The sequence below is a fragment of the Scaptodrosophila lebanonensis genome, unplaced genomic scaffold (assembly GCF_003285725.1).
Source record: "Scaptodrosophila lebanonensis strain 11010-0011.00,11010-0021.00 unplaced genomic scaffold, SlebRS2 tig00000053-arrow-pilon, whole genome shotgun sequence".
Lineage (NCBI taxonomy): Eukaryota > Metazoa > Arthropoda > Insecta > Diptera > Drosophilidae > Scaptodrosophila > Scaptodrosophila lebanonensis.
The window spans coordinates 4956365-5078260 of record NW_022060548.1 but is presented as its reverse complement, the minus strand read 5'-3'; the positions used below and the strand labels follow the sequence as shown (position 1 = coordinate 5078260).

At 37.8% G+C, this 121896-nt stretch overlaps 5 protein-coding genes and 3 pseudogenes across 5 annotated transcripts; 3 read left to right on the top strand and 5 right to left on the bottom strand.

The window, feature by feature from the left end:
* Positions 1-462: 462 nt before the first annotated feature.
* LOC115623849 (GTPase-activating protein RacGAP84C) lies at positions 463-12999 on the top strand. Its single transcript, XM_030518392.1, has 3 exons — positions 463-710; positions 1702-2506; positions 12940-12999. Exons 1-3 carry the CDS (start codon positions 463-465, stop codon positions 12997-12999), a joined length of 1113 nt encoding a protein of 370 aa, XP_030374252.1.
* A 226-nt stretch (positions 13000-13225) lies between these two features.
* Positions 13226-42411, bottom strand: LOC115623848 (zinc finger protein rotund-like). Its single transcript, XM_030518391.1, has 6 exons — positions 41895-42411; positions 40754-40997; positions 40461-40678; positions 15825-15875; positions 14293-14561; positions 13226-13285 (listed from the first exon to the last, which is right to left on the bottom strand). The coding sequence occupies exons 1-6, from the start codon at positions 42409-42411 to the stop codon at positions 13226-13228; spliced, it is 1359 nt and encodes a 452-aa protein (XP_030374251.1).
* Positions 42412-65558: 23147 nt separating this feature from the next.
* LOC115623843 lies at positions 65559-66740 on the bottom strand (annotated as a pseudogene).
* Positions 66741-67337: 597 nt separating this feature from the next.
* LOC115623842 lies at positions 67338-68537 on the bottom strand (annotated as a pseudogene).
* Positions 68538-69006: 469 nt separating this feature from the next.
* LOC115623841 lies at positions 69007-70331 on the bottom strand (annotated as a pseudogene).
* A 975-nt stretch (positions 70332-71306) lies between these two features.
* Positions 71307-71773, bottom strand: LOC115624289 (endoplasmic reticulum resident protein 44). Its single transcript, XM_030518913.1, has one exon. It carries the CDS (start codon positions 71700-71702, stop codon positions 71355-71357), a length of 348 nt encoding a protein of 115 aa, XP_030374773.1. The 5' UTR covers positions 71703-71773; the 3' UTR covers positions 71307-71354.
* A 43797-nt stretch (positions 71774-115570) lies between these two features.
* LOC115624116 (skin secretory protein xP2) lies at positions 115571-117636 on the top strand. The gene is made up of 2 exons (XM_030518710.1): positions 115571-115708; positions 116591-117636. The coding sequence occupies exons 1-2, from the start codon at positions 115612-115614 to the stop codon at positions 117403-117405; spliced, it is 912 nt and encodes a 303-aa protein (XP_030374570.1). The 5' UTR covers positions 115571-115611; the 3' UTR covers positions 117406-117636.
* Positions 117637-118111: 475 nt separating this feature from the next.
* LOC115623456 (ATP-dependent DNA helicase 2 subunit 1) lies at positions 118112-121055 on the top strand. Its single transcript, XM_030517812.1, has 3 exons — positions 118112-118381; positions 118446-118986; positions 119298-121055. The coding sequence occupies exons 1-3, from the start codon at positions 118226-118228 to the stop codon at positions 120518-120520; spliced, it is 1920 nt and encodes a 639-aa protein (XP_030373672.1). The 5' UTR covers positions 118112-118225; the 3' UTR covers positions 120521-121055.
* Positions 121056-121896: the final 841 nt, after the last annotated feature.

Genomic DNA, 121896 nt, shown 5'->3' with positions numbered 1-121896 from the left:
GCAATTCGTTTAATGTATATTTTTATCAGCATTACTCAAAAATTAAAATAAACTTTCTCACCAAGGTAGTTAAAATTCACACTGCGTTTGTTTACTTTAAAAAATATATATATACGCGTATTACCCATACGCAGTGTTGCCTTGCCAGATAGCAGCTACAATTAGAAAAAGTTAAAATAGCAATACAATTGAATAAGTTACCAAGCGGAAAGATCTACCTAATTGTGTCGAGCTCCAATGGCACACCAAACATGGTCAGACAAACCGAATTGTGCAGTTCCAATGAGTCAGAATCAACGAGTTGGGCAATTGTATAACGACAGCGTGTCTGGCCTATTGGTTGCTAAACAGCTGAGTAAGCAGCATGCTAGGGAAAAACAGTCGTCGTAGTTTTGGACTGCTGTTGGCTTCAGCAAAACTGCCTCTCATTTGCCTCAATACTTTGGAGCCATGCAGACGAGAATGGTGCGCGACTATAAGTCCTATGATGAACTCAGTACACACTTTCGACTATATAGCATGCCTTCGATGGATTCGATGCACCGACGCATCAATATGAATCCGAATGGTGCGTCCATAGACTCCTTGGACCACAGTGGCTTTTATGGAATGCCAATATCGATGAGGGCCACAACCACATTGCTGCGTCAACACAACTTCAAGGTCAAGATATGCTACAATGTGGCCAGCTGTGTGCATTGCAAGAAGCGGTAAGTAAACGGGTGGGATGGAGCTTGGAATGCACTTGGATCGTGAATTGGTTTGGCTCGAAAAACGATTGAAAAATCCATGACAGTCACAAAACGTTGAGCTTGTTGAACAAACAAGAGACACTCCAAATAGCTTTACTATTTTATCTTCGTTTCTCATTAACTAATCAAATCTGCTTACATCAGCTTGTACTTTATTTTTGTGATTACATTTTTAAAATAAAATGAAACCCTTTTTAAACTGCCATTTCACCAAAAACTACGAATTTATAATCAACTCTTTCTGTACGTATACTCTGTTGCTGCTGAAGAAAACTTTAAAGAAAATTCAAAGACTATTGTCGATTTATTTTTCGTTTGCAAAGCGATCTATTTAAAAAGTGAACTATTAATAATGATAATATAATTCATTAGCAGTTAAATGGAATCAAACTGTTAGGCTGTCCAGAATATTTCCTGAAACGAAGACGGTCATCTCATCGGTCATAATCAACTCTTTCTATATACGTTGCTGCTGAAGAAAACTTAAAAAAAAATTCAAAGACTATTGTCGATTTATTTTTCGTTTGCAAAGCGATCTTTTTAAAAAGTGAACTATTAATAATGATAATATAATTCATTAGCAGTTAAATGGAATCAAACTGTTAGGCTGACCAGAATATTTGCTGAAACGAAGACGGTCATCGTAATCCAAAAATTTAAATGAGTATTTGGTTTAATTTCTATATAGAGTGATTAAAAGTTTGTTCGTATTTTATAGAATTTGTATCGAATATTTCAAGTATCATTTTTTAAGGAAATTAGTAACGTTCCCTTTACAATTGTGTTTATTGTTTTTTTTTTTTTTTGAAAGCTTTTTTAAAAGTGTATATACGCATTTATTGAAAGAATTCTCTGTGGCACCAACGATTGTTTGCCGATTATTTCAATAATATCTTTTAATCCATGTATTGCATTTATTAATTCCTTCCCAATTCATTCATTTATACAGCATTCGCTTTGCTGGCGCCAGTTTGCGCTGTCGTGCCTGCCCGCTGCGTTGTCACACCGACTGTTGCCACCAACTGACCATCAACTGCATACCCCAGCCCCTGATAAGCAGCAAACGGGGTCACCTGAGCGACTATGCGCCAACCGTGGCGCCAAGAGTGCCCGCCCTCATAGTGCATTGCGTCACTGAGATCGAGACACGAGGTTTGCAGCAAGAGGGTCTCTATCGCGTATCATCGACCAAAGTCAAGTGCAAGCGCCTGAAACAGAAGTTTCTGCGCGGCAAGGAAACGCCACATCTGGGCAGCATTGATCTCCATACGCTTTGTTGTTGCATTAAGGACTTTCTCAGGGAGCTGATGCGTCCGCTGATTCCAGTTTGTCAACGTTGCGACTTCATTGCGGCTGCCCAACAGCGCGATCCGCTAGAAGCCGAGGAACAAGTCTATCAGATCATGATTGATATGCTACCCGCCCATCGGGATACCTTGGCCTTCCTCATGCTGCACTGGCAGCGAGTAGCCAGAAGCCCGGCTGTTAAGATGTCTATCGTCAATATAGCAGTCATTTTTGCACCAACAATATTCGATGATTTCGATTTGAATTTGAATAATGTGATAGTGTGGCAGCAGGTGCTGCGAATGCTGCTGCAATTGCCACCATCGTTTTGGGCGCAGTTTCTGGTAGTTGAGCCAGCCCCGTTGCTAGATGAGCATGAAGAGGACTCTGGTAATGTCACCGACAGCAATTATGAGAGGGATAATGACAAACGCTGGCGCACAATGAAAACCTACTTTAGATCAATGGTAAGTAGTTGAATGTTGTAATTGAAATAATATATAGCTAAAGAGAGTTTCTATTTGTAGGTAAATCTGGCAGTTTAAGTGAGAGAAGTGCTTAATATTTAAGACATTTTCTGTTACAAAGCTAATATTTAGTTATGAGTTACAACTTTTCAATTGGAAAACAAATGTAGTAAAAAGTGTTTGGAATGTTTCAAAAGCCCCTTTTTATGAGAGTGCAAAAGGCTAACAAAACTAAGATGAGAACGCTGTCGTCAAAGGGTTTCAGTTTTCTTTTAAAAATGTAAAGAAAAACTTACCAATTTAAGATAATGTAAGCGCTTGTTAGAAGTGAAGATTTATTTAAATACTTGTAATGTATGTTTTTAAAATTAATATGTTAGAGCTTTAAAAAATATGTAAGGCGCTGGATGACTTCTGAATATCAAGTCAATATTAATAACAACCTTAAATTAGGCAAAAAAAAAAAAAACTGACTGACAAGTAAAAGCTGAAGAAGAGAGGCGAGCTTGCTTTAATTTAATTAAGTACTGTGTTGAATGAATTTAAACTTCATTAGGAGCAAGCCACTCTATTGCAGGCCGTGGGAAGCAAGTTGGGGAATAATAATATTAATAAACTGCTAGGGACATCTATACAAAATATTGCCAGACAGGCTTTGTCGAGAATATACAACAGATTTAAGGGAATTGGTATCGGCATCTCAAAAAGTAAAACTCTTAGAGGAAGTAAATCAGACTAGAATGCCGCTAATATAGAAGTATAAATGATTATCATGATGAAAATGTCTTAAGCTCCGATCTGATATGCAAGTAGCTTACACACAATTTCGTAGATTTGTTGTAAAGGAAAACCATTAATTAGTAGAAAATTGTTCTAGTTTTCTGCGCGAAATATACAGATTGATTTTAAGGTTAAAGCACAAAACACTTAGTTTGGGAGACAAATGACACTCACTATATAACACAGAGCACGATTTCAAAAGCACGTCTCCTTTATTCAGACGTTCGATCACGACTGCATCTCAACAATTATTCAGTGTAAGTGGGTGACAGACGCAGAATTATTCTACAGCAATTGTAAATCTCAATACATTAAACTATCAATTCAACTAAAAAAATAATCTTGCAGCTTTAAATTTGTTTCTATTTTTCATACAATTACCTCTTTTTCCCTAAAGGGTTTATTTGTATTAAATTTGTACTAAATATTGTATTTTTAAGCAAAGAAAATAATCTGAAAATGTATAAATTCCCATTAACATATTTACATGATTATTATTTTAATCGAATCGCAAAATACACAGTGCCATAAAATATATATATTTATATATATATATGTATATTCAATATAAGTTATATGTGTAAGTTGACAAAGTGGGAAGAATAACAACAGCCTAGCTAAAAATATGAAATGCCAAAAAACATGGAAAACAAAACAAAACACTTGAATGCACTGGGCGAGTGCATAAATAGGACTATACGGCACATATATATATATATATATATGTATATAATAAAAATGATGTATAATCAAATAAAAAATAAACAAGGCAAGGTGTGCGAGCGAGAGGGCGCTATGTAGAGCGAGCGAGCGGCGGAAGTGGAGATTGAATTGAATGCGTGGATGTTGCTAACCGCTAAAAATAGCAATAAAATGAGTATTGTATGGCCAAAAAGGGCGATATGTTAACCAAATGCTAATGCCAAAGGCCGCACGCACACTAACACACTAACTCAAACTCAGACGCACACACACACGCACACGAACAGATGCCAATTCATATGCAGGGGCAATGCGAGCAAACACCAATACCGTGGCAGAAGAATGCAAAAGAAATGCAATAAAAATAATAAAAACAAAAACAACTAGCGGAGAAAGAATTGCAAAACGGAAAAAAAAACATTGCAAAATAATAAAACCAAAACAAAAATAAAAATAGTTTACATAATTCATGCATTATATCGGATCAAATTTTAATGCCTGCTTGCCAGCCAGCCAGCCAGCCAGCAGTCTACGTGTGTCGTTCGCCGTTTGTGTTCGTTTATCTCTGTGTGTGTGTGTGTGTGTGAATGTGTGGCTGTGGTTGTGCTGCCCACGCACATTTTAGCGTGGGTTGAGCGTGAAATGCGCAATTTCACACTAAAGCGTCGCCTACTTGGAGGCGCCGTACGATGCGTGTTAAAATTGTTTAACAAATGGCACGTTTGCATATATGTTCATATGTCTGTACATACATGTGTGGGCCGCATGTGGGCGTGTATGTGTGTGTGTATGTATGTGTGCATAATCGCTTGCTGTTGTGCTTTTTTAGACTTTTTAGCCTATTTTTATTGTTAATTAAATGAGGGGAATAACGTAGAGCGCACACACATATACTCGCACATACATACATATATAGAGAGTTGCAAGCACATGTATATAAAAACCACATATATGCACATTTTCATCCTCTCTTTCTGCTGTGTGTGCGTGTGCATAAGTGTGTTCGCGTACAAATTTTTGCAATTTTTCTATTTTCCCTGCAATTTTTTTTTTGTGTTGGCAAACATTTTGCGCTGGCTTTTTTGTATGTAATTTCGCTAATTGATAGTGTGAGCATGCCCCTTGGCCGTGTGTGCGTGCCTGCCTGTCCCCATCTATGTATGTTTAATTGTGTTAGTGCTTACACAACCACAAGTGCAAAAAGTTGAAAAGTGCTGTGAAAAAAATGCAATAAAAAATTATATGCGTTCAAATATAACTAAAAAAGAACTTGCCTTTGAAAATATTACTGAAAAAAGGAACATAATGCATTATGCGTATGTGGGGCGTTTCAGCGCCTAAAAGGCTGCAACATTTTCACGCTACAAGCACACACAGACACACACACACACATATGACCCATCACCCACTCACACCCAAACGTTCACGCTAGTGCCCGCTATGCCAATAATAACATGGCGAAAAAAGTGTTGCCTACTTTTATGCTTATTTCAGTTAATTCATATGCGAACATTTTTTTCTTTTGAAATTTTTTGCCCACGCTTGTTTTTATAATTTTAATGTAAACGTTATGAGTGCGACTGAGCAAGTGGACGCCCACGCATTTTGTTATTTTAAAAATATTTTTGTTTCTCTTATTATGATTTATAACAAATACTTTGTTTAAAATTTGCATATCTCTCAAAGCAAAAGGAAGCAGGCAGCCACTGCCACCGGGGAGTTGTTATTTAATTTCAGCTCGTTGCCGATCACAGTTTTCGTTGAATTCAATGACGCTCTATGTCGCAATTAAAATAATTATCCATAGGTATTTGTCTCACATGAACTACTAACTGGCCATCAAGATCCATTTTAATTTAGAATGTTAAAAATATCAATACAATTATTATTTATTGTAAACATCTTGTTGCTCATTATTGTATGTTTTGGAATTTATTTTAATAATGTGTATCAAATCATTGATACATTCAATTTGTTGTTCGCTCATAAATAATGAAGGCTTTTAAAAATTTTCAAATAATAAAATTCAAAACTGCATCAAACTGCATCGAACCATTTTTAAATTAAAAAGGCTCTTCTTTACCATGTTATTATTGTTTTACACGTATGTTATTATATATATATATATATATATATATATATATATATATATATATATATATATATATATATATATATATATATATATATATATATATATGATATATATGATATATATTATCTTAATTTTCAAATAATAATTGTTGCAATGCTTAAACTAATATTCAGTGAAAATATGCAGATCTTTATGTAAATTTATGTTTTGTATTTTAAGTAATGTTTCAATAGCTTCTAGGTAATGTTTTAAAACAACTTGGTATCAGTCGAAAAAATCTGTCTTTTAAAATTTCTAAGTTTCGAAGTTATTTGAGCGAATTTAAATATACATTTTACGAGAAGCGACTCGGCAGCCACCCTAACGCACTAGCGAGTCGGCTCCTGTCCAAACCTAAGAAGAGAAGACTGAAGAAGTGCCATCCAAAGGATCTCCCCACAAGATCCCTTGTATAAAATATATAATATACTATATATCATAAAATATAATTTCATTTTGCATGTAAAACATTGTAAATATTGTATATATATAGATGTAAGTGCGTCCTATAGATGCTTACTATAGACAACTTTTGTATTCCCTAACTTTCAACTAGCTTAAGCTGCCATATTGGTAGTAGAAAACTAGTTTAATAAATTATGTAAACAAAAAAAATGCGTATGATTTTTGGAAAATATAAATCTGTTTCAATATGTTGCTGAATCATGCGAATGGAAAGGGTTAATAACATAGACTTAAATTATTGTACTGTAACATAAACTTGCACTAAATCAACACCATAAGCTATCAACTTTTCCGTCTCAATATTAAAATGAATATCCGTTTAAATATTTAGCTGCAAAAGTCAGCAAACTAAAAATATTAGAAAGCAAATCTTTACTTAACAAAAGAAGTAACCGACAACACATGAACTCCTACGCATTAGCAAGAAAAGGAAAATTTTAATTATTTTTTTAATTCCCCTCACTTGGCACTGCAGACTAAGTAGACTTTGTTTCATTTTAGTGCCCATTAGTTGCTAATTTTCAATTCTTTAGCAAGCATGAGGAAATATGGGATTTATATCTACACACCTAGCCAAACTAACGTCCAGCATATAGTAGAACTGCTTATTGAATTTAATTAAAATTGTATCAAAAAGGTATTTTTAAACAATCACTTCCCTTTCTTCTCTGCCATAATGCAGCTCACACATATTTTATTAATAAAGCTGGCAATTTTTGCCTGAATTTTTGCATTTCTGCTGTTGCTGTTGTTATTTTCTGTGAAAAATAATTTAAAAATAATTTATTTTTGGCAGCATTGAACGCTGTCAAAATAAGCAAAGAAAAAGTCAGGGATGCCCGACTGCGCTTGCCAACCAGCCCCCAAAAAAAGCGCACATAATTTTGGGGCAACACCTCGAAAAAAAAGAGATGAGAAAAAGTGCGAGGTAGTGGCAGAAAGACCAATGCAAAAAAAGGGCAGCACACTAACATGATAGGCTGGCCAGTACACACGCACACACACAGCCACGCATACATTTGCAAACATGGCCATATGTGCATATGAGGAGCAGAGTCAAAGGCATAAAAAACGAGCGACTGCTGTTGGTGGTCATCGTTGGTGCAGCTGCTCCTGCTTTTGCCTCTTCTCCGCCCCCCTCTCTACGGATGCTGCAGGACAAGATGAGAGTGGCAAGTGTAGTAATTTGAATGGAAGCTGCATTGGCACAGCAACAACAACTACAACAACAGCAGCTAGAAATGGGCAGTCAAAGCTAAGGTCCAACAGTACAAAAAAGTGTGGGTAATTAATAAAACAGTAGGAGCGTAGAAAACGCACTAATTTTGGTACTACGGCAGTCCGATACATGCGTGTGTGTGTACGTGTGTGTATGTGAGCGTATGTGAGTGTGGAAGGGGAGGCACATGTGTGCATGTGTGTGGATGGACTTTTCTTTTTGTGAGCACACACACACACACACATAAATGCGAACTCACTCGCACGCAGCTGTGCCCAAAAAACGAAAAGTAGCAAAAAAGTAGTTGCATACTTTTAGGCATGCTATTTCATTCGCTTGTCTCACACAAATGAACACCTCTCCGCAACAACTACAACAGCCAGAATGCGAACGGGCAGCCCGCATGCACAGATACACACACACTCCCACACACACACACACACTTGCATTTGGTTTTGGCTTTTCAGCAGCGTCATCAACATCATCAGTCGCCGTCGCCTAGGCAGGAGCATGTAGATGTATTGTGTGTGTGTGTGTGAGCTTCTCAACTCATCAGCTGGCTACAAATGTTGTTAGTAGACCACAAATTGTGGGCAGTGTGGGTGTGGCATATAAAGCCCTCTATATACATTTATATGGCTGGCCATCATATCATTCGTCCAATGGACAACAAATTTTCGTTGTCGTTATCGTCGTCCGTCGTCGTCGTCAGCGCCGTTGTTGCCAAAATAACAACAACTACATAGCTACAACAACATTTTTCCAGCAACAATTTCTAGTATGTTTTTGTTGCTTCTATTTTTTATTTCCTACAGCTTCTAGTGGTGCGTGCCGTTGTGGCAATTTCCTTTCATTTGTTCGATCGCACTCACCAAGGCTTCAATACGTGTACGCATATGTGTGGTGTGTAAAAGTGTGTGTTCGCCTAAGAGAAAAGCCTACTCCCCAACATACATTTTGCGATGCTATTCCTAAGCGTTTGCTCTTTCAATTATGTATGTTCTGTTACTTGGAAATCTTCGCCATTGCCTAAGCCAGGACAATTATGCAGCATGCACTTCTAGTACTTCATAGGAAAGACTTTTTAATAATTACTTTAAAAAAGCTATTAAAAACATATTTTCAACTAGCGTAAGCTGCCATATTGGTAGTAGAATACTGGTTTAATAAATTGTATACGTATAAATATATATTATGAAAAAAAAAAAATTAAGAACCTTAACGCACTCTGTATGTAAAAATTACTCCAAACAACTTCAAAAACCATTTAGTATATTCTTTCAAAATAGAAATTAAATATAAATTTAATAGAAAAACCAATAGGAGACTTATAATAAGGAATTCTGAATCACAAGGCATATAAATAGTTTAACTATTGAATGTAGAGACACAAAATTACAGACTATCATAAAAACGTGTTGAAAATGCTATAAAAATATAGAAATGTTGCGAAAACAAATGGAGAGTACCTGATTTGTTTATTCACATTCAATGACTTTTTTTGAAGCTTAAGAAGCTACATTGAAAGAAAACTACGAATGATGTTATTTGTCGTGGCGTCAATTCGATTTTCTTCTGCGTATTGCTGTTTTAAAACTAGTTAAGGTTTACTTATATCGCAAAAAAATTTCACTTTTTAATTATTTCACTAAAAAAAAGTCGACAAATCGTAATAAAATATGTTCATGGCGACCAAATTCTCGATTCTCTTTTTATCATATTAACGATAATTTTAAGATACTTTCTTCAGTAAGCCCTTTCTAGAAATAAAACCTTCTTTTCAAAAATATTTTTTTGACACTAGAATAGAAATATGTTAGGAATGAGAATCAGAAAACATTGACAAGAAAATTATATAATATTGAATTATTATCTAGTTCTGGATAATCTCTAAATTTCCAGATATATACGTTCTTATTTATTTAATTAAAAATTATAAATATAAGAGAATGAAAAGGATCTAACATATAGCTCAAAATGTATTCAAGTTGTCGACAAAACTTTTAGCAAAAATATTCAAAACATGGATTATTTATGTAAAGCAATAATTTTAAAAATGGCCTACAATTTAGCTCTTTAGCTAAGAAGTAACAAACTAAGTACATCTCTATATATATAAAACAGTTTGTCCTGACTGACTGACTGACTGACTGACTGACTGACTGATTGGCAATCAACGCACAGCCCAAACGGTAAGAGCTAGGAAGCTGAAATTTGGACACAAGATCCCTCTTATAGTGAAAGTGAGCACTAAGAAGGGGTTTCGGAAAATTCGAACGCCAAAGGGGGGAAAACGGGCTCCAACGTTTGTATGAAAAATCTACAATTTTCATCTGATTAACTTCAAACTTAGTTTGTATACTCTCACAAAGAATACAAAAAAAACTGTATACTTGGTTTGGGGGGTTTTCCGTGGAAAAATTGAAACACAATCAACACCCCACAGCCCAAACGGTAAAAGCTAGGAAACTGAAATTTGGGCTCAAGTATCCTATCATGGTGTAGATGCGCACTAAGAAGGGATTTTCGAAAATTCGAGCTCCAAAGGGGGGAAAAGTAGCTCCAAAGTTTGTTTGAAAATTCTGCATTTCTGAATCGATCAACTTTAAATTTGGTTTTTATAATCTATAAAAGAATACAAACAAAACTGCATGCTCGGTTTTTCGAAATTTGTGTTGGAGCTTGAATTATTGGGGTTTTAATATTTATTCATTTTTTCAAATGAAAAGTTTGTGTTATAAATTTTGTCCGATCGATTTCAAATTTGGGTAATATAATCTACGTAACTAAAATTACAACTTTGCATTTAACGATTTTTAAAATATGCATTTTACAAATGCAGGCAGAACAAACAATACAAAATATCAAACAGTTGGGGACAACTAAGTATACATACACACACACACACATACATACATACAAGCAGCTGTTCGTGTAGTTGCGTGCAAACGGTTGAAGTAGCCAAAGCAAAATGTGAGACACTAATGTGTGAATGTTCATTTGTACAAATGTATGTACATATATACATACATACATATGTATAAAAGTACATTCGTCTTGCACTGACAGGGCAAGAAATGTTAATTAATTAAAAATTATTAACATTATAACATAAACATTTTTATGTTATTTTTTCTTTGTTTAGTACATTTGGCATAAGGGATTTTAGGACAACGGACTACAAGGGCGTACGCAGGTTGGGCAGGGGGGACATTGCTCCCCTTAGAAAGAATTTCGCATTATGAATTACACCAGCACCATATGTATTACATACGTACATACATATATACATACGTCTGTATGTATAGTATGTACATATGTACATCAATAAGTATGTATGTACGTACATACATTCTTATATACATATATAGGTTTGTATGTATGCAGTGGGCCATCGAACACTGTTGTTTAATTGTAATAAATAGTGTTCTATGTTTTCAAATCAAAATTTTTAAAACAACAACAACAAGTTATTGGCTCGCAAAACTTCTTTCGTTTTGATAATTTACGGCTGTTAATTGCATACGAAAAATGCCAAAAGTTTACAGTTACCGTACACACACAAATACATTTGTATGTATGTATGTACATATGTGTACAGTGAACAATCGAATACAGTATAATAATCAATAACTCTCAAACGATGTTTTTCGATGTATTTGTATTCGACATGTATTACGATATATCAACACAAGTATCGATATTTTCGATATATCGCATTTAATTTTATTATTGGGGTTTTAATATTTATTCACTTTTTCAAATGAATAGTTTGTGTTATAAATTTTGTCCGATCGATTTCAAATTTGGGTAATGTAATCAACATTATATCAACAAATTGGCATTCAACGATTAAAATATAGCAATATGTTTTTTACTTGCCATATATCAAATATCAAATAGTTGGGGACATCGCATACACACACTCACACATGCATACAACAAGCAACAGTTCGTGTCTATGTGTGCCCATGCATACATACATATGTACATGCATATGCATGTATGCCTGTATATGTATGTAGCATGTACATACAAAACAACAACAACAACTTTAAGTTGTTGGCTCGCACATCTTCTTTCGTTTTGACCATTTAATGTTAATTGCAAAGGCAAAACGCCAAAAGTTTACAGTTACCGTCGCTAAGCAACGACTGCGTAAGCGATAGTAAAGCAGAAACCGAATAACGGAGCTACGCATATTCTGCTTCGCATTGCGGGCAGATGTATGTATGTATGATTTGTTCTTATTGATCTCAATAAATAATTAGATTTTATTATTTAAATATTCTGCTTATTGCATTCAAACTTCGATATTTTGATGGTATCGGTGGCTTCAACTATCGAAAGTTTTACTCTAGCAAATTGAGATGAGAATTGTCAGTGCTTTTTGATCGTGGCTCCTCGCTGCACGGCATTGACACGAGTGCCGTGTTTCATATTCCGAGTTTGTGCGTGACCGTATTGACTCAATATGACACGAAAAGGCTCAAATGTGAATTTAAAATTAGGATATACCCTTATAATTATTCCCCCTTTTTTGCAAATCGTCTATCTTAAAACGTTGCGTTATCTCTATATATAAAACAGTTTGTCCTGACTAATTGGTGATCAACGCACAGCCCAAACGGTAAAAGATGAAATTTGGACTCAAGTATCTTTTCATAGTATCCATCATAGTGTAGGAGCACACTAAGAAAGGCTTTTGGAAAATTCTAGCTCCAACGGGGGGAAAACGAGCTTTAAAAAATATTAGTTATAGTGGTCATGTTCGTTGAACGAAATAGTTTGGCAAGAACAAAAATGTAACGGACTACTGAACAATTTTTTGTCAAGAACAGAAAATGTTCATTTAAATACCTTAAATGCCTTCCTACTGGTAACTTATAAGGTGAAAACATATGGGTAGGTTATGCACACACAAAACAAATACAATTGGAAACATTATATTGAGCCGGGTTAAGACGGGCAATACCTGCTAGTTTAAAATATAAAAGTGTTGTAATTTTTTTTATTGCTGGCAGCATGAGTTATCATTTCCCCCCATAAATAGCGACCAACAATATACGAGTATCCCATCTTTTAAGAACTTTACACATTTGTGATTTAAATAATCCTGGTTAGCATTTGCAGTTCCGGCGCTTACCCATCAAATGGCCAGCCACCAACGGTGTGTCACACGCATATCAGTGACCAGAAAGATGCCCAAAAGTGCCACAGACTGGGGGAATGGGACCCGACGTGGCTGCTCAACGCACGACAGCAAATAACCGTTAAAAACAATCGGCTCAATTAACTGCAATTAACACGCCAAAGCACACACACATATGCACGCACACATATATGCATAGATATACATACACCTGTGTCCAGACATAATTGAAATTTTATAAGCAGCGAGCAAAGCGGAGGGGCGGGGTCAACGCCATCTGCTGCGCAAAGGCTTCAGCTTCAGTGTCATTAATATGGCAACGTAAATCTGAGCGAATCGACAATTGAGTCGAATAATAACACAAAAAATCTACAACAACAACAACAACTGGCGCTGGAGATGCCGCCAAGTGCGCAGCCAACTGCACGTGTTTGTCGATCAACAGAGATTGTGGGAATATAAAACAAAGTAGTTTCCTTCAATTCCCGAATCATAAATGCTCTTTGTAACTAATTTAAGAATCACAATTATTGTTTTTTGAATGAAAAGAATAAGTTAAGTTAAATAAAATGAATGTTTTACAGATTTTTCACATTTTCCATTAGATATTACAATATTTAAAATTGAATTGGCAAGCAATCTAATGTAGATTTTTCAAAGACTAGTGAGCAAAAAGGAAAGCAAAGCGGCATAGACGTTGCTCCAATAATAAGTGATACGAAAAACATAACTGCCTGCCCTAATTGATATGAATAGATATTTGATTCCAGCCTTATTGCAGTTAGGAGGCACTTAGAACTTAACACTCAGCATATTTGAATGCAAAAACGGATGAATATCTGAAAAAGGCAGAGTTAATTTCCCATTTTTCAGCTCACACTTTTAGCTCCAATTCCATTTTGCAAATACAACTTAAGCATTCATTTAAATTAAGGATCTTAACATTCGTTGACAGTCCCATCCCATATGTGTTCAAAAGAGGCAAGAGTATCAACCAGCTAGGGAGCTTCATTTTATGCGAACAGCCCACCAGCCGGCTGAAATCTGAAACCTCAGCGTTGACAAATCAACTGGAAAATTGTAAACAAAAGCCGTCGACGCTGTCGTCGTCGTCAGCGCCGTTTGGCCTTTCAAAGGGTTAAGCGGCGTGCAATTTGTGCTCGCCTGCGGCCTGGATGATGGCCACGTTAACCGGCCAGGCCCTTGCGGCCCTAAGTTAACGCACACGCACACCCACACAAGTGGCAGCTTGAACAGGCAGCAGCAACCGCTTCAATGTGTTTTGTCATTTCGTTTTTTTTTTTTTTTTTTTTTTAAATATGTTGATGACTCACCTGTGGACACATTTTGCATTGATACTTGCGACCGGTGCCGCCTGCGGCATGTCCCGCGGTTGTCACACCCGCTGCCGGTCCGCCCGGCCCATGTGATGCTCCAATCTTACTGGCATTTATTGGCTGTGGCACAACAAGCAGCGCCGCTGAGCTGTGATGGTGCCCCACATGGTTGCCGTGATGCGTTGGGCCGGTGGCGCCAAGACCGCCACTGCCGCCGCCACCACCACCAGCGGCTCCACTGCCACCACCCAATCCGGTCAGCCCACCTGTAGAAGAACACATAGAAATTAAGTTACACTTGGAGAAAGGAATCGAAATCAAGTTATAAGCCATTGTGCAGCTACACACAGATGAAAAAAAATTGAAAATTTACTTAAATAAAATAAAAGTAATTGTTCAAAACTTATTTAAGTGTATGCCAATAAAAATAAAATAGACTGATGTAAAATTGAGCTGAGTTTATAAAAATTTCAAAACTTCAATCTAACAAAAACTTTTATACAAGATCGATTGTTTACGATTTTAAATAAATAGTTACTAAAGGCATTTTATTTGATGACATTTAGATTTGAATGTTTCAAAATGAATGAATGAATGAATTTGAATGTTTGACATTTCAAATATGAATTGATTAAACTTATTAAAATTACATAGAAACATACAGAAACATTTTTCCTGAATAAGATTATAAATCAATATTATCATATTTATTTCAGTTTTTCTTCATCTGTTTTCGTGATGAAAGCTACTTCGATAAATTTAAAGTTAAATTGTAGTTTAATTAATTATTTGGCAGGCAATATGATCAACAATGGATAGTTATTCATACAAAAATGTCCAACTCCTTGGTTTCTATTACATGTGGTATTATTTTTATTAAAAGTAAATTTAATAAAATGATTTCAAATTTGTGTCAACATTTTATTTTTAAATATTTGCTTTGCCATTACAATTATATATTTTTGGTTACTTATCAAACTTGAAACGCATAGTAGGAAGAAGTACAAATATTGAATTGATTTCCTTAAAAAAACCCTGAAAGAAACCTTCAAACTCCTGTATAAACTTTAAGACCCCTCACTAAGATTTAAATACTTGTATGTCAGTCATTATTTTCAAAACATTATACGATTTCTAGAACAAACCACTTGTCACTTTAAAGTCAAAATCAAGAAGAGATAGGAAGTAGCCAAATATTGAATTGATTTTCTTAGAAAAATACTGAAAGAAACCCCTATTTGTTGTCATGTACCTTAAGACCCCTGATTAATTAGTATAGCTATTAGATTGATTTAAGTTGTGGAACTATATTATATTTTCTTTACATTCACAGTACCTGCTATTATCAGGATATATATTGCCCTTCATGTCATATTCTAAATAAGTAATGCCATATTATTTCTAAGCATTTTGTTTTTCAAAGCTCGATTTTAGGACCATTTTTCTTTAAAGTGTGCGAGTATATAGAATGGACAGCTGACATGTGTCGGCCTGCCTTAAAAGGGGGACGCGTTAGTTCGCTCGCTTACCTTGTCCGGTTACCGCATGGTGCTCCAGACGATTGTCATCCAGAAAGTGACCTGCAATGGCAATTGAGTTGTCGTCGGTTGTAGTGAATTGTGTCGATAGTGGCGCCGTCTAACGCTTGTCCAACGTTCGTCGTTTAACTGTCAGTCGCAGTTTCTGTCGCTGTCGCTGTCGCTGTCTCTCTGTACCTCTGTACCTGTGCCTGCCTTTGTCTCTGTCGCCCGTTCACTCACCTGCACAAGTGGCCAGCTGAGTCGCCCGCTTCTAATTAAACTGAGACATTAGTTGGCCGGTCGACTGCCTTGATTGCCATTGGGAAATCGTTCGGCTGGCGGGACTACTGCTAGTTCTGGTGCGGAAATTCTGGGGCGCAGTTTATGTGAAAATAGTTTCACATTTGCCACTTTTTGCCTTTGTGGCCTGCGGCTCGTGTTCTAATTGAGCTTTTTTTTTATAGTTCGCGGCCTTTGCGTGCAAAAATTGTGTGAATTTGCTAATCATGTCAATGATGGGGGCTTAGCAAAAAGAGCAACTACGAGCAGCTCGTTAATGTGACAGGATTAGCAGGCGGGCCTCTAGCATGCACAGCAGGTGAAGACATCAATCAAACTATGGGTATTTAATAAAAAATGTGCGGCGCTCCAATGCACGACTATGGTTAAGAGAGGAAACTAATGGTGCACTACATGTGTACAAAAATGGGACTTCAAAATGTTACTCGATAGTTGCTATAGAGTCACAACCTAAGTTCAATTAAAGATTTTTCTATATGTTGTAAATTAAGTTCATGACTGATTTGACAATATAAAGAAAAACAGTGAATTTAGATTAAACTAAAGACATGTATATCAGAAAAAAGGTAAAAATTTTAATCTGTAGCAAATAAAATAGACTTGCAAAGAGAAGCTAATGTCCATGGACGTTTGTGAAAAACTTGAAATTGCTTAATATTTTCATGTTCATACTAAAGGAGTTTAAATTCTTTGATTTTTTAATACTTTATTAATATTCTTTACACTACAACTTTCTACAGGTTATAGCAAAACAAATAAATGATTTTTTAAAAACAGCACATTAAAACTGAGCTTAGATTAAAATTAAAATGAATTTGGATTATATGTATAAATAGTATATAAAATTAATAATAATATACTCTTTATTTATCATTTAAGTGATTGGTATGAATAGTTTAAGCAAAATGTTGTAGAAAAATATCAACTTAAAGTTTTGATTTGGATAAAATATTGTGATAGCTAAAATGAGATGAGATATTTTTTTAAATGAATAAAAATGTTCAATTTCTAAGAAAACGGATAATATCAGTTTATGAATAGCACAGGAGGGTGTTTGTTATTATTATTTTAAGATCAACATAAAAAGGGTAACAAATTAACATATTTTTTGCCTATGAGAATTATGATAAGGGGTGCAGACATTTTTTTATCGTCTTAGGCGGCTATGTGCTAGTTCTTAGAATTGGGAGTATATTATTGTATATTTCAATAAACAGCTCCATTTATACAATCTAAAAAGCTTATCAGCAGAGCCAGCAACACAAACATAATTTGATATAGTTCTACCCCGACTTTATGGTTTTTTAATCACAAAGGAAACGAATTGCAAAATGAGTTCAAAGGAGTTATCGGGCTTAGCTCGCACGCCACATAGTAGAGTTGCAATTGAAACAAACCCGTCCGCTGCCACCTTTCTCAACTATCTCTGCTGTGGTTCGCATCGGTGGTTTCTCAACCATTTTCGCTGCTGATTGTGGCGCCTGCGAGCATGTCAAACATTTCTAATAAAACATTAGCAGACAGAATTGTTGGCACAAATGTTGGCCGACCAAATTGGATGGCAAACATGCGTCGGTCTGTCGGTAGTCGATAGTCGTCTTGTAGTTATCATTGCGGTTGTAGCTAACAACAAACTGCAAACAGACAAACATACTGATGTACATATTTAGTGTTAATTACTCTGTGGTTGGCCCAGTGGTGAGTGGCGGTGGCGCCAACTGAAGCAACCGAGATTTGAACCGAGCTAATGAACCAGCCAGCGTTCCGATGCGGCATTTCAAATAGTTCAACGATGTGTTATTTTCAAGTTGAACGTTGAATTGTTGCGGCGACCACATGGATAGTTGCAGCCACATAACCACAGCTGAGTGGTGGAGTGGTGGCTGCATGGCATGGCTGAGTCATGGCCCAGAATGGAGGAGGACTTTACGCGCGGCTTATTGTTAATTTGTACAAGGAAAAGGCAGCGGACGAAGCCATGGGCAATCGCATAGATACATCTACATCACAGCGGCCAACAACAATGTGGTCGATGCTTATCGCCACAGCAGTCGCAGCTACATGCAACGGCAACAACAATGTTATTGGCCAATTGCCTAGCGTTGACATTATCGGGCCGAGATCGTTGCCGCCAACGTCAACGCCAAACAAGCAGCAGCAGCAGGAACAGAAGCAGTTACTGCAGGGGGGTCCCGGTCCTGGTCCTGGTCCTGGTCATGGTTTCGTTGCCGTTGCCGTTGCTGATGCTGTAGCGTGTTGCTGTCAATGTTGCAACAACAACAGCAACAACAACTGGCTGCTGAACTAGTAGCTGCGAGTAAGTGGCTCAGTCCGGCCTAGCTAAAAGGTTGTTTGCATTTTAGGAATTTATGTAAACATGTTGTAAGCATCTTGTCGCCAATTGTTGTTGTTGCTGTTATTGCTGTTATTGTTATTGCCTGCTTACGGCTGTTGTTGTTATTGTTGCTGCTGTCGCTGGCATGCTGTTAAAGGTCAATATTTCGGCGGCTTTTCTAAGCGACAGTTCTCGTCGTGGGAGTAGAAGCAAATACATTGTACTCCCGAAACATACAGTCGAACCTGATGGCAAAGGAACAAATGTTCTGAATACGGGAGATAGCTGTGTTACTTATAGATGTTGGTAGAAGATGGTTATCAATGCATCAATCAAGGAATACTTTGACTTTTCCAGCAATGTTTTTAGTCGCTTCCCCGCAACGAGAAATGTTGAATTATTTTTTTTTTTTAATTGAAAGTCAACAAATAATTTTAGTTGAAAATATGCCGGAGCATGTTAATTCTATTCGACCTTTTGAATTTACTTCCTCACATAATAATTTGCCCAATATTAGTTCTTGGACAATAGCTGGTATGCCTAGAGATTGCAGTTTTGAGGAAATTTATAAACTTCATTAGTTGAAATATACCAAAGGCTAAGACACTACAACTTCAGTTATCCATTTGCACTCTAAATTAATCATAAATCTTGAAAACTACCACTACTTTCAAATATTGACTTTTAACATAAATAAAGCAAAACAGTTTCTTTTATGATTTTCTTGTAGTCTAAAATCTTTCTTTTTGATTCCAAATGGAAATTAAATTTCAACTCTTTTCCTAAAATTTATTGAAAAACTCTTCCTCTCCCTTACTATAAGAAGATTATTTTCAAAAGTTAAGCGCTAAGAATTAACTGAGTTCCAAATATATAATTAAACGTTTAGTTTCTTGTAACATTATTTTATTGATAAAAATCATTTAGAATTAAAGAACATTTCATTATTTATGAGCGATGGAGCAAACTCATCTTTGAGATGCAAAAAAGCATCAAAATAAGGAACCATTTATAAAATGTTGCAACTATAGTGAATGGATTTTTTATTTAATTTTTCCCCGCTTTTTTTTACGTATTAGAAACTGTCCATTCACTTATAAGCTGTGAAAACACACTTTATATATATTTAAGTTGATATGGGTTTATAGCCTGTACTCTTTATTATTAACTAATTATAGATACACACAAATTTATGATACCAATTTTTGTGAATAAATGAAATGAAAATTATAGTGAATACTCGTAAAGTGTAAAGTTAAATGCAATCGCACTTAAGGCTCTTAAGGAGTGGCTAACACGACAGGCTCGACTGTAGGCCATTCATTGTTCTTAGCTCCCTTTCGACTTGGCCCGCACGCGTTTGGTCTGCCTACATAAGGCCATGGGCTTGTAAGCATGTTGTTGCTGTTATTGTTATTGTTGCTTGAGATTCTTATCTCAGCGCTCTCGCGCGCGCGATTTAAATCTTGTCGAGATCGGTTTGTGCAAATTCGTGATATCGTTTTAGAGGTTTTTGTTGCACCGCTTGCTGTTGTTGTTGTTGTTGTTGTGTCTCAGTGAGTAATTAATTAACAAGCGATGTGTAGGCTTGTCATTCAACTCTTTCATGCGGGGCGTAAGGGCAATGTGTTCTTTATATATTTTTTAGGTCGTGTTGGGTGTGGGTGTTCCGGAGGCTGGTTAGTCGGTCGGTCGGTGGGTCAATCAGTATTTTTAGTGGCTTACTTGCTTGGCTTACCTTTTTGTAAATTGTTGTGGTGATGATCATTCATTTTGGCCTGCCAGAAAGAAAACAAAACAGGTATGTATAGTATGTGTCATTAACAGTTTAACATACATATATTTTTAATTATAAATGAATGAGTTTTGGAAGCATATTTGGAGTTTAGTTTTAAAGCTGCATATTTTATAGGCTTCTGATATTCGTTTCCTGTTCAGTTCTATTCTGCTCATGCATTTTTCCATAGATGTTGTAAAATGTTGAACACAAAGTTTTCTTAAAGAGCTGCTAATAAAAATGTTTAACAAAAACACAAAGAAATATATATTGTTAGTCTGAAAATCATTATGAAATTAGATGCGTTCTTAAAGAGCTGCTACTTCTTATAGCTAATAAGAAAGTTTAACAGAAACACAAACAAATATATATTTGGCAGTCTGAATGGAAAAGTAATGAGGATTTAAAAAAGGGTAGATGTAGAAGATACAAACAAATTTTGTTAATTAGGAAAAATAACAGAAACATTGTAAGCATTTCTAATGCACAGTCAAAAGGCAAGTTAAGTATCACCCACTGCCTTTCAATTCCAACAATTGCTTTTCACATATTATTTCCACACGACATATTTGCAAATTTCAGTGATTCCTGCCAATTAAATTACTTTTGAAGTTCAAATCTGTTATATTCTTGCTTCAGTAGTCAATTTGACAACCTAATCAGCTGCAATTGGCCTTCAATGAATTTGTTAGCCAGTTGTCTAAATTTTGGAGTACGCCAACTGGCAAATAATTGTGGCAGCACATTTCTATTATGCTGTGGCTATTTAGTTACCTGGTGCTAATGGCTTTTTTTGACAAACATAAATAATTAATTGTCGTTTGATTAGGTTAATCAACTAAAAATAAACATGAAATATGCATACGCCCTGTTGTGCAGCAAGCGAACACGAAAGCTCTCAAATAATGCATAAAGCCAATTACAACTGTTGTCAAAATATTACGCGAACTTTTCTAATGATTTTGCATGACAACGAAATTGAAAAAAGTCTATTTATAATTCGATATAAAACAGACCCACAAACAAACTAGCAATGTGGAGGGGAAAGCCAATTGGTATTTGCATAATTGAAATTCCAACTAAAAATGGCAAACGCAAATATCTACTGACATGTGCGAATGTTTTCAACAGCTGTCAATACGCGAGTTAGAAGGAGAACAACCAAATTTGTAACAATAGAGCGAAAACGGAAAACAAAATCAAAAGCGTGACAAAATGCAGAAAAAAGAAAAGACTATTAGTTGCTGAAAAAATGGATATAAAAATCCGTGCTGTATCTAAATACGGAATATGGGTTAAAACCTCGAGACTTTGTGTCTGCGGCCGCAAAAACAGAACGAATTCCAGGAAGTGCTACCACAAAACACTCCAATAGACATGACCTAGGACCATACACACACACACACACACACACACACACACACACACACACACACACACACCTACTAACACCCACTTATGTATTTTTTGCGGAATAAAATAAAATGCTTTCCATTTTTTGCCATATCGAAATGTTTAGAAAAAATCACCGGTAAAATGTGAGCAGCAACAAAATGAAATAAAATGAAATAAAGATATTTGAATGCATAAAAAGCGGTGCAAAAAATATTGGCGGCACGTCCAGACACAAAACAATAAGAAAACAAAAAGCAAAGCAAAGCAAAACCAAACAAAGAGCAAATGAAAAGAAAAAATGAGCGACGACACGCGAGTTTAGAAATGTTTTTGTTGTCTGCTTTGTTTTCTAGAGTCTGTCTATGTGTGTGTGTGTGTGTGTTTACATTTTTTGTTGCATATATTTGTTGTACTTGGCGCTTTATTCTACGAATATTTGCCATACATACCTCATACTCCTGTTTCAGGGACATCGGATGGTGTTCGCTGGCATGCTGATGACTGCGCGGTGTTGGCGGCCAAAGATTATAATCGCTTATATCTTTGGCATGCTGTAGGGCATTGTCGGTCGATTGGCAAGTGATATGTGAAATAGATGGAAAGGACAAAATATAGTAACTATATTTGCGAGCTTAACCTATAAATAGCATAGACTATAAAGACGTTGTTCGTGCTTAATACAATGGAAACGAAAATATGTTTTAGCTCTGTAAAGATTTTCAAGTGAATATACTTATAACTTGGAAGGAAAGTATTCCGTTTGGCAACTTTGTGACTGAACAATTTTTAATTTCTTTATAATGCACTCAAATTCCAGCCTTCGGGCTTCTTCAATACAACAATTCGCTGGTTATCTCCTTGATATCGATCGATAGCTAAACGAATTGTGAGAAAGCGGATCAAATCTACAGTAAATGTAGGATTTTCGTTGGCATCAAATAAACAATGGTAGAGCGTTTCAAGCTTTTAGTTAAATAAAGCTAAAAGTAACATTTATAATAGTCCACCCAATATTTGTCATTAATATAAATAACAAATAAGCCTTAAATAACTTAATTTACAAATTTACTTCACACGAAATGATTTAAATTAACCATTATTTAATTTCTACAATCTATCAAAGAAAAGAGAAAGAATTGAATTATTTTTTAGTTTTTTATACATTAATAAATATTAAAAGCATTTAATGGAATTTTTTTTAAAAGATTTATAATTGACAGTTAATTTGAATTTGTTTTGAAATGTTTCTTTAATTATTTAGTCCAATAATCTTATTTTACCTCAGTTTGGAGTTCAATTTTAACTTTAGCTTCGTTATAAAAATAATTTGAATGCATTTTTTAATGAAGTAGAACACATTCTTTTTTTATTATATTTTACACTTAAAATTATACTTTTTGTACATTCAGAATAGCTGCTGCAGGATTTCAATGATTTCTTCTTCACATTACACAATTTCCTTGATTCAAGTATCAAGCAGTTGTTATATCCTTTAGAAAAAACTCTTGGGTAACTCTTCATGACTTTAAACTTCCCAAATAATTTTCAAAATATTTGCTAGTTTTTTTTGTTTTGTGTCAATCATTAACAAATGTGTCAACTCAAGTTTCAAAAAGCCCATTTTCATAGTGGCTGCTTTGTGTAATCAAATATGCTTCAATTTTTTGTGGATATGCAGTCAGTTTAGCGTTATGTAAAAACAATTTAAGAACCAATTATTCTTAAATAAAATTGGATTCAAGTAAAAAAGCACTAATGGAAAAAATGCATGCAACATATATTTATGTATGTACATACTCCTACATATTTCATTACGCAGCGCCAAAAATATAACATTGATTAATTTTTAAAAAGTTCAAACAATTATTGAAAAAATGTTCGCAAAAAAATTACAGAACGAATATTGCATGTCAAGCTGGAAACCGCGAAAAGAAAAACCTAAATACAACTATATGCGTGTTTGTGTGTGTGGGTGTGTGTGTAGCTGCCAATTGAAATAGAAAACCGCGCTTCAACTACAACAGCAACAACACCAACAACAGCAACAACAGCCAAGCGAGGTGTCAAAGCGACGGCGTTGGCAAAAGTGCGACGGCTTTTGGTGCAAGCGTAGTGCAGCATTGGAAGCTGCGAAAAAAAAGTGTTGCATAGCGCAAGGGGAGTTGCCAAGCGTGCGTGCAAAGAAAAAACGGAGCACGCACACAGGCGCACATATGTGTAGGTGTGTGTGTGTGGGCCTGTATGCGTGTGAGTTGGTGGGTGTGAAGACCGCTGAGCGTTAGTTGAGACCATTTCTTTTTATTTTTTGCATCTGGTGGCAATGAACACACCAACCATGTGAGTGTGTGAGTATGTGTGTGTGTGTGTGTGTGTGTAGGCGTGTGCGTGTGTGCAACGCACTAGTTAGTAGTAGGTGGACAAGCAACAAAAGTAGAAGGCATGTCCGCACACCAAAATGAAACTACACATGCATAGAGAGACAGACAGACAGACAAGAGGATGAACGGACAGACAAACATACAACTATGAAGCCGCTGCTGCGTTGGCAGCTCCTGATGAAGATGACCAGCTCCAGCATTCACGTACGGAAGTTCTCTCTAACCAACAACCCAACAGCAACAACAACAACTATAATGACTGCAACAACTACAGTCGGCGCTGCATAAAACGAATTACAAATTGTTCCAAAGAGGCTTACATTTTGTCTAAGTCTGCTAAGCTGCATGATGTATTAGAAAAATACAAAAATAACCCTTAAAATGTTAATATATATATGGTTTTAAAAATAAATAATTAATCTATAAATTAAAAAAGGTTTTAAAAATAAATAATTAATCTATAAATTAAAAAAATTAACATTAACATAAAAGTGCGAAAATACTTGAAATTATTTTTTAAGAGTTTCTTTCAAAGCTTTATGGCTAGAAAAAGAAATCAGTAAACAAATTCCGATTTAAATATATAGCAATTTTTAAACAAATGCATAATAAATCCACCTGGCGAAGCTCCACTCTACACAGCTTATTTTTCTGTATTGTATATTTTTGTGGCCTTAAAAGCGATTTCCTGTGAGGTGTTGAAGTAAAATTGAAAAGAAAGTTAAATATAAATTAACTGGAAACAACAAACAAAAGCTATAAATTGAAAGAGGTAAAAAATACTCTTTCAGAAACTACTCTTTCGATGCATAAATATCCAAAATCAAATAGAACAGATTGGTAGAGAAAAGCCCTGTTATTTGTAGACAAATATATATTAAATTAAAACAAAGTTTCGACGTATTTTTGAACATTTTTTTTTATTTGCATACCCTTGTAATAGTCATAAAAACCATTTTATGTCAGAAAAGGTATTTTAACTTTTAAAAATCTACTAATCGCACTTCCTTCGGACTGTAACATACCTGTTATTTTTGCTTTAAAAAATGTCTGGACTTGGACAATAGTTATTGAGGATGAGGTTTGATCATAATTTAATTTATTTTGAAATTGTATGCTTATAAGGAAGTTAGTTAATAATCATGAAAGAGTATAAATTCATCAGTATAATTAAATTAATTTTTTTTATAGTATGCTTTATAAATATTATAACGGGTGAGAACAATTTAGAAATTATATTAATTAATTATTATTATTATTATTTATTAGGTTGGTGGGCGAGGGGAATTCATGTGACAGAAATGTTTATCCGAACAAGCAACTAATTCAAGACTCAGGAGAAATGATCTATCAGCCCAATACCCCATCTAAAGGTATAAGCAATTTATTTCTAAGCCGAAAATTGAAGACTATATTAGATTTGAGAACTTATTGTGTTTCATAAGGAGAACACACGAAAAAGACATTATCATCTCTGCCCACTTCGTGTTTGCCGTATAGCAAATAAATACGATTCTTTTTTCGACATTCAAAGTTATTTTTAAGTTTATTTTTTTACTCCTTAATTGACATCCCATATTATTTGTTGACGTTGTAATAATATTCATAACTATGGCAACATTTGAATATTTATTATTTATGAAACCGAACTTGTAGTGGAGTTGCAATAAAAGTTATTCTAAAGATCCTTTCATAAAAATATATTGGGAAGCCGACGGTTTAATTCAAATATTACTTATTTGTACACATTTTTGAAATGTTGATTCAAAAGTTGGAATTAATCAGGCCAGCCTGTGTGGCGCTGTATGCGGTCTAGGCGTCGCACTGCCCACACCAATTTCCGGCAGTTGTTCGGTTCCTGGTGCACGCAGCACAAATGGACGAAAAGAAATTTGAAAAAAATTGTATAACCGTGCTCTCGCTCTATCTCGCTTTATCCGACTCTCTCTCATACTCTTGGTTCGTTGGCACGTCCAAAACATTTCGCTGTGGAAAAAATTTTTTTGTTGCCGCTGCTGCTAGTGGAGAAAAAAATCAAAACAAAATTTTTTTAACCCCTTCGCTGAGGCAGCGACGGCAGCAGCGTCGTTAGCTGCACCATCATCCTCATCACCAACGCCAACGCCATCGTCGTCATCATCATCATCATCGTCATCATCGTCGTTAAGGCGCGTGGGTGGCTATTTGCGTTTCTATGCCAGCCACCAAACACTACAGCCCCACACCACCCCCCTGGACAGCCCATTCTCGAGCTTGCAACCAACAACGACCAATGGCAAAAAGTGCAAAAAATTAGGCAAAAACGAAGAAAAAATGGTTTCCAATGGCCCAACCAACCTTCAGTGCAGGTCCTGGCCATCGTCCATGTACTACAACATCTATCCATCCGTCCGCTCGCGCCCTGCCCCCACCCCCGCCCCTTCTCACACCCCACTGGCCCAACCAGCCACAAAACGCGTTTTGCACAATGTAGCAACCTTTGGTGCACCTTGCCCCCCCACCGCCATGACTTTTGAAACTCCAACCAACTTCAGAGCGTGCGGCGCCTTTTTTGCATTTTTTTCCTTTCTGCATTTCGTTTTTATTTAACTTCCTACTTCGTGTTACTTCTTTTTTTGTTTTTTTTTTTTCATATTGTTGCTTGTCGCTGTCTGCTTCTATTGATTTTTTTCGCATTTAGTCAGATAGAAAACATTTTTTGTTACTCCATGTTCAAATGTTTGACCATCATCCGCACTTTTTTGTCGCGACTCAGTCCACACTCCTCGACGCTCATCCTGCGGCAGCCTTTGGGTCGTTCCTTGCGCGGTTCTTGTGGTCTGGGGCTAGAATTTGTTGTGCATATCTCTCCTGGTCAGCTGCAAATTTGTTCAACTTTATTGCAATTACTTTAAAAATTGAAGTTGGCTGCGGTTCTCGCGGTTTTCGCGTCTAACTTCGCCACTAACACTCGCCCGTACGCGGCTTTAGTGCTCGAGTTGTTCCAATCTAGCAACGTGCCCTGACTGGCCCCATTAGTCAATGCTGGGAGTTCGCCACGTTTCGCTTCGCATCGCCTTTCAATTTTCACTTTTCTTGTTTTTTCACTTCTTTTTTTTTTTTTGGTTGCTATTTCGGTTGTTGGCCTCGCGTCACGTCCACGTTTTTTCTTCTTTTGAAATAGAACTTGAAGTATTAATTGCAAAGCTTTGTTTTTGAAACGTGTCATGGTTTCGTTTTCCATTTTGCATGCTTTTGTTGCCATATCGTGTGCCTCTAGTTTCGGTTTGTGGTCCAAAGTTCATTTAAAGGCAGCACAGCGGCCAGTAATTATACTATGTTGATGATTAAGAACAAGTGTGGCACACGAATGTGTCTAATCTAAGATTATTGTAGATTATATTATAGAGTGTTCGCGTAAGAGGAGTGCGTACTGTCCGTCGGTCGTCGGCTGCCGACTTTGAATTCACCACACCGGCGACCGCCTAGCAGAGGCTTAGAATAAGTTTAGATTAGGCTTAGTTTTTAGTATTCGCATTGTATCGCAAGTGTGAAGTCAGCGCATGCGCGCCCCCAAATCGATTTAAGTTAATCTGTGAAGTTTTAATTGAAACAATAAACGACACCATCACCACATCAACTCGTCCTCTGCATTTGGTACTACACAGCGTCCACCCCACTACATTTTCAATGGTCCTTCGAGCCGGATATTGTCTGCTGCACCTCCAACCTTCATCCTCGTCTTGTGCTGCTTTGAAGTCCTCCCAGCTAGCATCGGTGGATTCAAGTGTTAAGTACCATCTGTAAATTATCCATTTACTATTGCTAAACCGCACTGTCCAAGTGCGTTCCGAAAAAAAAGCAATTTACAAGTGCAAGTGCCAGTGCAATCAAAAGAAAGGAAAAATTGTAGCGGCTTATATGTAGCTTATGTACATATCTTACATCAAGTATACATATGTACATATAGATATATAAGTCGCCATACTGTTTTTCCCGCCTTTGAGAGAGAGACTCCTGCGAACTTCGAATTTCCAATTCAAACTCGGCCGTGTTGTAAGGTCCAAAGGTCTTAAGTGTCAAACGTGTATAAGCGAACATATTGTGTTGTGCCTCAAACCCAACTGTGCCAACATATGAGTGTTAATAAGTGCACAATTCACATAGGCATTTATTAATATTCAATTCCACACATAATTGGCCTATACACGCTTAAGTTAAGACACTACACACGGAGCGCCCATTATTATTTATATTTCTCTCTTTCATTTATCCAACCCGCGCACTGCACTTGTACAATTTCCGCCAAATAAACCAACTTATTTATTTACCTCCGCATTATTATATTGCATATAAGTTTTTTCCCAAATCTTTAGCAACATTATTATTCACATCAGCAACATACATACATACATATATGTACATACATATTTTTTGGGCTTTTGTCGTTTGTCTTGTTTGCTAAACTTTCCAGCGCTTAAGATAAGCCGGCTCCTCGGCTCATCAATATTTTCACCACGCCTTCGCTCTTCGGCCGTTATTAGCGCTCTCTGGCGCTCACACCCACACACATACCCACACAAAAACGTCTCGCTGCAGCAGTGCATTGGCAGCGTCAGTTTGAGCGCAGCTGAAACAATAAGCGTGTAGACTGACCGCCAGCTGTTCCTCTCCGCAGCGTTTATGCATGCGCATACCCTATACGGACCGGGTGTTGCGATTTTTATGTATGCTCCTGCCCTTGCAATTTTTTTGAAAAAAATATTTTTTCGTTTTTGTGAATTCCTCATCTAATTGCGTTCTGTGGCCCACATATACATATATTTGGACATCATCGTTGGATTTCTTCGGCACTTGGGCAAAATTTATATTTTATTAAATTTAATTTTTCCTCCAAATTAATTGGTCGTGTGCAAATTATCCATAATTTGTACAAGCGTTTATTTTGGGTCCAATACCAACCGCGGCGTTGATTGAAATATATTTTCCTCGTTTTTTTTGCCCGCGCAAAATATTTACATATTTTTTTTGTCCTTTCGCAATCCGAAATATTGGAGCCGTATAAATATTTTTTTTTTATTTTTTAAAAAAAATTTACGAAAGCAATCCGAGGCTTTCCGTTCGTAGCGCCGCCCAACATAGTCAGTCCAAGTCCGTTTTTCAACGTTTACTATGCCAGCAGGGGATCAGGCTAAGGCTTCAGAGCAAAAGAACATAGCCGATACACCTTCCACGCCAGCGCTAGCTACTTTAAGCGTTCCATCCGCCTCAACATCAAGGGCCAGTCCCACTCAGCCGCTCGCATCAAGCGCGAATTCCAAGGCTTCTGTTTCCGAAGCCAAGACTGCTCCTACTGAGAAAAAAAGGACAAGGTCCGTGTCTCAGGAGTCTAGATCGACCAGCCAAATGTCGCTCAACACCTTCCTCCTCGTGAGCGACAGATTAAGCGCTTTCGAGGCTACGATGTCCGCCGCCTCAATATGCGAGTCATCCCTGTATATCCTCAATACTCGCCGAGACCAAGTCAAGTCGTTATGGGCACAAGTAGAACAGGAGTGTGATCAATGCACAAGATCACTAAGTGCGTTGGCCACTGAAGAGAGCAGGCATGATCTTGCAGTAGTCCTGAAGAAGTACGAGCACTGCTATCTGATATATGAAAGGTGTACCGCCAAGCTCAGCGAGAGCATTGACAGCCTTTCTGCCGCCAGTAAGCCACCTAGCCAGCCCTTGCTGTCACCTCATCTTGCGACCAGCAACAGAGGCTGCTCACTCCCTCCGGTCGACATTGAAGTTTTCAGTGGCGATCCTTTACGGTGGCCTACTTTCCGTGATTTGTTCACTGCGGTTTTTATTAGTAATCCGAGGCTCACTCCCATTGAGAAACTCTTCCATCTCAATGCCAAAACTGCTGGAGAAGCAAAATCCATTGTTGCTAAGTCCCCGCTCACACATGACGGCTTTGAGTCCGCTTGGGAGAATTTAAAAGAGCATTTTGAGAATAAAAGATTGTTGGTTAATAGCCAGCTCAACCTTTTGTTCGGCCTTTCCACAATCGGCCAAGAGTCTGGAGCAGCTGTCAAAGCCCTTCAAAGCACCATTCAAGGGTGTCTTACTGCTCTGGAACATTCCAAGGTAAAAACCGAAAACTGGGACCCTATTTTGTGTTTTTTCTGCGAGCGCAAGCTTCCCAAGGTCACACGAGGCCTGTGGGAGCAATCCTTAAAAAGTAAAACGGAAATTCCAAAATGGGCGGATCTCAACACGTTTTTGGTTGAACGCTACCGTACCCTTGAGGCAATGGACGACGAGAGGTCGGCGTCTAGTTTTCAGGACCAAAGCCATTCCAAGCCTCAGAGAAGGGACGGGCCGCCTAAGAAACTCAATTCATTCGAGGCAAAGATTAGCGTGAAACCACCTCCATCCACCAAGGCCAAGCCACAGGCATGCAACATATGTTCCAAGGAGAACCATGCCATCCGAATGTGCCCTCGTTTTCTGGCAATGTCCATCACAGACCGGATTGCCTGCATCAAGCAGAACAAACTGTGTCTAAATTGTTTTGCGAGAGGACATCAACTACGAGAGTGTAGTAGTGCGCACACCTGTTTTACGTGTAAGGGACGGCATCACACTCTACTTCATCGTGCCTCCCCTTCGTCTGTTGTGGCATCCAGTGTTCCTCCGGCTGCTCAGTCCTCCACGCCACAAATACAGTCCACATCCGATAGCGAAGCAAGGGTTCATACTTATTTTGTTGCCAGTTCCCAAAATGTCCTGCTGGGCACCGCCTTAGTTGACATTGGTCATTTGGGTACAAATTATACAGCGCGAGCCCTGATCGATTCCGGATCAGAGGCCACATTTATTTCCGAGCGACTTTTTAATCGTCTACAGCTTCCATTCCAATCGGTGCAAGCCCAAGTTTCGGGCCTTAACCAAGCTGTATCCGCCCAAGCGCACAAGCTCTGCCATTTTACGCTCGCATCGCCAACTAAACCAAGGTTGCACGTCGAGACCTCAGCCTTCGTAATTCCTCAATTGGCAGGAAATCTTCCCTCGTACACCATTCCTCAAGATCGCTTGAGGGACCTGCCAAATGTTCAGCTGGCTGACCCCATGTTCCACAGAAGCTCGCAGATTGACGTGCTGATTGGCGCTGATATCCTCCCATCGATTCTTTTAGGCGGCTTCCAGAAGAATATTTGTGGCACTCTCCTTGGGCAAGAATCGATTTTCGGCTGGATCCTAAGTGGTCCAGTGACCCAGAGCCCCGTGCAGTCTCTCGCTTCGTTTTCCACTCACGTGGCGGTGAGCCATGACGGCATGTTAGAAAATCTTCTCACCAAATTTTGGGAGGTGGAGGATCTTCCAGGCAGAGTGATGAAGGAATCTGATGCCGTATGCGAACAAAATTTTGTCCGTACTACACGAAGAGAAGAGAGCGGCAGGTATGTGGTCACCTTACCATTCAAGGATCCTGATCACATTGATCTGGGGCACTCCCGATCCATTGCTCTGGCTCAATTCCTGAAAAACGAGTTTCGGTTGAAGAAGAACGTCTCTCAGAAAGAGCAGTATGACTCAGTGGTACAAGAATACCTTGATCTGGGTCATATGCGACAAGTCGCTCCCGATACCGCATCCGCCAATTTCTATCTGCCTCACCATGCCGTGCTCAAGCCTGACAGTACTACTACCAAGGTTCGGGTAGTTTTCAACGGCTCAAACCCTTCTTCTAACGGCAAGAGCCTAAATGATGTCCTCCATTCAGGTCCGGTTTTACAATCCGATCTCACCATGCAAATTTTGAAATGGCGTTTTTTCAAGTATGTGTTTAGCTCCGACATCACGAAGATGTATCGCCAGATTCTTGTAGATCCCAAACACACGCCGTTTCAAAGGATTCTTTTCCGCAACCAAGATGGTGATCTTTGTGACTACGAATTGAGCACAGTCACCTTTGGTATAAATTGCGCCCCTTTTTTGGCCATTCGAGTCTTACAGCAACTTGCCAAAGACATCCACACACAATATCCGCTAGCGAGCCAAGTGATCTCCAACTTTATGTACGTGGATGACGTACTAGCGGGGGCACATACAATCCGCAGCGCGGTGGCGACCATTAATGAGCTGCGGGAAGCTCTGGGCACCGCTGGCTTTCCTTTAAGAAAGTGGACGTCCAACAATCGGGAGTTGCTACGAGATGTGCCTCGTGAGCACATGCTGTGCGTTGATTTTCTGGATCTCGAAGATGCCAGCACAGCAAAAACCTTAGGAGTCCGTTGGAAAGCCACAACAGATGAATTCTTCTTTGTAGTTCCCAAGGTTGAACTACAATCCTCCTATACAAAGCGCGAGGTCCTTTCTCATGTCGCTAAGCTATTCGATCCAGCGGGCTGGCTGGCTCCCTTTATCCTGCGCTCGAAGATGTTCATGCAAGAGCTTTGGCTGAGCGAGATCGGGTGGGATGACCCGTTGCCTCCTCAGTTGCATCGTCAATGGAACGAGCTCCTGCAGGAGTACCCCCAAATTAACCACATCCGCGTACCGAGATGGCTTAATTATGAACCCCAAGTATCCTTCCAGTTCCATGGTTTCTGTGACGCCTCCCAACGCGCGTATGGAGCCGCGCTTTACGTCCGGGTTCAATTCGGCAACGATGTGCGAGTGCATCTCCTCACAGCCAAGACGAGAGTGGCTCCGGTTAAGACCGTGTCCTTGCCACGGCTGGAACTGTGCGGTGCTGTCCTTTTGGCTGATATGGCTGCTGCCGTCCTGCCGAATCTCCCCCTTAGCAGCTACGACACTTTCTTTTGGACGGATTCGACGATTGTGCTGGCCTGGCTCAGCAAGCCAGCTTGCACTTGGACGACCTTCGTCGCCAATCGAATTGCAAGGATTGCTTCCGCCGCAGAGAAGTGGTCACACGTGCGATCCGAGCACAATCCGGCGGATTTGGCAAGCCGCGGTACGTCTCCGCAGGACTTGTGGTCAAATACCTTATGGTGGCATGGCCCTGATTGGCTCAAGTACCCTCATGCAGAATGGCCCCGTTTGGGTCTCCCGATGCTTGACACCGACATGGAGAAGCGCACCATTAGAAGCCATTTTGCGCAAGTGCCACCAGCTGCAGACTTCCTCGAACGTTTTTCTGACTTCGGCAGAGCTCTTCGGGTCACAGCGTACGTTCTTCGTTTGAGCCCACGATGCCGGAAGGCACGTCCCCAACGGCCCAGCGAGCTTAGCAGCACTGAGCTGGTCGAAGCTCAACGGGCCCTCATCATATGCACTCAGCGAAGGGAGTATCCGAAAGAGTTCCAATCCTTGGAGAAAAGGCAACCGGTGTCCTCGTCAAGCTCAGTCCATAATTTGAATCCCTTCTTGGATGAACACGGGATCATGAGATCGTGTGGTCGATTGGTGGCCTCTCGGACATTGAGCTATGATGAACGCCACCCTATTGTGCTCCCCTACAGTTGTTGCTTTTCTCGTCTCCTGGTCTTGTTCACTCATCGGCTTTCTCTACATGGAGGAAACCAACTCACAATTAACCTCGTCCGATCTAGGTATTGGATCCCGAGGCTGCGGGTCCTGGTCAAGTCTATTATCAACTCGTGCAAGGTGTGCCTTATCCACAAAAAGAAGCTCCAGACACAGTTGATGGGAGAGCTACCAGTACCACGGAGCACTTTCTCTCCGCCATTCACCCACACTGGTATTGATTATGCCGGCCCCTTCGAAATTAAAAACTACACTGGCCGTGCCTGCCTCATAACGAAGGGATACGTCTGCGTATTCGTTTGCTTCAGCACAAAAGCAATCCATTTAGAGGCGACTTCCGATTTGACGACCGAAAGGTTCCTGGCAGCCTTTGCACGTTTCGCGGCTCGACGGCGATGTCCAACGCAAATCCAGTCTGACAACGGCACGACCTTTGTCGGAGCGGCAAAAGCGTTGGATCGTGATTTCCTTGAGGCGACACGAGCTTGCATAACTGCATCCTATCCTCAACAGATCCTCTCCTGGCATTTCATTCCGCCCGGTGCTCCCCATATGGGTGGTTTGTGGGAGGCCGGTGTCAAGAGTTTCAAAGCTCTGTTCTACAAACACACTTCCGGTGTTAAATACACATTCGAGGAGATGTCCACGCTGCTCTGCAAGATTGAGGCGTGCCTTAATTCACGCCCAATCTCTCCGATGTCCGAGAACTCCAGTGACCTGCTGGCTCTTACTCCAGGTCATTTCCTGACCGGTGGCCCCCTTCTCTCCTTGGCAGAGCCAGAAATCCAAGAAGACGCAGTCTCCATTGTCAACCGTTGGCGTCGTCTCAAGGCCTTAAACCAACAGTTTTGTTTTCGTTGGAAAGACGAGTACCTGAAGGAGCTCCATAAGCGCAGCAAGTGGCAACAGCCCGCGCGGAATCTCCAATCAGGTGACATGGTGGTCATAAAGGAAGATAACATTCCTCCCAATGAATGGCGCCTGGGCCGTGTTCAAGACACATTTCCTGGCTCGGATGGCAGAGTCCGTGTAGTCGAAGTTCGGACTGCACGAGGCACCATCAAAAGGCCCATCGTTAAATTAGTCTTCCTTCCGTTCGAGGACAGCTCCACTGTCCAATGACTAACATTCCCAACGTCCGTTTCCATGCATAATTTTTTAATGTTTTTCCTCGCTTTTTCGTGCAGCTCTTTTCCCACAACCATGGCACCTCACAAGAACCGGTCGCACGGGAGCAAGCGTCGCATGGGAGTGGATTCGTTCCGCTGCAGAGTCTGTCGGGGAGTCCATCCCCTCCGCAAGTGTCAGCGGTTCCTGCGGCTTAATGCGGAAAAGCGGCTTAGGGCAGTGCTCATTAATCAGTACTGCCCCAACTGTCTGGCCCACGAGCACTCTGGAGCTGACTGTCGGAGCGGTGACCGGTGTCGGATCTGCGAAAAGGACCACCACACTTTGCTCCACATGCGGGAGCACGCACATCGTGGGACAACACGCGATCGTGCAGGCACCCCTCCCAGGCGGTCCGCCAGAGCGCCGGTCGTGGTCGAGCGCTTGCCGCGCCAACACGGACGAGGCCGTGCAGGCACGCCTCCAAGGCGGTCCGCCAAAGCGCCGTCCTCGTTGCCTGTCCCACAGGCTCCTACGCTCTCCTCACTCCTCCAACACGGGAAAACTCTGGTCATGCCCACGGCTGTCGTCCAAGTCGGTTCAGGGCGGAAATGGTTTGACGTCCGCGTCCTCCTGGATCCCTGCAGCCCTGTAAGCCGCATCAGCGAATCCTTCGCCAAAGGCCTGAAGCTGGCCAGTGTCCCGATCGGTGCCGAAAAAGCCTGCTCAGCCTTGGTGCGCTCCAAGCACAGCCCTTCCACCGAACTGGAGGTGATCCTGAAGGTGGAGGCCAAGGTCCAGCACCGGACCCCCTCGGCTGCAGTGGGCGAGTCGGTTCGGCGCCACTTCGCGCATCTGTCACTGGCGGACCCCAATTTTGACCGGCCTTCCACGGTCTTCCTGGTCTTCGGCGCTGATGTGTACCCAAAAATCATACAGCAAGGGCTGTTGCCGGGTCAAGCCGAAATCCCCGTCGCTCAGAACACCCTCTTCGGCTGGATCTTGTCCGGCTTCTGCAGCGGCTAAGCGCTTCCCAAGCCGTCCCCACGTTGTTTTGCAATGTATTGCAAGGGGGGCGGAATGTTCGCGTAAGAGGAGTGCGTACTGTCCGTCGGTCGTCGGCTGCCGACTTTGAATTCACCACACCGGCGACCGCCTAGCAGAGGCTTAGAATAAGTTTAGATTAGGCTTAGTTTTTAGTATTCGCATTGTATCGCAAGTGTGAAGTCAGCGCATGCGCGCCCCCAAATCGATTTAAGTTAATCTGTGAAGTTTTAATTGAAACAATAAACGACACCATCACCACATCAACTCGTCCTCTGCATTTGGTACTACACAGCGTCCACCCCACTACATTTTCATAGAGTGTTGTTTAATATACTTATGTTTGGAAGTTTGAGAGACTTTCCCAATAAATTCTTGTTTTATTAAACTTTTTAAATGGATTTTGATGAAATTTCGAGTGAGAAATGTAGTATAAATATTACTTAATGGGCTGTAACTTAACTAAGTAACTCTTATAGGATTAATTAAATAAACGTATTGTTTTCCTTCTTTGTCTACTTAGTTGACTTTGCTTTTCTTAGTCCCATTGCAACTTACTACTTATTATATTGAACTATAGTTTAACATAGCAATACATTATCATTATTATAGGTTTGTCATAAATATGCACTAGTATTTATATTTTATACTCTTAGCCTTAATATATATAAAGATTGTCAAGTTTACTCGTTATATAATAGATTTTATAAAAGAAAAAAAGGCATATAAATAATCATAATAGATTCGAAGCTGTCTTACAAGAAACTTTTATTATTGCTGTTATTAACATTCGTTTCCAAAGTTTTGCCATATTTGAAACGCAAAGTTTAGTTAAGTAAACCTCTGTTATGATATATACACAAATAGGCTAGAAGCTATTACAACCTTAAATATTTAAAGTTTTTTCAGTATTTTGAACAAATTGTTTGAAGTATGCCTTCGTCTTAAAAATTCGAATATTTTGAAAGTATTCATTTAATAAACTCATTTGCGTTTACCCAATATCAAATTTAATTGGTTTAAAATATGAAAATGTTATATATATCAAAAACTAGTTTTAAATTTCTGCAACAATATTTTTACAAGTGTTTATAGTTTCTGAAAATAGTTGTTTGTCTAATTTCTTGGAAGGAATAGGCAAGCATAGCAAAAATAATGTTCAGACACATATAGATAGTAAAGTCCTTTCTATTTGGGATATATTTTCAATTGGAAATAGGACAACCTATCGACAAGTGTAGACAAATCTAACTAACGCAGTCTATTTGCGTTATTTCCTCAATCCAAGCAATTCAACATCAATTATTTTTCTAACACTGTTAAATGTACACTACATTCACGCTATTTGCCTTCCATGTTTGCAGCCACAAATCAAGTCAAACCCAATTGCGAGTTCTCGGCTTAGGACTCTTTAAATGAAGTGCAATTGCTTTCCAAATTAATTAGTGCGCTTTTCTTCTTGGGCCAACAACAAGAGTAACAACAACTAATTTCGCTGATGCAAGCAGTAAGAAGGACTCGCTAATGCCTCCGTTCGTATCTACGAGCAGAACTTCCACTCTGATTGTTGACTCGACTCGAGTTGTGTCGACATTGTGAAACTTTAAAAATTAATTAACTGCGGATATCCTTTAAAAATCGCGCGGACGCACAAAGTTTAAATTGTTTTGCCGGGTGCGTCGGACCCGTCGTCCTCGCTAACGAGTGATTTGAATGGCGGCTGATGAAACGAGCCAAGAATGGTGAATGCTGGCAGTGGAACCTTTCTGACCAGGCACGTCTGTCTGCCCGCCGTTGTCCTTGGAGACAATCAATCTCCATTCAAAACAATAATTTCGCTGGCGCACACAGCGGCGCTAAAAAGTGAAAGAGCGCTCAATGAGCGCGCAAAGCAAAAAAGTTCAAAAAGGGGCGGGGGGAGAAAAACAAGCGCGGCGCAAAGAAAAACTTGTTTACATCTTGAAAAAGTCAGCAAAAAATTAAGGAAAAAATCAGTTAGGAAAAAATGCAACAACAAAATAAAAAAGAGCTCGCACGTAAATGTTGCAGACTGAGAGCAGAAAGCAAAAAAGAAGGAGCAGCAGGACAAGAGTACGAGTACGAGTGCGAGAGCAGCTGAGCGCAAAGTCAGTCAAGAGCAAGGATGTTGGGCGAAAAAATGCGAACAACTTGTAAGTGGAGGGGTAACAAAAAAAAGGGCAAATAAAATTTGACGACGCTGCTCAAAGGATTTTTTTCAGCGTCGCGTCTGCCAAGCGCGTTCACCCCTCCACCCTCCCTCGCCCCGCAGCTGCTCCACTTGGCTAGGTTGACTTAGGCGAGAGCTTGGGTTTCAGTTATGGGTGCTAGGGGTTCGGGTAGCTCGAGCAGACATCGAGGGTTTGAGTTGGTCAGTTGTCAGCAAAAGTTCGTCGAGTGAAAGTGCAGTGGGGTTGGGCTTTGTTGGGCCTTGCTCTGCTCTGCTCTGCTCAGCTCAGCTCTGCCCTGTCCTGCGCCGAACTTGGCAATTTGATTTGTGGGCTGAAAAGGTGGACTAAGTGGGAATGGAAATGGAATGATTGTGGCAGCAATGAGGTGGTGAGGCGTGCTGGAGAACATCGTCAGCACAAGACATGAATGCTTTGAGTTTGGTTTGCATTCTGTTTGCGCCACGACTTGACTACAGTCAAGTCCGTTGTATAAATAGTTGGAACTTTTCCTTAGAGCATATAAATAAAGAAAAAGTAGGTATATATCCAAAGTTGAAATTAGAACCAGGGTGAGGGTTAATTTCTTAAAATACATTTAAGCAAAATCACAAATGAATTAATTGTGAAAAGTTTCTAATATAAGCTTTGTCAAAGGAAAACTTAATATCTTCTCTGAGTCTTTAAAGCTACAATGGATTGACAACAATCTATTCTTCATACTTTACTTTAAAAGAGACTAAGTCCGTATCTAAGTCTAAGTCCGAATCTAAAAAAGAGAAGAGATGTGAGTTAAGGCCAATTATAGCTAAATTATTATAATCTTTAAGAAGTTTTCCTTATGAAGTTTTCAATTCAATGACTTCATCCATTTATCAACTCTTGACGCCTAATAGAACTAATTATATAATTCAGCCAACTAGGTGCCAGAGAAGAGAGCTCGCTCTTGAACACGTTCTATAAATCGTACACCTCTTACATGTACATTTTTCATAGCCATCATCATTTTACACGCACTGCTCATTAGATTCACTTAAATGCGCAACTTGGTGCGATTATTAATAATGATTCTTTTCGCTCCCCTCCCTCCATCCAAGAACATTTCTGGAGCACGCTTCAGCGCCCTTTTGGCAGGCGTTATAAATATGCAGAGCCATCTAATGGAGGCGCTGCCAACAGCAGAGCCCAGCAAAACTTTTAACCATTCGAGAAACTTGGGAAAGAAGCAAAAGGAAAACACCAAACTTCAATGGAAGTTCTGCACAAGTTGTTGTTGTCTTCGTTGTTGTTATTCTGGCTGGTTGGCAGTTGGGCAAGCTAAGCTGACAAAATTAACAAGAGACACGCCCACCCCACAGCCCATGAATTAGTGATGTGCAGACTCTGACTAGTTCATGGATTTATATAGCGTTGAGACTCCGGGGTATTACGTTTTTAACTCTAAGCATGGCATGGATGGTCGCGAACAGAGTAAAATATAAGTTTTATATGTACTATACATACTTGTATACTAAAAAATTAAACTTGCAAATTCAGAAAAAATAGCAGTGTTATTATATATCCTAAATTTTATTTTCAAAGGTTTATTAAACAATACTCGAATACTCTTTATATATTTGTAAAGATTGCGCTTTTTTGAATATCGTATCTGTGCTTATAATGGTCACGTCACATGAATATCTTAAAAACTATAATTTAGGCAACAAAAATAATAATATTAATTGAAATGTGAAAAATTTATTGAAACCGAATGCCTTAGTTTGTATGGTAAGCTAGAGTTGAAGCTAGATAAAAACTGATTAATAAATTATTTAAAAAAAGAGAAAAAAGTAATTAAATTGTTGCCAGCAAATATACAATATATATAAGATGTTTTCCAACTTTAGAGAATGATTCTCAATTTTCCATTTTCAAATTCAAATCATTTTTTGAAGATTGTCATCATTAATTACGCGTATATTATTATTATAAAGTTTGTTTCTGTGTAATTTCTTTAATGCACAGTGAAATCTGTTTCACTATTTATCGATTAGGGGGAAACCAGATTCGCAAGTTAGCTTGAAATTAAGGACGTGTCAGAATTTAACTCATTTGGTATAACTCAGTTACTATATCTTATAAACCTTCATTATTCAATCGAGAGAGAGAGGGGAGACTTTAATTTAATTACAATGTTTTTCACCCCACAAGTTCAGCTATTAGTTAGAAAATTAAATTACATTGAAATGCATTCAGTATTAAAAAATAGATAAAATTTACAGAGAACCATTAGCATAAGGAACCCATTCATATATTGCACTTTCTCTTAAATCATATATTTGATCACTAATAGAAATATTTAATAGTTAATTGCAAGATAGCTAGCTTGAACCATAGCACATAATAACTTCCTTTATCCGGAGAAGTTTCATATACGTTTTACAAATGTAACTAAAAATTATAAATAAACTTTTCAAAAATTTCATTCTTTAAGATACTTGACATTAATCGATGGCAGATCATGTTTATACAAACATCATAGCGTGTAATGTCTGCTTCTATCATATTCTTATCATGCTATTATTTATTATTATTTTGCGAACTAGTTCAGCACACTAAATAAATCTAATAATAAGAAGGTACAACACTATCCCCATATACTTACATCGACATTGCCATTCCACATATAGTGCATGCCTACAGCTGCGGTCGGATCGTGATGCGTCTGACCGGTCATGTGCTCGGCCATCACAGCGCTCATCCAGTGGACCAGACCCTGTGTCGGATTCTGGCCCTGCACCCCGCCGATTGGCATATTGGAGGCAGCAGCCGCAGCAGCGGCGGCGGCAGCAGCGGCAGCGGCAACAGCAGCCGCGCTGCTAGTCGCGCCTTCTGCGTGTCCGTGTGCGTGAGTCTGCGACTGTGTGTGTGTGTGTGGGTGTGTGTGTGTGTGCGTGTGCGAGTGCGAGTGATGGGCCTCCGAATGTTCCGGTACGTTGTGGCCGTGAGTTTTGCACGTGACGGCGGTGGCAGTGGGCGGTGGCTGCTGTGTCTGCGACTGTGGTGCTGCTTCCGGTGGTGACTTTGCCGCGTTCTCAAAGCTCGATGCGACGTTCAAATTAATTGCGGCGGACGTTCTTGTTGCCCCCACTTGGCCGGGATTTGTATCAATGGGCGGCGTTGGTGGCGTCGCTGGCGCTGAGACGGCGGGCAAAAGTGTTGAGTCTGAATGATGATTCTGACTGCTGTTGTTGTTGCCGTTGATTTCGTTGTGTACACTGTCGCTGGTTGTTGTTGTTGTTGCTGCTGTTGCAGCTTGCCAGGCGTAGCTATTATGGTTGTTGTTGTTATTGTTGTTGTTGCTGCTGCCGTTGTGTTGGGGTTTCTGAAAGACCGTCAAGATGAAAATTTGTTTTTGTTTGTTATTTTGAAAAGGGTTTCGGTTAATGCATTGAGCATGAAAAATAAAATGATTTTTTGATGATATTCTTGGGTGTTGGGTGTAAAAGGAGACACAGAAGGGGCTACTTCATAATTAGCGAAAACAAACACAGCCAAATTTCTATATTTTTCTTGCAATTTCAATGGTAAAAGGTTATGAAAGGCATGGGGTTTTGTGTTGACCTGAGCCCTACAATATATTAGATAACATTTTAATTATCATAAATTTGAAATTGATTGCCAATTGTTTTTTGGGAAAAATCTTCTGAGACATTGTTGAAGTTATTAGACTTCAGCTTAGGCTTCTTCTCTTTGGGAATGGTCTAAGCAGAAGTGGTCTTTAAGCAACAAGCAAACAATCAGTAGTTAAAAAGCTAACTTACAAATTATTGCTTTATAACATTAATAGATATATTATACTGCTACTAGCAGTGGCTTATTTTTGAAACCATTTGTTTAGTTTCCTTATATAATTTTAAACATAATCTCGCAAAATTACATTGTAGGAAATATGATTTAAACCTCTTGACATATGTTCAATTGAAATATTAATAATTTTGAGTATTTTGGGTACACATACTTAAGCATTTATAAATGAAAAGTTAAACCCACATAATTTCCCTTTTCACTTGTCCTTCTTCTTTATTCAAATACTAACATGCTGGCGGCCGTCAGCTGTTGGGCTTTCCCGCTCCTTAGCCTGTTGTTGTTGCTCCTGTTGCATCGCCTGGCTGCGCTTTGCCGATTTTACAGCTGCCACACATACGGCGGCTGCAGCGGCTGTGCTGAAAAATAAATTGCTGGACAAGTGGGAGGGCGAGGGCGACAAAACGGTGGCGCCCACCATTGGAGGCGTTGCAGACTTCGGGGAGGGGTTGTGGGCATAAAAATGCATGCTGTCGCATCGTTGTAGCTGTTGTTGTTGTTGTTGTTGCTGCTGCTTTTGTTGTAGGACGGCGCTGGCGAAGAGACTTTTGTAAAACTCGGCGGGCATTAGGAAAGGGGCGGTTGCCGTTGTGGGCGTGGGCGGTCCCAGTGCCGCCATATAGCTGCCAAAATCTTGAGGCGCATTACGACGACGTTTGAAATGCTCCTTAAATATATCTGCATGAGCACTGCTGTTGTTGTTGCTGTTGTGAGCAATTAATTCGTGCATGGCGCTGGGAGACATTTTGGCGCTCAAAAGTAGGCAACACTTTTTTGCCGACTGACAATTTCACTTTCACGGCACATAAGAGAGCACTATTTGGTTGCTGTAGTTGTTGTTTTTGTTATTGTCGGCTGCCACAACTATTTGTCTAACTGGCGCGCAAACTCACACACACACACAGTCACACACAGTCACACACAGAAACACGCATGCATACACTTGCATGGCAATGGGAGCAAAAAGTTTTCACAGCTTCCTTTTTTTCTTTAGCTCAACTTTTTATTTTATCGCATTTTTTAGAGGGAGGGCGTCAAAAACTTTTTCAACTTTTGGCATTTAAATTGTTTTATTTTTAGAGCGCGTCGCGTGGCGTTTTATTTGTGTTTTGTTTTGGTCTTTGTTTTGTTGCCGGCAACAAAATTTAGATGCAGTTTTTGCAACAATAACAAAAGCAAAGTCAATGCGCCAACCAAAACAACAACAACAATGCCACAAAAAAGAAACGAATCATTTGAAATGACCTTGAAAAAGTTTCCAGCGCATGTGTGGAGGGCGGGTGCGGCTTTTGGGGGCGCGACAGATTGTGCTTAGTTTTTGTTACGATTTCTATTATGATTTTTTATACATTTTCTTTATTATTTTTTTGCGTTTGTTGGTGTTGTTGATTTGCAGTTTGTTTAGCAAACACTTTATAAAAGGGCATCTATGTATATGATGCTTCTGAAATTTTTTTCCGCTTGTGTGTTTATATTGTTGTTGTGGTTTTTCGCGCTGATAGATATTTAGAATTGTTAACTTTTAGTTGTTGTTTGAAGCAATTGATGGCGTCGAATATTTGTATAGATATGCGCCTGTAGTTGAACATTTAAATGTAGTTATTTATGTAGGAGTGTGAGTTACTCTATCAAAATGGAGGGATTTCTAGTTAAGTGTATTTTACGTTAGCTAATCGATTATATATTTAAAAATGGCTCTTGAAATGGACACTCACAAAGCTGGAACATTGTTTTTCTTATTTTCTTTGTTTTGTTACATGTTTCAGCAATAAACAAAAAAGTAGATAAACAAAAAAATACTACCATACCGATCTAAAAATGTCAATGTTTGAATGAATATGAAAAAACAAAATATAGACTATCTTTATTGAGTTGTATTTTATATATGTAGCTTGTATGCCTTTTAAATAATTTTAATTAAAATAAAGCAAGAATAGCTACAAGCTCATAAGTAGGTCAAGTTAAGGTAATGAAGTTAAAGCTTGGTAAGTCAATAGATTACAGTCACTCGCAACTATGAACGATTTCCCTATAAGCAATGAAATATCGGAAATGTTATATAAAATTTGATATTCTAATTCGAAACGATTATTAAACTTAAAATCGTTGTGTTTTCTTATTTAAACGATATTTCTTTTTACAATCCCAACTTTTTGATAGAGTATATATTTTTTCCTTTGACACCTTTTTAAATTTGCAGCTTACTTACATTACTTGTAAGTTATTTATTTAAAATGCATTTATATTGCATTTTATAATTTCTCTATTTCTCTACGATTTATTAAGATTATTAATTTTTTTATTATATATTTTTATTTTTATTTATTTATTTCTACGATTTATTAAGATTATTAAATTTTTTATTATATATTTATATTTTTATTTATATAAAATTGATTTTGTTTTATTTTTTGCACTAATTGTAGGAACTTTGTGTTGCAGTTTGCACATGAAGTTAGTTTACATTGGCATTATATTATTTCTTAAAAGTATTTTGCACTTTCTTGAGGAACTTTCGTTAGCTGCTATTGCCGGGCAATTACGATGACATCATTAATTTTTATAATCGCATTTGTTGTTCGCACTCTCACTCGTGTTGTGTGGCAATAATATGGTGTGTGCGCCACACAAACACTGCGCGCACATTTCATTTACGCCATTTGCTTTCGTTTTGGCTTTTATAGCCGTATCGCGCATACGCCACGTTGCCACTCGGACTTAAATGGGGAAACAATAAAACGTTCGCGAAACAGTTAAGCCGCTTTAAGTTCAATGGGCAGCTACAACAATTGGCATTTAAGGCCAGCGTCTTTTTGTGAGCGTTGCTTGGTCTGTGTGCGCCTGTGTAGGTGTGTGTGGGTGTGGGCTGGTGTGAGTGTGTTTGTCTGGCACGGCATCAGTCAGTCAGTCCGTTCAGGCAGCCAGCGAGCGCAGGATAACTTGCAACAACTGAAACTCAAAGTGCAGCAGATGAAGGCATGAAGCGATGCCGCAAAAAGAATTGGCGAACGCGCGCGAAGCACTGAAATATGTATACAAAACATACAACACACACACACACACCCATTGTACATGCAACCGTGTGTGTGTGTGTGCTAACTGAGACTCCTGTTGTATGTTGGGAATGTTTTGTTGTGCTCAACGCTGCCGCACACAGCGACTCGTTTCTTTTTTATATTTTATAATTTTTTGCTCCTTTTTTGTACACGTTCACGTTTTGTAAGGACATACATTTGCAGCACGAGCGCAGTGCAGCATTTTCTTGTAAGAAACGGCAAAAGAATGAAAAAAAGTATGAGCTGTAAGGAAAATGCGCCGCAGGAAAAGGATGGCTGGGAAAAATGCTCGTGTGGGTTGTGAGGTGCAGATTGATTTTCTTTTATACGGTTTGCTCTTGTTTGCCTTTTTTATTTTTTTCATTCAGCTGCTGCTGCTGTTGCTGCTGCCACTGTTACTGCATCAGCTTTTGTACGTGAGCGCCAGTATATATATATATACACACACACACACACAGATAAATATATACACATGCATTTGTGTGTCGTCAGGCGTCGTGTTCTTAAGAAGTTGCCGCGCGGCATTTGTTGCAGTTGCAACTAAAGTCAGGCGTGTGTGTAAAAGGCTGCAAACAGCCTGCGGCATCTAACATGTGTACATATATACAAACACATGCACACAAAGTATGTATATATTTAAAAAAAGAAAATAGTTTAGTTGACTCAAAAGCTGTCCGTATTTGCCTTCGATATGTTGGACAAGAAACGCAATACATTAAAGGTCAGGTCAGCAGCATTTGCTAGCAAATCTAGTTCCTAACTTTAGTAATTGTTTATGCATGTAAATGTCCTGGTACTATTACAAAAGGCATTGGCAGGACCTGTTAGGAAAGCGAAATCAAGATGCTTCAAATAAGTTGGCAACAAGTGTAGCGAATTCGTGGCTTAAAAACATTTAAATGATTTCAGAATAAGCTTAAAGAATTTAAAATACTTTATATATTAAATTGAAATACTGTTCGAAATATATAATATTTTAATGAAATACGTAAAAAGACAGTAAAATGCAAAAACTATTCAATAATTTTTAATATTTATAAATTCATTTGAAGTTCACAAATAAAATAATTAATATACATAGTAAGTATCTTAAAGAAATATGTAAAAAGAATTATGGACAGTCGAATTGCGATGCGCCAAAAACGTAAATTAAAATTAAACAATTAATCAACAATAAATTATAGAAAATTCAATTAGACTAAAATAAGATTTCATTTTAAAATAATTAAATACTCAAAGCTATAAAATAAATACATAAATGTATATATACTCGTAAAGACAATAATTTAATTAAACCATTTTATTTATTTCAAAGCATTTTTCATTTCTTATACCAAATTCTTAAATGAAATGTTATCTTTTTTTAGAAATAACATAATTCTGAGCTATTTATTTAATTTGTTCTAGAAGAACTCAAGTTAGTTTCAAATAATTCAAAGATTCCATCGTTTGCATTGTAAAAGAATGTTAAATAGCTGGAAGGAAAATTTGAATTTATTTCATGGCTTTTGTTTTCCCAAAGACATAAGTCGCCAACAAACAAGTGCATTATGAGAAAGCCAGGCTGCGAATTGGGGTCATAAGAGTGCAAAGCATAAACACAATAAATAGGAAGGGTACAGCAATGTAGTAAGTTGGTCAGTGGGACTCCTTAAGCCCGTTCTATCAACGCAGTTCTTAAACAACAAAACATTTGGTAACAAAACAAACCAGAAGAATGAAAATGTTTACAATTTTACGGAATTTAAATGTAAAATATAATAACGAAAATATGGGAATTTATTCTAAAACAAATATAGAAATATAATAACCATAATAAAATAATACAAATTTAATTTGCTAATCATATTAGGACTCGAAAATAATAATCATAATAAAATAATACAAATTTAATTTCTTAATCCTTAATATGAAAATTGTTTAGCTTAAACAAACAGAAACAGTCATGAATTAATAAGAATCGTTTAATAAAATGAGCTTAAAACTTATTATAATAATATTTTTTACATTGAATTCAAATAATAACTATTACTTTTTAAAAAAATATTTGAAAAAATATTACAATTAAACATAACTGCGGAAAACTACAACATTTTAAAAATATTTCTATAAATACAGAGAAGCCAAGTAAGCAGCGAAGCTACAAATATAATTTCTTAATCATAGCACAAGCTATACTCTATTGATGTGTGTGTGCTTGTGAATAGTGTGTATGTGTGTGTGTGTGCAGATCCTTAAATTGTTGTTTTTTTTGCTGCTGTTCGATGACGCTCTTTGTTAGCCATCTTGTTACTTCGGCCATTGCACGTGCCAAGATCTGACCAGCTGAGCACGGCTAGGAACGGCATCTGGCGTTGCGAATCACGACGCGGTACCAAAGGACGCTTTGGCAATTGCCAGTTGGCAGGCAGATAGAAGGAATTCGCGCGGACACGCTTCAAATCGCGGGCTCGACACGACGCCGCGCTCTCGACCAATATATTTGGCCAAGCCCAACAGAACTGAAGACGACCACGACAATTGCAGTGCTCGCAAGGACCCATAGAATATGGGGTCCTTTGCCAACGCCGGTCACATGCAACAATCGACGTCGACGTCTACAGTGGCAGAAGCAGAAGCAGCGGCCGAGGCAGCGACAGTGGCAGCAGCGTTGTCGTAAGCAGCAGAAAAAGCTGACAACGGAAGCGCGCCATTTGCCTTGACGTTGGCCTCCAGCTCACTCTTTGATGCATGTTGGCCATGTTTGTTGTAAGTAGCAGCAACAAAGCAGTAGCAGCGACCAGAAGCAATAACAACAACAACAAGAGCAGCAGTATCGGCAGCAGCGGCGACGGCAGCAGCAGAAAATGGCGCGCGGGCTCGCGTTGCCAGCGAAAAGGAAACTCAAGAAGTAGAACTGGCAAGGCAACAACACACACACACACACACATGCTGAACATGCATACAAAAAAATCCAACAAAATTGTTTTTTTCATATGGCTTTAAAAGTGCAGAAGAGGAAAATGGTAGAAATAAAAAAAATATCACAACGAGCGAAAGAAAAATACATTGCGCGCTTGTCGAGCAAAAAGCGAAATAATAACAAAAAGTTGTAAAAGAAAAGCGAAACCGTGTGATGTCCTAACATACACAGGACACACACGCACACAAGCTGAGCAACTACGACACATCGAAGAAAGGATAAAAACATTCCATGCTGTCGACGTCAGCTGCGCTGCCAACGTCTGCGTTGGCCGTTAACATTTCACGAGCGCCAATTTCTTTTCCTTCATTTTGTTTATACATATATACATATATTTTTTCCTGTAATGCTACTTGTTGTTGTAGCCATTGTTGTTGTTCTCGCTGCTACTGCTGCTGCTACCTCCGACTGCTTGCCTTGCAATTTCTCTGAATGTATTTTTATTTTCATTCCACCATTATTATTTTTTTTCCTATATCGCGCATTCTTACTCCGTTGTGTGTGTGTGTGTTTTTTTTTTTGTCTGAGAAGTTCGCGTAAAATGCATTTTACTTGGAGAATGAAACTAAGAAACTAATGCCATTGATACTCGCTGACTTGAGACTAACAATGAAAATTCAAAGTGTTCGAAGAAATCCATTGAAGAACTATTATTGGGAAAGATATTGCAAGACAACGAGCGGAAAAAGTTCATTATTGTGAAGAAGTCTCATATACTATATGTACTCCCAGTGGCTAAACAGAATCAATCGGGTGTTAAACAATATAGTTTGTTCCTAACCCTAGATGACATATATTTGAATTGGATTAGTTATTTCAGTTCGTAAAAATATTGCATTTCAATCAAATTTGTTGGAAACGTAATTCAAAGAAATGAAGTAACGTAAAGAAAACAATTCCAGTCACTAATAATATTTAATAATAATAAATTAATAATAATAAATGATAATAATAAATAATAATAATAAATAATAATAATAAATTATAATAATAAATTATTACGCATATATATAGGAATTGTTTGATTAATAGTTCTATAGTAGCTCATCATCAATTTCTATAAAAATAAATTTGGAAAAAAAAAATACCAATTCAACTCATCTTCTCATATACTTACAATAGATTCTTAAATTGTTAGGGAGTTTCGATGATAAACATTTTTAGTCAGTATTCAGTACAATTCAGTATAATTCATCTGCCTGTATGATCTTTCCAATCTACATATTTTCATTAAAAAACGTAAAGAATATAGTTTTGAAAGTGTTGCACAAAATGTTAAAGAGAAATGTTTTCCTTTTAAATAAATAAAAAACACATAAAATGAAAATAGATTTGTATTTTCTTTCAGAAATAATATATAAGAATAGATAAGAACTATTTACTATTTAGTTGTTGCTCAAACAATTCTTCGCTATTTAGTGAACCATTACAGTTTTGTTTTAAAAGCCAAGAAATTATTTAACAAAATTATATAAGCAATACTTATTGATTTCTGATTATCGAAGAAATGTTGTATTCAAGATTACAATATTATTTTATGCCACTCAACATTTAACTGCTACTAGCTTCATGGCTATGTTTGAAAATTTCCGATCTTGTAATACAAATATGAAGTGTTTTCTTTTCTTTCTTTGAACAATTGATTGTGCTATTATATTTTTTTTATTCAAACTTTGTATTGTTTGTTTATTTTAAAAGTGTTTTTTTATTTTAAACCAACTACAAAAAAGGTTGACGGGGTGGACCGATTTTAATGATTCCTTTTCCATTTAAAAATGGAATGGTTCTAATAGTCCAAATAGCTAAAAATTCTATTCCTGAACAGGATGCTGTTTGTTCAAAATCATTCTCGAAACATTAAGTCACTTTAAATGACAAAAAAAAAAAAAGGATTCACTGCACTACACATGAAGTCGGTCTTTTTTATTTCAATTATACTTGTAGAGCTTGAAATCAATAACTACTTTTCCAAAAAAACATTTTTCCGTTTTGTTCTCAAAATTTATGAAACGATTATCGCTTTTATGATTCCGCTCAACGAAGTCATGCGGCTTTATCAACTTTAAGGCTCCCTTTATTTCAAAAACAATGCATTTCTGTGCGTGTTACAGTGTACAACGTGAGATTACTTTCTTGCGAAAGCTTTGTTAGGGCGCTTGAAAACCAGAACAACAACAACAATAGCAACAATAGCGATAACAACAAATAGCACCCCACGACCCGCACAATTCATGTTGGGGGAGCTGGAGTCGCGATGCGATGCGATGCAATACGACGCGTCGCGTCGCAGTCGCAGTCGGCTTCACGTGAGCAGCGCAGTTGACGACGCCGTCTAAAGAGTGCAGAGAAAAGGAATCTTGGCCAGGAGCATATGTTTTTATGTCAGACGAAGCAGTTTTTTTATGTGCCAAGAAGCAATGTGGATATATGTATTTTTATAATAAATCCACACACATACACACACTCATACAATGTATATAAATGGGTGTGTGAGGCTATTGGCTTGCGATCCCCTTTCCTGCAACTGCAGGAAACTGATAACGACGAGAAAGTGTGACGCTAAGAAAGCGGACATGTGCGGGCCGAGATTGCAATTCTTATATGCATTGCAAATAGAAATAAATGTCACAGAACTATTGCTTTTAAGATAGGGAGAAGGACAGGAAAATGCAATTCAATTTAACAGAATCATTTCATATATATATTTCTTATTGATTCCGCAATATTAAATACAGAAAGAAATCAGAGAAAATCAAACAGATTGTTGAAATAGAGCCTAAAATAATTATATAAGATGAAAGAATGGTAATGCTGGTGATTTATTTGGGCACATATTTTATTTATAATTTTAAATATTGGTGTTATAATTATTGAAAAAACAAGATATCCAAAAAGTGATAATACTTGTAAATATAGTAGAATTGAAATCGATCGATATATCTATTTTGAAAGCTTAGTATTGAAAACTTTTAACTTTTTTAATTTACTCACACATTTGCTCAAGCCTGTTGATCAATTTTAAACCTAAATGATAATAATTTAAGATCGTCACTATATATACGATCTGTTTGATACAGTGTTATTTTATTACAACATTGAAAGTAGTCAGTATTTGTGTCACAATTACCACCTCAGTATTGTTCTAAACAATTATAGTTCCGAACTGAATCTTTGGAATAATATTTTGGGCTAGAATTGTCTTCAAAGATCTTGTGTACTTGTGACATTACATTATTTCAGAAACTGTCCACAACAAAGCTCGAGAGCACAATTTCAAAATTAAGTTAAAAATTTAAAAATGTACAATTTTACAAAAAATATATAAGTATATTTTTTATACATATGTATTTATTATTATATTTGTGTAGTAAACATATTCAATTTTTAGTATGTACAGGCTTAAAATTGTTTTAGTTTAACATTTTAAAAAAAAAGTGAACTAACATTTATTTATTATTTGAAATATATTTCTGATGTCTGATTGAAAATATGGAACTTATTCATTTTTTTCAATAATTTTTCAATTATTAGTTTTTTACAAGTCCCAAACTGCGACGTTCACAATATTTTTTATATAAATATTTTTTATGTAAATATTTATTTAATAGAAGTATGTTTTTGTTTGAGAAATTTGATTCAAAATAGTAAGCATAACAAATTATAACATCATTATTTTTCAAAATTGTGAAGTTGTTCGTTAAAGCAGATAAATAGTAAACAGAAAAAATATGATTTCAATTTATTTTTCACTCGGGTACTACTTTATTCAAAATCCTTAGCTTAACTTCTCTCAAAAAAAAATACACACAGCTTGCCATAAAGTCAGATATATTAACTAAAACCCATCCCCTCTACACCACCTGTTGCTCGTATATTCCACATCCCCCATACCCCTTTCTCGCTTCAGATATTGCCAATTACTTGTGACTACCCTTCGAAAGCTTTTTGGTACGCAAAAAGTCCGTTAACTTTCTCCGATAAATATGGCATATCCTGTGCACGAACCAGATGGGCAAAAAATATCCTTGCGTGAGCCATAAAAAGTTAAGTGTGCTTTTGAGCACTTTCGCCGGCGGCTCACAAAAAAAGCACTCAGCGGCTGGCGAGCGCTCTTTGGGGTGCTCTTTAAATTCGCAAAGAGAGCGCTGACCAACGGAGGTCGTTTGAGCGAAAGAGTTTCCGCGAGTTGGGGGCGTGTTTGTTTTCGTGTTTTTTGTTTCTACTTTAACCCCCACTTTCAAGTTATGGCCATGCTTTTTGTTTCCATTTCCATTTCGCGTTTATTGGTGATTTTATGGAAATTGATTTGGAAGCACGCCCCTTTTTGATGTTGTTGTGTAAAGTGGGAATAGGATATTTGTTAAGGATAGGGCAATAACTATTTTGTTAATTATAACTAGAAACTGTAATACTCACTCGAAATGTGTGCTCGACACCACAGTCCAAGTTCAGGGCATAATCCTCAACGGTAGCTCCGAGCGCGCTGGACTCCCCGAAGGCCTGTTCGATCTTGATCGTCGGACTAAGCAGGGCAGTCAGGTGCGTGGCGTGCGGATTGTGGCCGACACTGGCGGCGGCGGCTGCAGCGGTAAATGTGCCCTCAACAATTATTGGACCCGCTTCGAGGTGAGATGCATTGCTTATGGGCGTTGCAGGCGTGGGCGTGGCCGCATGACCATCGTGATAGGGCGTCACAACGAACGAAGGATACGAACGAAACTGATGGTAATCGGTATGTGGGTGATGCGCCAGCTGTGGTCCTTTGTACCAGGTACCATGCATAATCATTTATAATCGAAAACACCTCACTAGTTTATGCTGAACTATGTGTATAAAACCGATATTTTATTGTTATGCCTCACTTTTCACACTTGTGATGCGTTTACATTTCCGTGTTCAATTTATAGTTTCACAATATGAGGAATTGGAGCTGCTTCTTTCGCATAGGCATAGATGAAAAGTAAAGTGCAATTCAGATTTTGTTTCGGTAAAGATTTTATATAAGTATGTCCCGACATAACGCTCAACTTATGTTCCCGACGGCGCATGGTAAATAAAATTTAATTTTGAAATAGTTGCAAACTTTTCTAAATTCTTTCCGTGCATCTAACTGAGGTATTTTTACGAAATAAGTACCCAGTACTGTAGATTTTCTTATTCCAATAATCAATTAATTTGAACACAATTGCAATAAATTAAAGTGAATAATACTGTTTCAAATATAAGCTTTACTGTCAATTAAAATAAATAAAGTGTTTTAGTTGCTACTTCTTCTGATATTTTGAAAATAAATTATGCTTTTTACTGTAAAGTAAAAGTCTATATTGCGAAGTCTTTTAAATCATTGAAAAACATGTCTGGATTACTTCTTCTCCTGAATAATTATTATAAATTGTTTTAAGTATACTATTTCAAATCAAAGCGATGTTTTCGATCTCACCCACAGGTCGCTTAATTCGGCTTTGCCGTCTGGTCTGTTCTGTCAAAAGTAAGCCAAGTTTTAGGGAATCACTACATACTATATATGATTGTGTTTGGGGAATAATAACCAACAGCCGATATTACTATTTGTCTTTAGGTCCAGCTAATTCATTTTTGAGGACTAATTGCGTGCGAAATGATAAGGGAGACAAGTTGATAAGAAATTTGGAATAAGAACAAGAAAATGTATTCTGTATGACAATCAAACGTTTAGGGTTTCTAAAACATGATTCAACTGGCATTTCTCTTATAAAGAGACTATGTAGCATCTGAGTTTTAATATGTTTTCTTGTTACGTAAACTATGTCTATACGTGAAAAGGCCGTTCACAAACTATTTTTTCTAAATCTATCACAAAATTGGAAAAGTACGTCATTAGTGCCGTTAAATTTTGGCAACAAAGCTACGGTCTGACTATTCGTGTCAATAAATAGTGAGTTATTAGACGAAAGAATAAAGCGTTTTCTATGAAGAAATAAGCATTTGAAAACTGCAATTTACTTTTTTAAAATATGGTCAGGAAGTAGATAGCCTATATTTTTATTAGCCGTAAAGTGGTTGAAAAAAGGGATTGTATGTTTGTATATTTATATGATCTTGTAATTATATATGGCTCAGAATAAAAAATAAAGCAATAAGCCGTCAATATAGACTCAATAAAAAACTGTAGCTTTACAATCGAATACTTGAGCTATTCTTTTCATAAATTCGAGATTATGGTAATTTTGTTTACATAATTAACAGATAGATATTTTGAAAGAAAAAAGAGAAAACTCATAAAAGAAATTATTTTTAATATTTTTATTTAAGAGAATTGAAACTAGCAAGTTTCAAATTTAATAATGGTTGAACTCAACTAAAAAACCTACTCCAAGTCCATGCTTTGTATAATTTCTTTTATTTGAATTGGCTATATAGTCATCAACCCATCTGTTTAAGGGAATTAATTAATTTCAATGCCTAAGCATAGTGTTTAAAAATAGATGGAAGATTAATCTCAGTTGACATAACTATAAATAAATACATAAATTTCTGGTCACAACCTATCTCTCTTACTCGTACAAATCTACACACTGAATGTATTTTGTTTTATTAAATGTTAATCAGAAATTGCACTTTCACTTTTCAGCTACTGCTAATTGATGTCCAATGGGGGGGAAAAAAGAGATGCCCTCCGATAATTACCACACGTCGCTTCATACGCTCTATGGTGGTCGGCGAAAGGAATGAATCAGTGAGTATTCCAAGACTGTAGACACCTCTTCCACTTCCACCTCTACTGCCAATAATGTAATGCAAAATGGCGTCGCCCACGAATTCACTTTGCACGCAATTGTTGCACTTTGTTTTCATTCACTTGCGAGCTGCCCTTGGGGCGTGGTCGAAATGGTGACACGTTTTCTCTAGGGACTTGGACTTCACTTCTTTTTCATTAAATTATTTTCGTTGTTGTTGTTGTTGTTGTTAGGCACACACACACATTGACGGCTTTATGACAACGAACGACACTTTGCTAATTTTTAAGCATTTTTCACAACTCTTTGCACTCATTTAATTCTTTTTTCTCTGCCAGAGATAACAATTTATGTATGTATTTATTTTTATTTTTATCTTTTTTTATTGCACACTTCTTCAATGGTTTTTTCTTTTTTTTTTTTTTTTGTTTAATTACAAGCAAACAGCTGCTGCATTAATGGAATGCGTTGCACTTTTGAGCGGCGACTACGACAAAATTCTTGGCGGACTCGAGTCGACTTGACTCGACGCGAACACGCGTAAAAAAGTGGCAATTGCAATTTCAGCTCCAGTTGCTGGCTGGCTGGCCGGTTGGTCTTGGCCGGTTGTTGGGACGCGCGCGCTTTTGTTTGAAGACGAAGACGAAGACTCGAGACTTGCACTTTGGGCTTCTGGACTGGCTGGCTGGCTAGTTGGCTGGCTGGCTGGCTGGCTGGTCAGTGTGTGGAGCAAAGCGAGCAGAGCTGAGCAAAAAGTTGCTGCCAGCTCGCAAGAATTCCGAACTCGAATGCTGAGTGCGGCCACGAAAAAAACATTCAAATGCCTCGCACCGAGACGGCCGAGGCCGAAGCAGCAGTCGCAGCGGCAGCAGACTCCCGGTTCGGGAGTTCGGCACAACGGAAGCCCCCACGGTGTGGCGCACTCTCTGACTTAGTCCCTCTCTTTCGCTCTTACCCTCTCTACTCTCGTTGCTCGCTCGCTCGCTCGCTCGTCTGCTCACTCGCTCTGGCCCGTTGCTGGGACTTGTCTAACCGGCAAGTTGGGGGCCCTCAAACGGCGCATGCGCAGCTTTTTATTCCTTTTTGGGTAGCACAGAAAAAACAACAGCAACAACAACAAAAGCAAAAAGCTGGGCTCCCTCTCGCTCTCTCTCTCTCTCTCTTTGTTTATCTTTCTCTTTCGTTGGGTAGCTCTTGCAGCGCAGAGGAAAAAAATTGTTTGTGGTTTTTCTTTGCGTTGTTGTTGTATTTTGTCGGCATTCATTGGTGCTCCTCAGTTTTTGTCGCTCCCTCTTGAGCGCAACGTTCGCAGCTTTGATTTGATTTGGCTTTTTGTCTGAGCGCAATTTTCTTTACTCTTCGGCAGACTTTGACTTTTTGCACTCAGCATGGCGGCGGGCATGAATGAGCATGTTCTACGAGTATGGGCGTTTTTATGGTCAAATATTTTTTATGGTGAGCAGCTGGAATTGTCGTGCGTGGGCTCCAAAGGGGCGTGATATGATTAAAAATGAAAGTTCAATGCGGGATCCTCAACGATTGTCTGACTAAAAACACGCTATATAATGTATTTAAATGGGCAGCAGAAATATAATTTGCACAGAAATTTGTGTTCTTAATAAGAACTTCTTATACATGTACGCCAAATAAATCTTAAAAGAGTTATTATAACAGAACACTCTTATAAACGTTGTTGCTCTTAATTGAAGTATAATTAGGATTTTTACAAATTTGTGTACAAATTATTCGCTCAGCAACGTTGAGATTTGCTAATAATTTGTACACCAATTGATAAATCTTTAAGCTTATATCATGAAAAGGAAATGCCTGAGATATATGAATACTTTTTCCATGATTTGGATTACTTTTGAATAGTAAGAATTGTAATTTCGACCTGTTTTTTTTTTTTTAATCAAATTACAATCGTTTTGGCTTTTGATAGTAATTTCTTTTCGTTTTCATCCCATTTCAATACCAGCTGTTTGTATACGTTTGCAACAACATCCAGCATTTATTGGCATATTTTATTTAATTATATTATTATAATATATTATATATACTTTATAATTAACCTGACCTTAATAGGAAATAGTTTGGTATAACTAGGAACACATACTCTTTCTTCTTGCCGAATTGTAGGCAAAAACTATTATCGATCAAATTATTTGCAAAACCTGTTAATCTAATCGAAATCGGAGACCAGAACAGACCTGACAGATTTTCCACTGAAAACAGAGGTTTTTCAGATTATATATTTCGATGTGGAATTCTAAAATCAAAAGTCAGAGCTTTGAAGAATTCAAAACAATTTTGAAAAACATAAGATGGCGGGTTTCCATTTATTTGTAAATTATTTAATTTTAATTTAATTTAAAATGACTTTGAAAAATTGATAAATGTCCCAAAATAGGAGACATTTGTTTGTCTTTCATATCCCTTAACAAATTTGGAATTATCAAAACCTCATTTCTATGTGGCAGTCCAAATTGAACACAACATAACAAAATCCCCAAAATTTCGAACCCGAAATTCCAAATTTTGCAGTCTGACTTGCTTTTCTTTGTGTAACTTTACATCATGGCTGATAATGATGGTGGAGATGATACTGCCGGAGAGAAGACCAACGGGAGTCCCACACCCGCTCCAGAGGGGGAAGAGCCACCCAAAGACGAAGGAGCAAAGGAGGGTGAAGAGCCAGCTCAGAATGAAGAAGCACCCAAAGAAGACGGAGATGGAGACAAGAATCAGCAAGGCGACGGTGGCGACGAAAAAGGCGACGATAATGGCGATGAAGATGGACTAGCTTCCAATCTTTTGTACGGTTTCCAAATTTGTCGTGCCATTGTGGTCTTTCTAATAGGCAGCAGCATGGCCTGGGAGTTCACAAATGTTACATTGATTCCTTGTTTGGAACGTATACGTGTTCTTTAGAGACAAGGCTTCGTATAAGATACGAAGATTTCGATGCAAGAGACTGACATTTTGATTATCTATATATTGGTTTGACAGAGTTATTTTTTGGCAGTTGTAAGCAGTTAATAAATGTTTTGGCATAGCAAATTTTAAATAATAAGTAGCCTTCTTTAAGGGAAAGGTATGAGTTACAAATTAAATGAGGAAAAGATGGATTTAATCCTCTGTATCGGCTTACAAGTTACATTTGAAAATATCCAATTACACCTTAGTTCGTCAAAATGGAAATTGAAGCCCACTGTCTGAGCATGGCGCGAAAACAAAAAAATGAAACTGGCAACTCACATTAGCCCATTGACCAACTTAGATGGCGCACAATGCGTGCATAATGAGTTTTTAATACATGTAATATTCAAATTAAAAATGCCACAAGAGCCGTACAGCACAGTCCACAAAAACCGAATCATTTTTTACAGCTTACTTATAACCGCGCCGCACATATTCATTTCATTCAGCCGGATGGCAAAAAGCAACAAAATCACTCATACGCAATGCGAGCCGAACTCAAAGAGTGCATGGCATGGAAAAACTGTAAATTCAGGCAAAAACGTGATGCGCTCTTGCCAGACAAGGCAAGAGAGCGCGTGTGTGCGTGTGTGTGAGGGAGAAAGCGAGCGAGAGATAGCGCTGGAGCGAGCAGGAGTGAACGAGAAGGGCGACGGTGTGCGCGTTAAGGCGGCGGAATTTTTATTGGAGCACTTGCCTTATTTATTTTTTTTTTGCTGCTCGGCCTCTGGATTGGTATTTCTTTTTCTTCAGCATTTGTTGTTGTTTGCATTTGTTTGTCTGTTTTTATGCGCAGCTTTGTTGCTGGTTTTTTCGTGGCTTATTTGGTCAGACAACCAGACATGTGTTGTGTCTGTAGGCGTAGATTTTTCGGTTGCCTCTGCCATTTGTGTGACAACTCCAATTCCACAGAGACTGCAGGCCCGGCCCGCATACAATTAATGGAAAAAACTAAGTAGTATTACATAAAATTATGCAATGCTGGCTGCCTGCTTTAAATTGAAACTCGCTCGGTCCGCCACAGCGTCCGCCACAGCGCTACCTAGGGGATTATCAGCCGGGGGCAACCGAGTATGTGGACTATGCTGCCGCAGTCTTGCCATGCCATTTGCCAATTTTAGCATTGCCCGCAAATTGCTTCATTTCGCGAGTCCAGCCGGACCCCAGTCCGACGGCAGCTAATCAAGGTCCTTGTCGACGACAGCTACAAAATAGAAAAACGTAACCTTATCGACTAATTTGATTATTTCATTTAATCACGTGGCTTTTTGTTGATTCGTTTTTTTATTCAGTTTTCAGTACAAATAAAAAGCTAAAGCAATTAGGTAATTTTTTATTGTCTGTCATTTGTCTGTCAACTTTTTTTTCCACAGCTTTTCGCGTTTCGTGCTCATTTTCATTTATTTTGGTGTAAATATTTTGTTATCTGCGCTCAGCTGTCGCTGAACTTGTTTGCTCTGTCATCAGTTCAATTTCCATTATTTGCATATCCATTGTGCTGCCGAATGATGAAACATTTGAGGGGGAGTTGGCGACCGCCGGCCGATGTATTGCTAGTCTGTAGTATGTGGGTGATTACATAATTTAATTGCTGATCACAAACAGCAGAATAATTGGAATATAAGCTGTAAATGGAGAGGAACTCGATGCTATTTTATAGAATTAACACATTCGATGTGACTTAAAATTGAAAAAGTCTTGCACCTCCTTTAACTTAAAGCGAATAGAAGTTTTGAATAAATTTAAACTATCCATCTGTTTATTTGACTGTCTAGCTTCCCATTCATTCGTTCTGACTGTCTGTTTGTTTCCAAATTTGTCGGTTTGGCTATCGATTGTTCGTCTGTCTGTTGGCTTGAATGTCTGTCCCGACAGTCTATCGGTTTGATCGTCTGTCTAATTGGCAGCTTCTCTATTTTACAATGCCCGCCCATCTGCCTTTGTTCCTCTTCTCCTGCTTATCTGGTTATTATAAGGAATCATGCAAATTTAAAATGTTATTCATATGATTTACAATGAAAAATTATTTGTTTTTGAATATATTTTAAATATATTTATATATTTTTTAAATTTAAATTTTGCACTTCTTCCTTATAAACAGTATTTTAGTCAGAAGTCGGCTGAAGGAATAACTTCAAATAAAAAACCAATTGTTGAAAGGAAATGCTGTCCCATTGGCTAATGTTTATTATTAATTTGTATGTTGTTTCAGAGAATTTTTCTAAAAGATTTATTTATTAAATAAATTTAAAAGATTTATTTTATAAATAAATTTAAAAGATTTATTTTATAGATAAATTTATAAGATTTATTTTATAAATAAATTTAAAAGATTTATTTTATAAATAAATTCTAAATAAGCAATCATCACCAAGATACTTTAATGTCATAAATTTGAAACGCTTGGGTATATATTTTTTTTTATCAAATCAATATTATTTATTTCGAGATAAGATATAAATATACCCGTATAAATAACCAGTGATTTAAAATATTATAAATATATACATACATACATACATAAATCCACCTACAATTCATATGGACTTACTTATATGTAAATCCTATCTTTCACTTTGTTCTAAGCACTAAGAAATTCGCATACAAAGTGTCGAAATTATCTAAAGTTTAACAGAAAATTGTTTTAAAAAAAGATTTAAAACATTTAAAAAGATTCACATTCATAGCAATCTGTAGTATACATAGGTATGTTGAAGTAACGAGTCAAAGAACTTCCCACGGACTGTTTGATGGTCGTAGCCCAGAGAATTTTATGCCGCAAATGAAACCTGTTCGCGAGCAAGGCCAAAAAGCATAGAATGGCTCGCTGTTTCTTTGAAAAAAGCTAGATAGTACTTGTATATAATCATATTTGCAATATAAGTAAGGAGTTCTATGCCCATTGCAAACATTTAAGGCATGTATGTTAGCCCCAGCACCTTCGTTTAAATCAACAATTTCAAGTTAATTTTTGATCACAGCAAAAAAGGGATTTTAAACTCAAAACATCAAGGCGAAGCAGCGAATTTAAAAACCAAACAAAAAACTGAAGCACACCACAAAATTTGTGCATACAAAAACTAAAAACTAACCACATGCTCTGGCAGCTCTGCATTTTTTGGCAGCTCGGAATAATTAACTTTTGGGTAGCACAATGAAAAATCTTCAAACTTGACATGCATTTTGCATATGAAATGAAAATATTGTGTAGAATATTTTCAAAAAGGCCGCTTGCAAACCGCAGGGCAACAAAAGCCGCCACAGACCGCAGGGATCGTTATTTTCTGAAAAGCCGACGACGATAATGACGATGATATATGATGATTAAATAGGTATAAGGGTATAGATAAAGGAACCGACGCAAACGGGCGATGCAACGAACAGACGAACGAAATGTCAAAATGTGCCGTCAGCTGCAAACGGTAATAGTTGTTGAAAATTCAGAGTGCAGCGAGCAGCGGGCAGAGCGTCATGGTTGGTCATGGACGCCAAATGGTTGACAGACAGTCGGTCGGGCTGCGGCCATGGCGTTGCGCGTTGCGGCTAAAGGCTGTTATAGGGCGGCACCTCGCCGTCACTGCAAACAGCAACAACACTGAGAAACCGCAACGGAAGGCAACAACAAAATTGCTCCGCCTTTTTTATGCGGCACCTGACGCTGGATAAAGGGCGGGTGGGGACAGCTTTTTGCCCATTGGTCGTTGCAGGGCGAAGCACAAAAACGAACGGGTTGCGAGTGCAAAGAGCGCAGCAAGCTGAAACTAAATGAGTGCGAGTGCAACGCAACATAATGGACGACTAAAATGTGTGCTTTATATGTGTATTTGTGTGCGTGTTAGTGTACAACTGAAGATTGCTTGTGGAGAGTGGGAAGAGAGTTCTTGACACTTAAGAGAGTCGCTGCTGCTCTCTTAACTATGCCCAACACGTGCGATGGATACAAGAAGAAAAAGCACAGTGGTTTTTTCTTTACTTTATTGAAGCATTTTGTTAGTTTAATTAAACAAAAACGTTTTGTTTGGGCTTTTTTCGCCTCTTTTTGCTACTCCCCTTACACGGTTGCTATTTCGCTAACGGTTTTTAGCCGGCCTTTAAAATCAGCGCATTTGATTGCTAGTCCTGCACAACTTTGAATATGTTGCGGTCTATATGCGAACCGCTCAGCCGACTGGCCAGCGACTGACTTCCAACAGTTGTTACTGTAATTGGTTTTTGTCAGTTACGTATGGTACATACCTACATACACACATTCTTACATACATACATGCATATGTAAGTGTTTTTTGTTCATGCTGTGTTTGGCATTTAATGACTTGCGCCGTTAAATTTTAATTGAAATGTCACACGTACTCCTCCATACAGACATTCATAGTATTTCAATCGCATTTTTCTTATTATTTTCAGACAGACAACCGCGACTACTGCGACTGGGACATGTGCTGTTTCGAAACCAAATCCCACAAAGTATTATTCGAGTCACTCAGTCTTCCAAATATTTTCGTATATTAGTTAGCTATTGAGTCTGTGTCTGTTAATATAAGGCTTGGAATTTCAAGAAGTCAGAACCTAGTCCTGCAGAAATTTCTGCCTTATTCGAAAATCAGTCAGTAATATTAGGAAAATAAAACAATAATAACAAATTACAAGAGAACTTTACACCCATTTTGTTTCATTAAATATGGACTAATATTGCTCGCTGCGAAACATCTGTTCTTTCCAGTTATATGGATAGCCTGAAATTTCTTTATATTATTGGAATTATTTCTTATTTTATTTTAGTAATATTTAGCTTCACTCTCTTCGACTAGACCTAAATAGACCAATAACAACAAATTACACAAATATCAAGAGAATATTAATCCCATTTTGTTTCATTAAATATGGCTGCGAAACATCTATTCTTCTTTTTTATTTTCATTTATTTTTTATTTTAATGAGCGTCACTCTATTCGGCTAGACCTCTCTGCATCATTCAGGTACTCGAAAAAATACTATCGATCACTGCTTCATTAATGATTATTGTTTAACTAACGATCACTGCTTGAGCTGCTCCTACAATATCTTACTTATTCAGATACTTTAACACGAATAAAGTCAAAATTTTGATTGATATTAACCATTTTTGACTTTCATGGAAATCAATAGATATCAAATTAATATTTCTATGGGAAAAGTTATTATAAAATAATTTGTAATGCACTTAATTAGAATGAAAGACTTTGTATTTGTTACGGCTAATAGCATAATAAAACAAGCAAGTGTCGCTAAGATGTAACTAAAGCATTTGAAATGCTGCTTCATTCTAAATAGTAATGTTATAGAGTTTAATCATTTGAACATTATTACAATATATTTGAAAGTATTCAAATAACGACAATCTTTGCCAAAATGGGTCCAAAAACGCACTTAAAAAACCACTTTCTACCTGAAATTGGTAACAAGCTCAACATAATTAGCTGAAAGCGTGCCATTTGGGCGCAATTTGTAGTTGATGGGCCAAGTCTTCGATCTATGTTAACTGTAAGTGAGCTTTGGTGCAACTAAAAACTAAAAACTGGGTTAATTCAATGGGACTGTAATGCGAGTAAATGGCATGCGGAAGTCGGGGCAAGTGTCTCTAATCTAGAACTTGCATGTTCGCCAATAAACAAATACCGTTAAGACGGAGCCGAAAAAACTTCAAAAGTTAAAGAATATACAAAAAGCAGAAAAACTTCCGCACGTGACTTCCGCGGCTGTTCATAGCGACTAATGATGAGCGCCACTTTCGGACACTGTCCGGGGCTGTCGGACACTGACAATTGAAGAGAGCTGCCTTCTAAGTAATGGCCATCATGGAGCGCGTCTGCTAACGATCTGTTTGTGCCCCGCTTGGGCGCTGAAATAATTGGGCGCAGCTTACAATTAGAGATGGATGCGTGATGGAGTTGATCTCAGAATTGCACTTAGAAGCTGTAAATAATATTAAATATAAGCTCGGTTCACTAGGTTTATAAAATTTAAATTTATTGAGATTCCACAAGTATCTAAAAACTGTATAATTAGTTACTACTTACATATATCATGATTTCGATTTAGGATGAGCAAATTATTAAACAAACAAAGCTAAGTATTTTGATAAATAAAGATATAGAAATATTTAGAATATATTAATTATAAAGTATCTGTTCTTAGTCCAGTAATACAAAAATAACGATAGTTCTAATGCTAAGAAGAATAACATCATATGATAGTTATACAAAATATTCATTTCAGGTATTTAAGAGAAAAATGTCTGCTCTAGATATCGCTTATTTTTATTGAAAATTTTCTACTTTGAGGAACAAATATGTCTATTAATTAATCTTTATTTCTATATGCATATAATAATTAATTGAACTGATTTGCATCTAAACCATCCTCAACAAAATATGTTAAAATTGGATCATGGATATTGAAACGTATTAAGCAAAGAGAATTTATACAATATGTTAAAAGCTTTGGGATTACAAATTTTAAAAATAATTTCGATCTTAAATCAATCATGGATCTGGAAGTTTCGTTAAAAATTATTTCTTTCTTAAATAAACCCAATTACCTATGTGTGTATTGTATATAATATATTTTATTACAATCGAAATGAGAAATAGCTTCAGAATTAAGGGAGTTATGCAATCACGCACACATCTCAATTGAAGAGAGGAGCAGCCGCTCCGCATTGTCTCCATCGTGGCGTAGGCGATTAAAAAGCGATTATATCAATTGCGCAAGAAATAAAAAGGCAAGACAGCCCCAACAATGGCGACAACGACGGCGGAAATTAAGCGACAATGGACGTTGACTGATGCCAGCCATTACTTCAATTGGCATAAATCCAAAGACAAAGCCAGCAACTACAATGACGATGACGATGACAACGACGACGACAGCGACTCCGACTCCGATTCCGGCGACACCTGTGTGTCAGCTGTCAGCGAAATCCGCTTAGCCTTTATGTTAATGCGCCCAAAAACGTTGACATTTATTGGCAGTTGTTTATATTGGGAGGACAAACGTTTGGCTTGCCTCGCAATGGGCCAGAACTGGTAGTGCCTGAGAGTAGCCGTACGAGTACGAGTATAGTCCAGGCAGCTTAACACCTTTTAGAGTGCTAGACAGGCTGCCTTTTTGGGGGCACACTCATTGGCTAACTATGGAAAATTCTGTAATTGCGAGCGTTTGTCACGAGGTGCCGCACTTGGCACATGTGCGTGGCACGCGCTCTTGACGCTCATTACGGCAGTGGCCAGAAGTTGCCGGAGGCAGGGGAGAGTCCACGTCCACGTCCAAGTCCACAACCACGTCCACCGAAACGCGACTGCACGCTGAGGACTATTTTGGCATTTGTCGAAGACTGTTTAAGGCCTGGAGGCAGTCGAGTTGACTCGACTGCATGCCCACAATAAATGCCTGCCTTATAAAATTATTAATTATGACAATTTATGAGTAAAAGTGTTTGTCCGCAGGCGCTGCCTTAAATGGACGCATTAGCTCTATATAGATAACTCACTTATTTATAGTAAGCCAATAAATAATTTCGTTTACCCCGGAGATTGAGTAAATGGCAGCAAAACTTCTAAGCTATCCAGCTAATGAGTTTATTAACAGTTTTTCAATGCATATGGAAATGTCTGACATATTCAAATGCCTGATATCTCTTATGGCGGCACGTGACTGCCAGAATTCCCAGAAATATTGCGAACCAGTTGATAGCAATGTGAAGAATTAAATACGATATTTGTTAAGCAGCGATAGTCTGAGCAAAAAATTCACTCATTAATATACTATTATTAGGAAAAATAATTAGAAAATTGTTTTTAAATACTAACTTAATTATAAACTCAAAAGATCGGGGCTTAGCAATATTAAGAGGAGCATATAGCAGAGAGGACGAGACAGAAAAAACAATTCTGAATGATGAACTAATCTATTATAACACAAAAAGTTAATTTTTATTTGCATGTTCAACATAGAAAATCATATTTTATTATTTTTTATCAATAAATACATTTAAGGAAAGAATCCACAGCTGTTCTCGAATATTTTGTTAGCTTAAATCGCATTAGTTCTATTTTTATTATAATTTTTTGATCGGCAAATAATTAATTTTTGTTCTAATTATTTGTTTTTTTTCTTTATTTGTAAATATAATATGTGAAGACTACAATTCTTCCCTTTTCAGCAACGTATAGCGATTCTTTGAAGGCAGTAACTCTTTAAATTTGGATTCAACATATTTCTTGCTGGCAGGAATAGCGTCCTTAGAAGTAATGCTACTAGACTCCATTACAGTTGTACTCTCCGGTCCATAGTGATATTCTTTGTGCAGCTTCCCACTGAATAGATCCAGAAGAAATTGCTTCAGTCTGCCCGGCTTGTCTATATCGGCAAACTTAGGGAATGCGTACATGTGTGCGAGAGAGTCGATCGCAATAACAGGCAAGTCCTTCTGGGTTTTACCCAAATGGTATAGTGGATGACTGAACTCTTTGCCATCAGCGTATAAGAAATTAATAATAGTTCTGTGATCCTCCAGCTGGGACTGGACCACCGCAATAAATTTGTGGAGTGATACGTGATCATCTGCCCGATGAAACAGAATCATTAGTGGGATACCTTCTTCCGTAATACTCTCGGCATTTTGAAATGTTAGCTCTCGCACCAGGGGAAGGCATCTGACCAGTGCCCACAATCTCATATCTTCGAAATTTTCCAAGCTCCCTTCATAAAGCTCAGGTTTCGGGTTTAGCTTCGATATGAAAAAAATACTATCGTTTTTGTATCCCTTCAGATCGGGTATATCGGGTATAAAGCCCATGTAGGAATCGCAATCATCTTGGAACATTACAGCCAGTGCGTGAAAGGATCTGGCATTGCTCTGATTGCGATCCTGAAAGTAACCAACAATAGCACGCTTTGTGGTGTTAAGTCCCTCGATCTCTTTCACTGATTTCAGCTCATTAATTGGACTCCTCAGTTCATGTTTCATAAACTCTACCAAAGCGTCCACCGAACGTTTCCCTCTGTACTCCTTTGTAACGATAAATCCATAGCGCACAACCTTCAAGGTGGGAAATTTTAGGATCTCGAAATTATTGCACATTGAGCTTTCCTGTTCGCACTCGATTTTCGCCAAAACTGCTTTTCCTGGTGCAGGGACTTGCTCTCTTATCTGATCGGCCGCTTTATCGAATTGTGGTACTAGCTTTCTACTGTGCTCACACCAGTCGGTATAGAAAAGAATAAGAACCACTTCGTGGTTGTCCGCTATATCCTTATAGTTGGCAGCCGTCATATTCATCGCACCGGCATCTACAGGTCGAAAGACCCCTGACAAGATCATTGCTATGGAGAAGTATTTTTGGAGTGACAGCCTGGAGTTTATTTTTGCAATCATCCTTCTACATCAGCCTGTCATGCTATGCTGTAATAATGGAACTAACACTTATCGCTAAAATAAATCCACACCTACACGTTTTCACGCTAGTGTCGCACTGTACGCTTTAATGAATTTATCTCAATTATCTTAATGTAGTCTTTAGCTGACAGCACCCATTTCATTTACAAATGTTGCAATACTTAGAGTAAATATTTAATGATCTCTGCTTTGAGGGCTATATAGTATATAGCAAATTTCGATATAGGTATATGTTTTGTAATGATCTGTATTTGGATAAGTTCAGCCTAATTTCCCAGTTTGGCAACCTTAGCTATCAAGGTCCGAAATATCTCGTAGTTCATACAGACAAACAGAGGAACAAACAAGTAATCATTAATTCTTTCCTTATTGCTTTATAAATATGATAACATTCCCACTTCACCCTAGGTGTAGAGAATAAAATCAGAGAAGAATCAGATAATCATGAATAGTACTTATTGAAATACATTTTAGGTATTTTAATTCTCAAGCAATATAATAAAAATAATGTATATATGATAACTAAAGTTCGTCTCTGCTTAGGAGAGTGTAGCGGCTATCTGATGGCTTCAATTCCTTAAACTTTGACTCGGGTGGCTCCAAACTAGCCGCGCCATTGGCTGTACTATTTGATTCCGGTTCCACATTTGTGTCGCCGGGTCCATAGTGTAATTGCCTTGTCAGCTTTCCGGACCGCAAATCCAGAATGAATTGCTTCAGCTTGCCCGGCTTCTCTATATCGGCAAAATTAGGAAACAGATACATGCGCTCGAACGAATCAATCACCACCACGGGCAAGTCCTTTTCTGTTTTTCCTAGATGATACAAAGGATGCAAAAATTCTAAGCCATTGGCCATCACGAAATTAAAATTTTGTCTCTCGTCCATTAGTTCAGATGTCACTGTCGTCATAAATTTCTTCACGGCGTACAAATCGTCGGAGTTGTGGAACAGGATTAGCAACTGAAGACCCTCTTCCGTAATATCCTCGGCATTAATAAAAGTCAGTTCTCGAATCAACGGTAGGCATTTGGCTCGGGTCCAATCTCTTAGCTCCTGAAAGCTACTCAGGTTTCCCTCGTACTGTTCATAAAACTTCTGGCTTACGGCCAGCTCCGAGCTATACATAACTGCGTTTTTTTTTACATCTCTCACTTCAAGCATATAGCCGAAGCCCACAAAAAAGTCACAATCTTCTTTCAACGATGCTGCGACTGCGCGGAAAATCTGATAGTCGCTTTCGTTCTTGTCAACAAAGTATCCAGCCACGATGCGCCTCTTAATGCCGATTCTTTCCAACTCGTTGAAAGACGACAACTCCGTCAGATGTGATTTTGTTTCATTTCTCACAAACTCCACAATACTCTCCACCGTACGCTCACCCCGGTACTCTCGCTTAGCGATATGTCCAAAGTGTACAATTTTCAAGGTGGGATATTTTCGAATGCCAAAGTTTTCGCAAATCGTAGATTGAGTATCGCAGTCCACCTTGGCCAGAAGTATGTGACCTGGTCTTGAATCCTCCGCTTTTAACACATCTGCTGCTTCATCGAATATTGGAAGTAGTTTGTTGCTATGCTGGCACCAGGTCGTATAGAAGAGAATGAGGACGAATTCGTTGTCCTCCAAAGCATTTTGAATCGCTGAGAGTTCACTCACTGCGGCACTTCCAGGCGTATTCAATAATTGCAATATCAGTGCAAGTGCCAAGTAGTCCAACATTTTTAGCATTGCACCCATCCTAATGTCTTGGCAAACTCTGTGTCGATGTTACATTATAACTAATTCGCTTCACTACCAGGCATGGTATTTATAGATTCACGCTACTGTCCCATGCGACGCTTTAATGACATTTATCCCAACTATGTTAATATAGTGTTCAATTGACAGCATGTGTAATAAATATTTGATATACAAATGATACAATGTCCTGTTTAGTAAAATTGTGTTCTACTAAGAGTAAATATTTAGATTTTGGTGTGTAACTTGATCTGCATTTAGGCAAGTTAAATCCGTATGCCAAGTTTGGTAACCTTAGCATTCAATGTCTAAAAGATCTCGAACTTCATACAGACAAACAGATGAACAAAGGAATGCACAGATAGGTGGCCATGGTTTCACCAATTCTTTCTTTATTGCTTCACAAATATAATCGAATAAGATCAGAGAACCGACTCTTAACTCTGTGCTGTTTAAGAATAAATAATAATTAATGTTATTTATTTAAGATAGGCGGGTATACATTTTTCTATTTGATTTCTCAAGCAATTTAATTAACAAATATATAAATGAAAACTAAAGTTCGTCTCTGTTTAGAAAAGTGTAGCGATCTTCTGATGGCTTCAGGTCCTTAAACTTTGACTCAGGTAGTTCCGATCTAGCCACATCGGTGACTGTACTATTTGATTCCGGTTCCACAATTGGTTCGTCGGGTCCAAAGTGATATTCCCTGTGTAGCTTTCCGGACCGCAAGTCTAGAATGAATTGCTTCAGCTTGCCCGGCTTCTCTATATCCGCAAACTTTGGAAACTCATACATGTGCTCGTACGAGTCAATCACCACCAAGGGCAAGTCATTCTCCGTTTTTCCTAGATGATACAAAGGATGCAAAAATTCTAAGCCATTTGCCATCACGAAATTAAAATTTTGTCTCTCGTCCATTAGTTCAGATGTGACAGCCGTCATATATTTCTTCACGGCGTACAAATCGTCGGAGGTGTGGAACAGGATCAGCAACGGAAGACCCTCTTCGGTAATATCCTCAGCATTATCAAAAGTAAGTTCACGAACCAACGGTAGGCATTTGGCTCGGGTCCAATCTCTGAGCTCCTGAAAGCTACTCAGGTTTCCCTCGTAGAGTTCATAAAACTTATGGCTTATGGCCAGCTCAGAGTTATATACCACTCCGTTTCTTTTGAAATCCTTCATTTCAGGCATATAGCCGAAGCCCACAAAAAAGTCACAATCTTCTTTCAACGATGCTGCGACTGCGCGGAAAATCTGATAGTCGCTTTCGTTCTTGTCAACAAAGTATCCAGCCACCATGCGCCTTTTAATGCCGATTTGTTCCAGATCGTTGAACGACGAGTACTCCGTCATATGTGTTTTCGATTCATTTCTCACAAACTCCACAATACTCTCCACCTTACGCTCACCCCGGTACTCTCGCTTAGCGATATGTCCAAAGTGTACAATTTTCAAGGTGGGATATTTTCGAATGCCAAAGTTTTCGCAAATCATAGATTGAGTATCGCAGTCCACCTTGGCCAGAAGTATGTGACCTGGTCTTGAATCCTCCGCTTTTAACACATCTGCTGCTTCATCGAATATTGGAAGTAGTTTGTTGCTGTGCTGGCACCAGGTCGTATAAAAGAGAATGAGGACGAATTCGTTGTCCTCCAAAGCATTTTCAATCGCTGACAGTTCACTCACTTCGGCGCTTCCGGGTGTATTCAGTAATTGAAATATCAGTGCAAGTGCCAAGTAATCCAAAATTCGTAGCTTTTCTGCACCCATCTTAATGTCTTGTGTCGATGTTAATATCTAACTAATTCGCTTTAGTAGCAGGCATGTTATTTATAGATTCACGCTACTATACTGTCCCTTGCGACGCTTTAATGCAGTTTTTCTCACTTACCGGAATAATATTGTTTTGGTAACCCTATTAACACACATTCATTTTGATGAAATTTCAATTTCTTTAAGATGAATTTTTTTAAATAAGTCAAAATATTAAGTATAGTGAACAAAATTCGAAATTTAACCATAATTTTCTTTGTATATATATTGTGTTCGTGTCAATTTAAGAGAAGGCATACACTAGTTTTCTGTTACTTATTTGTACTTTGGAAGGACAATTACTTTTCTATTTCTATTTTAGATTCTTAACTTCCTTTCTTATAATATCAACCAATACACTAACGGTGCGTTCCTCGTCGTACTCTTTCGTGGTATTTTTTGCATAATTTACGAGTATGGTGGTGGGATGAATCTTTATATGAAATCTTTGACATAGCGGTAAATTTTCATCGCAGTCCACTTTTGTCAATAATGCCGTTCCTCGTGGTTTGATTTCCTTCTCTAATCGATTTGCCGCTTCTTCGAATATGGGAAGCATCTTCTTGCTCCAAACACACCAGCTCTTATAGAAAAGTATGAACACAAGTCGGTTTGACTTCACCAATTTGTCATAGTTGGAAACTGTCATAACTACTGCTCCTGAGTCTACAGATTGAGGGACCATCGATAATAGCACGACTATAGAGAAGTAGCAGTAAAGACCCGACCTTCTAGACGAATTCATGCTCAAGCTTCAGTCTCTTGTATACTAAACATACTTTGACTTTTTGCTAGATTTTCTCGCATGTTCCGCTGTACGGAATTTAACTTAGAAATCTTAATTTAATCGGTCGAACAAGCACTGCAGTCTCACAAATCAACACACACACCTACGATTATATTCCATACATTTTATATATTGTGTATATTTATATTATTTATTGAAATTGAGTTCTGCCAAGTGTACTTTAAATGATATTCCTATTTTCTCTTTTGAGTTGACATTTTTATGTGCTTTTTCATAAAATTCACTATTGCCTTCTCCGAGCGTTTATTTTTGTACTCCTTGTTGATTTTCGTTGAGTGGTTTACAAGTATGGCAGTCGGATATTGCTTTATTTTGAATGTCTTGCAAAGCTTCACATTTTTGTCGCACTCCACTTTCGCCAGTAGGGCTGTTCCAGGTGGCTTGAACTTATTTCGAATCAGGTCTGCCGCTTTATCGAATGCTGGAAGCATTTTCCTGCTCCACATACACCAGTTGTTGTAGAAAAGTATGAGTACCAGTTGGTTGGCCTTCACCAACTTATTATAGCTGGAAACTGTCATAACAACCGCTCCTGAGTCTACAGATTGAGGGACCAGCCATAATAGCACGATTATGTAAAGGCGGATTGTCAAGCCTGATCTTCTTGACGAACTCATGCTATTGCTTCAGTTGCTGGTATACTAATGGCAAATATCTTTTGACTTTTTGCAAGATTTTCTCGCATGTTCCGCTTTACGGAATTTAACTTAGAAATCTTAATATAATCGGTTGAATAGGCAGTTTTTTTTTTCAATAAAATATAAGATATCTTTGACTGACCTCTCTGCATTCTCATAAATCACCACACCTATAATTATATTTCGAAATCTCCAGGCAAACTGTGGGAGAGGTAATTATTAAAATTAAGATGTAAAGTGAAGGATAACATGGAGTATATTTCTGCAGAGTGTACATCAAACCATATTCCATTTTACTTTAGACTAGAACTTTTTTATTGGAGGCGTTTTATTTCCTTTTTCATAAAATTCACGATCGCCTTCTCCGACCGTTTCCTTGTGTACTCCTTGTTGATTTTTCTTGAGTGGTTTACAAGTATGGTAGTGGGATATTGCGTTATTTTGAACGTCTTGCAGAGCTTTTCATTTTTATCGCACTCCACTTTCGCCAATAGGGCTATTCCAGATGGCTTGACTTTTTCTCGTATCTGGTCTGCCGCTCTTTCGAATGCTGGAAGCATTTCCTTGCAAAACTTACACCATTCCTTATGGAAAAGTATGAGTACCAATTGGTTAGTCTTCGCCGACTTATTGTAGCTGGAAATATTCATATTAGTCGCTCCAGCGTCTGTAGATCGGTATAAAGTTGATAAGAAGATCGCTATGAATAAATTTAGGTGCAGGGCCAGTCTGGATCTTATCGAGGCTTTCATCGCTACGCTTTTGTCAACTAACTGTGATGTTACAATGGTTGATTTGCAGAAAGATGCATGCTTTTTTGCACGCTTGATTCAATTGCAACGCCCAGTTATCGCTAACTATTGTAATATCTTCACCTCATGTTCTGAAGTCGACTTGGACTTGATTGGCAGTATACCAATAACTTTTCTAAAAGTTTAAATTTAGCATCAACTCTTTATTAAATTTGTGTTTCATCCTCTTTCGAATATGTTTCTAATACTAAAATGTTGTTTGCTGTTCAGTTTCTGTGGGTTTTGTTTTGGAAATAGTGAAATATCGTCGCTGGTTGCCCCAAACTGTAAGTTTTTCTTTTTAACCAAAAGCCTATCAAGGAGTGAACATGAAAGATGACTTTCAGGTGATATCTTGGTAGAAGATCCTTCAGTTGGTAAGTAGGCGTCGATATAATTAATTAATGCTGAAAAATAATTTGCGAATAAAGAAAGCGAAAAATTGTCCAATTCTTCTTGATGTAAGCAACGAATTTATTTAATAAAATTGTATTAAAGATAGATTATATAACTGACAGAGCACTTCTATATTCAATCAGAACAGATGACTAGGCAGTGCTATACTTACTTTTCTAATACAATTTTATTATAGTTTTTTATTATAGTTTTACGTAAGCGCCATAGCGTCGATATATTTGTACTCTCTACTAGTAATAGAAATCTCAAAAACTAGTTTAATAATCATTCGTTTTATTCCATTACAGATTGTTACAGTGCCCAAGATTGCGATTGTGAGTTAATATTCATTTAGCTATATAATTCGTTTATTTAAAAATATATATTTTTCATCCAGCTTACAGGGAATGTTTGGGCCTATTTGTGGAATAGACACCCTTTTTTATAATCTCTTAAATGTATTCATTCAGTGATGAGAATCGCTTCAGTTGAGAATTCAAATAAAATTTTAATTATGGACGTATTTGGCTGTCATTGAAGCAAGGACTTTAGCGATTTTTCAGCGAAACTAATGATGCATCATGACATTCGGATCGCAGGGATAAGTTGCGGCAGACAATTTGGCAAGCTGTCAGCAGCACTCACTCGAAAGGGGCGTGGTCGCTCAGACGCCAGCGTCAGTCGACAGTTTCAAGCTAATGACTGTCTATCGCTCACTATATAGGATGTGCATACATACATACATACAAGTACATACATATACTACAAAGCACATCAATCAAGTTAAAGTCGAAGCAGTTGGCATTCAGAACAACCCTCTGGCATTTTCCCTGGGACTGGCACATTGTTGTGCCTCAAATAAATAAACCAACTTATAAACTCATTCAAATCATATTTAAAATCATCGGGCAGCAACAGCTTGCCAGAAATTTTGCTGCGTGGCCATGCGCGTCCCGTCCATGAATTATTAGTTACAGCTTATCAAACGTGACCGAAATTGACAAAAAGCTAATAAAAAAGAGAGGCAGGCAAGTGGTGTAGTTGGCAAGCCAGTTGGCCAACAGCGGGGCCGGACAACAGCTGGACTCGGGCAGGCAAGTGTGAAAAATCGACAGCAAGGCAGAAAAGGCCCCACTGTGAAAAACTGTGATAAGTGCGTTCGTTGTGTGTTGCGAGTTGGTTGTCGTGTCCTTCATTTTGAATATAAGCACGCATTTCTTGCCACTCTCACATGTGTTGTCTGGTCTCTTGTTATTGTTCTTCCTGCCTTTGTTGTTGTTGTTTTTGTTATTATCTCTTGCTTGACCGCAAAACGTGTCAACGTGTGTTGCCCCAAACGCCCATTTCCACTTCCAGCTATCACATATAAATCAGGCTGAAAAACTTGACTGCTCCTGACAGCCCCAGAAAGTTCACTTGCATATTTATTTTTGCTTTGCACACCGAGGGCTTGCTGTAAGATTGAAGCCGCTTATACATTTTTGAAGGAAAGCAGCTTATTGACAAGCACATGCATGCATGTGTGTGGCTGTGTGTGTGTATGTGTGTGTGTGTGTGTGTGTAAAGAAAATGTCTTTTCTTATCTTTTAGTCTGAGCATGTTGCGGTCACAGCAGATTTTGGCAGAATACTTTTTATTTAAGTCCTGCATATGCAAGTCTAAGTTGTGGTTAAGAGAAGCGGCTCTGTAGTTGGCCTTCGTTTTCTTAAGCTAATTAAATTCAGGCCAGACCAGACTCTTAAGTAAAGCAGCACAGCTGGGAATATTTTAATTCAAAAGCAAATTAGGGCAAATGGTTTTTCGAAAGTTCTACAGTTATTTTAATCGAATGAAGGAAACAGTAATTGAGGTTTATTGATCATCTTCTTAAGTGTAACGTGCAGTAAAAATGTTTTCAAAAGAGCACATATTTGAAATTCCCCGGAGCGGAACATTGAAGATAAAGCAGGGCCTCATGGCAGTTTCTTTATTGCGCCATAAGTTTCTATATTTTATATACATTCCTCCGAAAATGTTTTTCAATTTAAGGAAACACTTTTTTAATGTAACCAAAGATGAGATTTCAAGTAAACAAATGCTTATATTAAAGAAGAAAAACCATAGAAATGATTGATATTCCTATTTTTAAGAAAAGTAAACTGTTTTTAAAATATTTGTTTAACAAAAAAATAAATGGAATTTAAAAAAAAAGACCCAGCGAATGATAAATGAAAGTGTTGGACAATAAATATCTTTCTTTTCTAAAATTTTGTGCGCCTTCTGGAATATAATCAGACAATATACCGATCAACCTGAGAACTGAAGAGTTAAGCTAATGCTGTTCATACCCGGTAAGCTAGCACAGTATTTTTCACAGGAACTGTTCCTGTGTTCCTAAATTAGATGTTCCTTCTAAGTTCCCCTTATCTATCAAGAAACTTTCATAATGTGGAGGAATATTGATGGTATGTCTTAATAATATTTTATTTTATTTTATTTTATTTATTTAATAAATCAACAGAAAGTGCTGTCGATACATATTCAAAAACTATGATTTATATTATATTATAATATTATAAAATAAAGATATCTAATAATACAACGTTATAATTTCAACTTAAAAGATAAGAAAGCCTAAGAAAAAACTGTGCAATAATTTCTATGAATGCCTCCGACCCGTTGGGGGAATTTGATTTGATATTGGATAGCCATATGTTTCCAGAGACATATTATTATTAAACAATATAACTTTTTTTAAAACATACATATCTCTTTACTGACTCCTTTTTCAAATGATAATCATTTCAAAGATATTGCATAATTCGAGAATGGCTTCTGTTTTTTTAAAGTTGCGGCCCACAAATCCAACAAATTTGTTGGGCAATCACGAGCAAATGAGAGGCAAGTCCAGCTACATGGAATTGTCTATGCACACAGCTACATACATACGTACTTGCACTCGTACATACATACTTGTACATAGGTGCTGAATTGGAGGTTGGTCGCAGGTCTATTTGCTTATGTGTGTGTGTGTGTGTGTGTGCTCAACCCTGACTAGCATGGCGAGGTGACGTAATTATAGATGTACTCGGCCGTAATGGCAAGCCCAGCAAAAGTGCAATGCACGCAAAAACGGCCGACAAATATAGCAAGAAAAGCAACAACAACAGCAGCAAGGACAACCCTTACCTCAACCCCTAGTCTACGCTTCACACCAACTTTTGCGTAAGCCCGCCGAAGACTGTCCAAATGGCGAAAGGATAACAAAGCAACTGCGACGACTGCCTCAACAGGCGGTCGCGTGTGTTAGTGTGGGCTGGGAGGGGGAGGGGGACGGGGTTGCTTGAAAGGTGTAGAGAGCGTTGACAGCGACTATAAAAGGGTTGCCACACACACACACACACACACACAAAAGTGGGCGGCAACCGTGGCCAGAAGGCGCTGAAGTCCTGCTTGCAGCTCAGCCCTGGCTCATGCGTTTGTCGTAGCTCCCGTTCCCGGTTGGTGAGTGGTATCTTGAAATCTTGCAGCTACAAGACGTTGCGACACATTAGCATAAAATCTTTATTAAGATTAGAATTTGGTCTGCCATTACCAACGATTTATGAACAATGCGCCAAAGGAGTTAGGTGCGTTCGTCGCTTTAATGAGCGTAAGCGTCTTAGAAATCTTTGGGCTCGACAAACAATAATTAGATGCGAGTATGTGGTGTAAATCAAGGTTATCTGGCGTTGCTTAGAGACGTCCTGGCGCCCAATTAAAATTTCAAGTACAAGTATCTCGCAAATCGCTTTGAAAAATTGCAAATCTTGCAGCACTCTCGACTGCTGACAGTTGCGCGTGAGCGCTGCTTAAAATGCAATTTGTATATTTCCCATTTTCTTTTTCCTTTTCCTTCTCTGTCTCTGTCTCTGCTTCTGACTCTGTCTCTTTTTTCATTTCGGCTAGACATTTCCGTTTCCGTTTGTCGCAGCAAGTGGCTCGGCATTACGCTCTTGTGAATGGGGAAAAGCGGGCAACTGGTTTTCGGGTTTTGGGGCACATGCAGCCGGCCTGGCAGTGAAACTGTCATTAGCATTGATTAATTTGTCGCACGATTTACATGGAAAAACAATCAATCAACGCGGTGTCGCGCTTCCTTACATGCCCAGCCATTAGTCAATCTTAAGATGCAGCCAACTGACGGGCATCGTCACTAAAACTTACCTCCATCCAACCTAACATTCAGTCCTTCATTCACTCACCACTCACTCGCTCATCCATCTATCTATGCTTAAATTCCTGGCATTGGCAATCATCTACCATAGTGCACATCATTAACGCTTTGCGAGGGCAAGTGGGTGTGGCAGACTGGACAGGACAGCACAGGACAGTACAGGACAGAGCTGCTGCTCCCGGAACATTGTTATGAAGTTGTTGTGGCAAATGCTATGGTTTCGGTCTTTAATGAATTGCCACAACCGCTCGTCAGAGTGTGTGTGTGCAAAAGTTTGGCTTGAATGTAATTAGAGCTCGGGGTTGGATGTTGTGCAGCCTTGAATAATGGTCCTTGCAGCTGAAAGTGTACAGAGTGGGCGACCAAGGGGGTGGCTACAAATATGATGACCCCTCTAACATCGTCTGTGTAGGATGCAATTCCAGAAAAAGATGAACACATTTAAATAGACTACAAGAAGTGCCTTTATAAATATTGATGTTGATTACTGTATTTTATTATTTATTTAACGTTTCTAAATATAACGAATTGTGTCAAGTTTCTTTAGTTTAAAGTTGAATATGTTAAGGCATTTTTAGATACCTTTTAGAACATTTAAACAATTTTATAGAGTAAGCCAAGTGCAGAGCAGTTTTCCCCTACATCTTGGTGGCTTAAGTATTCATTTTTGTCTATTCTTCTACAAAATGAATGCCTTCTTAAATCTTTTACGTTTTAGATGATTGATAAATAACTATTCTGCAAGAACAATTGCATTTAAGACTTATTTGCAATCAATCTTCCATTTATTATAATGGTCTCAACTCAAATCATATAAAAACTTAATTAAATTAAAATGAAATATTTTTTCTTTTTTCATAATCTTATTCATTTTTCAACTCTTATTTTACATTTCTGGGTGATAAAGTCTGAAATTTTCATTTTATTATTATTTCGAGTGGTATTCAGTGTGGTCGTCTAAATTTGGACTAGACTTTTTCACAGCTGATGCCAAACCGAACGAAATTTCAACCAAAAGTTGGCAATATTATTCATTCTTGAGTATGGGGTACGAAAGTTCACTTCAAGAGTTGAAATCAGAATTCCGTTTTTAAGTTCCATGTTCAAAATTTTGTTAGAAAGCAGAAAAAACACAAATAAAAAGTATACAAGTATAACTATCAGATATAAAACTAAAGGAGCCAAATTCTAGGCCTATTCATACAGAAATGATGCCCCTCTGTGGCACCGCCTCTGTTCTAAAAGCGAGATCATCTCAGGCATAATTAAGCTACATCAATGTCGTGTTAAGTATCCAGCAAACTAATGATAGCAACATTTACAACAAAAGCCAATTGTTGCGGACCAAAATGAGCAGAGACAAAGGAGCGCAACACAGCCAGCCTATCAGCAGAACAACCCACCGTCCCCCCATGCCACCCAAACAAAAGCTGTGGGACTTTAATTTTTATGCGTGAAAACACATACCAACAATGAGCGCAGATATCAAGTGAACAGGGCCGAGATAGAATAATAAAAAAAAACGAACAACGAGCGAGGCACACTTAAAATGCGAGACATTCATTTTTCTACAAGTGAACAAACAAACAGCAGCAGCGGCAGCCGGGACAGAAGGACAAGGACAAGGACATGGACACGGATACGGACACAGACACAGACACGGTTACGCACAGGGACACGTGGACAGAGAGACGACCTTTCGCAGAGGAAATTCAATTAGCCAAGCCGTTGGGCTGTGGTTGGCGACGTTTGCTTAGGTAATGTTTCAATTAATTCATTTGTCCTGCCTGCTGTTGCTCCTCACGCTCATGCTCCATACTCATGCCCATACTCATTAATCTGGCCATTGGCTCAGCTGGACAAGTTGACCTTTTTGCTTTCTGCTTGAGCGCTAATGATGCCTAACATTGATATTGGAGCATTGTTTCCTACATCAAAATAGTGGCATTAAAGCCAAAACAAAATGTAGTATGTGGAAGCGCCTCCCCACAAGCAAATCATACCGAATAATATCAATTGTTCACAATTAATAACACCGATTTGGGGCTGCGACAGCATTTCATTATTATATTTGTTATATATTTCAAAGATATTTATTTGATAAACGCCGCCAACGCCAGACGCAAGAATCTCATCGCTTTAAGTGGCTCATTTACGAGCAGGCAGGGGCAGGTTCTGGAGCCGGCCGGGGAAGAGCAGACGACTTATGACCGCAGGCAACAAAGCAACACCAACAAGAACAATCCAAAAACAAAGGGCTGGCTACCGGGTAACATATCAAAACGCTCCAAATGGGCAAAAGTCGCAATAAAAAAATGGAAGAAAGAAATGAAATGAAATCATATAAAAAGTCAGTGCCAAAGGAAGGCAAACATGCGAGGTCTGTGAAGGATTCGGTAGACGGCGGCAATGCCAGTCTGTGAAGACAAAGTAGCTGTAGAAAAAATACAAATAAAAATAAAAAAGCAGAGCCTGCGGCCAAAACCAAAGCTATGCTGAGGTCGGTCTCTCGCTCCAATCGGAGAGGGTGCTTGTGTGTGTATTTTGGGAATTTATGCCGCGATCTTGAAAGAAAGGGCAAAAAAACTTAAAAAAACGTTTTTTAAAAAAATAGAAGAGCTGGCCGCCCCAAACAGTAGCTGCAAATATTGGGGAGTAATATTTAGTCGTTGACTTCAAGATACTCTATAGTTTCGAATCTACTTGGAAAGTGTCAATTGTAACAAACTATACATAATTTTACATATGTAACATTTAAAAAAATAAAGCTGGATAAGAATGTAAGTTTGAGGAGACAGTTAATTGACATTTATTTCATATTTAGGTTGTGAGGTATTCACACAATCCTGTTCACAAATTGTTAAATTCTACTTTTTGAAACTACCTGAATAGTGGAAGTGCAAGGAAAATTAACAAGGCTGAATGAATTTGTTGTCTTTGTCGGATTTAAAATACAATACATACAGTACATATTAAATAAATGTAAAAGGATCTCTCTAATTTTTATTTTAGTTGAAACATAATCTTTAGTGTTTCAGAGTAATCTGAAACTTCCATAACAGCTATTGGTAAATTAATTGTTGCTAGATTGAAAAAACAACTTGTATATAATTAATACTCTAACAATCAGAAATATTTTAAATACCTTTTATTTAGTTATTTTGTGTATGTTAATTTCTTGTAAAGCTTGATCTATTTCAACAAGTCTAAACCATATGCCACATCATATACAAGTATATGTATATAGTTTTTATGTTATGGAAGACGCATTAAATATGATTTTGTCTGGACAATATTTATTTGATTGTAATTAGGAATAAGCAGAAAGGCTGTGTAGTTGAAAAAGTGGAAAAGCTGATAAACTATTATACAAAAAATGATTTTAAATAATAAGGAATGTTTTTCAGCCTACATTTCAAATAAAAAAGCTACCCTAAGAAATTTCAAAAGTAATGAAAGCTGCTTGTCAATGAAGGGCAAATTACATTCTTACTCTTTGTTGTGTAAAGTTAGTTGACAACTTCAATATTAAATAGTTAAATTTAAATTAATATTTTGACAATCATATTTAAACTGTCGCCACTCTGTAAGAAATATTTATCGACAGAAGAGCTGGTTTCTCTTAAACTATTCCAAAAGATTCTAAAACATCTTAGGCTTTCACGAAACTAAAATTGTAAGAATTCAATTATTTTTAAGTTTTTGTATTTTTTTAATTATTTATGGCAGAGTTAGTCCAACGGGTTTTTGAAAATAATCTAAACATTTACTCACCCTGCTACAATTTTTATTTCAAATCATTTACTTTGAAAAGAGAAGTTGATGACTAAAGAAATGTTCAATGACAAATTAGATAAAGATGGACTTTGAATTATACTTGTAAGTTTGTCTTTTCATTTTCTACCTGCAGAAATATAATCAGGTGTAGCTTTGTAAGTTTTCTGTGCTGCCTAAGATGTCTCATCTGGGTTCACACTTCACCACCCACTTTCAAAATGGAATCTGCTTCTAAGTCTAGTTATCGACACATCATCTCCAACATTCTAGGGTATACATTCGTGCTCAATTGCCAGTGCCGTGAGTCACTTCCAGGACATGCATCCACTAAACGTCAGTCACTTGAGCTGAGGTTCACACTGCGCTGCCTTAATCCCAACATGAGATTATTCTGACTTAAGGCATCTGTTAAATTGGCTTAATCTTCACGCATGCACTGACTGCTCTGTGTGTGTGTGAGTGTGTGCGTATGTGTGTGCCTGTCTGTTTGTTTTGCCTTTGTAATATGTATCCCCGCCGCCGCCACTTTGTAACTGTTGTCATTTTTATTGCCCTGGGAATGTTTTTTGTCCACCATTGTGAGACGCGCACGCCCCGCCAAAAGTTTTTTCTTTCCCTTCGCCAACCACTGTGTGTGTGTGTGTTTGTTTGTTCATAAACATATGTGTGTGTGTGTGTGTGTGTCCGACTGGGTGTCCTTTGTACTCCAGCTAAACAAAAGTTTTGTCGTTGATTTTATTGACCAATTTCTGAGTGCGTAAGTTTTTTTCCGTATTCTATATCTTGTTGTTGCTGTTATGGAAGTTTTTTGCATGTACTTGGCAGTTTATTTGGATTTCTCGACGGTTTTTTGTTTTTGTTCGGCTTTATAAGTTTTTATTGCTTCATCTGGTGGGATTTAAAGTTTTATTGTGATTTAAACACTTGTTAATCGTGTGTGCATATGTCAATTCGGTGTCGTCGATTATGTGTCGAGTGTGAGTGTGGGTTAAGGAACTTCTTTTATAATACACAGTGGGATTAAGTTGTTGGACACTCTTATTGGGTATTCCGCATTGAGATGCTTGTGTGGGTTTTGTTAGAAGGCACACAGATGATTAGCCTTATTTGACCTAAAGACACGGCCAATTGTTTGCCACATTTTGCATATCTATGCCAAAATTTACATGCGAGTGCAAGAGAGTGGCAGTGAAGGATCATGTAACATCCATCGTTTCATTGATAAATTGTCCAAGCGTGGTCTAACTAGGTAGCTAAGGTGCATGACTAACAGGTAGACAGGTACACAAGGAGAACATGTAATCACTGCTAGAGATGGCTGCGTGACAAGCAACTATGTCATTCAATTCCCCAAATTCAAATCAGGCTTACAAATTACACATTTTACACATTTTGGTTTGTTCAGATCATATATATGACGTTTGTTCACAACCGACCAGTTGCTAATTTAGAAAATCGCACCAGAAATATTCTCTACACATTGTAATGCTAAAATGAGTTCTTTCTTTTCAAAAATGAGAAAGAGAGGTAAGTAGATAAATAAATATTTGTAGCTGCTTGAAAAGTATTTCAATTATGTTCGAAAAATTAAATAACTTAGATGCCAATTTTAAAATGTTTATAACATTGAAACCATTTCGTTGTTTAGTAAGAGTTCAATAGCAGATGTTTTCCATTTCAAGTACAACTTCAATAACTAAAGATGTTGCAGACGCTTTCGCTACAATTTCCATACAGCTTTGAATTGAAAAGGTCATTTCAAATCAATACTCAACTTTTTTTTTAATATAATGTCTACTCCAATTGGATTTTTATAATCTTGGATAACTTAAATATTTTCGATTTTTATGCTACTTTAAAATTGCTTGCTTTGTTTAAATACAAATTAGATTTTTTTTCGAGAAGATAATTCTTAGTTTCAGGCAACCATAAATTTTGAACTATTCAAGCATTTATTTTCACTCACGCCGCAATCACGACATTCGAGTATCTCTCACGTTTTAGGTCTCTAATCACTACACTTCAATCTGCTCCATTGGCAGGCAGCTCGCTGGCAGCTGTAGCCAGTCCGGACGACTGATTGTAATCAAAATACAACAAATTAAGGATCCAGTGGAGGAGCTGGCGCACCACAGATCCAAAGGCATGGGTGTCACTGGCAAAGGGGTTTGCGTACTCCGCATTTTACCTTTTTTAAAATATTTATTTATGCAATTATTTTGCAAGTAGCTCAAAATAAATAAATGAAATGAAATGAAATAGCAAGCCAGCGAGCCGCACAACTTCATGGCCGTTCAGACCTGCCCGTCCAAGTGCCGGGGCACGACTCCAATTGTCGATGTGGTCGTCATCGTCATCGTTGTCTTTGTCGACGGCTTGTCGTTGTGTGTAGTAAATTAAAATTTAAATTTATGCCATTTGCTGTTGGAAAATGCTGCCAGGCTCAGGTGTGGAAGGTGTGCATCCAAAACACAGGCGCGCAATTAGACCACGAAGCAAAAGCAAAAGCTGCACCGCAATGTTAAACGTTAAATGGGTTGAATGTTAAATGCTGAATAGTGAATGGTAAATGGTAGATGGTGGTGGTGGTGGTGTCATCGACTCTCGCTCACAAATGGTGAACATCGGCCACATTATCTGGCCACGTCATCAATTCTATTATCACCATCGTCATCATTATCATCGTCATCCTGGCTGTCATTGTCAACGTCATCATCATCGTCGAACGCAGTTGGCTTTTCGTCATTTTTCTGTCAAAATTATTCATTTATTTATCTTGCATTGCATTGCGGCGTCGGGTCTTAAGTGAAACGTCATCTCGGTCACTTTTGGTCGCTCACCTGCGAACAGGTGCGCCCTTTTTGCCAGCGCGTCTTTTTTGACCCAATTAGTTGTTGACTACAATGTAACCTTTTGCTTGTTCGACTTGACTAACTTTATGGCTCGTAAATGTCTTGTCTTGCCAATTTTCGTCTGTCTGTTTTAATTATCAGCGCCCTCGTTTACATTACACGCTGCGTATACGTAATTTGTGTTGGCTAGTTTAAAGTAAAGGCATTTTGCATAGAATGCTCGACCAACAAGTTAATCTGGTCGTGTGGAAAATGAAAAACTTGGGCAGACTTTTGTGTAAGAAATATTTTAGAATGGCGAGCTGAAAAAGAAGCGATTGATTGTAAAATCAAATTGTCAACCTTTGGAAGTTGTGTTCGTTTTTTGGCAAGCCAAAGAATACAAATTTTATTTAATGCTTAGGAAACTTTAATTCAAAATAAGAATAGTAGAACTAACCAATTTGCACACATTTTAAAACTAAATCAAAAGTACATCTTCAGAAAAATAAATTTTAAAAAATGTATACAAACAAAAATATATGACAATAACCAGTTCTACAACTTGTTTTAATTATTAATATTACTTGCGTGACTAATCTACGTTTTAAGCTTACGAGTATATTTTTAACACATTTTATATTTTAGCGTATAATGGCAATAATAAATTAATAACAATTAATGAGATAAAGCAGTCCAGAAATAAAAACTTTATGTAAAATATGAGCCGGCTAAAGCGAGAACACAAAACAATAACCATTTGATGTCTGATAACATTTATTCGTACTTTTTATTGCTTCGAACTTTTATTTAACACCATAATAATACTTTGAATTAATTTGAAAAATATCGCACTCTTACTCATTTAAGTACTTTGAAGTAAATAGCTAATAGGCTAATCGTATTATCATTCGCATCTCCCATTCAACTGTATCTGACTGTGTTTGGTCCAATTTCAAAAAATTGAACTCACCCTCATCATAAAATGGAAATGCATAATCAGAATATGTTTGAGCAGAAATAAAGAAAGCATAACTGTGAAGTCATAAAACCACGAAAACCACCAACCACACACACTAAATACAGACTCGCACATATATTCGCCAATAAGCAGCAATAAATGGCAATCAACAGACAATCAATGGGTTAAACCCTTTTTGCTTTATGATCTGAAAACAATTTAAGCTTTTATTTGTTTTTGATGCCACAACAAGCATCAAGCAGCAAGCAGCAAGCAAGAAGCAATCAAGCCATCTTCATCTTTAGACCAGCCGCCGATTGGCGGCTTGTAAATGGTAACAAAATCAAATTGGCATTGCCAAGAGCCGGCATACGAATGCAATGAGCATACATCATGTGCACTGCCAGCCAGCCAGCCAACACAGTCGCCCAACAGAGCAACAGAGCAACAGTTGCATTTGGACATTCTACAATTGATGGATCACCGAAAACAACAAGCTGGTCAGTTGGTCGGTCAGTTGGTGGAGACCGTCGCGGCGGTCACTCACTTGGCCAACAGATCGACCGACCAACCGTCCAACCAACCGTCCAACCAACCGACCCAACGACCGAACATCTACCAAATGAGTTGCGTAAAACGAAACCTGCGATAATGATCATGCGAAGCGAAAAACGCGTTAAACTTTTCGACGTCGTCATCACCGGCAACTGCAACTGCAGCCGCAGCAGCAGAGCGGCAGCAGCAGAGTGGCAGCAACAACTGCAGCTCAAACGATGCAATACCAATGGCAGCAGCAACGACCACAACACAACAACAAGGAACGGCAACGGCAACTGACTCGCTGCCTGACCCACCGACCGGCACCGGACGTTCTTCGTACGCTCATGAGCGGCAGCCAAGTGCGATTGCAAATGCACGGAATTCACATTCGAGCCAAGCGCTGCCAGCCATTAACGTGTGTTGTGCTCGCTGGCGACCGCTACTGCAAGCTACTGTTGCTACTGTTGTCCACGCACAGTGGGTCGAAGCTAACAGAAATTGATCTGTTAAAAACTTTGTTTTTTTTTTGGGAAACCAACTTAAAATATTTTTCAATTTTCAAATAAAATCAAAAGTTAATACACTTTCTAAACATCAATTAAATATAAATAAAATCAAAAATTAATACACTTTCTAAGCATAAAATAAATATGTGTATGGCCATTCAAATAAAATCAAGAATTAATACTCTTTCTAAACATCAATTAAATATAAATAAAATCCAAAATTAATACACTTTCTAAGCATAAAATAAATATTTGTATGGCAATTATTAATTTGATTAAAGTCCAGTTCATACAAAATAAGCCTCTGTGCAAATTTGTTTCCAAAATTAAGGTAGAATTTATCGAATGTATACATTTTACAATACAATTTAAAAAACGAAGTTTGTTTCCAAAACCACTTTCATTTACCAATACACGCGATGAACCTATGAAGCCCAGGAGGCTGCTCAGGACCCATCCTCTGGACCTCCCCAGGGACTAGCGGGATATAATATCCTCATAATAAATAGAATAATAAATTGTCAAGTTTATTTAACCAATTTAATGACTGTCCACGATGGACAGTTTTAAATAAAATACACTCTGCTATTAAAAAAAAATATTTAGGAAATTGTAAGGATATCTTGATAATTAAGTTTTACATCAAACATTTAATTTTTATAGATTCTATATCAAAAGTGCAGGGCACTTAATACAAAACGTACAGTTTAAAAGCTTATTTTCAGTTTAGTAGAATAAAAGACGTCCGATTATACATAAATGGCAATTATTATTTATGTAACCTGGTCAATTTATAGTTTTTGAAAGCCCACAATGATTTATTCTATTTCATGAGATATTATAAGTGTACACCATATTCCGTTTTTACATGGTAGGTTGGTGCCAGAAAAAGTCGTGTAAATTTTATATTAAATCGTGCTAAATGGAATAATGTCGAGTAACCATATATAAAATTTTTAATTTTCAAAACGTGTTGAATCAAAACCGTGTAAAAACGCCCGTGTAAAAACAGAATTAGGTGGGTGTATATCCATTACAAAATGCTGTTTTCTTTTCAATTTAATAGCAACGAACCACCGTGCAGTTGCTCCAACACTTACTGCTTCTATTTCTTTTAATTCATATGTATATTTTTGTAAATAAATATCCATTGCCCCACATGCTGTTTTCGTTTCATTGTAATAGCAACGCTCCACTGTGCAGTTGCCCCAACACTTAGTGCTTCCTCTTATGATAATGCTCGACCTATGCGCCGCAGTCGCTGGCGATTGACGATGATTTACAATTTTTCCTGCTGCCGCTCGAAAATCATAATAATCATAATAAAATGCAGCTATACCCATTTTAACACCAAAAATATGTCTTGGCCTTTACCACAGTCTTCGAGACTGCAGCTCGCTAAATCGAGTTGTCCAGCACCGAAGTATATGGCCCGTTGTCATGTTAATTCTGCACCCAGTCGACCTGTCGCATTAAACTTGGTAATTTGTGTTAAGCATCGATGACGGGAGCTACTACTGTTTAAGTGTCCGGTGCCTTTGGCAGGGCTTCTGGGTGGTTTCGCTCCCTGGGCATCAGCTTAAGTTTAAGCAATTAAGTTTGTTAAATGTGTTGAAAGTGTCTGTTTTTCCTCTCTCTTTTTCTTTGAATTTAAGACAAATTATGGATTTCCTGGGCATGAATATTACATTACAAACATCTAACTAATATGCAATTTATTTAAAACAATTTTTAGCCATTTTGATTAAATTACTTTTTACAACATTCTTGTGAGATCGAAAACCAAACCAATGCCCTTAGCCTTAACTGCCTTATCATGTTTACGAATTAATCAGAGATTTTACTTTAAGTCGAATTATATTCAAGTATCAAAGCTAAGCTAGCATGCTTCGAGTAACATGAACACATTTTAGCAACAGGTTTTTTTTTTAAATAAATAAAGAAGTACTTATATGTACATATAAGAATTATTTTGTTGATTTATTGGATGCAGAAGAAAGCGTCTCTGATCGTGGAAAGTATATACATATGCTCTTAATCGGTATATGGCGACAAATCGATCTAGACACTTCTGTTCATATGAAGGTTTCGATTTCGGAAACCGCTGAGCCCACATTGACCTAACTTTGTATATCTATAGGCAATACAAGTTTTATTATTTTTTTGAATTTTCCCAAGGACAGAATTTTGTTAATACTGTCCACAATTCCAAAGCTAAACAAACACTACTATATATGGTTGGTATTCTCTACCTCTAGCTAACATTTCATCAAAGTCTGTCAATTCCAAGAAGACAGATTAGCGAAACCATTTAGTCCGGTGCTTCGCCCAAAAACTTTAGAAGCAGCTTCAATATTCTTCTTCTTTTTGCTATGAACGGCTATAAGAAAATGCAGGACGTTTTATTTTTATGTACAGGCTATGTGGTGCTAGCTTGACTGTGACATTTATTTTATTATATTCGATTAATTCATTAAATTTGAAAAAATGTGTTTTATTGTGGCAGTAATGCCTACAGGGTTGTTAAGAGTTGGGCTCACTCCCCTCAAGGATTCCATTCTTGTTGCTACTTGGAATAGAGGCTGTGAGGGAGCAGTTTTCAATTACTTTTGGAGTATGCAGAGTAACTTTACACTAAAATTAACTCTCTTTTTATTTCAATCGGTGTACATATATGTTGTGCATATGCATATTTGTGGACTGTCTGCACATTTCAGCGCTCTCTACACCCCAACCCCTTTGAAGAAGTTCATAATGGCTGCAATGACATTGCCAAAACGTGAATGCCAAAGTATTTAAAGTGCCCGCAAAATGTCGACTAATTAATGTCAAAAATTTGTGAGTGAGTGTCTTATCGACATCGCCAATCTGGCCCCGACCCCTTCGGCAGTTCTCTATAGTAGAGATGATGATGACAGAACAGGCCGCCAGCTAAAGTGAAAGCAGCTGTCATGCTAAACATTATACCCATGCCGAAAAGTTGGCATCGGGCGCAATTAAATTGTCATCAGAGCTCGGGCGAAATTTTGCACACAATTTTGAATGGGGCTCAATGATGAAATTTGATTTTAATTGGACAAGGACAAAGTGCCAAATGTGGAGTAGGGATATGGGGGGGCGTGGCTGCAGCTGTCACTCTCAAGCGTTTACATATCATTTGGCTAATGTGGTGATGTGACGACGCCCCGAGCAAAAGTTTGTCCAATTGCAAAAACCGCTAAAACTAATTTCCTGATTGCGGTAGTGGTGGTGCCTGCTAGTGTTAGTGCTAGTGGTGGTGGTGGTGGTGCTATTGGTATTAGTGGTGGTTCGATTGGGTGGTGTGGCTTGTGGTTGCGCAAATTCTGCTGGCGCCTTTACGCATCAACACTTTGGCTAATTTGTTGGCAAAGGCGTACTCGTATTGTTGGGGTCGCTCGATAGCTTGGCTGCAAGTTGCACGATTCGAGTCGAAAGAGTATTTGACTTGATTGCCTCATCGCTCTGCTACGACCTTGGTCGAGCTAATGATGTTGATGGAGCTGTAAATTTGCAACACAAATGCAACGAATGGCAATCAGCGGTCGGTCTGCCATGCATCTATCGAATCGCTTGCGGTAACCTCCATTACCATGAACGTTGGGGTTCGAGTCTTGCAGCATCCGCTGCCTCGTTTTACGCGCTTCAATGATTCGCTTGTGGCTTTTACAACTCAGCTCCCCCCCTCGTCCCTCCCCAGCCTCTGTCACTGGCCGATTAAACGTATGCAACTCTTAACCTTCGTTTAAATTTGCTCTGATTGACAACATCAATCGATCGATGCTGACGCTGATGCTGATGTTGCAGTTCTGGCTGTGGTTGCTACTTCTGCCCCTCAGTGCATCGAAGATCAATGTGGGCTGATAGCCAACAACGGTTTATGCTGCGGTTGTTTTCATTGTTGTAACTAAATTTGTTTTGTGGTTCTCTCCGGGTGTTATCTTGTTTGTTTGTTTTTGCTTTTGCTCTCTGGCAGATATTCCCAACCAGTGTGGGTTTAAATGATGGGAATTGCAAGCAAGAGTGTTAAAGATGGAAAAGCATTCTAAGTACTTGGCTATTGGTAATAGCGATTGATATTTCAACAGAATGCTATCATAAGACAACTTTTAGATCATATACGGTTATCATAGAGAAAAATCATGTTTAATGTTTATTTAATTAAATCACATATATAAAGAGCATAGAGCATAAAAAAAGAGCATTCTAAGCTTAAAAGTATGTAATGTTAATTAAATGTTTGACAAGTTCAGGAACTAAAAACAATGATTTATATATTTAAAACTGTTATGTTGATAATCATGGCGCCTGAGCTAGCAGGAATGTCACAATTCGGATTTCGTTCCTTGTACCAACATGACAAGAAGAGCATGATTCCAAAAAAATGTCAACGTTCTCATAACATTTAATAATTGTGTCCAACCTAGGACAGATCTTAAATAAAGAATAAAGATTACAAAATAAAATAAAATGGTAATTATAAATACAGGTACACAAATTTAATTGCTGTCATCATCAGTAACTGGAAATCGCTTGCTTCGAATGCATATAAAATCACTATCATTGCTGAAATAATTTTGAACTGGACTTTCTCTACGTTTTTAACAGTGAACTCTTTGCTTGATAAGTTTTAAAATTAATCCCAAACGAATTTTGAATGCTACAAATGAATGCTCAGTAAAGACTTACACAACTAATATTTCAACCTTGCATAAAGAACATTTGTAAAGGCACCCTATTAAAGGACCTTTTATAACTTATAATTTCCCATTTCAAATGTCATATGGGAACTCCATACATCTCTTGAAAGTTATCGATAGCTTCTTCTGCAAATTGCAAGGCACAGCAACGCAACGCTTTCCAGCACTTATGGAACAGCGGACGACTTTCACATTTATAACTTATAATTTTCCATTTCTCATATCATATTGGAAATTCATTTAAGTCTGTTTTGTAAGTAAATATATCTAAGGTTATCGATAGCTGTTTCTGCATTTTGCAACGCTTTCCAGCACTTTTGGAACAGCGGACGACTTTCACATCCACATGCTAACCTTGAAACTGCACTGATGATCATATCAACATAACCTGTCCATCACTTCACGATTAGCATATGCAAATTAGCCAGACAGATAAACACATATTTCCAGCTACCAACTGAGCCGAAAGAGCCAACTTCGCGCTGCACGCAGCAGCCAATCAAATTGGGGACTGGCGCGCATTACCGTTAGAAGCGCCTAAGAACCAATTTGCATGTCCCGGCCAAAACAAGAAGAATACCATCAGAGGCCCGCATGTGTTTCAGGCTCGCAGGCCACAAAGACGGTAGCCAATATTTTCAAATTATAAATCATAATCGACAAAACGACGCTAGAAATTAAGCAAAAACTGAGCGAAGGGTCTTATTATTTTTTAGGCGGCTACTGCAATTTCGAGAACATCCAAAATTGTGTCCAAACACGCAGAGTGCAAATAAATTGGAGCTGATCGCAGCCAAAACGAAGCGTTTAGATGGAAAACTAACGGTGCCTTCCACAAGATATGAACACTTAGCATAATTGGTGGCAAAATTTGTGCAGTTCGTCACATATTATTCAAATTAGCTTTATGTGAAATTTAAGTTAATGCTAATTGAATGAAAGCGTCTTCCGGGGATGGTCTGGTCGGGTTTATGCTAATGTCAGAAAACTCCATTGAATACATTGAATTGAATTACATATATCTGAAGAAAATTCCATTGAAAAGATTTCTACAAATACGAAAAAAATTAATTTTAATATAAAACCGGCTTGTATTTTAAGGGGAATAATCAATAAATTATATATATTCATTTGTTTTATGGTTTCGACAAATTAGTTCATTAGTTCTCGAAATGAAGGCATTTTATATGAGTCGTGCTAGGCTACTAAATATTGAATTCATAGTCATGCCGATTAGTATTGTATGTTTTTTAACTTCCATCCATTAACAGCTATGCAATCGGGTAGCTTTTATGACTGTGCAATAGATATCCAACAGATCGACCGGCAACAGCTTTATTCACCTTTTTGTTTACCTTTTTGTTTTACAAACTTAATGTCACTTAAAATTTTAATATTTGTAATGTATGTTAGATTTAGATTATTTTAAAAATATATATAAACACAACATAGAAGGTAAAGAAGAATAAGGCTATAAAACAAATGCATTACGGATAACGCTTATAAAGTTCCTTTAAATGAATAGTAAATATTTTTTGAAATTGTTTTCATAATTCTCTGCTAAATAAATAAATTTTTTTCAAGTCAGTATTTTAATTCTATTTCAATGATTTCAAAGACGATATTTCGCTGATCATTTCTAAAACAGGAAATTAAGCTTCCCCTCCCTTGTAATCAAGTGAAAAATGGAAAGAAATCATGAGAATTATTTAAGCTTTATATTTCTGAGTAATTATTTTTGTTTTGGAAATAAAATATATAAATTAGTATATGTTTAAACTTTTTTTATAAGATTAAAAATTATAAATTTTTTCTTTAAATTTTCTTTAAGTGAATAGTAAATATTTATTGAAATTGTTTTCACAATTCTCTGCTAAATAAATACATAATTTTCAGGTCAGTATTTAAATTATTTCAAAAACGATATTTCTCTGAAATTTAAAAATTTAATCATTTCTAAAATACGAAATTAAGCTTCCCCTTTCAGAATAAATCTTGAGAATTCTTTAAACTCTATGTTGCTGAGTAAATTTTATTGGGTTGGAAATAAAATAAATAACTGAGCTTAAACTTTTTCTATAAGATTGAAAATTCTACACTTTACAAAAGACTGTTGCTTAGACTTATTAATAAAACGTGTGTGAGGGTGTTTGTGTGTGCTTGTGTCTATGTGTGAACACACATAGAATTTGTGTGTACGCGGCTGTCTATCATTAGCATTGAAAACCCATCATCATCATTATCGTGAGCAGCACTCGAGCGTTGCGTGGCGAACCACATAGGCACGAGCCTAGCACTTTGCACGCGATAAAGTTGTTGTTGCTCTTGTTGGTCTACAATCGAGCAACTGTTAGACACATAATTATGGTCTATTTGGACCTGTTCTTCGAAGGTGTTGCTTTGTAAAATACAACCCAATCAACAAAAACGCAACATGCAAAACACACAGATAATGGTAAATAAATTGTAAAACTTAAAGGATGGATTGAAGGCTTTCAAGCACCTCACATGACCTGACAATGCGAGCGACTTAAATTGACAAACTTTATGGACCAATGGCACTGAATGTTGCATTAATCGCTCAATCAGTGCTGCTCGAAATAACGTATCAATAGCTTTATATATAAATCAATATCTAAACGAATAACGAGCCGGCCATGTAGGCATTAAATCAAAGTGTCAATATGGGTAACTGATATGCGCACACGCGTCTCTCAAGAAGCAGTGAGGGTGGGGGTGGAGGAGGGCCAGTGCCAGTGCCACAAACTGTGGCGGAAATTAAATTATGGCTAAGCACAGACGACATGCTGCAATGATCGAATGTCTAAGTTGCGTGCATGCATGAATGAGCGACTGACTAACTGGCTGGCTGGCTGACTGAATGGTTGGTCTTTCGATTGGTGAGTAACTGCGGGCCATTGCTTTGCCTCGTTGAATGTGTGAGTGACAGATGTGGACAACAACAACACCAACAACAACACCAACAACAACCACTGCAACTACTCCATGTCTACATGTATAGTAGTCGTATATACGTAATGCCGCTCAAATCAGGTGCAACCACTTTCGTTAGCCATCGAGCGGCGGACGTTCGTGTCGAAGACTGTGAGAATTGTCTGAATACTGGACTGGCTCATATCTAATGTCTGAGCGGCTTCCTTTGCGAACCAGTTTTTTCTTTTGTGCCGGCATTAGATGCGATACAAATGCATAGTTTATTGGCTGCTATTAAAATTGTGCGATTGTCGTTTCTGCATAGCAGCTGCGTAGCTTAAAATAGGGGTTCCTAAAATAAAATAAAAAATTATTTTAAAAAATTAAAAATTAATTTATTTGTATCGTGGCCAAGGAAGACTTTTTACTAAGTAATAATGATTTGTTATAAATTAGTTAGACATATAATCTTCATGCCGTATTTGCGAAACTATTTAAAGATATTTTAAACAAAAGAAGTAAAATTCTAATAATTACTTGTTTTGAATTTATTTCAAAGCTAACAGAGAATTACAAGTATAAACTAGGAATTTTCCTACAAAGTTTATTATTATAAATATAAATAATATTATTATATAACACAGTAAAATATTCAAAAACATGTTGTTCATGAAATTGATTTCAAAAATGTTATAATTATAGACGTATAATTCAGCTTTTCCATTTTAAAAGAGTTTTTCAAGTACGCCCCGTTTTTATTTGCATTGAAGCTTAAGAATCTTATTTTTAACCGCAACTTATTTCAAATGAATTATTCGTTATTCAAATTCATTCATTCGTATAAAATGGCTTGAAGACTGTTTTTTCTTTCAGTTAAAGATGTCGCCTAATCTTTAAAATATCCAATTTAAAATAACTTGGATAACCTATTAAGAGGAGAAATTGCGTCAGAGAGAGTAATGTTGGTTATAAGCCCTAAAGTGACGTCACTTAAGACATCAGATGGCGTCAGTCTCGGCTAACGATCAGGCTATGGGTTGTCAGCTTCTAAGCTCACTTGATTTTGACCAAGAACAACACCTTTTTAGTCATTTATTTTCTTATATTATGACTGATGGTGGTTGCAAACCCCCTCTGTCTGCGCACATGGCTTAAACTCCAATGTGTGCTGCACTTGCTAAATGCATTAAATTAAAATTAGTGGCAATAACATGAAAATGCATGGCTTCATATGTGACACACACACACATACTACTACTGTTTTCCACAGGTAGGTAGTTGTTGACTTTATTTCTGAGCCACACAAAAACTTTTGCCTACAATATATGCCTGTGTGTCTGTGTGGAAAAAAAAATTAAAATGTGAAAATGTTGAAAGGGACAACGCTATTTAGTGTCCTATAGAGAATTTCTTATGCACTGCAAGGCTTAAGAGAGAAATAGAGGAATAGGGTTTTTCATGTTATTTAATTTTTATATAGAAGTTAAAGAATCTTTTAAGAAAGTACTTAGTACTACTACTAACTAATGAAGTATATCGGAGTGCACCCGTAACTAAAACTTTCTTCTTTCTGCAGTTTACTTTTTAGAATATATTGTTTCAAACTCTGTTAATCTAGCAATGCCTCCAATATTATCTTCTCTGTCCTTAAAAAAAAGTGGTTCAACCCAGCTTGTTTCCAATCTTTTTTCAGCGCTTGAAAATGAAAGTGTCACTTGTGCCTGACCACTTTCAATAAGCCAATTCACTTACACTTTCCGCGCGACAAACACACATCCACACACACACACTCGTATATGCCATATAATTTGTAAGAGCTAGAGAGAAAAAAGCAGCAAACTGCAAACGGAAGTCGGAAGTGTGGCAATTACGTGGTCGACGGCGAAACCCAACAGAGCAGCAACGCCTCTCAGCACGAGGTGTTGAAAATGAACGTTGATCGCTCAAATGTGGCACTGCACAATTTTTTAATACCTACAAGTATAATGGAAAGGCCATATAATTTGGGTGTTGATTTGTTGAATTAAATTTAATGTTTTTAGCTCGAACTAAAAGGCAGCGGTCAGCATTCTGAAAATTAGACGCAAATAGGGCAGAAAGTGGAGGGAGAGAGTCACAGATCGAATGACCGTCAAAAATGGTTTGCCCTTCAGACATTCTTTCTGTTTTGCTTGATGCGCATTCCTACATGTGATTAGAGCTCGTTACCTTCTGTAGCATCAATTTTTGGCCACGAAAATATTTGAAATATTTTGCTTTGGCGATTAGCAACAGCGATGGCAGCGGTGACGGTGACGGCCTCATTGAAACGAACTGGAAATCCATCAAAGGATCATCAAATGTTGCAGTGACGTATTGTGTGGAGTGCCGCTGGAATTTTGCGGGATGCACAGATCCCTGCAGCCAACTACCAATAAAACATCAACACGAGCAGAATTATAACAACTAAGCGAACGCTGTCTCTCTGTCTGTTCGGCTGTCCGTCTGTCTGTCTGTCTGTCTGTCATTCGGTCGATCTGGACAGAATTTTGATCAGCCAAAAAGGAGCGCTGTGGCTGGCACGGCAGCTGATCAAAGGCACCCGTTTGACAGGCCCGAGCCAGGCAGTCAGGACACACTGACGACTGCAGTGCAAATGATAATTTATTAGATTGCGATCTTTAGCGACGCACAAATGTGTGGGCATCGCGCAGTTCAAGAACAGGCCGGCCTCTGCAGCGTCTGCATCGACAGTGAGGCATTTTTATTGAATTAATTTTCGTCGTCTGCATTTCTAATTAAACCGAATTAATCATGAGCAACATGAGCAACATTGCACTAATTATGCGCACCAGTAGACCAACCAAAGCCAGGCAGACAAACAGAGACAGACAGACTATGGCTCTATGGCCATTGTATTAGTTGCTTAGGGCTGGGCAGCTGTTCGGACAATGGCGGCAAAGTCTCAAAAGCATTACGGATCATCGCTGATGATAATGCCTGATAGTGCTACTCCCGATGATGATTCTCACGATTATGATCTATTACTGGATACGACAATGGCCGTCTTCTGAAGCTAAACTTGCGGTGCCTTTGATGTTTTGCGACACGCACAATAAGACTTTCTTTTGCAAAAAGAGACTAACATGCGGCCCAGTTAGAGGAGAAGTGCTTTAAGTTAGTGAGCTAGGCAAACATTTCATGATTACTACTAAGCCTAAGTACACTTTTAAGAAAAGGTTTCTTTGGCTTATTTTCAGATATTTATTAAAATAAGCTTGGCCGATGGTTTTTCAGTTACAATTCTTATCAAGATATTAAAAGATGAGGATCAAGGTCTGGCTGGCCCAGAGTCACATTACAAATAATCAAAAATGCATTCTTAAAATTAAATATCTATAATCCATTTTATGTGCACTTTAAAAATAATTTAAAATGCATTTTTAAAATTAAATATTTATAATCCATTTTATGAGCAAAATCGTTGATTTGTATTGTACATAATAAATAAAAATTTCGATTGAAATTCTTTAACAACCTTTCAACGAAAACTTATCTTGGAAGCAACACATTAAAAAGGAAAGTCCATATTATTTAAAAAAAAACGAAAAGTTTCGAACAGATTTCAATTTAACGGACTCAACGTTTATTTCCTGCTTAACAAAAGTTTATTGAAAAGCTTATAAAAGTCACATTAAAATATATCAAAGGAAATAATATTTAACAATTTATCAAAAACACTTCAACTGAAAAAAAGAATCTGTTTTTAGATTTAGAAAGAGAATCGCTTTAAAAACATTGAAGAATAAACAGTTTCAAAAATGTTTTTTAGCAGTAATGATGGTTACAATTCTAAGATGTATCAATTAATTTGTGAATATTATTTTCAACTATATATATTTTATTTTTCCAAAATGAAGCAGGCACTAGATTACTTAAGTCTAGTATTCTAGTAGTCTCTTTGATGATGTAAAGTTTTTACAATACACTACCTTTTATCAAATGAAGAAATGAATTCGATTTAAATTGCTTGCTTGTGTTTTTTAAAAAAATTTTCAACTCTGGATGCTTAGAAATACAAATTAATTACAAAGATTTGTTTTAAGAGTATTTCCTGAGCCAAATTTTTTGATTTCTTATCTTCCATGCTGAACTCTTTCTTCCATGCCGACTCTTTCCACGGAACTTAAAGTTGTATCTGAACTGACAGCTGGCTAAGACACATGCAGCAATTTCTCTTGCAACCAAAATCAGATCAAATTAAAGGTAAAATTTAGTCATCAGTCATAAAGGTACTAGGCGTATGGCAACATGTGAGTGTCTAACAGCTAAGCCGAGAACCCCAGCAACTGTGCCAAGGATTAAGATGAGATGTCCGAACAGCAGCCACAGCCTCAGCCACATACACATCCACAGCTTAATGACCGTAATGACCACCAACAACATGTGGGCAGCGTACAATGATGACGATGATGATGATGAGACCGTTGCTGATAATGTGAATGATGTGCAGATTGGCCCCCACATACTAGTATATGTATGTAAGTAAATGCGGCCACATGATGAGGCTGAAAAATTGTACAAATTACTTTAGCCAGGGCCGTAAGCTGAGCAATTCGAAGCACCGAAACCTCCTAAAGTCTCGTACCCTCGGGCCCGGCCACAACTAGAAGTAAAATGATGTATTTTTACAAATGAAATCATTTGGATGGGCACAATTTCAGTGCAAACAAAATTGTTTATATAGGATTTCCGTGGAGGGTTGGTGTTCAGACAGAAAGGCAGACGGACGGCGATCCACCCCCGCGGCTTTTTATTAATGATTCACAATTTTATGTTGCACGTATTTACCACATTTGAGTGTGTGGCCAACAACAGCGGCAGGTATGTATATTGTTGACTGTAAACTTGACAGACTTGTTCCTGATCCTTTTTCGTCCTTTTCAGCTTGCTCTTGCCGGAGTTATGATAAAAATGGAGCGGCAAGGGCGACTTCGGCGACATGTTTTGCAGTTTTCCGGTTGACCGCAACAAAAGACATTCTGTCACGCTGTGTGTGTTACAACGACAACAAAGCGACAGCTTTTGTCAACACACACACACACACACACACACACACACACACACACATACACATGCATGCACAACTTTAGCTGAACAGACAGGAGGAGAGACACACAGGCGTACACCTCACTCGGTGTCAATTGTAACATACTCGTAGTCAAAAGGTCGGACTTAAGTGACTTTATTAAGCGGTTTAAAAAAGGGGCAGGTTACAGGCACACACATACACATATTTATATACAAGTATGTGCGTGTGTGTGTGTGTGTCAGTTGACATGGCTGTGGCAGCCATTTAGCCTGCGAGCCGCCTGTGTGTGCCTTCTCGGTTGTTTAGGCAACTTTGTGGCGCAATGGATTAGAGACTCAAACGAAACCTTGTCGCCCCATTAAATAAACAAAAATACTTAAAACATAAGTACATGTTAAAATTTTAAATTTTTAATAATGTGGAATATTTAATAAATGTTTTTTAAAATAATTAAACAATCAGACAGTTTAATCTTTAATGAAGAAGTCTCCTTCAAAAAATATTTAAATACAAAAGTTACAAATTTAAAGAAAACAATTGAAATACTGAATTTTAAAGCAATCTTTAAGATTTGTTTTTTTTTTTTGTGCAAAGCTTTGTAGCCTTCTAAGAGATTGATAAAAATAGTTAATCATTTAGGGGTGCCTATGTAAGCAAATGCAAAATTATAAATGCAATATAAATTAATTATTATATACTCGTATATGCTGTATTCTTGATTAGATTATTTATATGCTATATTTCTTTATTGGTTTTAGCGACCCTTTCAGTGTATTTTAATGTTAATGAATCAAAAAAAAAGGTAGTTTAAATTATTGCTGAAAAAATATAAAATACTTCTCGAATTTACTAAAAAAATTCTTTTCGAATTTTTGGCATCCTTTTCATTCTGCTACATATTCAAAATTGCTAAATAAATTTTATTACCGGCTACATTAACTATAAGTGTTTCAATAACACCTTTAACTATATTTTTTATTTATTAGCTATATTTTGTGAACTTTTATTTTAATTATTGTGTGTCTAATTTCATATAAAACACAACTTTAAGAAAATAATTGAAGTACTTAAAGTAATTAAGTATGTGAATCAAAAATCAAGAAAAGAATAGAATAAAACTTGTTAAATTTACATTGTTACCCTTTACGGGTTTTCAAAGCTTTTCATACGCTTATCACCAAGGCCATTTAGCTCTTTCTTGAGCAACAAATAACACACGAAAATCCGTTTTCAAAGTTGGCGCACATTCATTAAATTTTAAATAAAATTCCTGGTCCCCTTTCAAATGCCGAGCTAGCACCATTTTCATTTACTTTTTTGCGCGCTTTTCTTTCAACCTCGGCCACATTCCGATGTCTTTATAATTTATGTGTCACATGTTACATTACAAAAGTTGTCGTGGCCTCCAGAAAAAGTGCCTAAAATTAAAACAATGAAATGACAAAATGGCGACCACCACAAACACATATGTATGTGTAAGCGTATGAATAAACATTCCATTCTTACCTTCTCTCTAGTAAGCGGAAGAGTTTTACGCTGATTTATTGGATTGTGATTCATTTTCAGGTGGCACCAGGAAAATTATGGCAACGCATGGTTGTCACACATGCCAGTGGGTCAGAGAGTTTCCAAGGGAATAGATTCCAATGCTTTGAGTTGCTTTTAAAGTAAAATTAAAGTCAAGCATGAAGGGTTCAATAAACTAGCTGAATAAATAAGTAAAGCGAAATGGCATGATTCATGGGACACTTGACAAATGAATTAGCCAAAAGCTGCCAGAGACGTTCAATGCGCATCAATACCAATGGAAATGTGCCTGATGTCGCATACAATGCGAGTCTTTCAATGCAAAAGTCAAAGTGTCAGACAAAAGTCAGAATAACAGTAGCCAGCACACAACAACAGAAAGACACACAAACAATCAAGCACTTCCTGTTGAAACATTGCAAACTTCCGACTCCCCAAATAGCAGGGAATATGAAAACATATGCCGTGGCGGTGTGGGGCGCAACAAACGCCAGTCAAAAGGCATTCAAGCCCACAACCACACCAACGAACCAAGCAACCAACAAACCAACAAACCAACAACCCAACAGTCGAGCGAGTGTAGTTGAAATATTTTTGGTGATTTATTTGCAGCGCGTAGTTTGTGGCATGTTTGCCGACAATCGACAAGAAGCCCAACAAGACGACGACATCGGCAACGACAGTGAAGACGGCTCAGCGCCAATAAACAAATTGCCGACGCATTTTGTCGGCGTTACGGGCCAGGATTATGTTAAGCAAGCAGCCCAGCCCGCAAGGGATGTGGAAAGGGCGGGCAGCCAGCCAGCCAGCCAGCCAGACTGGTTGACGGGCTGACTGAATGAGTCTAAAGGTTCACAAGCCAACCATGTGTTTGTCGATCGACAACAACAATGCTGGCAAGTGATTTAAATGTGCGTCTTTATAGCGCCACTTAATGTCATTGAATTTAAATCAGTTTTTGTTCGTCACTCTTTTTACTAACTCGTCCAATTTACGAAAAAAAAGGGAAAAAATGCTAAAATGTATCTGCAAAATTATAATATTCGAGGGACAGTAAAACTAACACATTAGGTTTTTGATTAAGATTAATAATTTAAATTAATTCAATTACAAATAAGGCTGTAGAAGAAAATAAGAAAAAATAAGTGAGGCCCAAGAAAAAATTTGAGTTCCGTTTATTCGATAAGATATTGGATAAAAAGTTCAGACTTTTAGGACCGAACACAGCAGACTGAATATTCCTGGCAATGGCAAACGAAATACAGATTAATAATTTATATTAATTAAATTACAAATAAGGCTGTAGAAGAAAATAAGAAAAAATAAGTGAGGCCCAAGAAAAAATTTGAGTTCCGTTTATTCGATAAGATATTGGATAAAAAGTTCAGACTTTTAGGACCGAACACAGCAGACTGAATAATCTTGGCAATGGCAAACGAAATACAGATCAATAATTTAAATTAATAAAATTACACATAAAGCTGTAGATAGAAAATAAGAAAATCCTGATAAGTGACTCCGAAGAAAAAATTTGAGTTCACTTTATTCAATAATATTTGGATAAAAAATTCAGACTTTTAGGACCGAACACAGCAGACTGAATATTCTTGGCAATTTAAACTTGAACTCGAACCAGCTAGTATGTGTTGCTGATAACTCAACCAAGTGTCTAAATCTAAAAGATGTCTCAGTCAAGAGCACATTCGGATTGAGTTGGAGCCTGCCTCAAGGCATTTGATTCACCGTCACTGTAAACGAAAACTTGTGTCGAATTCTAGGTTTAAGGTTTTCTAGATTTGTCGTGGGCATTGATCACCAATATATATAATTTAAATATAGATCATAAATTCAAAATAAAATTGCTATAATATCTAATAAGGACTTATACAAATTACGCGTAAAAAAAATGTTTATTGAATGCAATGCATTTATCAAATACCTTAATCAACTTGTATATATTTTGAGGAGGCAAGCAAACAGCTAAGAATCTGCTATATTGCAATTCTTTATTAACAAAACATTACGCAGCATAATGCATGCTGTGTTTCTATATATTGTATTGCAATAAAGTCCTTTATGCTTTATCTCACCTTGATTATATTATGCGGAGGCAAATAAAGGCAGACACATACGCCTCAATCTGACTACAGTAGCGCCTGCAGTTATATAAATCGCAGAGAAATGTCTTTAATCTTGACGCTCTGGCTGCTGGAGTGCTGGATGCGAGTTGTGCATCTCGAGAGTCGCCTTCGCGCCTAAATGCAGGCCATACATCATGACAAGCCAGACGGGAGCGGACACGCCCACTTTTGACTGTTTGTCGCCTTAATTACCAGCCACCGCGCAACTATTTGTACAACAACAGTGTCTAGCTGCCACAGTTGGCGTTGGCAGCAGGCAGTAGGCAGTAAGCAGTAGGCAGTCGGCAGTCAAAAGTCCACAATCATACATTGTGCCCACAGTGATCTTTTGATGAATGAAAGTTGCCCCCTGATGGGCCAGATGGCCAGTTGTTGGTGTTGCTATTGTTGCTGCTGTCGCTTGATTGGTAGCCAAATCATTTGTCAGGAGCACATCCATAGAATGTGCAGATGTGCCTGCGGCAAGCGGAAACTGTAATGAGTTATTAAAGCAAAGCGCCAATGTGCAAACAGTCGGGGCAATTAACTTGCCAACTGCCAACTGCAAAGGCTCCATCCGCCATCCGCCATCCGCAATCCGCCATCAACGATCCGCCATCAGTTCAGGGCAACCATCACACATCGCCCAACTCCCACATAACTTGCCTTTCACATTCGAGGTATCAACAACAACAACAACAGCAGAAACAACAACGACAACCACATACTCGTATGCTGTTGTACCTTGACTTTATAAACCACTAAAAATAATTTACGACTTTCTTAGGAATTTAAATTTCAACGCCATCGCACCAAGTCTTCTGTTTCTTCAAACCTCGACCACTTCTTTTTTGCCATCGCGCGAAAATTTATGCGCTGCATATGTGTGGAGCGCACAACCAACCTGTTTGTTGTTGTCGTTGCACACACCCACACACTCAAGCAAACACACACACACACACACACACACACACACTAGCACACTTCTCTTTATTTCCGCTTAGATAAGTTTATTTCATAAGCGACACTAAATTATATGCTAAGAATGTTTACTGGTCGCAGACATCTTGCTTATTGTTCTGCCTATGGCCGTTGTTGTTGTCGTTGCTGTTGTTGCTATTGCTTTTGTTGTTGTTGTTGTTGTTGCTGTTATTGTAATTTATGCAAAAATATTTTCGTTGAAAAATACTTGAAAGCCGACAGTGGCAGCGCAGGGCAGGCCAGGCCTGGTCTGGTCTGGTCTGGCCAGAGTATAGCCATGTTTTGCGGCTCCTTTGCCGTTTGACTTCCCCTCTCTTCCACTTCACACCCCTCCGCCCTCCCTCTCCCTCTTTCATGTGAGATGCGACCTCTCACGTACAAATAGTTGTGATAAATGTTTAACTGTGTAAGCGCATGTTGAGCAGCGGGAAGTTGGAACTGGTGGATGGAGGCAGTTGTTGGCATCCGTGACTTGCCTGAGATAATAAAATACATATTTGTATATACTTGTACATACATATTAGTATTTGATTGTATACCTAGATTTTGGCAGTTCAAATAAATGCTCTTGGTAAGTGTTATTTCTTAAGATGTTTACAACAATTTTGAGTCAGGCTCGTATTGAATGATTTATACAGAGTGTAGTGTTCAAAATTCCGAAAGACCCTTTCAGCTTTATAGTAAAATCATGAAAAGATTAAAAAATATGCAAAAGATTGCACATTCGGAAAAAAATGTGTTGACTTCTATCAACTGCATTGTTTGCTCTCATCAAAGACAGTTTTTGTTTTGGACTTCAATTCAATTCAATGTATATATATTAGGTATGCATATACATGAAGAGTTATTTTTGGGATTTCTGAATAGTAAATGCAGCCACTCTACGTATATTGCTTTTATATTACTTATCTATTTGTTAATAGCTAAATAATATTTCTATATTTTATTTAATTTTGCTTTCAATAATTGTCTTTCAAAGCATAGTCTTGGAAAAATTCCATTTAAAACGGTTACCAAATACTGTAACAGTTCTTTAGTTTTAAGTATTTAAAAGCTGGCCAACTTTATATGTTTTTATAGAGCATTTAATATAAAACAGTCCTAAAGCTTTTTATTTTCATTTCTCTTACAATTTGATTGCAACCATAAGCCTTGCCAATAAACTGACAAGTCACGTTCGCAGAAAGAGTCTCAACTGCCTTGATATGAAACATCATGCTCGAAATTAAGCAAGCTCTTCTAAATTGTGGCAAATCAAATTGCTGAGGCAAAAACTATATATAAACTATATGCCACAAGTGAGTGACAGACGCTATAGTGAGAAAAACCCACAACTGCAATGTCAAAAATGCAATTTCTAAATACATAAACAGATATACAAGGCGGCCAGTTCCACGTCCCTCTTACAGGACACAAAATGTGGGGCTGTGCCAACATCAACAACAACAACAACAGCCACAGCCACAACCACAAACACAAACATAGATATGTTGGTGACACTGACGATGTCCAGCAATGGGGGCGTTTCCTTTGCCTAGAGAAAAGTTTCATTAACACAACGGCAGGACGACGCTGGCGAGCGAGTGTCCTTGCAGCGCCTGCAAAATGCAGACGCTTTGATTCTCAGCTACAAATATGCATAGAATCCTGCTCTTCGCTGTTACTGCTGTGGCTCCTGCTGCTGTGGAGGAGAAACTGCCTGCGCACAAAACACTGCGCCACGTCTGTAAGCTGCAAGCCACGCCCAAATGCAACAAAAACCCCAAAATTTGAGGCTGCATTAGGGTTGGCAGAATTTAATAAACGAAACTAGATTTTGAGACTACAAGAAAGCCATTTACATGGCATCTCACACAAAATCTAAATAGTAAACAACAAAGTTGACATTGATACCAAATGGTATTGCAAACGGCATACCAGGAGGAGGGGGGAGTGAGGGATGCGGGAAAAGAAAGCACCGGACTTATATGAGATGAGAACAGCAGGAACTCTAATTAAGTTCCTTAATGTACTCAGTGTTACATGACTTATTAGAAATATTTAATTTTTTAACACAATTTGATCATTTTATCAGTAAGGTCGCATTTCCTAGATTGGCACACTTTTCCAGAAAGTCGATTCAAATGGCCATCTCATCAAAAAAACAAAAGCTGGCAATGAAAATTTCTTTTGATAAGAAGAGATAGTATACGGGCACAAATTATTTTAATAAAACCCAGCATTTCTCCATCATCTTTAAAATTGAATCTTGTAATGATGATTAAAATAGGATCTGTTCTAAGTAGACACAAACTTTGAATTTAAAATTTAATCTTGTTATAAGCATTGCTTGCTTTTTTCACAACTTAAAACAACAGCTTCAGAGTTATTGGACAGTTTAGCAGTCCGTTTTTAGATTCAAATTTCCACTACTACTTGACACTATGGATACATAGTTTTACAACAACTCGAAGCTTCTAATGCCAATAGAAACAATGGATATTTTTTATTTCCATTTAATGGTATTCAAAAAAGATCATTTAACTTTTGAATTTATAGAAATTTTATCTAATATTATATACTATTGATAGTTAAACTGATCCGTAATATTGTACATATATAATTGCAATCGATTGATAAATATTTATATCTTTGTATCTTCTTTGAAACAATTCGTACTCCTATGCTATTTTAATTATTACTTAAATCTCGATTATTTTGCAGGCATTCCAAATAAATAGTTATAGTATTATTTTTTGCGCAATTAATTGAATGAGATGTTCCACGAAATATTAGTTTCAAGTGACTGGATAAGGGAATATACCAATAGTAATAATGTTATCAGAATTTTAAATATTTGATAGATTTACATCTTCTAGAAACTACGTATAGTTTTACAATAAATAAGCATTAAAGAGAACTTAACTAATACTCCATACAATTGGCGGTTTCAGTTCTGCTCGGTACTTTAAAAAATTGCCAATAATTGGAACTGAAATCGGCTGCAAAGTACTAGAAAATATTAGATTTTACTCCTGTTAAGTATTTTCTAATGAAAATGAGAGCAAACACTCCAACGCAATAGTTTTAATAATTAATATTTTGCTGTTGATAATCAACTACAAGTATTATGGCCATTTGGTGGATGCAGTAATACGCCGTAGCCTCTAATGCCAACCCAGAACTGCAGGTGGTGGAGAAGCTAATGGCGATGCCATGCTTCTGGCCGTTCCGCTGTGTGACTAATATGGCACTGGGCCTCGATGTACAAATATGTACAATCAAGTGAACGCCCAACATGCCACACAAACCGGCCGCTCAGCAGCCACATTTGCAGCTATTAAGCCATAAAATCGGAAAATTATGCACCGCCAGCTAGAGAGCCAGCCAACTAGTCGGCCAGACAGCCAGGCAGAGAGCCAACAAGACAGTCAGCCAGCCAGCCAGCCAGACAGCCAACTAGTCGGCCAGTCAGCCAGCTACACCAAGCTAGGCCAGCTCAGACCAGGCCGGTCCAAGCCAGAAGTGGCACTCGTTCTATGGATGGCGCAGGGCCCAGCGGTCTGGGCCTTAGCTTTTAATTATTGTTTACATTAAATGGTCATGAGTCTGCTGAGCCGCACATTGGGCGTAATTCGCATTTAAGCCAATGCCACTACCGTGTACTTAAACAGCGATTAAGCGCGCGATCGTCAGGCAGTCGGGCAAGCGAAAACAGGCGGCCAGTTGGACTTGTAATTAGCGCTCGGATTGGGCCAACATCGGGCCTCCTCACTGCTGTGAGAACCGTTTTCTGTTACGAGGCTTTTGGTTTTTATTTGTGGGGCAACAGGTCAAGGCATGCATACGAGTATGTCCCAAAATCTGTATGTACTATAATTAGCGCCTTTAATTACAGCTTCCTGTTTTCACCCTTTAATTCACTTTTAAATGTTTAAATGCTGTTGCACATTTTGTTGAAAACTTTTAATTAAACACTTCAGTCTCTCTTCTTCATCAGCCCCATCATCTTGATTTCGCCTCATCCTGCTGCTGAGCTGGGCTGTGAAATTCTGCACACGTCATTTCCCTTTGGCATGAATTTGCATTTCTCTAACTCATTTCAATATCCTTTCGCTTGTTTTCCTTCACTCAACGATGTGGGGGGAACGTCGTCGACTCCGTTGACTTTGCATCGAGAACGGAAGTCATTTATTTAATATGCGCCGACATTATCCTTTATTATGGCGGTTTTGCATTTCTGTGGCTTATGAGCTGGCACTTGGCTCCTCTGTGTGTGTATGTGTGTGTGTGTTTGTTTATTTTGCAGGGCGGGGGCTCTGCTGGCTGATTGGATCTGCGTTGCTTGTTTCGCCCAAAAACTGTGTGTTATGCGAATTCAATTTTGAGAAATTGTGTTTTTTGTTTTCCTACCAAAACAATTAAGTGCTTTAAATTGTTCAAATTAATGGAAAGTTTAAAGAAAGCGTAAATCGTGATGTTTTCCAAATGCGTTTCAAAACAGTGAACGTCAAATATTCTTAATACATGCCTAACAATTTCTCTTGTAGATAAAAAGAAACAAAATTATTATTACAAGTATTATTAAAATTATTAAAAGATTCCAAGCTCATATTCGTCCTCATCAGTACAGTGTATATCAGGCGGAAGGTACAGCCGATTTACATGTCCTTGGACGGCCTTAAACTTTATTCTAACATAGACAGGGAGGAAACTACCAGACTTATTATTCCATCTAATGATTTCTTCACACAAATAATTTTGTACACATGCGTTCAGGGCAAGAACAAAAATCGTACCAATTGTGGCGAGGATGTTCGCAAAAATAGTGTCGAATTTAAATACAGCAGTCCTTTTTATTTCTTCTGCTCTGTTCCATTCCCCATTATGCATTCATTGCTATCGAATGGCCAGCGCAAGTTTTTCCGCTCTGTGAGGGTCAATATCTAAATCGTTTTATGGCCAATATTATTGCAAACTTCACGCCCAAGGGTGGAAAACTTGTATTTGTCTGGCAAAACTTTTTATTGGCAAAAACTATTGGAAGGACAAATTCACGCGGGCATCCTTTTAATTTATGGAGCACTGCTCATTTACCTTGTAATTCATCTAAATATTCCATGATGGGGCCAAGATTTATGACGCTAATGCCAGATTTAATAACTGAAATGCGTTATTAATAAGCAGTGAGGGAGGGGAACGCATACTGAAATTATATTTCAATAGGAATACATATAAATAAGACTCGCAATGCGGGCCCCAATGTGGCGCCATGACAGGTCTCGGCTGCCTTTCAGATTACACACATTTGTCGCGCTTTTCGCTATCACTGAACAACAAGCCGATTGCTCAGTTTCAGCACACTTTAGCATATCACCAAATTCTCATATGTCTTTAGCTACGCCAACACCATCTACCCTCACCCAATGGAGCCCCCCCCAACAACCCTCGGCTTCCATGCAGCAGCAGCCTGCACTCCTTGTGGCATCTCCTGCCACTTCCTTCCACAACTACAGCATACAGTCGAGTACCAGAGCGAACATTTTCGGGTTTCTTTCGGTTGTGGGCACATAAATCATTATTGTCGCTGCGTTTATTTTGACTTTGACAGCGCTACCACTTATGTGTTTATGGCAGTGTGTGTGTGTGTGTCTGTCCTTGTTGTGCCCCAAGAGCGATTTCAATGTCTGAACAATTTGCCTCGAGCTTTTCTTGACAATTTTTATAAAGTCAAACGATTTTTATTAAATTAAGTAGTGAGCTCCGGCTGGGTTCGACTTTAAATGTTGACTGCGAGTTTTTTAGAAGTTCGTTCATTCAGCGACTTTCTTAATATGTAAAAGGTGGGACCACTCCTTTCGAGGACTCCAGCTACCACAGTTCTCTTCGTTATCTTGAGCTCACGCTCCATTTGGGGCAATTTAATTAATCTAACTCTAAAACAGTGAGCGTCTAATTCAGTGTCTGTCCCTTTCGCCCCAAAAGCAAACAAATTTCCATGCTGGACATTTGCTAAATGACCACAACACTTAGGCCAAGATTTATATGCTTAGCTTGTTCAGATTTTGTTATTACTTAGTTGTTGACTGCACACACACACACTCACATACACACATATACACACATACACTCAGGCACAAACTCACAATTCATGTGGACAAAATTAAGGGGTTTCGCTTACACTTCATTTAGCCACACGCCTTTGGTCATTGTCTCAGTCCCAGAGTCCACAGCTCGCATTCCACAATTTCTGGGCGTTGATTAGTTTGCCGAGTCCGAGCTTAAAAACTCGGCCCACACCGCATACGAGTACACCAAAGCATAAAGTTGTACTTTTTCGGAGCGACAAAAAACAAGGGCAAGAGTTATTTGCAATAAATTTAAGTGTTGCGCTTGGCATGCAAAAAGCCAACAGTAACATTAACAGCCAAAGTTACAATTTCTAATTTATGACAAATGCACATGTTCATCTCGAAGTTGACCGTTCGTTCAGTTACACAAATACATATAAACAGATAAACAGATATATTCAAGATATGCACACACATTCATGGGTGCGCCTCGCGGTTTTCAAATGCTGTGCTCGATTTTCAATTTACTAAATTTGCATGTGGTTCGCCTTTTTGTTTATGCAACTTATGCATAAACATTAAGGCAAAATGCAATAGCAATTGAAATAAAAATTGGTATACAACACATAATTTTGGCTTTTGAGCAAACAATATTGAATACTTTTATGTACTTCGAAGGCCAGAAAAATGCATATGGAAATCCCATGCATAACACATATATTCTAGAAATTCATCAAATAAATTAAGCAGATTATACAATTTTAATTAAACTATTTATTTGATAGTTAACTGGACTATGTTAGAGATTATATGTCAATTTTATTTAGTTTTAAAATTTTATATTTCTTCAAAAAAAAAAAAGATTTTAAAACCAGTTTTAAAAAGAAGTCCCATCATCAAAGTTAATAAGTTTATTTTTATTTATTTGGATGAATAGAAGCAAAACAATTTCTTAAACATTTCGCTGAAATTGTTGAATTTAAAAAATATTGTTCAAAGCCTTACAAATACATATTTTAAATAAATATAAATATTATGTACATTATTTAAAAAAAAATTAAACCTAAATTGTAATTAAGGACTTCAGTTTGCATAATAAATATGTTGTGCATTATTTCTAAAATGAATTAAAACCTATTGTTGATGCCTTAAATTTATGGGATATAAAGAAAGACAATGAAATATTACATTAGTTGTTAGCACTAAAAAATGATTTAAAAGTGTGTGAATTTTTATATTTTGATATCACTTGATACTTATGTATATATGCATATAGTATTTTCTATATTTAAGACAGAATTGACTTTTGTTTCAGAGTTATATACATAGTTTATTTAAATATAATTAATACTAATAATATTACACAATAAAAATCAAGAAAATACGGCATTTTAATAAGATTAATAATAGTATAATAAATAAATATAAATTAATACTTAAAATAAATACAAGAATTAATAATAATAACAATCCTTGCATTCCTAAATCAAAAACAAACCATATTGATTTATTAATAAGATTTAACCAGTAATTAAAATATAGTAATATAAAAATATATTCAGCTTCAGTATTTATTCAAGTTAGCACTTTGTTTCGGTTCGGCTGAAAACCAATTTGCAGAATGGAATGCAATCGTTTTTGTTCTCCTCACCCATTTTCTTGGCACAGCACACCCTTCAGAAAGGCCATCAGTTACATTTTGGAATTTGAGTCGGAATTTTATTTATAATCAGCTGGCAAGCATCTCAGACACGCCTCGCTCTGTTTGCTGGTGTGGAGGAAAAACTATTTTTCAATTACACCTATAAAAGTGGCGGCCAAAAAGATGGAACAACAACGATTAAATCACAGCATGTGGTCGGAATATCAAATTTTCCATCGTATCGAAAACGAATAAGTCACCAGTGAAATGGCAAAAGTCAGCAATTACTTAAAACCGTGTGCACAGACTGGGAAGGAGACTCCGAGGCAGCTTCGTAAAAGGATAATTGTGCTGAGGCAAACAGTTTTCAGAGCACCGTTGGACGCAGAGCCGCGAATGCCATTCATAGTACACTCTTATATAGTCGTAGTTGTAGTTTGTACACAAACAAGCCCAAAAAGTTGTCTGCAAAAAGCAGGCGCACATAAATCACATGCGCCAACTAAAAAGGATGTGAATTATATACAAATGATTTGACATGCTGTTTGCTGTTTGTGGGTGCCAAGAACATGGGCGTTTCTCCGGCGGCTGGGGAAGTGGGGCGCATATTTGTCGTTGTGCTGCGGGCTGCCAGAAGACGATGCCACAGCGCCAGATAAGCAAAGCTGGCAATATATTTGTGACACATGGGGCAATGCGTATGCCTCACGCCTAACAGAACATTGCGAAACACAATATATACTAGTGGAAACGACTTGACCAGATTGCGCCAAAGTGGCTGAATTTTTAAAAGAAATTTCATTTTTTTGTGACAGAGAACCAGAAATTCGCTGCTTTTATGATTATTATGGATAATATTAAATACAAATTAAATGTAAACCGACTTGATTACAAGTTTGTCGCTCTTAGCTCTTATAGTTTTCTAAATCAAGGCGTTCAGACCTTCAGGCAGTTTGTCAAATTTCAAAAAACCAAAAAATCAGGTATATTTTTATTTTGCCTTTTCTATTTAATGGAAAAAACCGCATTGATATCACACAAAATGACATACAAACGGGTTAAGTTAAATGCCGATTTATTTTGGACAATTGACAATTGATTCCCTGTGGTGTAATAATTATATTTTCTTAAACATTCCATTATTTGTCTGACATTAATAATTAATGTTAATGTTCAACTTTCCGAAATCATATTTTGTTGTACTCGTATGTCTTGGAATTGGTATTATAAATAGGCTTAGTGAGTTGCCAGTGGCCTTGCATTCTATTATTTTCCCTTGTTGAAATGCACATTTCAATTGCTCTGAGTCCAGGCGCCAGTTGAACGCGCACGCACTTGTTCCACTGGCTTTCAATTATGTCATTAAAATTGCATGATTCAGTCGAGTGTTTGCCAGCAGGCCACTCCTGGACACAGCCTCGAGCGGAACTTGTGACCGCTTCCCAGCAAATTCTATGCAATTATGGAGCCAGTTGCTATTGAATTTATATTAATTGTAAATAGTTGCTTACAATTATTCCATTAAAGCCACTGGCTACTCCTCTGTGTTATAGTAATTATGTACAATCTCAAAAGGTAATATTAGTACTATAAGCATACAATCGTAAATAAAACTGAGTGCAAGCTATAGAACGCTATTCAGCCTTAAAACTGGAACTGTAACTGAGATGGATGCATTATTATTTAAATGCATCGTGCTTTATTTAATCAAAACTTAACATTTTTGGCTTACCTCTTTGGTAAAAGCTGCTTACGCCCCTGAAAATATATATTTCAATGTTAAATAAAATGTAATCCTTTCCATCTAATACAAATTAAAGATAATAAATTTAATTTAAGTGTTCTGGTTCATTAAGATTTGAAACAAAGCCGAAAATTCTACCCCTGAATAGCAGCCAGCTTTTTTGAATAGGAAAACTTACATTCTTTATACAAATATAATCAAATAATCTTAAAATGAACTACAATCTATTGATGGTGAGCTTACATCTATCTTATCTTAAATTGCGCTATTTTTAGTAAAAACTGACTGCCCCGCTACAGCAAAAATTCAACCCACAAACGGGTAAAGCCGTATAAAAAGTTAAGACTTGTATTTGTTAAACTCTATGTATATATGCTACCAACTAGAATGTTTTGCTTTCCATCAGAACTTTAAGCCCTCATATGTAAGTGGCCGGACTAGCAACATTATCACTTCGTTTTGAACGCCATAAAGTTAATACGCATATGGACGGTTCTGTAACGTGGCAAGTGCCAAAAGCCCAGATCCATCCTTGTCCGACCCGAGCTTGCGGCTAAACAAATGATAAAGTGTAGGCCGGCCAGGGCAGCAGAGACTCCGCTCATATTATGGCTTATTATAAATGACGGAATGTGAACTGCCTGTCATGTTTTATCTTTATTTTCGTGCATTTTTGGACACATTTCTGGGGGGACAAGACGAGCAATGTGGCATGTCTGCACATTTTCCGTTGCGTTCCTTTTCATATTTCTCTTTTTCCTTTTTTCGCCTTCCATTTTCCAACGTGATGATAATGGCAGGCAGACAGCGACCGCCAACTGACGGACATTTTTAACAAAGTGACTCGCATTAAGGATAATAGAGGCAACTAAAAGCACAACAACGAGATGAAACAAAGCAGCATTACGAGTCTAACTAGAGATATGCCGTACAGCTGGAGGGAGGTTGCAGCTGATGAGCACGATGACTGCAAGCGATTTGCGCGTCATTTGGAACAGAATAAACTGAATAAACTGAATAGAGTGCGCGCCTATATAGTCTCCATGGGTTTGTCTGCAGTCTGGCCAACCATCATTGTCAATCGGTGGTGCATGCCGCTGGCGCTGTCCCTGGCTTTGGCCCTGGGTCTGCCTTCGACTGTTGTTATCCTTGCGCATCCTGTCCGTGACATTTGGGTCGTCATTGTCGCTGCTACAAATGATTTATGGTCACGGTCATACAAAGACGTTGGCGCAGGAAGTAAAGCTCAAGAGCTTCTGGCCACCCTCGTTTGTGCCCCTCCCGCTGATTGACAATTGCAGCCATTGGCCGCCCATTCAAGGCGATTAGCCTTTCCACACCGCTCAAAACTAAACTAAAGCAAATATTTGTTTAACAAATTTAAGTGGCCTCTTCGACTAACTGCTTCAAAATCCCGCAATACAAATGACTCGAGATTTTTCATGGCGTGAACGACGACGCCATTTGATGCAGGTCATCATTCTGAGGGCTCGAATTTGTTGTTGTTTGTTGCTCGGTTTTATGGGCTTGTAGGCAGATGATGCGGCATTTTAGTTCTGGCCGCCAAGCATGCTCCAAATTATGCGCCCTAACGCGCTCTCTACAAGTATTCCATTCTCAGAAATCTTTTGTCATCATTAGTCAAAACTTTAAGCCGATTCAATCGATAGCACAACCATATTGATGTTAACAACATTGCGTGTTTCAGTTTTTTGGACTCTCGCAGAAATTATGAAAATTAAAAGGCGAAATATGGATCTCACGTGCCATATGCCAGATGTCTGCAGGCACAGCTGACAGAGACTTCTGGAACTTGTCTGGAACTCATTAAACAATTACACTTTTTGCGAGCAAAGTACTCGTAAAGCAATTTCGGAACCTAAATAAAAACGATTTCGATTGGCCGAATCATACACCCATACAAATACATACATACTCTACAGATACTACTTTCTGAAGGGCAACATAACTTGAATGCACAAAAAAAAAAATGTATTAAATATTTACGGATTGAAGCTAATTGCTTTTTAAAAAAAATTGAGCATAGGGGTATAGTTGGAATGGATATCTTAAAATTTATTTAAGTGATACTTCATTAAACTATTCCACAATAAATAATAAACATATACATATATGAACTTCATTCACAAATAAGGTAATATCTTTATAGGGTTTACAATTAAATTAGAAAATCACAAATCACACAAATATACTTGTAAACCATAACCTATTAAGATAACGAATGTTTCAGTTAATCACAATTAATCAGTAACTCTAATTGGTTGCTATATACATAATTCTATAAGCTTTCGAAATAATTAGATAATTAATTTGCATTTTGTATACATTTAGAAGTATTGATGGTAATGGTTTTAAATTTGACTCAAAGAAGTGGCTCCGGTTATTCGTACACCTCCGTAAAAATATTACTTAACCAGAACGTTGTGACTCTCAGACTCACCTACTATACAGAGCATTTACATTTACTTTATAAAAAAGCCTTTTTTAATAGGTGTTCGATTTAATAAATTCTTCAGTTTGGGTTAAGGTCGCAAATACGTCATAATAGTGAATTGTTTTCCAAACATACATACAAGTAAGTAGCTCTATTTACACATTTTTATAATTAAACTGTGCCCGAATGTTGCACTGCGTGTCCAACAGCCGTTAATGAGCGTCCCGTCAAAAGCATAATTTTAAATTATACCATCACATTTTCTTGTTTACGACAGCTGTACAAATATTTAGCTGGTAACCGAAAATTCCGAAACCATGGAGAAATTCAAGAACGCTACGACATGTTATCTAGAACAAAAATTCCGACTTGCGATCCAAACGTGACAAAAGTCAAATGCCCGAACGGCCCATGTTAGGGCAACCGCATGGAACGGTTAAGAACTCGTGTCTGGGAAGTCAACAAATTTTTGCGCACCAGAAACGAAATCATTAAGTTTGTAGGGCTCTTCGAAAACGGTTTAACAAATATACTTGTATATACCCAAGTCAGAATGTTAAGAAGTAATATAGCAAGGGCACTGCTCCTACTCTCGTTGTTGGCTCTCAGCGATGCCCGCCCAGAGCCACGTGGTGGAAAGAAGGCCTTTGGTAAGCAAACAGAAATCGAAATCGCCAGAAAAAAATCCCTCGATCTACAAAATTGGTTAATGTAACGCTACGGTATTTGTATTTCAATTTACTTGTTTGTTAAAAGAAATTTCGGATACAAATGCATATCGTTCAATGTGTTTTATGAAATTTTTGTGGAAGGTACAACTTTTTCGAAATATTTACAAATGTTACTACGCGGAATTATAACTTTGTGCGGAAAACCAAAACAGTATTAGTGAGTCAAAACCTTAACTACTAAACCTAAGAGCAAATGCATGCACTTGGCGAAAAATATATGTGTTCTTTTTCAAAATCAAGATATATTTTCGAAAAAGCGGTTCTGTCTATATTTTGTCTTATATTTTTCATGCTATACTTTTTAAATACTATATATAGATTGTGGGATTAATTATATTATAACAAACTGTACAACAAATTTTTTACTACAAATGTTAAAATAATTCTTAGTATATTTAAATATTCAATTCATGCTTTTGATTTCGTGAAAACTCTGTTTAAATCATAAATATAACAAGTATTGCAAGTATTCCAAAGTTTCAACAAAATTGAAAATAGAGTGAAATTCTGTCAATTTTTGAATAGGTGTGGTCTTACACAAAGATAAACTGGGTTCAAAGATCATATTGCTCGAGGAAATTATTTTCTTTGAAATGAAAGCAAACATTTAAAAAATTTGTTATTCGATTCGGATCTAATAGTTATAGTTTTAAACGCAAAAATAGACTTCGTTTTGTTGTTCGGTTCTTTGGTTTTAAGATTTATTTCCGTGGAGCTATTGGCCCTGATAATTACTCTAAAATGAAATAGAAATAGGCGAATATAAATATTTTACACTTATCTTGTTCACGTTCCTTACAGCCCTCGGCGCCTTGGGTGGCTCAATGGCGGGCGCTTTGGCTGCCCATGTTATGAATAAAGCTTCGGCTCCTGCACCGGCGCCCGCTGCTGGCGGAGCCATACAGGTACATCATATCCATCATATGGCTCAGACAACGCCAGAACCCAGACATCTGACAGTCATCGAAACGGGCGCCACGCATCCCAATGGCTGCTATCAGCAAACTATAAAGGAACCCATGCCGGGCAACCCCAAAATGTACACCGAAACAGTGCATCTGGTGTGTCCAACTCTACAGCAGGCCAACCAACCCGCACCACCCCCCGCTGTAGCACCTAGTGTGCATTTGGTTCCCGTTATGCCGCAACCGTCACCTGTCTTTCCGGCTCCTGCTGGACACCCTGCTCCGCCACCGACTCCCACTCATCCTGCTGACCACCATTCTGCAGCTCCTCATCCTGCTGTTATTTCATCGAATGCCACCCACACCCAAGTTGTTGTCGGACCGCCTACAAATCTTCTGCCCGCCGCTCCCGCACCAGCGCCACACCCGCACGCTCCCGCTCCTGCTCCTGCTCACGCGCCTGTTCCTGCACACGCTCCTGCTCCAGTGGCTATGGTTCCTGTCATGCATTTAGTGCCAGCACCGCATCCACAGCCACAACCCCAGCCACAGCCACAGCCGCAGCCCGCTCAGCCTGGTCAAGTCATCGTGCTGTCCAAACGTACGGAATATTACGGCAAAAAGAAAAACTCAGCGCCTTCGGCATTTGGACAGCAAAACGCGGTGTTTCTGTTGCTTGTGGTTTATGGCCTTAAAGCCCTTTTTGCTTGAGCGCCCAAGCAAATTTAGTTAGTTTTAAAAGTTCAGTACTAGCGCGCTTTTATTAAAGCTCCATAAGCTTTTAACCGCGTACATATTTGTTATTATGAGTAAAGATTTAACTTTCAACAACCGCGCAGATGAGACCTTTTTTATATGAAGTGGCAACGCCACTGCTTGTCCCATCGATAGTGCGCATAAGTCGCGGTTAATCGATAAAAACACGGTAATCGGCTTTAAGTTTAAAATGTGCATTTCCAAAACGAGTTTTACAAGTATTTTAGTAAGAATTACAAATATGAAGTTTTGTCGAAATATATTTCGAACGGAATGACTCATTTTAACTATTTTCCACTAATAATAAATTTGCCAACTTTTTAGTTAAATTACTTTTTAGAAGAAATGTATTCTCGTAATCGGTCTTTGCGGTATTCTTTCCAATATGCTTACATGTTACACTTTCATTTCCATTATTTTTTCGTTTCTGACGTTATGACAAACACAGGAAATTCTTTGTTTCTAACTTGATGGCTCAAGAACATCGTTACAACGACTACACGGCACTTATCGATATGTCAAATATTTAGTTTGATTTTTAATGCATTTTTTGCAGTATGTGGTTCTTATGCAAAAACCCTTTTTTGGATATATGATGTTTGGTACATTTATAGTTATAAATGAAGAGAAACAATAACAAAATATGAACGGTGGCAGTATTTTTTTCAATCAGTATTTTACGGAATGCAAAGTTTGGTCACACCTTTTATTTTTGCGCCGTCGCGGGCGTCCATTCTTTTGTTTGGTTGTGAAATTAAGAGTTGCCGGTTGAAACATGGAAGCTTGGGATCCCGAGAGAGATGTGGTGTTGACGGACTCTGAGGATGAGGAGGATATTGCTATGAAAAGGGACTTCAATGGTCGCGATGCCATACTCTTCGTTGTCGATGCAAATCTTGCTGCCGTGGCCGCTGATGAAGAAAACAACGCAGTGCGTGTTTTACAATTTATTTTAAGTCATTTTTCAATATATTTAATGCCAATTTCTCCTGCAGTCGAAACGCGCGCGTCTTATGGAGGCCCTAAATATTATACGCAGCGCATTTATATCGGGCATGTTGGTGAAAGACAAGGATCTGATGGGTCTAGTATTCGCCAATACAGAACACCAACCCTTGCCGCAAGAAGCCAGCTGCCTGGACAATATTGTGTTGCCTGCCAATTGCGCCGTTTTTCTCCCATTACGCCAGCTGACCAAACCAATAGTGGAGCATTATCTGGAGTTTCTGGACACAGCGGACACACATTTCGCGGGGGACTACGGCCTGGCCGAGCCGGATGGACGTGGCAACTTCGCGAATATGATTCGTCTGTGCATTGATCTGCTGGAAAAGTGCGGCAAAAAGCTAAACAACGCCAAAATCGTGTACATGACAGATGTGCAGGAGCCCGTCGATCCATCGAGTAATGAGTTCCAGGCTGCTGTGCAAAAAGCCAAAGATCTGGAGGGAAAGGAGTTCGAATTTCATGTCATACCCATGGTTGATAACTTCGACTATGAGCCTTTCTACAAGGAGTTCATAAGCTTGTCCCGTGGTAAGTTTCGCTTATAGAAGTTGACTCTTTATGCGATATCTGTTCCCCCTGAAAGTGTAAAGTAATAACATTTGGGGTTTAACGATGTCGCAGAGCAATTGCGCAAACACTTCACCCGCAGCTGAGCTAAGTTCTACCAGCTTGCGTTTTTGAATTTGCATACAAAACATAAAGCCCAAATATGTTATATAATGATAGGAGCTGTGGCGGCGTTGCAGAACCTATAAAGAAGAAAAATAATTGATTACAGCTATAAGTAATAATATTAAAATAGGTTAGCAAAATTGTAACTAATTCCTAATAATTTATAGATATCGAACCGGATGCCTTTCAAGTGCCAGATGCGAAACAGCTGCGTGAATTGCTTGAGGATCGCAAACTGAAGCAGGACTTTTTGCGTCGCTGTCTGGGCCACTTCAGTTTATCATTGGGCCCCGATCTGAACATATCCGTGCAGTATTACAATTACTTTCTGCGCCGGAATTACCCGAAGAAGGTAAAAATCTTACGTCGTGACAATAGCTTGGTGCAAACCAAACGCTCCATAATGGTGCGAAAGAAAGATGCAGAGTCAAATGAAGTAACACACGAGTATCAAATCAAGATGACGGGAGGCTGGCACGAGATCAAGTTGGGCGATATGAGTTTACGCATCACCACAGAGCAGTTCAATGGCGTGCGAAACATGCATCCACCGGGCATGATGCTTTTGGGTTTCAAGCATCGCTCCTCGCTCTCCGGAATGTTGTATAGCAAGCCATCCAACTTCATGTACCCCGATGATCAGAAAATCATTGGTTCGCGGCGCCTGTTTCGAGCACTTTGGCAACGTTGTTTAGAGCGTGAGAAAATTGCCATTTGCTTGTTTATGTCGAAGCGAAAGTCAACACCGCGGTATGTAGCATTGGTGCCTGTGGAGGCAGATGACACGGAATCAGAGCAGAGCTATCGCTCTCGAATATCTGGCGATGGATTTAAGATTGTCTATTTGCCGACAGAGAAACAAATACGCCAGATTGATTGGACCGAGTGGAATAATGTTGCCAACACAGCGACCGAAGAAGGCATCGACTTATTCCAAAAGATAATCAAGAGGCTGCGCGTTAATGAATATCAGCCCTATTGCTATAGGGATCCCCATATGGATGAGCTGCAAAATAATTTAATGGCGCTGGCGTTGAACATAAAGAGCGAAACTGAGACAAATGTAACGGATACGAAAGTGCAGGACGAGCGTCTTTCGAAGTTTTGGGATGACTATGACAGCATATTTGGGCCCGAAGAAGCGCCGGCCAAAAAACGTACAGCCAAGTCAACGGCCGAGGGAGCGAGTGCGCCCAAGCTGGCGAGAGTAGATGATGCTAATATCAAAGACTATGATTTTGTTCAGCAGCTGATCAAGGATGATAAATTAATTGGTTGCACTGCCAATCAATTGCGTACTATTCTCAAGGAACACTTCCAAGTCAAGATGCCAGCCTCAGCCAATAAATCCGTGCTCGTGGAGCGCATTGTAGCCTTGATGAACGATTAAACCAGTCTTCAAAGTGCTGTGCAAAAATTGTATAAACAACTACAGATACCCCAAAATATTAAATGGGAGCTTGTTAAACTGTTAAAAATTATGTCCCATAACATTAGGCTAAGCTAAAGTATTTTTATACACATTATGCAATTAAATTAGAAAGCTGTTGTACCAAAATTTGTGGAGAATATTTGAGAATCTTTCGAGTAACTGAAAAGGCAACAAACAGAACAGAAAATAAGTTGTTAAACAGCTTAACTATAAAATATAGCTTCAATTTCTAAATTGTTTTCATTCGAAAAATGCTGCATTGATTATTGTGCCATTTCCGTTAAAAACCTGTTTTCATTTTGTGATACCAGCTGTTAAAAATATAAAATTAGTTAGTTGAGAATATTTTATACATTTGTGGGTTTCGATTTAAAAAGCCCTAAGAATAGAGGAAGGAAATTTATAAAATGATTAAAATTTGTTAATAACATGATTATGCTCATTTTATTGTTAAAATTCAATATGAAATAAAAATATTAATAAACAAATGAAATTACTTATGAAACTAATTTTAATTTTAAGGAGATTTGTGAGCCAACATTTTCTGCAAAGAAAAATGTGTTTATTAAAACTACAAAATGGAATATTATATGAAATATATTTCATATACTATTTGTATGGGTAAAATACTTGTATATGCGAGTATACATATGGATTTAGTTTTTTTGAGAGCAGGTGGTAATTAGCCTTCCGTACCAACTCCTGATTTGAGAGTGTGATAGTCTTTCTACATAGCTCTGTCCTCACATCCTGATTAATTTACAAGAAATTCTGCTTTGGCAATGGCAAGAAGACCCTACCCGCATAGAGGCTGCAAAAAGGAAGACGGTTGATAAAATTCTTTAAAAGGTGCTTTCTACGATCGTTTGCTTATTTTAACCATTCCTGGGCCTAGTGCCTATCTGACACACTTTCGACCTTTCGCATCGTCTTAATTTGGCTCTTGGCCCGCATTAAACGTAAACTTAACAAGAGTCGAAGTTTTTCCGACTTTTGTGCTAGCAACTTGGCACTTTGCTGTTCCTTTGCTTTTGCCAGCAACTACTACTGAGAGAAAAGGTGAAATGGTTGCTGCTGCTGTTGCATTTAAAATTATTAAAAGTGTGTAAAAAGAAGGGGGGAGGGGTAACCGAAACCACCGCAGTGTGAAAACAAGAAGTGGTTTGTCGTACTGCCAAACGGATGTTGCTGCTGCTTTTGCTTAACTTCAAGATGCAGCACTCTTTTTTAACACTTTGCCGTGGCACTCTATTTTAATTTTGTGGGCGGCACATTTTGAAGTTTACCTTTTTAGCAATTTTCAACGCTGCTGTCGGCGGGTGGCAGCCGGCAGC

Coding starts and splice junctions, on each gene's coding strand:
- LOC115623849 (XM_030518392.1), top strand. CDS start 463: ATGGTGCGCGACTATAAGTCCTATGATGAACTCAGTACACACTTTCGA. Junction 711..1,701: donor TGTGTGCATTGCAAGAAGCG/GTAAGTAAACGG, acceptor TCATTTATACAG/CATTCGCTTTGCTGGCGCCA. Junction 2,507..12,939: donor AAACCTACTTTAGATCAATG/GTAAGTAGTTGA, acceptor TAGCATTTGCAG/TTCCGGCGCTTACCCATCAA.
- LOC115623848 (XM_030518391.1), bottom strand. CDS start 42,411: ATGTCTCCCAGCGCCATGCACGAATTAATTGCTCACAACAGCAACAAC. Junction 40,679..40,753: donor CATCACTCGCACTCGCACAC/GCACACACACAC, acceptor AGGCGCGACTAG/CAGCGCGGCTGCTGTTGCCG. Junction 14,562..15,824: donor CCATGCGGTAACCGGACAAG/GTAAGCGAGCGA, acceptor GTTCTTCTACAG/GTGGGCTGACCGGATTGGGT.
- LOC115624289 (XM_030518913.1), bottom strand. CDS start 71,702: ATGACAGTTTCCAGCTATAATAAGTTGGTGAAGGCCAACCAACTGGTA.
- LOC115624116 (XM_030518710.1), top strand. CDS start 115,612: ATGTTAAGAAGTAATATAGCAAGGGCACTGCTCCTACTCTCGTTGTTG. Junction 115,709..116,590: donor TGGTGGAAAGAAGGCCTTTG/GTAAGCAAACAG, acceptor CGTTCCTTACAG/CCCTCGGCGCCTTGGGTGGC.
- LOC115623456 (XM_030517812.1), top strand. CDS start 118,226: ATGGAAGCTTGGGATCCCGAGAGAGATGTGGTGTTGACGGACTCTGAG. Junction 118,382..118,445: donor CTGATGAAGAAAACAACGCA/GTGCGTGTTTTA, acceptor TTTCTCCTGCAG/TCGAAACGCGCGCGTCTTAT. Junction 118,987..119,297: donor GTTCATAAGCTTGTCCCGTG/GTAAGTTTCGCT, acceptor AATAATTTATAG/ATATCGAACCGGATGCCTTT.